Raw genomic sequence first — 144,179 nt, forward strand, 5'->3', positions numbered from 1 at the left:
GAGATTCTCTTAAGACAAGCTATCAAAATGGTATATACAGAATGGTGTTTATAGTATACACAGTCCCTTAAGCTCTCAGAACAGAGAGATACAGATGTTATATCATGCTCCTATGTATGAGGTTTTACATGACTTCTACTCACATCCCCTGTTGGGGGGGGGGGAGGAATTTCTCTATGTTTACACAGTGTATATCCTGTGTGGTATTTATGGTTACCTGGTGTCAATGTAATCAAGTCAAGCTAGACTCCAGATGTCTTCTTGGACACATTCATACAGCTTTCTTGGTAACAAAATGAAAGTAGTTTGCCACTGATTTCGACTAGGATGGCTTTTTGACTTCCTAATCTAATCTATAGCTTGGAAGTTCCTGGTAATCTCCCATCCTAGTACTAACCAGGTCTGACCCTATTTAGCTTCTGAGTCTAAACAAGGTCTTCCAGGTGCCACACCCTTGTTTTCAAGAGGCAAAAATACATTTCCCCTACATTTATCTGAAACAGTTGAGTCCATTAGATTCAGTATATTTTGGAAGGATAAAATATGCCTGGAATCTTCTGTATTTGAAATATTACCTCAGGGACCACATATTGTCTTTGTGTTAGTAATGTGAGAATGTCAGATTGTCAGCATAAAAAGAACTCAAGCTTTGCTTCCTGGGGAATTGCTATGGTATATATCTTTTTTCCCCCTCTAAATAAATGGGGTAGTGGAAAGCAGAACACTGTCTAAAGCATTTTAAGTAGGAATCAATGTGACTCTTATGCCCACTGCCAGTGGCTTTTGCTTCATAAATGATTCCAATAGCGCCCATTTGCCAATAATGTCAATTTATCCACTCCTATTCTACCTCCCACCCACCACCATTCTCCTGTCTCAAATCAAATAATTGGGGAAATCACCATATGGGCAAAAGCCCAGAGAACTTCCTAATCTAATTCTATTTTTTTTTTTTAATCAAAGTCAGAGCTTCACAAGACTAATTACACCCCATTTCTGCATTGACTCCCCTCTCCCAAATTAGCCTTTAATTTGATATTATTTTAAACATACATACACACAAATGCACATATAAGCATACATACATACACCCAGATATTTTAACAGACTTTTTTTCCAGCATGTATATTGTTTGATGTATATTCAGTTTATTTAGGGGGATAAGAACTTTATTGTGATTAACTGTGGAGCCTGAAAAATAAAGAATATATATGTTCTGATGCTGGATTAGTTGGAGGAGATCAATTGCCTTTAAAGTGCAGACTGAACAGAAATATGGAGCTTACATGATCACAACTCATAAATAACTTGGATCCCCAGAGAGGAAAGTGTGAGAATTGTTCTCTGTTTTTATTAGTGGGCTCTCTTTTAATGTCCACTTAGTAATTTGGGGGGAATCCATTATATGGGGAATGCACAATATAGTGGGGCATAGGCACCTGGTCCCAAAATGACAAAATGCATGTCACAACACAAACTCTACTCTTTCATTTTGTCATTCCCCCCTTGCCACCTCATGGATGTCCTTGTGAGCTACAATTATTTTGTTCACCTTTTTGAAGGTAGATCTGGAGAAGTCAACATGTCAGGAAACAACAGAACATGTTGTTCTGAAATCATATTCAGAAGATGCTCCAGGGGCTAGGGTTTTCTCCCACATGCAGAAGGGAGAAAAAGGGAGTTTTTGTTAGCCCACTCCTTGTAGGATAAAGCTGGACCAAACCACACGTCTATGTTTTCCTTGCCATTTCTTTCATGGCTGGGATACCAGCTTCAGTTGACATTATCAGTCAAATTCAAGTCAGATTGCCAGAGTCTGTTTTACAGAGAATGAAGAACATTTTTCTCTGAACACCCCAAGCTCAGCAACTTTATATACATCAACAATTTGTCCTTATTTGGATGGAAAATAAATTGGATGGAGAGAGGGAATAGAATAGCAAGGACAGTTGGTCAAGAGCAGATTCCCATGTTGGCAAAGTAGAAAAAGAAACTCAACCAGAAGCATTAGCTTCATTTCCTTAGGACCAATCCTGATTCACATAGTTATATGAGAACTTGAGGTGGCTGCAAAACTATTCTACAAACAGGATCCACAAGAACATGGGGAGGAAAATGGAAGGAGAAAAGGAACTCTGAATGAATGAGCATTGGGATGAGTCTAGTCCACCATTTAAGGTCTAATTTAAATGTTTATCTAAATCATAATTTTAAAAAAAGAGCTGTGGCAGGCTCCAGGTTAACATGTTTCTATCTCCTTCTGTCTCCTCTTCTTTGGTGTGCAAGGAGAAAGCTTCCACTTTCAGTTTTGAACCACCCATAATTCCATGTTATTTACAAAGTTAGTGACCGAATTTTTGTTTCACCCAAAGTTAATTAGAACAATCCAGGATCCAACCAACATTGGCCTCTAAAATTTGTACTTACTTTTCAGTATAACCATAATAATCTCAAAGCAGGGTACAAAGAATGATGAAAAACCATATACAGTACATATAAGTACAATATTTTCAAAGAATAACATTGGGGAGTCCATGGTGCTCTCTGACCTTGGTTGGTTGCTTACAGACATTTCATTATCCAGCTCAGTAACATCATCAGTGCAAAGGAGTGTGGGGTTTGCTGCCTGTTTATATAAAGTATCCTGCCTTGCCAGTGTTGGTGGGGGTATGGTTTTCTCCTTGGAAGTTCCTTGATTATGGTATTATTTTCTGCTTGATTGTTTGTCTGGTGTTAATCATTGCTTATCTGGGTGCTGGCTGCTGGAAAAGATGTGTCCTGGTCTTTTTGTTTCTTATCTTTTTTTTAATATCTCATTTGAATGCTGTATAAATGTGGTTTATCTCTATGTGTCTACTGATGGCTGATTTGCCTGAATGCCAAGCTTCCAGGAATTCCCTAGCATTTTTGGATTTAGCTTGGTCTAGGATGCTCATGGTTTCCCAGTTGAAACTATGGTTGAATCTGACCATGTGTTGTGAGATTAAGGAGTGTTCATCATGTCTTCTGACTACTAGTTGGTGTTCATGGATGTGCTTTGCTAGCCTTCTGCCTGTCTGTCCTACATAGTGGCTGTTATAGTCCTTACACTGTATGTTGTAGATGACTCCTGTTTTTACTTCTTGGGCTACTGGGTCTTTTGGTTTGCTTAAGATGTTTTGGAGGGCTTTAGTTGGTTTGTGTGTTACAGAGATGCCATGTGGTTGTAATAATCTGTTGGTAGTTTCTGAGATGTTTCTGATATATGGCAGTATTATCCTTTCCATAGCTTGAGTTGGTTGTGCTGTAGTGGGCTGAGTGGTCAGGCACTTTTTGATAAAGTTCTGTGGGTATCCATTTTGTTCTTCTTTCAGAAGGATAACATTATAATATCTTAAAATTACAACACCTTAGTTTGATATCCCAGTTGATTTTGTTTGAAACAAGCTAAATCCTTAGTGCTTATGCAATACAAAACTACAATTTGTTTTTCAATAAAAGTTTTTTCCCCTTTTCCTTCCCTCTTCTACTCTTATTTATTGAGTTAATGTATTTATTAGATTCATATTCCAACTTTCCTTCCAGAGTTCAAGGTGACATACCTAGCACTCCTTCCTCCAACAGTACCTCTATGAGATTAATTTCATTTAATTTGTAAAGCTGTCCAATTCAAAACAATTCTGGGCTGGGCTGAGAATGAGTGACTGGCCCAAAATGATCAAAGAGCTTTGATAGCTGAGGGGAGACAAAGAATAGCTTTCCCTATTCCTAGTCTAACTACTTCACCATGGGAAACGGAGAAGGAAGACTATGGGCAGAAGTCCACCTTCTTCATCTGGAGTTTATTTCCAGTATTCTATCAGGACTGTCTTTAATTTTTTTTTTTTTTTTTGAACCAGAACTAAGTCTTGAATTGGAGAAAAAGCCCCCTGCAGTCAGCGATGGAATCTCAATCTCTCCCTCTCTCTCTTTCCCTAGATGCTTTGTGTAAACTTGCACAAAACCTGATTAATCTGCTTTCTCCTTGATGAATTCTTGCTTCGGTGAACATCACGTACTCATGTGATTAGCAAAAGATTGCAGCCTTGCCCTCAGAAATGTGTATCTAGGTTTGCAAGTTTTGGCAAATAAGCTTTGTGGGATTTTAACCTGAGGGACCTATATAGAATCTTGGCAAAATTCTGCATCTTAAGTAGTTATTAGACTCTCAGGACTGCACTTGAAAAAAGGGTCCTGCACTGGGGATGAAGTAGAGATGGGTTTTTGTTAAGTCAATGTCACCCCCTCCCCCAAAAAAAAGAGGGAAACAAAAGACAAAAAGCAGTGCAGGTTCTGAAGTAAATAATAAAGTCCCTTTGTAATGGAGCTTGTAGTCTCAGGGCAGAAAAGAAGTAACTATTAAATGGAACACTAGCTTTTATTTGCCAGGTAGAAGATGGATTCCTGGATACAAGAGGAGAAATAAATTTCTTAATGTGTTGCAACAGAGTATTAGTTTAGCAATAGTCGGCAGGTATTTATCCTTTGTCTAGCCCTAAAACATCTCTTCAAAGAAACATGACTATGGACTTTTTTCTAATATAAACAGAAACTTTGAATAGGTCACTGATTTAGTGACACAATTAATCTCCATTATACCAGAGAGCTGTGCTCTAAAGCTTTTTCAGTTCTCACTAATCACAAGGCACTGAACTGGGGTGGCAGAAAATATCCAAAGGCATTTGACCTTCTCTACTACAGATAATCAGAAAGGCCGTACATGATCTTTACCAGACTGCAGTTGATCCAACCGTCTTCACAAATACTCCTAAAACATCCTTTTCCAACAGAGTGCCTTCCAGCGATATTAAAAAGCACCAGGTTAGGAAAGGTGGTCTTAGAATGTTAACCAAAGATGACATACGACTGAATCCTTGAACTTTATTAGAAACTTTTTATATAAAATGTTGTTCTCCTGCTCCTTTTGCTTCACTTTTGCCAGGAAATTGCAGTAGAAGTTGTTCTGAGTTATAAATAATAAAAATATCTTCAGTTTCAGTAAAAATCAGTTCTGCACACCATCACTACAAGAGCAGGTAGAGAAGGACACTAATTGTGAATAAAACTTGAACATGGATAGAAAATATCTTGTGGTTAGATTTGATCTTTACTCTCCAAATGTAAGATAGAGCCATATATGGCATCTAGGATTGCCTACATTTAATAATGGTAAGTTGAGCTTGATTCTGAGGCCATAATTCAGTACTGTACAGATCTTTACAACTGCTTTGAAACAGAAAAAGGAAATGGGGCTTTTGAAACAGGCTACTCCTTGTATTTTCTGAAAACAGTCTATGGCTGGAGAGAGGTAGATGGTAGGGAAAAGTGTCTCCCATTTACCCCATTAAGATTGCCTACACCCTATGCAATGATTTGGGGAGAAACTTCTATTTGCCAGAATAAGCAGGAATGCTTACTGAATATCACTATTAAATCCAATGACTAACCTTACCATTTCATCAGTGTTCAGAACAATGGGTCAGCAAACATAGTGAGCGGGATCTTCAAAGTTTTCATCTTGTGGATATTAAAGATCTTAAAGTTGAACTGATGGTTCAGATCCTGTTTCCATTCTAGACACTGTAATTGCAGGCTTTGGTCTGATTTCAATTCAGAAAGACTATAAAGACTCATTCATAGTTTTTCTGATGTTTAGGATAATACCAGAGTTTATTTTGGTTGCCTCTAACAATCAGTCTGAAACTGATTCAGTATTCTTGACTCCCAAAGGAGATTGTGTGACATTATTTAAAACCAAAGCCAAATCGCAGATGGGCAACTGGTTTAAATGCATGAATTGAAGAATCTGCCATTGGGTCTTTAGCAATTATCTGCACATGTAGACTTTCACAGGTTTTATAAATTAAACAGAAGCAGTGAGGATCTCTTGTAACAAATGAGTAAGTGTCAGGTGCAAAAGAGAAAATTGGCCTCCAAACTACAGAACAGATCATTCCTCTAATTATCATGAGTAGGGAAGACAAAATTGGGATGAAGAGAAGTTTTTCAGCCTGTGGATTTTTAAGTATACTGAATGCAATGGAGCAAGTTGTAGCCAACTTGAGAGTAATTTTCCCTGCCCTGCTGCAAAATCATGTTAAATTTTCTGGGCTTGATTGCAACATGGCAAGAAGGTAGCATATACTGTACAAAAGATATCTTAATCAAAAAGTCCAAAGTTGAACTAATTGCAGCAATAGACACCTGTCCTATTTATTATTAACATGTTAAATTTATTGGTGACTCATTAATTAAGATACGTTCATTCTTATGAGGCAAGTTGCTACTAAAAATGAGAATAAAAGATTGGTCCTAGTTTTATTATTACTTTTCAGTGAGTAACTCTTTGGTGCATTTATAGAATTGGCTATATTAGCCACCTAGGGATCTCTACAAGGGGATCAAAAAAGTCAAGAAGGCATCAGTGACTTGTGATTGAAATCCTACCCCTTTCTGTTTGCATCACATACAAAACACATGTAAAAAGGGCAAGGCTTCAGTCATGTGGTTGTAATCACTGTCTTGACTTTTTGACTCCTCTTCCCCCTACAGATACCCCTGTAACTGTCCACATGGCCATCCCACTCATGAGGTAGACAGCAGATGAAATAGGCTCCCAACTTCTGTCTTTCAGAGCAGCCAGCTGCCCCAGTGCCTCATTTGAAGAGCTCACAAGAATGAAGCTGTGTTGATGCCTTACTCTTGGGAGTTCACAGAATGAGGCATTCAAACAGATGGGCAACCATTATGGTTACTATCTTGAGGGTTTTCCAAGACAAGCATGCAGCTTTGCTGTTTACATCACTCTAAGGAGTTCATTATTTTAAAGAAAATTCATTGATTTCCCATCTTTTCTTCCAGAAGGTCAAAATGGCCTACAGCTTACAGATTCTTCAGACTTCCAGTCAACTTCTTTTCAAGTCCCTTCATATACACTTGTTTCTTTTTACTGTGTTGCTTTCTGAATTCATCCCTTGCACTAGAAAGTCCCTCTGGCACGTTCAGCCATCGATCATGTCAATAGCCCCAATGAAGTTTCAAGGCAATGGCTTACATTGTGCAAATAGCACCCTTGAAGTATTCCAAAAAGTCTGTGGAAATTTGATGCTATAAAGAAACTTCTGTAATATGTAGGATTAAAAAGGCAATATGATTTTTTTTTAAAAAGTGGGTATAGCTGGATTTTGAAATTGTGTTATGGCTTAATCCACTGCTGAATTCTGTTTTCTTGAAAGTTTTATTCTATGGCAAAACAAGGCTACTAACTTTCTCACTCAGTCTCAAATTGCTTTAGCATTTCTGATGTTGTGGAACTTCCTTTATTACTGAAAAATAGCAGAGGGAGCTATCACTCTTTCCCATTGGGTGTTCCTTCCTCCCTTTGGAAACTCCCTGACTGCCCCTGCTTTCTGATTTGTAAAAACCAAGCAGGAAGAGTTTCTCCAGGATGCCTTTTCTTGGCAGTTAATGGAAGACATGGAGGTTCCAGATATCCCAAACTTTGAGAATTAAGATGTCCTATCAGCCTCTAGAATAAAGACCACTCTACTGATTTATCACAGCATCTAGGGGAATAAAGAACAGGAAGAAGGAACTGTTGCAGCCAATAGACACCTCACAGAGTGGTACCAGATTAAAAAAAGATGCTATTTTTCTCACAGCCAGATTTCTTTTGAAAACATTGTGACACAGAGAAACAAATGCTGTTGCATAAGAAGGAAGTAGGTAATTTTGACAAACAATTGCCTGATCTCTGCTTGCCTTGCATAACACCTGAGTTCCATCAAATTCATCCTGACAGTTTTTTTTTTTAAAAAAATGGGAGTGCCTGACAACTTTTTCAAGATTTGTAGCATCTACAGAAAAAAAGAAAAATAATAAACTTATATGGACATTCCTTTGCCTCAGACAGAAAGAACCTGTCCAAGAGCTAATCCTCAGGTTCTGTTACATAATCTGAATGGGTAGGTAATCATTAAGATGCATATTGTGGTAAATCTTCAATCCTTGAAGAAGATTTGCAACGATATGATTGTTTTAATCTCTCTTCTTCTCTCCATGGCTAAAAGACAAATTTTGTGAACTGGCCTGATTTTAAATAAATAAAAAAGTTTCATTGTCCTCCTATTATAAGAAAAATGGGTAGGGGTGGAGAACAAATATCCATTTGTTTTCATTTTATAGGCCAAGAAATTGAAAGCAGATTCACCTGGTGTTTTCAAGCTTGTCCTTCTGAAGGTCTCTAATAGCTTAGAAGTAGTTAATGAGCAATTTCCAAAAGTGATTAGAAAGTGAGCTTTGTAAACTTAGTGTCCTTTAAAAGTCTCTCCTGTGGTTGAAAGCAAGATGGCTAATCCCATCGTGTCCTGGAGCTCAAACCCATGGAAAACCACTGTTCTGTGGTCTCCTCATGGGGAGCAGCTGTCCAGAACACATATGGGCAATCTCCTTATCCAAAATAGGAGGAGGAAGGAGGAGTAGGTATGTTTGCTGCCTTGAGTTATTTATAAAAAATAATGGAGGGATAAAAAAATCTAAAAAGAAGAAGGGGTGCTGCTCTCAGGCACTTTGTGAAATCTTGGAAGGTATGTCTTGTTTGTGGAATCCACCTATGACAAAGCTGATTTATTCTTAAATCTTATATGTGCCAATGTACTGCTTTCTCACAAGAGTGTGCAAGTTCATTAAATAGCTTTATATCAGGCTCAAGAGACATTCAACATTCTGATACCCTGAGGGAGATAAATGGTACCCTAAGGCATCCCACATAGATTTCTTCTGAGACAAAGTCACTGTGCTAGCTAATTCTCATAGGATATCTAATTACTCCTAGAGAAAGGAAAATCTTTACTAGGGTTATACGTAACATGCTGCCATCTTCAGTTATGGAGAGCAACTTTAGCAGCAGACTACACTAAGAATACACATTCCCATATGGAGCAGATGGAGTAAAAGAAACAATTGATGTTGTTTTATTTATTTTTTGTAGAGAAGAGTGTGTAAGTACAGCAAAATACACTATGAAATCTTACAACTTGATTTAATATGTAAGATGCTGGCCTAGGACCAGGGAGATATAGATTCTAGCCTGCCATCAGCCACAGAAGCTCATTGACCAATCACTCCATCTCAGCCCAACCAACTTCACTGGTTTCTGGAGGAGGGAAGATTGGAAGAAGTACAATGCACAGTGCTTTCAGTTGCTGGAGGAAAAATGTGACAAATACATCCAACAGATAACATAAATAAATCATGGTGGATATAAACAACAATATTACAGAAACAAAATTTAGGCCCTGTCCTCTTCCTTGAAAGCTCATGAGCAATAAATTTCCAGGTAAGTTTTGACCTGGTACACCCACACTATTTAATTATAGCATTTGTTTGTTGGTGTTTCCCTGTTTTAATATGTTTATTTGCAGTTTTTATCCCATATGGCCCTTTGTTACCGAAATTCTTTGGTCTGTCATTGTAATTTATTTCTTTTATAAAAAGCTACATCCTCCTAGAGGTGTCTTTTACCCCTGCTTGAACATGTGTTAAAATATGCAGATTGTCCAGTGGAACTTTATCTGGATAGCATCTATAAGGAACTCCCTCTAACACATTTTGAAAACAAATGGGATGGGGGGAAACACCTTCACATTTTCTAGTGCAAGACTGAACACAGTGGTTGAATGCAAGCAGGACTGTGATTCACGCAGTGGTATTCAATACTAGTAGCTTAAAGCAGATTTATTGTCCAAATTCAGTTCAGTCTGTTTTAGATGTTGTGTGGTAACTCTAGCCAGAAAATGGGAGAGAGAGTGAGAGAAATTGGACAAGATGTAGGCCCATTAAGAAAAGGATCCAAACAAACAGTTTCTAGCCAACAGCTGAAGATACCTGCTGTCTTCAGCAGATTATCATAAACTTTAGAGTTTCCTAGCCAGGTCAGAATAGGTTCATCTCTTTTCAAGACCAGCATATTACAGTTGAAGATATGTAAGTGTGCTACAAAGCAAGCCCCAGTGATAGCTTTATTAATGCTATGCCAACTTTTTTTCTTGCAATTTTTTTTCAACAGTTCACCTTGAATAGAATAAAATTTGCTTTGGATTTTTCTACCTTCAAGAGAGAGGAGGTTTTTCATGAAATCTTTACTGGTGTTCCTGGACCTACCAAAGCATATAAGATTCAGCCCTTAAAACTGAATAGAAAATGCTTGGGCTCTATCCCCTACTTTTTTCCAGTGATTCACTCTGGATTTTATTATTCTGATCCAGATATGTCTGAGGATTCAAAATTTGGAATTTACAGGTTGTTAAGACTGATAATCTTATTTGAATGATGAGAGAATTTGAATGAGAGAAGGAAAGGCATTTTTAAGCGACAGGCAGAAAAAAATAATATTTTTTTCTATCACTCCTCATTTAGAAATCCTTCTAAAGCAAAGAGTTTTGAAGAAATTCTTCCAAAGGATATGAAAATTTTGGATGCGCTTTTATGGGTGGAAGATGCTGCTCCTGTACTTATTTAATGATGAAGTCCTTAAGGAGTGAATATCCTGAAGTTCAGTGTACAATCATTCCTTGTGGTTTTTTCAGCACCTGGGTATTGTCATCATTAAAGGGAACCTCTGCTCTTGAACAATTGTTAACAGAATTCCTCCTCTTGGAGAATTTTGGAGAAATCAACTTTTTCTCTCTTTTTTTGCCCACAAAAGTGGTGGTAAATCACCTGCTAATCTTAACCTACTGGAAACCTCTTGATATGTTGGTACTGCAATTTCCATAATAACCCATCATCCAAGGTGGCCAGGGAAATAAATTGTAATCCAACCATATGTCTATATTAATGTTGAAGAACTGTGGTTCCAGCTGTGGTAAAATGATTACCAGTATTTCATCTGCTAATCTTCATTCTAACTTCCTCCAAATTGAAGAATTGATGCCTTTGAACTGTGGTGCTGGAGAAGACTCTTAAGAGTCCCCTGGACTGCTAGGAGGTCAAACCAGTCAATCTTAAAGGAAATCATCCCTGATTGCTTATTGGAAGGATTGATAATGAAGCTCAAGCTCAGATACTTTGGTCACCTAATGCGAAGAGAGGACTCTTTGGAAAAGACCCTGATGCTGGAAAAGATTGAAGGCAAAAGGAGACGAAGACGGCAGAGGATGAGATGGTTAGATAGCATCACTGAAGCAATGAGCATGAAACTGAGCAAACTCAGGGAGGCAGTGAAGGACAGGAAGGCCTGGCGCGATATGGTTCATGAGGTCACGAAGAGTTGGACATGACTTAATGACTGAACAACAACAACAACAACAGAAAATAATTCAAAGAATATGTGAGATCCTTTCCCGGTTTTAGAATAATACTCTCTTATTACAACTAATATATTGTTTGGATGCAATTGTTTCAAATGTGAAACCAACAATTACCAGTTGTTTCCCAAGTTCTCAATATACTGTATATTTTCATAAGTTTTCAGTACTCAGTCCATATAACTGACCAAGCTCCAGTTTAGTGGAGCTAAAGGCTTGGTATGATTTCAAAGTGTTTTTTCAAGTATAAACTTTCAAAACTTCCTTTATACCCTTTTCTAACTCTCTACAATGTAATTCTTTCATTTTTTTTCCCATCAAGAACAGAAATGCATCCCTGACAGTCTCCACATTTGTCAGTCTTATTATTTATTGAACAATATATATTGGTATATTGTTAACCATCTATTGAAATACTTTAAAATAATCCAGTCATGAACATGTGCCAAATGGAGTTGATAAAAAATATACTGCTGTTTTGTTATATTTAACTTTTCCACAGAGCAACCAAATTAAATTCCTGCTTATTAGTATGGAGAATACACAAGTTCCAAGAATTTTTTTTCTAAAATTTACTCGGAAAATTAGATTCAAAACTAAATTATAATCTGCAGCTATAATTACCTGGTCTACTTCTAACTCAAAAGATTTACAAAACAATTATGTAAAATGTCATGTTTATCTCTAGTTGGGCTATAAAAGTTTATCCCAGCCATCCAACTCTCCTAATTATTAACCATGAAAAATTCTATAGCCCTTACCAGTATCTAAAATTTCTTATTCAGCTATAAAATTTGAGGATACTTGATTAATAATACTGCCAACCATCTGGCAATTTTCACGTTTCCAGCTAAAAATGTTTGCATCAAAGAGTATGGCTTTACTGCAAAACAACAACTTTGGGTTTCAACAGCTTCAATTTATTATTAAAAAATATCTTCCTTCTTTGAGAAGTAACTCACTTTATTAGTTTTGCACTGTTTTGTTTGTCTTGTTTTTGGTACGACAGGTGGCACTCATTGTCAAGAATTTTTTAAGAAATAATGTTTCTCATCTTGTGCTTTATGTACTTCATTTTCAGATTAAGATACTTTTGTCTAAAGTGATTTACTATTGATTGATTTAGTAAGTTGTTTTAATAGATAAGAGAAAGTTTCAATTATCTGAAACTTTGTAAGTGTTCACATTCTAAGTGGGATATTACTATCAGTCATCTGTCCAGCCCCACTGGATTCTATATGAACTCATGTATAGTCCCAGGCAATATGACTCCATTACTCTGAATGTAGTTAATTCTGCCATGTGATGTGAAAAATGCACAACCAGTTGATCGATATGGCCAGTTAATTACATGATTTGTTCTTTTTATATATATATATATGTAACCTGATTTATACTATTGAGTTTCATTATGTACTGGTCTTCGTCTTCCCAAGCAACCCACCCATCACTTAATCAGCAAGCTTCTGGGTTTCCCTTTCTCAGAAAAAGAGCAGAACTCCCCCGCCCCAACTTTTTTTTTTTTTTAGCTCAGGAGCAATGAGAATGGGCACTATTTTTATACTGCCATTGGCAGCAAAAAAGGACTAATTTCTACTCTCCTTTGGTAGAAAGCAGGGGTGTATGCAGGGGACGGTCTATTAAAATATTTAAGATGTGATACTGTTAATCCATTGGTCAATCACTTTATTACAGTTTCACATTGGTGCCAATGTCAAATTTCCATGCAAAAAGCATAATATATTATCAACTAATAATCTTTATCTCCCTAAATTTTGATCTTTATAACAATGCCATATTTGGCATGCTGCTAGACAAATTTTTGCTAATAGCTAGTGATTTTAGTACTTTATATTCAAATAGATGTTTTACATGAAGCATCATCCTGATCAGAGTTCTTCAAATATCTCTATAAATATATAAGTACCAAAGGAGAGGAGCCAATGTTTCTAATAAACCCACCCATGTGGGCAGTCTTTCACTATGCAGAGTATTTTTTAATCTACAGTTTAGGATTGCTAAAAGGAGTATATTAAATCAAGCTAGGGTGAATACTCTATGATTCTTTGGAAAAATAAATTGTTTAAAGTAATGGGCTATTTGGGAATTATACAATCAGTTTCCAGCTAATGCACTTCCAAAAACTCTTATCTGGTCTTCCAGTGCATGTACATTCATGTTCGCAAACCCCCTTTTTAAACATGTGTCTTGCTTGGTCATGCCCTATTCCCTTTGTCCCATCTGTGGAGCAAAAAGCTTCTGCTTCTATACATAGCATGAAAGGAGTCTACTAAGGCCAAGCCTTGTGGGAAAAAAAATGAACTTTAGTGAAAGATGGCATATCTCAGCCTAGGCCCAGTTTCAGCCTTAGGTCCACCTCCAAGCAAAATGCTATATTTGGTATGCAACTCACCATTGGAAGATTTTCCTCAAAATTCTGGAGGGCAATCTCAAGATACTTTAACCCTACTCTGTAAAGAAGTTGGGCTAAAGGGCTAGCCACAAAGAATTTGAAGGCCATTGGAATCTGCTGCTCTTTTTCTGAATGAAAGAATAGCTGCAGTATTTCTTAGCTGTGTCTGGATAGCATATAAAAAGTGTGGTCTGCAATTCCCATTTGAAAGAAAAATCATCCCAAGATAGTTAAAACAGGCCACCTGTTCAAACATCTTCCCATTAATAATTCCATTCAGATGTTTAGGTCTTTTTGAAAATGCCATCATCTTTAATTTTTTTATAACTTTATTAAAATTTTAATAATAAATAATGGTAAAAACTAACACAAACTAATATTAAGTTAAAGGATAAGAAAAAGAAAAAGAAATTTGAAAAAAAGAAGATAGTAAAATTTAAAAGTGCAGAAAAGAAAAGAAAAAAGAAAAGAAAGAGAGAAACAATAGAAGAAAAAAAAATTGACTTCCAACCCTCCTTGCAACAGATAGAAGTAACAATATACATCAAACTCTTGCTCTAAGATTACAACTTAACTCCCATTATTTCTGTTAACCCATGTTATTTCTAATCATCAAATCCATACAACATGATTTCATTTTTTCCCTGCTTCCTGTAAAAAGTCCCCCCAAAAAAGGTTCCAATTTGCATTAAAATTATGCAATATCTTTTCTCAAATCAAAGCCATCAATTTCACCATCTCAACCAACCGCATAGTGTCATATCTTTCTACCCTTATGCATATAAAAACATTACTGCTATTATCATATATAAAAACAAAAATTCCTTAAATTTAATAACTAATGTATATTTAACCTTAATTCTTATACACAGATCCTCAAAACCTCATCATTCAGTCCTGGTCAAAAAATTTCCCATTAATAACTACCAAAACACCTCAACCAATATACCATCATCTTTGTTTTACTGCAGTTTAACTAGAGCTGGGGCTCTTGCGGAAGAAGGATAAAGATTAAAGAGTCCTCTTTAGGCCTATCGATGTCTGTGCCAGAATCACTACATTATCTACATACAGTAGCACCATTATTAACCTGCCTGCAATATCTGATAGGTGAGGGAGGACTCCCTGTACTTGTACTTTCATGCACATTCAAGTATAACCCATGAAAAGCTGATGCAGCAGTCCTTGGGTGCACCCAGTTCCTCAGTCTTATTCCTTTAGAACTGAGAAGACCCATTCTATCCTAGTCTAAAAAAGGCAGTCTAGTGTCCTCCAGATGTCTTAGATCTTACGATCCTTTCTCCATTGGCCATGAAGCAAAGGGCCTTTCTCCAAACCATCCTGAAACTGGATTCATCCATCACACTAAGCTATAACTTTCCAGTGGCTTGTTTCCTCTTGGCTTAATATGTTGTAAACTCACTGTTGCAATTTGTAAAGCATGATTTATGTCTTCATATGCTGTGAGGATGCAGACGATCAGAGTTTGTTCGATAAAAATTATGATGGGAAATCAGTGTTTTGTGCAGTGTGTCAACCCAGTCTGGGAGTAACAAGTGAAAGAGCCATAGGCAGGTAGGTCCAACATCAGTATGTGCATTGATCTGGGTGAATTAAGATTCATTACCTCCGATGCGGCTCACCATAATATCTTTTCTTTACATTTATATTTTGAAACGTTTAACACCTTGAGTCTTTGGCTAGGAATAAATGGCAACAAATACTTATCTGCATCCTTTTCTGGTACAAAATTGTGCTTATTCCCAAGAGTAAATATTTAAAAGTACTCCATCTATAAAAGAATCAAATCCTGGATCTAAATTAACTAGCTGTATCCGTAACACTGAATGCACACTATATATCATAATGGTATCAGTTGTATAAAGCAAAGTAGAAAATACACAGGAATGCAACAGGAAGATCAGGAAGACAATGTAACTAGTGCAAAGTCAAACATATTCAAGGGGAGGTCAATTGATAGCAAATAATCACAGGAGAACAAAAGAACACTTTTGTTGCTTTATACTTTTTATTATGATGTGTCAAAGGTATCTTTTTGTCAGAGAGGTTCAATTTTTCTAGAAGGAAAGGAAGATAAACTCCAATATATAAAATTAATGTGCAAGTCTGTATTTCACACTGATAGAAACAGCTTTACCACTAGAAAGGCAAAGATGTGTTTTACCCTTTCTCACCCTACTTTTTTCTTCTTAGATAAGGTATCTAATAGAATTCTGACTAATGCTGATTCTTAACCCACAGAGAGGGTATTTTAAAGAGTGTCTGCTAAGCTCATAAAGTTTTATAAAAGTTATTGAAAACAAAACTGTATAATCAATCTTGCATAGTCAGAATGTATTATTTGTCCTGTATGGAAAGAGGGCTGCAAACGTATTAAATAATATGCAGTGTAATAAACGGACACTTAGAATCACCAGGTACCCTGACCTTCCTTTTAGAAGGACATTCCATACATATTCCACAGCTGAAAAGGGGGAGGAGGGGAGGAAGTTGGGAGTAGCTGTGGCTCTGATAGCAGAATGACCATGGTGGCACCTTGAATGGCATGCTGCCAATGGTATGATTATCCATCATGGAAAATGGCAACATTGGTGTCATGCTGTGAGCAACTCCAACTCCAATTTCTTCCTGTCACAATGGCACTGATGTTCTTGGAAGCCACCTTAGATCTCCCTCCCACTATGCCAACTTCTTAGTTCGTTGCTGCTTTACCTACCCAAGTAGACTAGACCTAGATATATGGCAGCAGTATTGCTTTCTTTTTAACTTGGCAGGGTACATATTTTTTATTTCATCTGTGAAGCTGGGAGGATGTTGGGCTTGCGGAGTTCCTGATGAGCCTCTCATTTTATACCTTATGTCTCTCTTCACTGTTCTGCTGATCACAGACTACATTATTGTTTACTGTGGGTAACCACGTTGCCCAACTTTCAGATGCAATCCCTTCTTACAATTCTGGCTGAATTTCTCACTTGCACAGAGAAAACGTTCATGGAGAAAGCAAGATTCAGGATGGGTTGGATTAGAAAATTCATAAATGTTATACTTCCCAAGGCCAAAAATTAAACATGGATCCTAGTTATTGATACTCAGATCCTTGTTCAATTTATGGTGGTTCTGAGTTTAGACTGTAATGCTATGATACCTAGGAAGACATCCCTAGGATATTTTGGGATTTTGCCATCAGTGTGGAGAAAGGAGGCAGAGAACGGAGGCATTGTACCTGAACAATCTGAATTTTTATTTAATCTGCCTGCTATTCATCCAACCTATGGAAAATATAGCACCAATTCTGGGGCTGGTCTGAATGATTTCTATTGTTTACAGTCAGATGGATTTAAAAAAAAAATGTCATCTTAAGCTCTAAACCTCAGATTCTATTAATTGCCCTTTCAAAATAGCTATTGAATTTCAGGCATATTTCCTAAACTAGCTCGTAGAGGAGCTATGTTCTATAGTTATAGCTACTTATTGATAAGCAATATGTGGAACAGTTTTAAATAACATTCAAATTTAACTGCCCACATAATCCATATGCTTTTACATAAATAACTGAATGCAGGTGTAATAAAGCAAAGCTAGACAGAATTTATCATCTAACTATGGCAGGTAAGCAGATTGCATTAAGAACATCCAATTAGGACTAAAAGGAAAGCAGTAATTGCAATTGAATTTGCTGTATAGCTCCCAATATTAACTCATTCTTCTGCTTGTATATTTTCGGAGGCAGGTTCCACAAATCTATATGTCAGTTAAGCTAGTAAAGAAGAAGAAAAAAAAATCAATCGTAGCTCAAAGCAAACAATGTCTGCCAAAAAATGGCTCAGAAGGTGTTACGATAGAGCAGATCACCTCTAGCAGACAGGATAGCTTGTTCACCCTAGTAGATCTATGGCTGCAGATCCCAGAAAGTTCTGTAGGCACTGATCTACTATAAACAGAGTCCCTGCTGATGGAGGGAGCTCATATTAGGCAGTTCAGGAGTGAGATGGCAGGGGCTTGAATCCAAAGCACCCTCACATGGAAATCTAAAATCCTGTTCTTTGAATTGGGTTCTGGAGCAGGCCAGTAAAAGATGCTATAGAACATTCTCTTTTCTTGTTTAAATAGAGGGAACATCTCAAAAGTAAAAACTACCAGGAAGGGGTGGAGAGGAAAAAAACATTCCTCCACATCTTGCACAGGCCATTGTGAATTAGCAGGGGTTTGGAGATGACAAAGCTGATGGTGCATTATGAAACTCTTTTCTAGTCACTCATCATTCATACTTGCTCCACTAAGCTTAAGCTGGCTTTCCTGGGCATGGTGCCTTCGTGATGTGTTGAACTTTTATTCCTACCCATCCAAAGCAACAGTTATAATACTCAAAATATTTTTGCACATAAAGCAGCTCATCAAACAAACAATCTGGAAGGAAGGGAATATCAAGGTGTCCTTGATGCAGTCACTAAATATATGTTGGACTTTCCTGCTGCCCAGTTCTGCTGGATGATATCAGTTGTCCTCACTTTTTTTTAGAACAGAGACTCAGTTTTAAATGCACCCAAAGAACAAAGAACTCTGGTTAGTATTTTTAAAACTATCTATCCGTATCTGTATCTGTTCCAACCTAACAAACAAAAGGAAAAGTCCATGAGGCTACTGATCTGATCTGTTCTAAAGGAGGACATGATGCAGTTGGCACAGGAAAATCAAGACAGGAAGATTAGGAAAAAGGAGGGACAAGGTTAAAAGGGAAGCAATAAGGGACAAGTTGCAATGGCAAGACGGGTGGCTATAGATCAAATAAATAAACAAACAAATGGCTTGTGGGTCATAATGACCCACAGGTCAATACAGTAAACCCAACTTCAATTTTATTCCTGTCTGGAAGGCTTACAAATTGCCACAACAGGCAGATGTTTAGAGAATCACAATGAGTTGCTGAAACAAGGAGGGAAGAATTGTGGCAATGGACTGACATTATGATTAAATGAAATACTTGAGACCTGAGAGGAACCCAAAGGAGGAAAGAAACTGCATGGGGGAACAGTAAGATGAGTGAAGCAATTTGAGGTCTTCATGGTGAAGAACAGAATTTCTCAGGCCAAGTTCTTTTCAAATGTTATAAACACTTCCAGTTTTTGCACTTGAGGCCAGAGGGGTGACTTCATTCCATTTTTCTTTCTCCCAAACTCTCTCTGGTCATCACTTCTCCTCAAAAGGGTCAGCAACCAGTTGTCAGAATCAAGATCACATGCTGGGAAGACTTACAGGACCCTCACCTTCAGCCAGGCTGGTTGCTGCTGCTGGGAATTGCAGGTAAACGACATCTGAAATGATATAAATTATCTGCTCCTCACGTACTGCTTCCCTGTTAACTTTCACCCTCATTTTTCTTCACCTTCTTCTGTTGATTTCCCTTGTGCCAAATGTTAGTCTGTAAGTTCTCTGGGCAGATCCTGTAAAGGAGCCTGTCCTCTGAAGAGTATCTATAAGATAAATAAATATGCAAGCAAGAACTATTGAGGGAGGGAGGGAGGGAGGGAGTCAGGCCCAGCCCAAGAACAATGGTGAAACAACTGGACTGTTTCACAACTCAACTGGACTGAGTTCAGTTCTTTTATTGCTTACACCATATAGACAGAATCTTGCCAGACTAATTCTGTACAACTGCAACTAGTGGATATACCCTGGCAGAGTCTAGGGAGTGGCTATCCTGAATCTCTTATGCTTCCCACACTCCTGCTCTGAGTTGTGTTGTCTCTTGTGTCTCTGCTCTTCTTGGAATGCACACCCTCCTTCTTGATAGCTTTGCTCTCTGTTGCTATCCTCCACAGAGAGAGAGAGAGAGATGCATGTGTGAGAGACAAAGTGTGAGTGTGAGAGACAGTCTGTATGTGTTCAGTATATATGAGTGCATGTGCATTTGTGTGCATTGCCAACAATGTTTTCATAAGCAAGTAAACAGGACTTTTGGAACACATGCACAAATGCACAAATGTAAAGTGGTACAAGCTAACAGCTCAGCATTTCCTTCTTGCCAGCTTTTCCACTGATAGCAAGTTATGAAAAATAGTCTATCAACACAAATGATTCAGAATTAATGCTGTGCTAAAATCTGCCTTGCAGTTTCGCAAAAGTTTTCTGCCCCTAGGAAATAGAATCCCATTTTTGTTTCCTTTTTTCATCTCATTCTCAAGGTGCTTGAGAATTTCTTCTGAATTTCTCTTGGTGGTGTTTTTGAGCTTTCTTGTGGGAGGGGACTGAGGGTGCCTGCTTTCAAATACAGAGTTTTCCATCCTGCTGTGATTTCCCTGGATGCCCACTACTTGGGACGACTTTGCCAAGTTCATTAGTTAAGCATCATTAAGGCAGGCCTGGCTTGTGGTGACTGCATGAAGCAAATATGGCCATCCAGACTTTTCCTGGGCAATAAATTGTTCCAAGGACATTTGATCCCACCTGTCCACCTTATTTGCATTTCTCTATCTACTTTCCTTGATCTCTTCAATCATAGTAATTTTTTGTACTCACTCATATGTTTGAATCATATGCATGAAGTATGTGAGTTTCTGTGTCCTGATCATTGCCTCAGTGAAACAATCAGCTTTTATTTGGTCTGAGACTGTCTGAATGGTTCTCCTTGCAGTTCATTATTTTCTCAGGGCTTTCCCCCCAGCGCTGAATTAAAGTGCTATCTATCTTGCCCTGATTTGGCAAAGAACTCTACTTGCATGAAGTTTGCTGATACCTATCTTGTCTCTATTGCCTCTGTTCTGACCCATTGCCTGTTAGTGTCCTGATTATGCAGATGTGCAACATGTGTAGGCAAAGCAGTTGGTTGAATGCTCCAGTTTTGCTGCCCTCTTCCTTCTGCATGGCACCAGACAGAAGGAAAACATCTGCCAATCATAGTATTTCAATAGGAGTGGGTTGGGTCAGTCTGCAGGTCTTTGTCCAACATCTGTAGGCTCCTTCTTCTAACTTCCTTCCTCTGTTCTACTATGTCAGAACCAAAGTTGAAAAAAGTCCTAAAAAGGAGATTCAGGTCAGGAAAGCTGAGTCACAAGCATCTCTTTCCTCCCCCCTTCTTTTCCATGCATTGTAAAGGCAACAAGTGTAAATTTCCAGATTCTTTTGGGAGGCCAGGGGCGGGGGGAAGGTTTCACTATTTCACCTTTGCACTAAACCAGTAAGAGCCATAAAATGAAAGAACTTGCAGCACTATCAGCTGACCAGCCTAATGATTTTGTGCAATTCTGAGAGACCACCAACAGTTCTTTAGGAAGACAACAGCAGAATGGCAAGAGATAATGTTGCCTGGAACCTGGAAGGAAGGGGGCATGGCTCTATCAACTTGAAGGGGCCAAAAAGCACCACTCTGGTCTTACCCACTGTTAGTTACTGATGGGAAATGAAGTATAAGACATTTTAAACATCATGCAGCTACCACTGCACAGTTGGCTTAAAAGGAAAATGCAGCTTTATCACAGGTAAGGATAATGAAGTCAAGATTCCCAGATTCTTCAAGTTCTTCTCAGAATGTGAACTGTGTTCTCTCTCCCTATGAATGTATCAGCTGATGGAATTCAAATATCTTTTAAAATCTCTATGAAATATTCCACAGGACTGACTGTAAGATTGAAAACATAGGCCTGTAATCCTCTTTTATTGTGGATTATGCCAAGGAAGGGAATTCAAGGTTCTTTTCTACCTTCCTCATAGGAACACTAACCAAGAAACAAGCAGATAGTAAATATACAGATCCTAGCTAAAGCATCCATGCCCACACTCCTCACTGTGAAGAAACTCAAAAATATTTCATGGAAATCCCTTTAATCTTTAGATATAGTCTTTGAATCTTTTGATGTTAAGGCATTACTTAAAAAAAAAAACAGGAAAAAATAATTTGCTCCTTACAGTATTATAATGAGAGAGTTGCACACAAAAGTCTCAGGGCATTCACTGTACAAATTAGAAGCATGAAGCAAAAAACAGGCTGTTAACTTAAATAAGTATAATTAAAATATTTGTAACCTGCCTTTCAGCTAAGGACTATTGCCTATTGATTTAAGCATTCTTATAATGTTTTTTTCTGTGTAACGTACTGTGCTGAGCATGTATTTTTAATTTGTTTTTGTATAATGCTATGTTCATTTTATTGACTACCATTTTAATAGGATAACTTATCCAAGACTGTGGTTCAAAAACCCATTAAATAGAATATTTAAATAACAACAATTGTCTACTTCTTCACCCTTCATTCAATCACCTTAATATCTAGGCTTTCCATGTCTTATCTCCAGAGACTTTGTCCCACTATTCAGCCTAAATCTAAGGTTTAATCATAGCCCCAGATATAACTGTTATTTCCTCTCAGGTTGAACAGTAAACATGCTGAGAAACATATTAATGAATCAACTGGTGTTAAAATCTTCACAAAAATCTGGCATTTATATTTTTAAAAAGGTGCAAATGTGGTAATGAGTAAAATACTTTAAAAGAGTGAGGAAAAAGTGTCTTGCATTCAATTGTCATAACAATAATAATTGTAATTGCAGTTGCATTTGTTTTTAATTCCTCCACCCAATTTTGTGTCATCTGAAAGTTTGATAAGCTTTCCCTTCAACTCAATCATTAAAATATTGGAGAATACAGAGCCCAGAATGGAACATAATGATACCACACTCAATACCTCATTCCAGTTTGTGAAGCACTACTGAAGATACTACACATTCAATTTTATTTTCCCTTAACAAGAACTGCATAATTATATGGTCACCCTTCACCAATATTTATGCTACCTCTACTACCTCTAATAATATTTACTGTTGAAAGGCAAGATAGCTGTTCTCCTTGTGCCTTCTTCCATTCTCTGACGCAGAAATTTATCAGCGAGGGCAATTTCCTACAAGGGTTATAATTAGTAGAGCTGTGAAACAAAATATATTGTGGTATTAAAGTTCACCATAATTATTACTATAATCATACCTCTCTGAAAGATCTGAAATTTGCTTTTGAGAAATCATCCCCATTTCCTCAGATGAAACCCCCCACCAATAATGTTGGTTTTCTTTGATCTTTCACTGATTTAAACCAGATATTCTCTATAGTTTCACCAAGTCCACCTACCTGGATTTCAGAGAAGTAAATATTTAATATACCGCAAAGCTCTTCTGGTGAAGGATCTCACCTTGAGTTCCTAGAGATTGGTGTTCAGTCATTTAGTTGCTTCTGACACTTCATTACCTAACGGACATCATTTCACTAAGAATTTTTGTTGGTATCTCCTTCTTTAAGTTATCCTAAAGTATCTAGTCACCTTGTCTTCTGATGGCCTCTCAATTGCCTTTGATTTTTCCAAGTATCAATCTTTTCCAGTGACTCTTGCTTTTGCGTTATGTGTCCAAAATATACATGAAGCTTTAGATTCATTATTAATGTTTTCATGATCATTCCACTACTTTCTAGGTTGTAACTCTGCACTGATTTTGACACCCTTTTGTTAATAATGACTACTCCATTTCTTTTATGATTTTTTAAATCTGCAATGGAAGTTCTGAAACTTGTCTGATATCAATTCACTTGTTCCAGTCCATTTCAGTTTGCTGATTCCCAAAATGTCAGTGTTCAGTCTTGACATTTCTGCTCTGATGATCCCAACTTTGGTTTGATTCATGGTTCTGACATTCCATATACCACTGCAGCAAAATCTAACATTCCTTTTGCTTCTGGGGACATCAGAAGCTGGATGTATTTTTTACTTTAATCTGGCCACATCAAAAACATCAAAGTGTTACTAGTACTTTTTCTGTGCTCTTCCCCAGTAGCTCTTTGGGTACCTTCCAAGGTAATCTTTCAGTATCATTTGACATTGTTCTGGTTGTGAATGTCTATTTAGTTTTCTTGGTATAATAGTGCAGTAGGTGGTCATTTCCTTCTCCAGTGAATCATATGTAGTAACCCTTCATTTATAACCTGCCTCATTGGGTAATCTGCTGCAGTATACATTCTCAATGATGTAGCTCATAGCATCACTGGAATATGCAAACTTCTTCACACCTATAAGGTAATCTATGAAAGAGACACAAGATATACAGTATATCTAATAACCAACCATTCTTCAGTGGCTACATTGCAATGACAGGAGTCAGTTTACCAGATTTCCATTTCATCTATTAAATTATATTTGCCTTCCTATACTAAATGTTCAAGCTCATCTTGTTTATTTAGAGCCCAGTCTAAATAAGGCAGTAGTAAAGCCTTGAGTAGATAAAGCAGACTGTGTTGCTTCAGACTATTGCTAGGTTTGTAGAATGTTTCTACAAAGAATGGAAGGGATTCCATGCAAATTAAAAGCTAACACAAAAGAAGAAAAAGTTCCATTCCATCCTTCTCCCTGCCGTCCATATTTCTGTTGTGTTCGCACATTCTGTTAAGCAATGATTTGTGTGTTTATACATAGTGTTGTACACCGCCCAGAGTCATTTTTTTGGTGAGATGGGTGGCTATATAAATATGACAAATAAATAAATAAATAAATGCTCATCCATTTATGCAGAAAGTTTTTAGGGAATGTAGCTCTGAGAAAAGCAAAAGCACTGCATTAGAGCTTTTGTAAACTCTGTAACTTTGAAAGTGATAGCTGTCATCAAAGTTCATTTTAGGAACAGGCATGAAACAGGGAGTCCTTGGGGTTCTCTGAGCTTGGTTCTTTTCTTGCAAACGTTTCATTACCCGGCTAGGTAACATCTTCAGTGCTAAAATGGGATGGGGTTTGCTCTCTATTTATATACTGTGGCATGCTTTGCCAGAGCTGGTGGGGGTGCTGGTGGGGGTGGGGGTTTGGAGCAAAACCCCAAGGACTCCACAGTTCAACCCTGAGCTACACATATTCGCCTCTATTGGTACAGGCATGAAATACCCAGCTACCTATTGGTGAAGCATATGTAGATAGAGGACCTTGTGGTCCATGCCAGCTGTGCAGATCCTGTAGAGTTGACTGAGGTATGGTCTGGGTTGGTTATCTGGGGGAGGTTTGAGCCTATTGATACCAAGAAAGCAGACAGGGTCCTTGGGGCTTAAGCAGCATTGCCTATGTATTAGATCCATGTCTCTCCTAGTTGGTCAAGGCCTCCTACAGGATAGCCTGTGGTTCTGTCCAGGTAGTGATAAATTCATCCTTGAGTGTGAAGGCAGTCCCACCAATGCTTAAGGAAGTGATGAACTGCCCCCTGTTTAAGAAGCTATTGTGTCTTGTTAAGAAAGTGGTCAGGCTGCAACTTCAGAGGGCAGATTATCTAAACTCTTGTCATTAGTTTTGTATGGGGTAGCACTCTCCCAAGCAGAACCGATGCACAATGTGGAAGTCCTCCTTCCTGGCTTCTGCTCAAAGAAAGGCCTTTGCACACATCTCTCTTTTACAGTATATCAGTTGTGCCTGTTCCTGGATCGGGAGGTCCTGCTCACAGTCACTCACACCTTGGTCACCGTCTGTCTGGATTGCTGCAATGCACTGTATATGAGGCTGCTCTTGGAGACCACTCAGCAGTTGCAACTAGTCCAAAATGTAGCGGTGCAGGTAATTAGGAGTGCACCTCAGTATGCCTATATAACACCACTACTTTGCAAGATGCACTGACTCCCAGTCAGCTTCTAGATGCAATTCAAGGTGCTGGTTGTCACCTTCATGGCACAGGGATTGGTTATTTGGGTCTGCCTATCTCCAATTATTCTGCCCCTCCCACAAGATCTGACAGTATGGGCATGCTCTGAGTCTCCTTTATTAAACAATGTCACCTGTTAAGATCCAGGAGGCATGGCTTCTCTGTCACTGCTGTGGCCTGTGGAGCAACATATCTTGCAAGATCCCAACTCTGCTGACCTTTTATAAGGTGCTGAAGATCTGTATTTTCCCCTGGGCATTGAGCCAAGACATTAGGCAAGCCCATTTTTGTAAACCAGTTTAACTGTGCAGATAGGTGAATAGCCTCGGAGGTGATATGTTTTTCTTTTGATGTTTTTTGTCTATTGCCTTTAACAAGACGTTAGCAGGTGAGAATCCCACTGTGAGTTGGGAGGCAATATAAATGGAATAAATAAATAGTACATAAAACCACACCAGTATTTTCCATCATAGAGTTAATTTCATTATTACAGTATTGCCTACAATGCTTATCATTAGACACTTTTTAGCTTTTTTTTTTCTTCTCAAATGCCCAGAAGAAATATCCAATGTTATCACATCTGTGACATTGTTATTTATTAGAGTTTTGGAGTCTTCTCTTTCAGAGCAAGGAAAGCAACAGTCTATATGCCTGCAGGGACATAAGTATATGGGGTACTGTGTACTGTTTTAGGGTGACCTTGTTCTTCTATCTGCTTTCATGTTACTGCAGATATATCAACAATAGTCTGCTGAGGCACCAAAAGTCATAGCTTCATTTGGGTGCCTGCCTTTGTGACTTTGAGTGGCGTTTATGTCAAAAGTCTTTGCCAGAATGTGATATGTTTCTCATCCAGAGGCAAATGGACTTCACAATGTTACATCTATAAAGGGTCTAAATTGGCACAGCTATATCAACTGTCCTAGTTCTTTTGCAAGCCGTATCACGAAACCACTTTTTATTTGTTTCCTTTGCAGAAAAGTAGATGTTTTATTTTCTTATTTCTGCAAAGGGAGAGAAGAGAGAAAGATAAGAATCAAGCCCAGTTTTTTAAAGTTAAGATTTCATTTTTTACTTAATTTTGTTTCATACTATTAAGAGCCCCACTGAGTTAGACCATGATAAATGTCTATCTAGTTGAGTGTCTTGTTACCAGCATGGATAAGGAGGGTGCTAATAGAAAATTTACAAAGGAGGTATAATGAAACAGACTTCCAGATAAGCTAATGATTAAAAGTACACTATTTCTATTTTAGTATGATATCTAACAGACAATGATGGGCCTGTCCTGTCATTTTTAAAGAATTATTGTTGTTGCAACATGTGACAGTGAATAGGAGTTGCAGTCCAGGCCCAGAAATACACACTCACAAATTTAGCGGAAGTTTTCAAGGATGAAGCTTGGACTGCTAAATAACTTATTGCAGGTACTATAGTCCTAATTACTGTGAAGATCAGCTTCTATGGGGTCTAAGAATTTCTCTCTGTCTTTCCCCACTCATCCCAAGGCTTAAATTCTGAGTTTCTTTCTCCCACCCTTTTGTGGTTTACAAACTACTTACTGCTTGTTTCCCATGCTGACCTCTTAGCAGCACTTGGGCTATGTTAACAAAATGGTCTTGTCTGCTCCCAGCCTTCTCATTTCCTGTCCTGCCAGTTTCAGTCCTCATAATTTACACCTACCTATGTAATATGTAAACCTAAGGTATAAAGGGGGATCCAGTGAAGCGAAAAACACTTTCACACATGAATGGAGAGAGGTCATCAACTTTTGTTCCTCTTAAATCTTCTCTCCCCAAAGAAGCTATAGCAGGAAGATGGGACCAGAAATGCTCTGAAGTACACACTCCTACAATGACATCACTTATAACAACTATTCCAGATGCAGGAGAGTTCGAATGACTCAGTTCAGATCTCTGACATTTCCATGTTCATTCTTTGTCTCGTTCTCTGCTCCCCCCCCAAATCCCCCAGCATTCCAGGCCTCTTGGCATTTGTATCTACCCACTTTTATCTCCTTCCTCCCATACTGATTGTTTTGCATAACAACTGGTTTAAGCGATTGGAGAATCTGAACATTTGTACAGTACTTTGCGACATCAGGGGCAATCCTAATAAAAATATTACTCTAGTGTGACTTGAAAGATAAAACTCAAACCACCATATCCATCTTACTGACCATGGTATTGGTGATAACCAACAAGAGGGAATACAGTTAATAGGACAGCCCATTTGGAATGACCACTTATTTTATCAGTGGAACCAGAAAGAACAGCTTTATAAAGTGATAAGTAAAAACCATTTATTATTGTCAGTGCTGAACAGCCTCACCCAGAGCACTGAAATGTACTAAAAAACAAAAAATCTCAACAGTTTTCTTTTCTGTTGGGTTTGTCCTTGCAATAATTAGCTTGGTCCCTCTCCAGTAGAAGGGCTCAGTAGTATAAACATATTTGCATACTTAATCACCTCCAATATGGTATCCCAAATTACAGGTAGTCCTCACTTAACAATCACAATTGGGACTGCCAATTCCATCACTAAGTGACACAGTTGTCAAGTGAAACATCATGTGACTGCACCGGAATTTCATCAGTTCTGCTGCAGTCATTAAGTGAATCACCCATGGTCATTAAGCAAGACATCATGTGATCACAACTTGCAACTTACTGCCAGCTTCTCCATTGACTCTGCTTATCAGAAGCCAGCTGTGAAGCTCACAAATGGTAATCACATGACCACTGGGATGCTGCGATGGTCGTATGTTCAAAGACCTGTCATAAAGTTACTTTTTCAGTACTGTTGTAACTTTCAATGGTTGCTAAACAGGGCAGTTGCTAACTGAGGACTCCCTGTAGAAATACCAATAGCACCATATTGAAAATGGCAGAATCATTGTAATAAAAGGGAAATATACAACTGAGCCCAAACTTTGCCATTCTTTAAGTCAGGCTTATTTTCTGAGCTGTTCCATTCTCTTCAGCATTAGAGCAAGAAATCTTTATTTGCTGACACATTGTGGGTTCTGTTTTATGTTTTTGTCTCCCACATGATTTCATGACTGATAGCATTCAAGGAAAATCCAGTTGAATCTATCTGGCTGGGATAGAAATCTTTTCAGATACACTACCCAACAAAGACTTCTCATGACATCTGAATGGGTTTACCCAGCAAACGAAACCAGCTGACATAAACCCCTCAACTCCCAAACAAAATCTGGAAACATTATTTTGAAGCTGATTTGGGCCAGCCTATGCTCTGGCATTGTATCTTAACTAGCATATGTGATAGTGATGCACATAGAATAAGGGCTGGCCTTACACGTCATTGTTATTATTTGTTTTAACCATGGTTAATGGACTAAAGCAAAATGGCTGGATTCAAAAAACATGCTAAGTCACAAAATGTAGCATATAAATCAAAATGCTGAATTTATTTATTTGTTAGCTTTTTATCCCATTTTTCTTCCAAAGAAACTCCAGAAATTTCCAGAAATTGGGGCAGTTGTGAAGAAGCCATGGCATGTTTTAAATCTCACTACTAAAAAGGGATGGGGATTAAGACCAAACTCATAAATTGACTGAAGAATAATTGTGAGCCAATTTTAACCCAGAGGTAAACATATATTGAATCCAACTAAGTTGAACATAGTTAACGTTGCCTGTGAGAGATTTTTCAAGGCCTTTGGCAGGTGTCTTTTAAACAATGATAGAAAATACAAGTCATCTTCATCCAGAACAGGCGCAATTTATAAGAATAATTTTTCCAAATGAGTAGAATACATCGTCTTTCCCCAAGCTTTTAATTAAATCCAGATTCTTATTCTCCTAAAACATTGTTAGGAATATCGTTATGATAGTGTCCTAGGAAGGAGCAGCTTTGGACATGTTATTTTCAGCATATCTGAAATCCACATTGGTACTCATACCCTGAATTTATATTTCCCATGATCCTGGCACTTCAAATACTGCTGTTACAGGATTTCAGATATAGGAGATTAGGGAAGGTCCACAGAGAAGCCTCTTGAAGGCTTTCTTTCTTGCTGCATTTTTGGAAGAAAGGAAAGCTGTGGTCAACAGGATGCTCAGTGGATTACAGGCTTAACTCATGAGCAACTCTTTGCTTCTTATTATTTTAATCTATATTTTTTTACTGCAGGATTTAAAATATGCCATGTCTTTTTTACAACTCTCCCCATCCACTCCCATGCAGAAATTATTTGGGCTTCTTTAAGAACTACAGCATCTCCAAATAGATGGAATATATCCAGATTCTGCCCAATCATACTACAGTACTGACCTCTTCTTTTTCTCCTCTAAATTAACGATAAAATTAAAGGAACAGCAGGATGACTAAGCCGTTGCTTGGCTTGCATGCTTCATTTGCAAAGGAGAAGGCCTCCCTTGGTCTCTGAAGGTTAGATATTAGCCTTTTCCTATTATTTTAGAAAAAATGAATTTAACTCATATCAAGCATATATTGTTTAGGGAATACATGGATGCAGAAATTAATCATGAGTGAGGAAACAACCTTGTTTGCAGATCCATTTAATCTGTTTCTAGCAGGGCACAAACTCTTGGCTTTATTTTAATAACAAAGAATTTTCTTGTGCCACCAAGAATGCTAAGAATTACATTAAAATCCTTTTGCTTTATTTGAATTATTCAGTTAAATTGACCTGGGTTGTATTTGGTGTTTTATCTTCTTTTGCCTGCTCTGTACAAGGCACACTCAACCTGTAGCTCATCAGATGTTGTTGGCCTTTATAAAGCTCATCCAGCAAGGACAGTGGGAACAGCAGCCCAACAATATCTAATACAAAATACAGTACAAACAATATCTAAGCAACATACAACTCATTATAATCCAGAGTTCCATAAAAGCCATCTTTAAGCCATCTTTATCATGGTATAGACCATGATAGATTTGTAGGAAATAGTGTTTGATAGAACTTAAGCTTTTACATGCGTAAGCATTTATCATTTCACTAATGAAGAATGGAAACGTTTAAGAAACACTACACAACCCATGACCTGTTGGGTCGTTTCAGAGATATTTCCTTACCTAAACATAGAAACAGAATGACCAAGGGCAAAAAAGCAGTGGCACTGTGAGCGACTTGTGACTTACTGACGGCTTCCCTGTTGACTTTGCTTGTGGGAAGCTGGCAGGGAGAGTCAGAAATCTCCTTTCCTTTCCCTCCTCCTCCTTCCTTCCTTCCCTACCCTCCCTACCCTCCCTTCCCCCCTCCTCCCTCCCTTCATCTCCACATATAATATAGGCTTGTGCCATTTGCCCTCCCCTCAGGACCCTCAGGAGAGCCCTGGTGAAGCCCCCTCCCTGCTGACCTGTGTAACTGTCTGCCAGTTTGCTGGGGGGAGGTGGAACAAAGGGAGCCACGGATCATGAGGAAAACTGCACTTCCACTCCCCATTCCAGCATGTTCCCAAGGGCTCCCTCCCTCGAAGAGTGCTCACCATCGACCACCAGCACCCACCCCCCCACAGCCAGCCCTACCTTGCCAGCAGGCATCCAAGTCACTCCCTCATCCTTCCCTCAACTTCCATAGCTGTTAAGAGACTTCAAATTTGTGCCTCATTTCCAAAGCAGCCAATTGCCACTCGCCCCTCAGGCCTTGCCACTAGCTGATTGGGTGCAGGGGACAGAGGGAGGCAGGAAAGAGGTTGGGGATATGCCCATGATGATTGTGTGACCTGTGTTGACCATGGCGGTGCAGCAGCACCGTAGTGCTGAAGCAGCCACAAATTTCAATCCCACAGGAGACATGGGTCCTGGATTTTGGGTGCATTCTATAAGTTAGCCCATTAGAGATACCTTGGTTCAAAAATTGTTGCCCTATGATGCACCGTTTCACCTAGTTGAAGGTTACACACATGGAAGTTTTAGTAGTATATATAGAAACCATCCCATGTGAATATATAAAGCAAAGCTAGTAGAAATGGCAGCAAATTTGGATACGTAATTGAAATAGAGACTGAAAGAACCTTGCTTTAGGAGATTTCTTGAGGGATCAGCTTCTTGAACTCAGAATCTAGCTACTCTTTTAAAAAAACAGGGCTACCCAGGAGCTACGCTTAGATTCTTAATGTATGGAACTTACTGGCTTAGCTCTCTGTACAGGTTAGTACAGTATGCCACTGAAAAGACTCAAAGTTATTCCAAACAAATGGTGCTTTTATTTATATCTGAGTGTGTGTGTGTGTGTGTGAATGATTAAATTTAGAACTGTTTTAGCAGTTTGCATAAGAACTTTTTTTTTTAAAGGAGAATCTACATTATACTAATAACAGCTACATGATTAACTTTTGCAAGTCTAAGGAAGCATTCTGGAATTCTGAAGTCTACAAAAATGGTTTATCCCCATCACAAAAAGTCACTGAATGCCAGGAGCAAATTGTAATATTGGAGTTCATATGAATATTTCTATTTCATTCAATATTGAAACTCTTACCTATGTATATACCTACAGTATAACAATTTCTAATAATACTTTTAAACCCAAGTAAAACATATCTTAAAAATTAATGTGAAGCTCATGACTTCAGAGGTAGTAAAGGAAAAGGAAAAAGAAAACATTTCAAGAAGATTTTAAACCACTCTCTAACTCATTTCCATAAATAGAGTTAGGAGATACACATTCATACTTGAAAGCAGAAAAGCAAACTATGTGGAGCTCCATTTATCTACTTCAAAAGAAGAGTTGAGTTAGCATATAAACCTGCTGAGATCCATAATGCGGAGTTCTAAGGAACATGGGAAATTTCAAACATAATTTTTAAACCCCTCAGACTAATCACACTTCAGTGTGCTGACCTGTAATGTGAATAACTGTAGAACTTTTGCCCTCAGCAGAGGATATTCTCATCATGAATTACATTACAGAGCTTCTAAAATTTTCCATCCTTATATTATAAAATATGATCTCTGTTACAGGAAAGGATGCAATGGCAGCAAAATTCTTCAAACTGTTGTAAGGTACATTAAAATGCTGTTACTTAAGGTGCACTGTAGTGCGTAAGACATTAATTCAATCTTTTCACAGTACATTTGAAATGCAGTTGTTTTTTTTATCAAAGGTTCTGCACCAAGTACTAGAAATGTAATTTGCAAAGAATTAATGCAGCCCAAGACATGGTATTTGCCAGATTTCACTCAGGTTTCCTCTGAATATTCTTGTTTATAAAGAAACATCACAAATGAGTGAGAGGATAGATAAATAATTGAGTGACTTGGAGCCAGTCAGAGCTTCTCAGTTAAATCTACCTCATAGGACTGTTGGGTGGACAAAAGAGGAGCAAACCTCCATCTAAATTATCTTAAGCTCTCGGAGGAAAGCTATTTATAAGCCCATAAATAGCTTTTTCATGCTATGCTTCATACACCACATTAGGTAACACAACAGCCTCTCCAGAGTTACCTCTTTTCAAAATGGTGAAATATAGTAATCCTAGTTTTGGCCTTAATCTCCATCAGCCAGTTACGTGACCAATGAATTCCATGGATTGTGGAAGTTATTGATTAAATCGTCAGAGGGTGCCATCAAGGTCTCTATCTAGGCAATCATGATGCCCTATGAAATATGGTTTGGCTGCCTTCTTCCCCTTCAATGTTCTTCAGAAAAAGACAGTTTCAAGTACATCTTAAAAGATACAATCCAATAGTTATGTAAGACAAGAGATCCTTTCTGATGGGAACTGAAGTCCAAAACCAGGTTTACCATATTTCAACTTTTTTAAAGGACCTTCTAGAGAAGTGATAGTTCTATTTAATGTGTTGCAGACAACACAGTGAGAGAAAACAATATTTTTTAATGGATATATATACCGCCTTTTCTCTGAGAGTTAACAGCTTTTACATGGCAATGTCTCCTCATTTTACTTTTCCCCAAAGCCCAACCTATGAAGCACTTTTGGCTGAGAAATATTGACTGGTCCAAAGTCATTCAATGAACTCCATGGTGAAGAGGCGACTTGAACCTGGTCTTCCCAAGTCAACAACCAATACAGTAAAACAAACACACTTATACACAGATAATAGTTATTCTGTCATGTTCATATACCACATGGTGCTCCTCCTCTCTCTCTCTCTGCCCATCACCTGTAATAACAATCATATTATCAACAGGAGTAAGAGATGAAGAAAGCTTGACTCTTGGACTGGGAGGCAGAAAGACCCAATATTACCATATATAACTGTGGATAGGCCCATTCACAAATAAGCTGACTCTCAAAATTTCAACCAAAACACGACGAAGAATTCATCGCCCACAGATAAGCTGACCCTCAAATTTTTAACCTCAGCGACAGGCAGGAAACTGCAAACTGTTACATCGTCATTTATAAAACTTAAATGATTTTAAGTCCGTGACATGTTTTAAAAAATCTGAACTCTGGTCCACAGATAAGCTGAACCCATTCTGGGGGGTGCATTTTGGAAACTAAAATTCTCAGCTCATCTGCAAGTATATACAGTAAGTTGGAGGCCAAGAAGGGAGTTTGGGTGGAACCTGGGTTAAAACTGGGGATATGGATGGGCAAAGTGGAAAAGCAGCCTTATATAAATGAGGAAGTTCAAGGGAAAGTAACAATAAAACAAGGCATATTTGAAGGAGACTCACTGCTACCATTACTCTTTGTATTAACAATGATTGCATTCACAAGTATCACAAACAATTTGCTTTATATGGGTGACCTAAGACTAAACAATAAATCAAAAGCTGAAACTGAATCTTGGTTGGACTCTTTCCACATATTTAGTGGAGACAGGAAGGAAATTCAGCCTGGTCAAATGTAGAGTGTGACATTTAAAGGAGGCAAGATTATGGGAGAAGGTGGGTTATGGCTAACAAATGGAAATGAGCAAACCTCATCCCATTTTAGCACTGAAGATGTTACCTAGCCGGGTAATGAAACGTTTGCAAGAAAAGAACCAAGCTCAGAGAACCCCAAAGACTCCACAAATGGAAATGCCATTAAACACCTGGCAACTGAAGAGGGAAACAAATATTTAGGATTCATGGAGGTTTCTGATTTATTGCATGACCAAGTTTAAAAAGATTAGTGGTTCAAATTGTCAGACAAGTCCCAAAAAAATCTTAAAATTTGAAATAAATGGCAGAGATATTATGGCACAGGTTCTTTTTTAAACTATCCCTAATTGGATTGACCCAGACTCAAAACAGACACAAAAGCACTGCATGCTTAACAGGTGGTTTCTTTATATCTCCCTATAAGGGTTGGGGAGATGTTTTATTTTGTAAAAACAAACTTATAAAAGTGATAGGTGAGTGCTTCCTATATTCCATTCTGTTGCTATTTCTATACTATTACTATGACAATTATGTCAATTACTAAGACAACTACTATGTTCTATACTATTAGTGTTCAAAATTCTATACTCTATTACTATTACCTATTACAATTCCCTAGATACTATGCTTCATGCTATTACTAGTATGCATCAACGTTTCTTCCTTAAGCCTGTTGTGTCTTAAGTCCCCTCTCTCTGAGATTTCTTCTTCTTTTCCTGTTAATGGCCAGCATGTAGAGCTCTTGGACCTCCTTTACGTTGTGCTTTGTCTTGCTGGGCCTCTGTACTTCTTTTCCTCTCTCTTGGACCGTCCGCTCCTTCTGAAGGAGAAACGCCTTCCTTCGTTTGGCTGCTGTACTGAGTTTGCTGGGGGCCACAGAGCTCCAAAACACACACCTCCTCCCACCCCTGTGTCAAGATTGCTGCTTTATTGGCAATTCTGCTGTGCTGATGCTGGGGAGAAGGCTCAGGTGGGAGGGAAGGAAGGTGGCACAGGTGCCTGCAATTTTATTCAAGCAGCCCACTCTTCCACATATTGTTAAAACAATACACACTTGGACTCTCCTTGTAATGAAATATACTGCAGGAATAATTGACTGAACCCAAGCTGAATTGGACAATCTTGATAGAAAAACAGAGAAACTAATGACTATACATTCACAGATAATACATTCCCAGAAATAGAGATGGTAGAATTAAATAAAACAAACTGGAGAAGAGTAAGAACAAAGTCTGAATGATTCCATCAGGAAAAGAGGCTCTATTTATGGAAGTTTATAACGAAAGGCTTCTGAAGACAACAAAACTTAAATCTGACTACAAAAAAGAAGTAATTCAAAGTCAGATTATCACCTGGAGAAGCAAGATACTCCATGGTCAGTGAGTCCATGATACTGAAGAAAAAGCAGATCAAATCTAACGTTGTTGGGATTGAAATCTGGAACACTTAAAAAGAAGGGAACAATCATGGCAACTGAAGAACAAATCCTGCAAATCAATATCATCAAGACTAAAACTGAACATATTTCCAAGAGTGCCAAATGCCAATTATGTAAAATTAAGGATGAAATTGTAGATAATCTCATTAGTGACTATAGTAAAATACTACAAACAGAATATAAATAAAGCTTTGATGGGGTTGCAAAAATTGTCCATCAGAATTTATGTAGAAAAATTGGGTCTACTGTTTGCAAAAACCATTCGAACCATATCCTGAAAAAGGATTGCAAAATGAGATTAATTTTCTGTGGGATTTCAAAATTCAAACTGATAGGCTTTCAGAACATAATACTCCAGGCATTACTGTTATCAGAAAGAAGATATGGTTCACTGACAGTGACAAATCATTTCCATATTGTTGGCAAGAAAACTATCTGGACATGGTTTTATCTTTACATTTCAATGCACCAGGGATTAATAACATTGTCCCTCAGCTCCAAACCATTGAAATAAATAAACAAACACATATACACCCATACAGTGATTAAAAGATTGTGAAACTTTTTGAATTTTCAATATTTCTGCATAAATATGACTCAAAATGTAACTGCTTTCCTCAATAAGTCAATGAAAAGTATAGTGTTTTTGACTCATTTGTTTAATTGGGTTCTCTTTTTCTAGTTTTAGGATTTGTGTGAAGAGCAGATCACTTTTAGGCCATATTTATGCAGAAATATTGAAAGTTCAAATGGGTTCACAACCTTTTAAGCACCTCTCTCTCTATATATATATGTGTATGTGTGTATGTGTGTGTATATACACACACACACACACACACACAGAGAGAGAGAGAGAGAGAGAGAGAGAGAGAACAGACATATACATAGACACACACACCACCTAACATATATGTCATTTTTATTTTGATTTCTTCTGATATATCCAAAGCAAATCATACAAACTGAGGTCTAGCCAATGCCAACAGAAGGAGCATTCAGGGACTCTGGGTCCAGGACCAGGCCTATAATAAACCCAAGTCTCAGGCTGCAGATGCCACTGGGTGCTTCCCTCCCCTGCTTAGTACCACAGTCTGAGCAGCAAAGGCTCCCAGACACTGAATGCAAGAAAAATGACCCCATGACAGTTTTTGTAAAATCAGCTTTTGAAGTAGAATTACTGCAGCTGGACTCCAAAAGACTAGAGGGCAGCAAAGATACTAAAAACCCCAACACTTTGCTGCTATCTCCTGGCCCTCTGGATTGTCACAGCCCAGATCTTCTAGCCCTTTCCTCTAATCCACTGTTTCTCAACCTTGGCAACTTTAAGATAGGTGGACTTCAGCTCCCAGAATTCCCCAGCCAGCAAGTTGCTCTGGTTGAGAAACACCGTTCAAATCTATGACTAAGGAAATGCTTTCCAAGGTTAGAGAAATAATACTCTTAATATGAATCTTTAGGCTTTGGTTAATATTTTTCTGCATTGATAATCCTGTCTCCTGGCAAGGCCCTATTGTCCCCAGACAGTTGTAGTACCCATCAGGCTTTCTATTCCACCTGACTTTTTCTAAAGATTCTTTTAATAAAAGAAATTCTAAAGAGGAAGCTGCTGTGCTGTCAAACAAAGCAGTAACTTCTATCCCCATATTTATTTACAGGCATGCTTTGGGGCTCCACAAAGCTCTTAGGGGAATGACAAAGAGTGTCCTGGAGGCTTGACCAACTTCTAGTAAATAGGGATTTTGGCACTTCTTGTGCCCAGCAGGACAACCAACTTTGGAATAAGCAAGTCATCCACCTCACCTGCTTTGTGAGTATATGCACTCAATATTCTGAAAAGGTGGCCTGGTACCCTGCCATTCTGCTGCCTGGCTTAAAATCAACTGGAGATTAGTTAATAAATCATTTTATATGTAGTTTATATGTTGGTTTGGGAGGGTGTTTTCCAAGGCCACTGGCTTGAAACCAAATTGATAATCAATTTTGTCTGGATTGGTTTTGTCATTGTTTGTTACCTGAGGCAGGAAAATTTATGGTTCAGGGGAGCTTGAATTTTTCATACTTTTTTTTTTTTTTAAGAAAACAAATGAATCTCCCTTATTTTTTATTCACCCTGTTAGGGTGACAATCCTGTCACCCTCTTTATTGCTGCCAGATCTGGTACATGGACTCCCTATTCGGGCTTCTGAAATATGCTTGAGTGTTCAGCTATCAATTTCAGAATAGTCAGACACACTATGCCCTGATCACATTTGTCAGGAGCTGAGAGAAGTGCTCACTTCCACAAGCAATAGTAACAGACCAAGTTTGTATGGTTACTTAAACTTCTTCTGAAATTCCGCTCAAGCAATTAACCTCTTAATCTTCTCCCCAGTGTGACATTTTCTGATAGTTTCATTTTTCTAATAGCTGCAACTTTGGCATTAAGTGCTTTAACGAACTTATTCATTTAATTTGTACCTCTGTTATAGTATCTTCCTCTAATTTGGTAACCCAAAGAGCCGCTATAAGGAAAAGGAAGAAACAATATTTGAAAAGTCATTTTTAAAAATCAGCGCTGTGGAAGATTAGTTGGCATGAAGGGAATCCACAAATGTAAACTTTGCTACTGACAGATTCAACCATACTAGCCAGATGAATCATGGTCCAAAGCAATTCCCAATGGTGAAGATTTATCCTTAGAACAAAAGCTTTTACAGATACCAAATTGCAAAAAGTGTGTGTGTGGGGGGGGGAACTATCTAAGAATGTAAATAATAGTTATAACAATTACACAAATGGGATTGAAGGTCATGAAATGAATGAAAATTTGGAAGAGTAACATCAAGTTTTAACAAATTCTGGACAGATAATGATGATAAAAGACATGAAAACATTGAGGGGAAAAATGTTGAACATCAGTTCTCTGGCAGACAGATGGAACTGAAAGTAAAAAAAAAAAAAAAATTGAACATATGAAAAACTCAAACTATAGGGAAAGGCTTCCACCATTGAAAAAGATGAGCAGAAAGCAACTGTACAAGTTCTGAAAGATGCAAATTTGGTCATAGAAAATGTTGAAACAAATATATTGAGTGAAACTAATCAACTAATTTTTGGCACACCACCAGCAATAATATCAGGGTTAGGATAGAGTGCTATAAAACAAAAGCAAAAAAATCAATCACCAAAATGAAAAGAATCACTTGGAAAGAAAGATCAATAAAGTATGAGTTGATATCAGCAATGCGAAGAATTTGAAGGAAAGAAAAATTTTTAAAAATAAGGTCAAGAAAAGTTTATAGAAAAGATATAATTTTGGCCCTAAGACAATTCAAGAAGTCTCAGAAGAATTAAAACAATGAGTCAAGGCTATTTCAAAGAGAATGGAACAATGTGAAGATAGAAAAAAATCAATTTCAACAAAATCAGCAGTTTTGAATAAGCTAGCATTTGTTTTATAAAGCACTGCTGGGAAATATAAGAAACATAGATGCTTGCCCTGATAAAGATGAAAAATTAAGATTTTGGAGTGACATCTGAGATAACCCAAAGGAACATAATAAAATGCAACATGAATAAAAGAGATTAAGAAGAACTTTGGCTCAGTCAAAATGGATGAAATAGTCCTAACACAGAAATGATTAAAAAGTGAGCAGAGCAGGTTAGAAACTAGAGTGCACTAGGGAAAGGTGAGGTACATGGATTTTGGCTTAAATGTCTGACAACTTCCCATGAAAGACTGGCTACTCGATTTAATGAACTATTACACATTTGAAAAGTTGAAAAAGGGTTGACAACTGGTAGAGAAATCTGAATAATAAAAGACAGAGACAAACAACTACAGGCCAAATGCTTGCTTGCCAATGGTGTTCAAGCTGCTAACTGGTGAATTAGCAACTGTGATTCTGAGATTAAAAATTCATTGTATGCACCTGAACAAAAAAGTAACTACTGAAATTCATAAAGAACAAAAGGTTATTTGCTGATCGATTGTAATGGTCTGTGGGAATATTTTTGAGACACAGGAGAAAGAACCACAGCCAAGGCGACGGTCAGATAAGAGAAGTCTCAGCCCACAGAAGGAATGGGACATGGGAAGCCTCTCAAAAGGGACCATGTCTAGTTTGCTGGAAAGTGAAGGCAAGGGAGGAGAGAGGTGCTTTCAGACTTGCAAGATTCTGTTACTGTAACCCTAAGCAAAGGTAGTGTTAGTACTCATGGTTTTGGTTTCTTGTCCAAACAACCTTGAAGGGCTGACATTGATAAAATGATATTAAAAAATTCCAAGTGAAGAAAAGACAATTTACAAATGGCTTGGATTGATTCTCTTCTACATAGGAAGGTGTTTGCCTTTCTTCCACATAGCTGGATATAGAAATGTTTGGAAATATTTAGCATTAGTAGAATATCAAGAATTTTGTAAAATAAGCCATGAAAAAAAGAAAAACAACGTGATGGTAAAGGGTGAGGAAATTAGGAATGTAAACACTAGAAAATGAATTTTTCAAGAGGATTCATTGTCTCCATTGCTTTTAACTTCTCAATGATAACTCACTTATAACCTGAATAAAACAAAACTTGGATATGAAGCATTGAAACAAAGTGGAAAAATATCCCACCTGTTATACATGGATAATTTGAAGCTATATGGATTTTTTTTTTCAAAAACTGAAATGGAATTCTTACTGCCAGGGTATGTATGGATGGCATCAAAATAAAATTTGGATTTGGGAAATGTATGATGCTCAGCATAAAGAACGAAAAACTTGAAAAAAATGAAAGTGCACAATTGGAAAATGGGATTCTCATATACTCTTTGCCCAGAGAGGAAAAGTGTAAACTGGGTGCAGCTTGAATTGCACAATTTAGATTTAAAAACAAAAACTGAGAACTGAGAACAGTGCATCATATATTGAATCCACAAAGTGATGCTGATCAACTATACTTAGCATGAAAAATTAGAGGCTTGGTTTAATGCAGGTGAAGCAGACAGTTGAAGAAGAAAAACAGGATTAAATGATGACATCAAGGCAAGCAGAGGAAAAAAATGCTCATCGCAGTTTGCAAAGAAAACATCCTGAAAGTGCTAGAAGCAAAAAATGACTATAAAAGTGTATTGCTGGGAAACTGCTCAGAAAATTAGAGAAGCAAACCATTACATGGCCAATACAGAAAAGAAACTGCAAATAAAGCAGGAAAGACCAGGAACTGGCAATGATTACAAGCTGGCACCAAGAAGAAGAAAACAGAAGGATTAATTTTCTCAGCTCAAGAGCAACCATTACAAACAAATTTAATGAAACAAAGGATTTAACATGTATCAAGCAGTAGCAAATGCAGACTTTGTAAAGAAAAAAATGAAACCATGGACCTCATAATTAGTAGATGCAAAAAAAAAAAAAATTACTCAGACTAACTATAAACAGTGTCAGGAAAGAGTAGCCACTATGATCCATTGGCGTCTGTGCAGAAATTATACTTTCTGAATTTCCTGAATGTTGTGTAGTCACAAAATGAGTTGTTGAAAATGTTAACATTTTATGAGATGTTCACATTCAAAGTGATCACCATCTAGAACACAGCACACCAGATACATGAGTATTTTCTTAAAAAAAAAAAAGAAGAATAATTTTTATAGATGCAGCAATATCTGGGGTCAGCAGACTTGAGGAAAAATAATTTGAAAAAATTACAAAATATAGAGGTCTAATGATCACAGTGGGTGAATTATGGAAAAGTTTGTGCAAAGGCCACCTGATAGTTATTGGCACTTTAGGCAAAAGAACCAACAGATTTTTAAAAAATACAGGAACTAAGTATTTTGGCTATATCAACTGTGGATTTACAAAAACACCTTGTTGGGTACATATTACATCTCAAAACATTAGTTGGACCATTCCTAGGTTCCCAACTAGAACCTGAATTTCCAAAGACCAGTCAATGATGTGATTTTTTTGTTTGTTTGTTCTTTGTACTGAGTTATTCTTTGATGAATAGCAACATAATAAGAACAACAAATGTTTGCATGGCCTTATCTTTAAAGTCTAGGCAAAATAAAATAAATTCAGTGGATTTATTTCACAATCTTTGCTCTGTTCTATTCACTTGCTGTGAGGTGTCTACAAAAGATGAGAGTCATATGTGCCATGCTACTCCCTATGACACTCTATGGAAGTGAAAGTTGGACTTTAAAGAAGCAGGTTAGGAAGGGTATTGATGCTTTTGAACTTTGGTGTTGGAGAAGACTCCTGAGAATACTGTGGACAGTCAAGAAAACAAACCAATGGATCATTGAACAAACCAACCCAGAGTTCTCACTAGAGGCACAACTGACCAGGCTCAAATTATCCTACTTCAGACACATTATGTGAAGTCCTAGCTCTCTGGAGAAGTCTATAATGCTGGGAAAGGTGGAAGAAAAGGGAAGAGGACAACCAGCAGCAAGGTGGATGGACTCAGTTACAGTGGTGATGAGTGCACCGTAGGAAGACATGAAAGAACAGGTTAGTGATATATTGTCATGGAGAAAATCTATCTAGTTGGTCACTATGAGTGAAAAATGGTTTCTTGGCACATAATCAATCAAAATCACTTGTGTTTTTTAAATGACCACTAAGAAGTAGTGAGCCTAGGAGTGGATGTTACTCCTATTTTAAGATTGCCACCAGAATTTCTTTTCATGTAGTTCCACTACACTGTTACTGTACTTGGACTGTTTTACTCATAGAATTTCATCAAGAGTAATTTAGACCTCATTAGGGTTGCAATTTTAAATATACTTATTAGGAAATATATCTTACTGAACACAGCGGGAGATAGTTAAATTATATAGATGAATACAACAGTACAACAGTTCTACATGTGCTGGTCCCTCCTTACCTGACAAGATATATTCCTCAGTAAACTTGGCTCTAAGATCTGTAATAGAAAACAAAATGGTGGGGGGAGTGTTAAGAAGAAATTACACTCCTTTCCTACTGCTGGAGTGATAGTAAAATTTGGGGTGGAAGGCGAGAAAACATCAGAGAATGAAAGGGAGTATCTTCTGAAACCTGGAAGAGGAGAACCCCAAAATACCACACTTTCTTGCAGTGCCTATTTGCATAAATTAAAGAATATTGAGCAATCACCATTTAAGTACAGAGTCCTGTGCTAAGTAACTTTAAGGCCACAGTGCTATGCACACATTTGGCTTTTTCGCATATAAAAGACAAGATAATTGTCTTAAACTAGGACTGTTTTACGTTGCTTTGAAATGTAATTGTTAAAGTGGCTTCTGTATTTGGGTTAAACACTATTACAGATGAAACTGAAAGAAAGCAGATGGGCTACATTTCACAAAAAACCATAATGCAGTTTGCTTGTTTTGGGTGTAATGTGACATTTGTGAAGTCAGCCAACTGTGACCTGGACTCCTTGATTTATGGTTTAGTGCAGGGTTCCCCAAATTGGTCCATATCACCCCCGAAGGGTCAATGGAACTATGCATAGTACTATTAGTTAAAGTAGTATTTATTAAATTATTTTCATATCATAAATGTTTGGGGGCCGATAATCTGAAACTTCATGAAGAGGTCAATGAACCATAGAGTTTGGGGAATCCCTGGTTTAATACAATGTGTGAACCCAGCCCATTGTGAATTTATTTAACAAACCATGTTAAGCCATGGTTTAGCAAAATACATGAATACAGCCAACAACTTTTCTAATACAAAGCTTTGGTATGATATTCAGCCTTACAGCCAGCGTGCTGCTTTTATACATATATATATCATTTGCTGAAGAATCCCGTGTAGTAAATGCTGCCCAATTGCTATTCAGCCCGGTTTGCTTGCAACCATTCGTTCTACTTGCATCTCAAATACCAGTAGCTCTATAATTCAAAGGGAGGTGTTGAAAGGGGAAAAAAGCTTGAGCAAATAATGCTATTTTCTTTTTCTGATACAGAGCCACTCCAGTTTCCCTCTATGGCTGTCAAATATAGCCACTAAGACTGAATACCTGCGTTTAGCAAAAGAAAAGAGGCAGTTCATTTCAGAGATGCACTTTGTTTGCATTCAGTCTGCCTTTCTTTTGTTAGTCTTTCTGTTAAATTAGTAAATTCTGCTTTAGCTGAGAGAAGAAAGTATCTGCTTTGGGGGATAGAGGGGTAGGGGGAATAAAAGGGAGATATCATTGGGATACATATAAATAAAAGATATATTTATATATTTTCCAAGGTGTTCCCTATACATTTTTAAGGCCCTTCTGCCATTTTGCAGAAAATTAATGGAGGTGAGCATTTTCCTCTGCAGACTAGTGATGCAGTAGCAGGCCTTAAAAGGGCCTCATTACTCAGCCCTACTCATACCTCTCAGGTTTATACCACTTGTCCTTGTGCTGTGTTGAATTGTTCACTCCCTGTTCAGCCCATTTGTGAAAGACTGAGATACATGGGAAAACAACACCCAGAAATTGGACAAGGTGCCAATTTCTTTTGGAATTCTCAGGGGATCCTATAAAAGTGAAGATCCCCATACCTTGCAGAGAGGGTGGCCTCTCTCTTCCTCTCTTCCTTCTTTTTATTTTCTTCTTCTTTGATCTAAAAATAGACCTATTCCTCTACTTGCAAACATAGGCACACAGGCTTTCCCTCTTCTTGCAAAGGATGGTGCACTGCTGTAGCTTCACCTGATAATTCCTGGAAGCTGCTAGAAGCTTCTAGCAGGTGCACTGCTGTAGCTTCAACTCACACCTTCAAGTCTTCTTTAAAGTACTGTAAAAGAAAAAGCGAAAAATGGAGAAAGGAAAGCAGACAGACTAATCCCTTTCACCATCTCATTCAAAGTATGAAAACTGCCCCTTTTTTCCAGAAGGAAAACATTTCCCATCACAGAGCAGAATCTGGCCTAGCATTAATTTGTTCTTCACTTCTTGGAAAGAACAAGGATTCTTGCCTTTCAGGATCAATGTCAGCATTTTTGAGAGCAAGCTGGCAGACACCCATACAGTTTGTTCATGTCTATTGTCTGGTGCATTTAGGTAACTATGACAAATAAAATCAAGAGTGTTGCTACTAATATTTGTAAAGATTTATTGGAGTGAAAGCAAGATAGCAGTATATTCTTGAAAGTTACGTCAGTATGGAATAACGGTGATGGCGCACAATGAGAAGAAGGTGTTGATATCTGCATTTCCTTGTATCCTTCCTTCCTGCTGGTATATTGTTATTGCTGTGTCTTTTTTTTTTTTCATTTGTAAGCTTGAGGAGAACATCTGTACTATTGAGTACTATTTGTATTTTTTATGTATTTGTAGTAATATTTGCATCTCAATATTTAGTAAAATAATAATAATAATACTTTCCTAATGTGCTTGGTGCTATACAGAGAGTTGACATCCTAGGTTTGCATAATATAAAACTTAAAAACAGTCCCCCCCCCCGATCAGTGGGGTGAGATTTACTATATACTGGTAGCAAACCTTTGCAGCAACACAAAACTAAGATGATGCAAAGCAAAGGCAAAAATGGCTAACAAGTTTTTTAAAAAAGTAACACTTTTGTTGAAATTAGATTCATGCTAGAAACCTAAATTTTGACCCTTGAAAATTATGATATGAAGACATTCCAGGAAGTGAAGGTAAGGAAACAATAAAAGAATAATTCAGCTAGCTTTGGGACTTTGGGGAAAGCAACAGAATACAGTAATGGGGCAGGATAGTCCTTTGGGTCTTGAATTACAGTTCCCATGTGCCTCAGTCAGCATGGTTAATAGCTAGTGATAGAGAGATCATAATCTGAAATCTAAAGGGAAGTGGTGTGGCTGCCTCTTAATTACAGGAAAAGTAGGGATGGTGGAGGATGGATGGTAGCTAAGAAATTTTCAGTGCTGCATGTTTGAGAATGGCAGCTTAGGGGTGGTGTAGTCATTTCTAAAATAAAAAGTGAAAGGAAGTCACTAACACATACAAAATGTGCTTTTAATTCATTTCTTCAGATGGGTATATGTATATATGTATATGTATAGTCTAGGTTCTCTCATCTCATCCATGTATGGTTTCTTCCAGTAGCCCACTTATTGTCAGATTGTCCTGGTTCCCCAACAACTGATGTAGACCTTGTTAATCCAGGTGACATCCAAGCCAGCATGACTCTCTTAGTTTGTGTCACTCTCATATCCAAAGTAGGCAGGTGAAGCATTAGGGGGTCTTTGACTAAGGACCCTTACTGGTACCAGCCAGGATTTGAACCCCAGTCTCCTGCATCAAAGGGCTGTGCTCTATCCACTACACTATCCACCCACTATCCAGTGGAAAGTAAAGACCAAAGTGGTCCCAAGCTGGGAGAGTAGCTCCAACAGATCCCAAGAACAACATCAGTGCTCTCTGTCCAGGAGAGTGCAGTGCTAGGAACACTAAGATACTGTACAGAACCCTCAAAATCCCAGGCCTCTGGTAGAGGACCTGAGATTGAGGAAGACACAGACCACCCATAGGGGTGAGCGGGGATCTATATTTACATATATGCATACAGGCACACACACACACACACACATGTAAGGAATGGAGAACCAAAGTAATGGAGGTCAAAGTTTTATAGTGATTCTGCCATTCAAGTCAGAGAAGAAGGGTGATAACCCAGATGAGAGGCACTGCATAGCTCTGCTTGGCAAACTGCTGAGAGCTAAAGAAAGTTACAGATCTTAGGAGTTACCATATTTTTCCGACTATAAGACGATTCTTTTTCTAAAATCCTTACCCTAAAAATTGAAGGGTGTCTTATTCAAGGAAGTCACCCGAGGAGAGAACTGCGTCGTTGCAAAACTGCCCATACTTTGTTTCTGCAAGAGGCTTCCTCCTATTGCTAGCCTCCAATCACGAGTGAAATAGCTTGTCTCCCAAACAGACTTCCTCCAATCACGAGCCTTATGTAACTGACGTCAGCTGATACTGAACAAACCAACTAGAGGAAGGCTGTTTGCAGAGACAAGCTATCGGCAGTTTCACTCGTGATTGAATGTAATCAGTTATGCAAAAGAGCATGGAAATAGAGCTGCAGAGAGACGGTTTGGACCTCCTCCCACCAAATGTATCAGGTAAATGTTAACTAATTACTAAATAAAAATGTGTTCTGCACTATCTTTAAAATATTGATTTCTTAATTTTGGGTTGGAAAAGTGGGGGTCGTCTTGTACATGGGGTCGTCTTATTGACGGAAAAATACAGTAGGCATTCCATGAAGGAAAGAAATGAAGAGAACAGACAAAGTAAACAAGCAAGTTAATAGAAATGGGAATAAAACAAACCAAAGTTCTTCACTCTCATAGGCATACCAGAAATGAATGTTGAGCTTGGAGAAAGCTAGGATCTGCAAAGAGCAGTTCAGGGAATGGATGCACTTTTTCAGAAGTTCTGCATGTTTGGGAGACCGTATCTCTCATTATCCATACCTACTGGCCATGCTGGCTGAAGCTGATAGGATTTGAAACTAAGACATGCAAAGGGCACTAGTTTGCTTACTCAGTGATAGATCCATCATGTTACATGGGAAAAGAGAGAAAAGTTAGAGACAAGACTGGGATGATCATTTACCCCTCACTCACATACACTTCTGCCTTTGTGTGCTGCAAGTAGACTTTCCCTCTTGATGAACCTGCTCTGGTTCAGGAGATCTGTCTTCTTTATTTCCCAACCTACTTCTGTTGCAGTGAGTTTGGGGTATTTCTTTGGTCTTCTGTCTTTACTTGCATGTCCTGGTCAATGGCAATTTGTTAGACTGCACAATGTAAATCAGTCTCCCCCAACAGGGTGCCCTTGGCATACATGGAAAGCATTCCCCATCACTCTAAAATAGCATGGCTAGGATGATGAGAATGGTACACCAATATATTGGGAGGGCACTATGTTCAGGAAGGCTGAGGTAGATCTTTAGTGCAGGGGTGGGCAACATGAAGTCTGTACCCCTTGTGCATTCCTGGAATTCCCAAGTATGTGTGGCACCAAAACATGTGTGTCCTGTCTTGGAAAGGGGCTAAGAGGTGAACCTCCCTCTTAAACTCTGCAGGGAATATTAAGGTCAGTGCTCCATAATGGACAGTTGCCTATATAATCCATTTTCCTAACAAACAGATACATTTCTCTTATCAATTCCCCATGCTGTGCATTGTATTCTTTTAATAATTCCAATTCTTAATAATCATATTTCAATAAAAATGAAATAAGCAGAAGTATCATGTTCTTTTCAAATGGCACATAAGAGAGTGCAAAGCAACAACAAACTCCTGGGTTATATATTTCTAATCTCAATTTAAATGCATATTTTTTTCTGAGTCTTGAGTTAAACATCTAGGAAAGTGGTTTCTTGATTAAAATACCTATAGCAAAATTATTTCAGATTTCATGTTTTTCTTCCAGTGAATGAACTTAGCTAATTGGAGTCCCAGAGAAGGCAAAGTTTAATGGATTTTTGTATGTGTTTTCCTCCCATTTGTAATATTTGGGTAAAGTAGTAAGGCTTATTTTCACATACCAGGTTTCAATTCTACCTACCTATAAAGAAACTAATATATTTCAGCCAATCGTTAAACCAAGCTTTTTTTTTTTTTTCTGTTCTGCTAAATTAATATCAGTCAGTGGAGATAACAATACAATGCAATTCATATTAATCCTTAATACTGAACAGTAATCTGAATTCAGCAGCAGCTCCTTAAAAATATAACTTTGAAATGTATTGCCTACACAGGTCAAAGTACCTGAAATTCTGAAAATACTAATCGTCAAACTGCACCATCAGACATGTTCCTGTGTGTACCAATGAAGCCATTGGCAGAAACCTTGGACTGGCTCATAAATGCAGATAGGACCTGGGTATCAACAGGACTGTCTTTGGCCTGTTGTACCTGCCTAGCCACTGAAATCTGATTGACTTGGCTCACGTTGGCTCCCATCTGAAAAACAATCTCATCTTGCAGGACCTAGGAGATAGACCTTGTCTGGAGCAGCACCTTCTCACATTTCCCTGCCTCAACCTTCCTATGCTTTGCAGATCTTTAAAGACTTGCTCTTCCAACAGGTCCTGCAGCAGAGTTTCTTATGATCTGCTTCCTGATATTTAGTTTGGAGTCTTGCCTTGGCTGTTATTGGGGTTTTGACTTCATTCTTCCCCCATATGCTACTGGTCACTATTGTTGTGGCTTTTATGCTTTGTGATTCTTTTTTAATCCTAATATGTAAACCAGTGCTGCCTTTGGGATTGAGGCAGCTAACAACTTTCATCATTAAATAAGTTAATAAATAAACACCCATGAACCCTTGCCTTAGGCATATGAAGTTTGAACTGTATGCATTTGGGAAAGTGCTAGATATGAGGACTTCAGGAGAAGAAATGGTGAACTGAAGATGGCTCCCTGACAGCCAGAGCGAAAAGTCAACTCTTCATAATTCCTCTCTGGATAAGGAGAGGACTGAGATTGCCCACAAGTGCTTCAGACAGCTGCTCCCCATGGGAAGACTGCAAAATTGTGGTCTCTGGCAGATTTAGAGCGCTGGGAGACAAGGAAATAGCCACCTTGCTCAAACCGCTGTTTGGCGCCTTCATAAAGGACACAGGGTTCGCATACTTCCTTTCTTAATCACCTTTAGAAATTGCTTGTTAACTGCTTTTTGGATATTAGGAACCTTCATAATGGCAAGTTTTATTACACTGGGTGAGTTTCCTTCAATCCTTAATGAAAGAAGTTTTAAATACAAGTTTAAGGACTTAAAAAAAAATCTTTTTTTTTTTTAATAAACAGCAAAAGGGTGATTAGAACTTTGATTTTGGATAGTTACAAATGGACTAAGGGTCCAGATGGATTTGAAATAAGTTTTTGAAATTAATTATAAGAATCCTTCCTGTGGGAAAATGCTGTTGTCTTGAATTCTTAAAAAAAACACATGATAAGATGGGATTTTGAAGGTTGGATACTGGAGGAAACCAGAAGGACCTAATTTAATTACAATTACAATTAAAGGAAATGAACACTTAAATTTTACTTACTAATACATAATGGAGCAAAATACTCTAACAGTGGACATATTGAAGGATATTTGTGAACAAGAAATCCAGAAGTTAATTTTAAAAATGTCTGCCTTTATAGACAATGTTTAGAAGATGATATGGAAAAGGACCAAGCTTTACCAAATAGGACTGAGTCTGATTTGAAAGAGGATCTAAAAATGATGGGTTTTGGGAATGATGTGGAAGGAGATGCTAGACTGGATATACAAATGAAACTGGTTGATGTTTTACCAAATCAAAAGAGTGACCTGGATAACTTTCTTATACTAGATTTACAAAATAGACGTGTTAAAGTTATGAAGAATTTTGTGAGAAGGGACAAAGAAAAAAATGGGAAGAAATCAAGTTCCAGGACTTTATTTGAGGGGATTAAGGATCAAAATAGTTAAAAGTAAAGGGAAAGAATATAAAGTTAGTGTATTTGATCAAGGTTAAAATAGATATGTTATTATCTCTGGTAACCCTTAATGGACTTTTGATGACCAGGGCTAAACAATGAGGCTTTAAAGATTTGTTTATAGATAAGAGATGAGATATGGGAAGAACAAATCATTTGTTGTATTTTAAGAGAAGATGATAAGTTACTAAAATTGTTTCTACTTGTTATGAAGGAGGAAGTTATTTTTTATATATATTCTTTTCTTTCTCTTTTCTTTTTTCTTTTTTTGTTTTTCTCTTTCTTTTCTGCACTTTCTATTCTTTCTTTTTATTCTTTTATTCTTTTATTTTGTATTAGTTATCTATTTAATTGTAATGCTCAATAAAATTATTACATAAAAAAGAAAGTGCTAGATATGAGCTGATACTAGACGTTTACTCTTTCAGGCTCTAATTCCTAGACAGTTCCTAATAGTTTCATCTGATTCTCATTGCAACAACAAAAGCGGCTGTTGATTTCCAATTATAGTCAATGGGGAAACATTCAAATCTTTTGTAATTTTCCAAGTTTAATGTGTAACAGTTGTTGTCCAAAGCAATCTAAAGTGAATTAACCTTCTGTTTAAAGTGATGAGGTTGAGCTCCAGAAGAATGTTTTTCTACCACTTTAACAACAGGAGTTTAATTTGCGTGAACCTTAATAAGATGTACATGTTATTCAGTCAATTCTCTGCGTGGACTGCTAGAAGAAAGGAATTTATAGACCAAGTAACATGCTGTAAAACAGAGGGGCTTTCAAACTCTTTCAGCTGCTGAACCTATTTGTTTTTTTTAAAAAAAAAGTTACAGAAATCTTGATCAAAAGGCAGAGCACCAGTGATAGAAAACTGGCAGTAAAATGAAATGTGTTCATTATAAATGCAAAATTAACATTTCCAATGTACAAAAAAATAAAAGTTGAGTTTCACAATTATTTGAGAGGTTAATATTTCAACCAAACAAATCAGCGCTTGGTACATTTTTCTTGTGCTTACACAAAGAATGTATGAAATGCTCATGGAGTTCTGCACATTTTTTAAAAAATATTCAGGACTTTGATCTTTCAAATTGGGATGTTTGGTTTCCAGATGTCTTTGTAATTTTGCAGGGTTCAGACTACCGTTACCCAGTACTTGCTCACATTCAACACACAGTTCATTTGGTTCATCTTTCTTGCCAATCCACATAAAACCAACATTGATAAAGCTCTGTTCAATTTCAATGTCTTACTTGCGCTTATGCTTAATTTTTGAAAATGCATGCCATCAGAGCAGCAACACTAGTGCTGGAATTTGTTTCACTTTCCTGTTTCATCTTTTTCTGTCCCATCCGCAGTCAAGCCACTTCTTAGCTAATGCTCCATATCTGTAAAAATATGATTAGGTCTCATCAAAAAACAAAATAAATATGCATATGTGGAGCAATATATATTCTAGTTGTGCACAGATGTCATGGATTTTTTCCATTGTGAATGCCTGGCTGAAACTACTGCAGCACTCATCTTCTTCCTGTCTGCCCGCCTTTGCAAATGTAATTTTCATGTATATTGACTCCAGAGGAAGTCGTACTCCAAAGGCATTTAAGGCAACACATGCCCTAAAGCGAAGCAGTGGAATCAAAAGTTTCTTTAATTCCCGCATGACTCAATGAGATTTATTCCTCAATAGATGTGCTCAGGTTGCCAACTGGATGGTTAAGCAGACCTCGTGGGGACACTTCCAATGCTGTGAGGGAGAAGAGAACTAGATGTTCCCATAGACTCACATAAGAGCACATGCTGTACCTGCCAACCCTCCCAATTCAGGTAGGAGACGTCCGTTTTCCTTCCGGGGCTCCAATCTCCCGCCCAATCAAGTTTGTCTCCTGGTGTGGAGACCACCTACATAAAAAGGTTAAGGAGAACAAGATAAAGCCAGTTATGCTCTGGGGGGCTTTTCTTCTACTTATTATTACACGTACACACAGATAGGGTCTGCCATTTGGAAAGCAAAGAGGAAGAGAGAGAGACTCATCACAATCACTCTTGGGCTGCTAAGCAAGGTAGAAACTCCCACCAGATTTCTAATTCTCTTTACTTTCAGCTCCCTCAGTTGCCCTTTAGAAAACATGGACTGTCTGGGGATATGTTTTTGGAGTTTGGGGGCAGGCAAGACATTGGGATTTATACATGTGCTTGTATGAAAGCAGAAGACTTCAGTGGTAGCAAAGTGGAAGCACTGATTGGAAAACCAACCAGTGCCTTGTGAACAGACCACTTGCAAACACTGGTGACAGTGAACTCTGGCACAGCTAGTAAAAGGGGAAGAGCATCATCAAGATGGGAGTAGATGGCTGAGTATGTATCCAAAACCAGTGAGTTGGGATGGGTTTGGCATTTTGTTCTGTTTTTTGCCTCTTAATCTCTCGTGGAACCCGTTAAAGTCCTGAAGGAACCCTAGGGTTCTGCAAAACCCAGTTTGAAAAATCTTACTCTAAAAGCCTGCTTAAGTTATCTGCTAACAAAATGTAAATGCACCAAAGATTAAAGCATTTTCATCTATTAGCTAACACGTTTTGCCAAACAGTATGTAATTCATAAGCATTAGGGTAGAGTGCCTGACCTTTAAGAGGTTTACTAAGTGTGAAGTTTAGGTGGATCTGTCCTATTTCTTTTGTTCTGCTACCATGCAATTTTCATCAGTCATCTCTTCACTGCATCTATTTTGCACTCACTTCTGAGAAGAACAGTTCAAGGCTGTGGGATAAATTTGTCCAAGTCCAGAGACTTGCATTTTGGTAAACTCCTTGGATGTTTCTGGAAGGTTGTGAGAGATTAGTGCTATGAGAAAATGTCATCCTCATTTTTCACCTATCCTTAATCATTCAGTTTTGACTTATGTTTATAGATAGAGCATGGTGTCCTTAACCTTAGTTAGAAGGTGACTGAAGGTTAGATGTGAATGTCTTATCTTTCAGTAGTAAAAAGACTCCAGGCTGAGCCCATAAGGTAGGAGGCTGGAGGTCTCAAACTGCATCTCACAGGAGCCCTCTGGGTCTTCACACACTCATTCCTCCTCCTGTTTTTGGGTGGTGACTCAGCAGTTCCTGCTGCCACCACCTATCTTCCAAGTGGCACTTCACTTGGCTTCCACCTCTTTAACCTTAGGATGTGAAAAAGATAGAGCAATGTAAAGATTTAAAAAGAAACCATAGCACCACCTCCTGGCACCCAGCTCCCTTCTTTGGGAGCTCAACCAATCTCCCAAGCTATAAATAAAATCTCTATCTCTATCTAAATGCCAACATCCTCTGTTGAAGGAAGTAAATACAGCAATGTACAATGTTCCAAGAAGACCGTAATATGGCTGCTTTGCTACAAATAAAATAATAACTTACTTGAAGAAACTGGAGCAGAAATTGAAACTATTACTCAAATTCACAAAAGATTCTAAAGAGAATTGGGTTACGCATAAAATGCTGAACTATGGACGGTTATTGAGAAATTAAAAAATGATAAATCTAAACAGTTCAGAAAAATACACATAAATATTCTAATGCAAATTCCTTCCTAGACTTATTATCTATTCCTTAAGAAAGAGCATCTGCAACATATGTTTTTCTGCTTTAGTTTCCATGGAATTTCCTTTTTCCTGGAAATTCCAGTTGTTAAAGAGAAAGTCTGATGGACAGTATTACTCTCCTTCACAAAAATGTTGGTTCTGGGCTTGTTCCTCTTCAGCATGGAAGCTGGCTGTGACTTGCAGCTTGATATTCAAAACATTTTCACTGTACAACCATCTCTCTGTGGGCCTACAAACTCCTTGACTTTTATTGCTTCCCAACAAAAGGCATCACGAGATAAATCCTTTCTGGGGACTCAGTACAGAATTTCACACTGCCAGGATGGCTGCAAAGTGATTAAGAGATGCACATCAGAAAACAACAGCATTATCATCCCACAGTGATAAGTTTGGTCTAGTGGTGAAGACACCAGGCTAGAAAGCAGGAGACTGTGAGTTCTAGTCCTGCCATAGGCATGAAAGCCGTCTGGGTGACTTTGGGCCAGTCACTCTCTCTCAGCCCAACTCACCTCACGGGGTTGTTGCTGTGGGGAAAATAGGAGGAGGAAGGAGTATGTTTGCCACCTTGCATTATTTATAAAAATAATAAAGGCAGGATAAAAAATCTTAAAAACAAACAAAAAAACCACTCAAAGAAATCCTTCAGAAATTCTAAAGCACCCTGAAAAGGAGAAAGAGAAGCCTTTTCTTTCTCCTACAGAAGAAGAAAATATTTGGAAAGCAGGAAGAGAGATGGGCCCAATATGAGGTTTTCAAGGGAAAACAGTACCAATACTAAATAACAGCGCAACAGATTTCTCCAAGCAAAAAAACCCTTGCTTCCTTTTCTAGAGATTTTCAGTCCTCTTTTTTTCCTGTGTTGAGATGATCATTTACAGCATCTAAGTACTATAACAATCAGAGGAATTGTCCAATACCATAACATCCCTACACTGCAGGTATTTTTAGATACTATTCCTTTGGTTAGCAATTGGCTATGACAAAAGGAACATCTGTGTCAACTTTACTGTCATCTTATTAACTGCGGGATGTTGCCCTATATAATGGATGTTCTCTCAAAGAATTCAAGTTGCTTCATATAATTGGAAAGTTGCCTGTTGGACAATAAATCAGTTTAATCTGGATCACAAATCACCAGTGGGGAAGGAATAGTTTATCAAATATAACCTTTCCCAACCTGACATTTTGATGCCCTGCTATTTGGAATAACAGGAGTTGTAGTCCAATACATTTTGGAAAGTATGTAAAGTAATCAATTTTCTTCTGTTTCCTAAAATCTGATTCCAATGTGACCACCACCACCATCACCAAACATTTCTTACTCTACATATTCCTGTCACCCCAAAGCTCAATGCAATTTGGCATTCCTATCTTTTTCGACACCTGTTTTAGTTCACGTATTTCATTCAATGTTACTTTTATGGCAGTATAAAAGCTTTATTAAGAATATTGTTAGTAGCATTGCCCCTCAGTTTTGTTGCATGGAGAGAACCGTACCTTTCATGAAGAATAAGACTGAGCTAAAATCAACTGGCTTCAGATGCCTATTTATGTAAGAAATAAGCTCCACAGTTTCTTGGGACTTTCTGGGTCACTATGCAAAGGCTTACATTACGGATGTTGATTTTCATGTAAAGCTTATGAAAAAGCCTTTATCTTACAGAACAATTATCGTAAGGATTACTGAGAGAATATTTGAACTTTTAAATGACTACAGTAAATACTAAATATTATGTATAAATATTGTATTGCAGATATGACACTTTGCATGTTTTGTAGTTAAATTGGAAAGCAACAGCAAAAATTTCTATATTTGTATGTCCTTGTGAATTGTGCCTGAACTCAGTAGTGCCAAACTTGCCTTACCAGCATTGTGAAAGTACAGCAATAGCATTAAAGCACCCATTCAGAAAACCTCTGAATTCACCTAATAAAGCTGAATTTTCAAATCAAAACCAGATTTCAAGCATTCGATCTATGAACTCTTAAAATCTTTAAAATGCCAGGCAGAGGAAGAAATTCCTGTCATTCGCCAACCAGATTACAAGACACAAATTATAAAACCTTGCTCTGTTCCGCAGTAAACTTGAGGATTCCTCATTCAAAATGTCCCTGGTCTCAGTAAAGGTCTCTGATGCTTTCCCAATCTCTAATTTACTCCATTACCCAACCTTGATTCTTCTCTCCATCCTCTGAAACAGTGGAATGTTTAGATGAAAATCCTGAGCAAAAATGGATTGTGGGGATCAGAATTGTAATGCAACCTATTAATCTTCTTGGAAAAGAGACCTGTGCAATTGTCACAAAAATAAATACCTTCTTTCCCACAGAATAGAACTGAGAGAAGAGCTAATAAAATTTATTGCAAAGAATGGTTTAATATTTAGTATATTATGCTAAAACAGATGAGGGTGTCATTTAAATAGTCCACCTGCCAATGTTTGTTTTGCACTGGTTTCTCCTAGATAGTGATGAAAAAAAAAGTGTGATCACTGCAGCTATTTTGAAAAAAATGTACAAAGAACTTAGATTCATCCTCAGTGAATAAAATGTCCAAAAGACTATTTCTCTTCTTGTCAATAAAGCAAGGATATGTACAAGCGTGCCTTGCACAATGACATGATAATAACAATGCCATTATCTGCTAATATGAATTTAGGCATGCCCCTGTCCTGATAATATTTTGGGGGAATGTGAGAATGAATTTTTCCAGCAATAATATATTGTTGTGAACCATCAGTGCTTTAATACAAAATATTTTGGGTGGCTTGGTTTTGAGTAAACACTTTATTACACAGGATGTACAATACATATATACATATTAGAGTTCAGGAGCAGAGGCTGACAACTTTTTAAGAGGCAGGAGTCACAAACGATGATGATGAGTGATGATGGGTTGAAGGCTATAGTACACAGGGGGAATTATAGGATATCAGTAATAAATTGGCCCTTGTTTTGGCAATTTTTCTTTATTTTCACATGGCTTAATATGTCTTTGGTGGATGTGTTGTATTGTGTGACCAAAAATCAGCTTGAAGTTATGCCTGTATTTTTCAGTATCTTGCCTCCACATTTTAACAGCATAATTTAGGGACCTCTAGAGAATGCACCAAAGATCAGGAAAGCGTGCAGAGCATTGTTTCTGGAATTCTTTCCAACCCATTAAAAATAGCTCCACTCCAGATCATGTGACCAGGAAGGAAGATGGATGAAGGTTAGACTGAAAGGAGCCAACAGCATGCATGCATGCATGCATGCATGCATGCCTGCATTCATTCACTCATTTAATTTGTATGCCACCCATCTCCCCCCTCAGTATTCTGAGCAACTGGCCCATTGCTTTTCCCACATGGATTCAATGGGGGTTTCTTTCTGAATTTTTTTTTCTCTATAGCCCCGGGTCAGATCTAGCCCTTTGCAAACCTGGACTTTCTTTTGTGAGTTTCTCCTGTCATACCAAATGTGTTCTATTTCATCTTCAGAGAAATGTCTTGCTGACAAACAGATACAGAGACTCCCAAACCCTTTCACATAATTTCCAATTATTTTTCAAATGCCCATCCCAATACTTGTTTTAAGCAAGAATTCAGACTCACCTATTTAAAACAAGTAGGTATAGTACCAAACCAAAAAAGAAAAGAAAAGAAAAGAAAATGTGAGTTGAGTGGGGAAAATAGGAATGGCAAATAAATGACAACATAACTATGCTTACTGAAACATGGGAAAAAAACCTATTCAACAAAGCAATGAGAATTAACAAGAAGACTAACATTTTTTTCAGTGAATCTTAAGTACGTTCTAACCAAATTGTTTGTAGAAGGATGTGGGAAAGGACAAATCTTTGACTTGCTTGGATTAATAATAGCTAAAAATATAGACAGATAGCTTCTTGACCAGAATATCTTTTTTTCCTTTTCTTTCTTTCTTTTTTTCCTGAAAGGTATGAGGAAAAAGGCAGATGCTATCGAGTTGTGTGACATTTAGAGCTTGCAAGATTTATTGGGTTGTAAGTAAAGATGAAACTGTCCAGAAGACCCACTAAATAACTTGCAGAATGGGTGGGTTTTAGAATCCTGGCTTGAGGATTTGTGTTCACACCAGTACTTGGTTTGTGTACTCAGTTCTCACTCTTTAGCTTTGCAGCAGCAATCAACTTATAACTGTTAAAGATCGGGAAGTAATGTTTAGCTGGCATTTTAATGCAGACATAATTAGGTTTGCATTTTTCAACCAATATATAAACTGAAGCTTTCAAATCTGCAGTTCCAACAATTTGCAATATAAGTACAAGTGCATATATATATATTAGAGGAAAGTGTGCACAAGAAATATATGCACACAAAAAAATCAAAGCATATGTCCAGGTGAGCTTTAATTAAAAAAATAATAAATACCATTTTTTGAAAGAATTGTTCTACCATGGTAACATGTATATTCAGATAGCATTGGGTGTGTGTAGAAAGGGACACAAGGGGTGCACTGCATCCAATAGACATGCAATGCATCACTGCATGTACAATTATTCTGTAGAATCACTAATATAACTGACAAACTCATTGTTCTCACTGGCTAGGTTCATATGTCACAGTAATCTATAGCAATTCCTTTGATTTTGCTGTAGCATGTTTTGTGACTCAAGGACCGTTTGGGTTGTAAAATATGTTTTCTGGCAATGTGTTTTGCAAGTACAGCTCACTGTGGTTTATTTCATCCAGGCCTCATCATTAAGCAGGGGGACTGGATGGGAAAAAAAAGTCATGAGGAATGGTTGGAAGCATTGGATATGTTTAGTCTGGAGAAGGTATGATAAATGTCTTCAAACATCTGAAAGGATGTCAGATATCTGACATCCTTTCGGATATTAAGACAGGGCAGAATTGTTCAGAATTATTTCAGAAGACAGTGCATGTATTATGAGCCTGTTCGATGAGTCAGACTCTGAATTGGAAGAGCAACTCAGATGTCTGCACATGAGGCTCAGGAAGAACAGGATGGTGTTGGAGCTGAGCCTTCAGTTCTGGAGCAGTCAGGCAATCAGCCACCTGAGGCAGAAGCAAAGCAGCAGGCTGAGTCAGTTGACCTAGGTCAGTGTTGTCCAAACTTGGCCACTTTAAGATGAGTGGACTTCAACTCCCAGAATTCCCCAGCCAGCATGGCTGGCTGGGGAATTCTGGGAGTTGAAGTCCACTCATCTTAAAGTGGCCAAGTTTGGACAACACTGACCTAGAGCCTGAGCAGGAAAACAACTTCAGTCTTTGCCCATGCAGAAAGATCAAGTGGGTAATACAAAGATGTTCAATGAGACTTCTCAAAAGGAAGAGGCATGACACAGAGAAATAGGCATGCCTGGGGCTGGCATTATAAAAGAAAGGTTGGGAGTCAGAACGTTGGCAAACAACTTTTAAGTCTTGACTTCCTGAATGTGTGCTGTTTCTACTTCCCTGGCTGATCTCTGGACTGTACAATGCTATGCTCAGTTCCTGGATCTTTGATTTGTCTGGATAGAACTTTGGCTTTTGAAGTTAGCTTAGTTGTTTTCTTGAGCTCTCACATTCTTGCATTGTGGTAAGATTTATAGCTGCCATAAAGAACTCTGATCTAAGTCTGATCTCCTGCACTTGTAATTGCTGGCATAGGACAGCAAGAAACAATCTAAATGATAAGAAAGTAGATTTTGGTTAGACATCTCTCACGGTTTCTTTTTTTAAACTGTACCCAATTGGATTGGCTCAGACTCAAAAGATCCACGAAAAACACTGGACTCTTTATAACTCCCTATAAGAGTTGGGGAGGTGTTTATTTTGAAAAAAACTATCCAAGATACAAAAGTTATTTCTATGACTATTATCTTGTCCTACACTCTATTTCTATGACTAATGACACTATACAATTTTCTCTGTACTATATTTTACTACTATTACTATGCTACACTCTATACTATTACTTCTACTTCTTTGCTATGTTATACTATAACTAGTATACTATTACTATTATACTACTACCTTTACTAGTATACAACAGTATTTTAACCCTTACAGACCCTGGTCTGTCTTTAAATCCTCTCTCTCTCTCTCTCTCTCTCTCTCTCTCTCTGAGATTTCTTCTATTATTTTTTCCTCTTTATTAACGGGCAGCACATATAGCACTTGCACCTTCCCAATGTTGTGCTTGGCTTGGCTTTCCTGTGCCTCTTCTTTTTCCTCTGGACCCTTCAGTCTCTGTGAAGAAAAAACACCTTCTTTTATATGGCTGCTTTCGCTGTTTGTTTTTGCTGCTGCAGAGTTTCCAAAACACATCTCCTCTGTTCTCCTCTTTCACCTGTTTCAAGGTTGCAGCTTTTATAGTCAACTCTGCCATGCTGATGCTGGGGAGAAGGCTCAAATGGGGGGGGGGCAGCACAGGTCTCTGCAATTTTGCTGAGCAGCCTGTTCTTCCACAACATCAGAAAAAATCTTGTAGGAGCTGCTCGATAGTGGAATAGACTGTTTCAGGAAAAGGGTAAACTCTCCTTTGAAGGAGATGTTTAAATAGAAGCTGGACAACAGGAGCTTGTGAAAAATATGGTAGTAGATTCTCGCATTGGGAAGGGTGTTGAACCAAATGAACTCCAAGATCTTTTCCAACCCTTATATTCTATAATTCCACAAAACCATGGCTTTGTACAAAGTATATAATAGGACAATAAACAAAACCCTGACCTGCTTGATGAGTTTGTTACAGTAGTTCCTTTTTATAGCTTACTGCTCATTCCTATTCCTTTTGCTTATTATACAAAAATGAAAACTTGGGGCTTAGTGGGGCTTACTCATAGCCACATATGCATAGGACTGCAACAGTTATACCTGTTCAAAAGAAGCTTCTGTAGACCAGGTTAGACAAGACTGACAGTTCTGCGGAAAGCTGTAACCAACGTCATTAGGTCATGGCAATAGTTTTCTCACAGAAGTGAGAATACTGGAAAGAGAAGTGGGGGAAACAGGTTGCCTTATCCCTGCATGCTTTTTCCCTCTTCTAAAACCTGAAGAGGATTTGGGGAGAGAAAGAAGGTAAAAATTGGGAAGGGAGCAGGAACAATGAAACAAAAGAAAACACTCATACAAAATACACAAGCTTCATTTTCGCATTAAAATTGGATCCAACACAGTTTAAATACGGCTGCATGATTTTTAAATCTGGGATCCCTCTGTCGAACCAGCATTGGTTTGAAGTTTGCATTAGTATGTACAAGCTAACTGATTAATTATATGCCATCAAGTCAGTGTCAATTCTTAGCAACCACACAGATAGATTTTCTTCATGGTGATCTGTCCCTAACCAGATCTTCCAACAGTGCACCCATTGCTATTGTAACTGAGACCATCCACCTTGCCGCTGATCATTCTCTTCTTCTCTTTCCTTCCACCTTTCCCAGCATTATGGACTTCTCCAGACAGCTAGGACTTTGCATATTGTTTCCAAAGTATGATAATTTGAGCTTGGTCATTTGTGCCTTGAGTGAGAATCTATAAGGTACTCAGTGAAAATTACATACTCAGTGCTTGCTAGCACTTATCTTTTTTCAGTCCCTTTGAGTCAGTGTTGACTCCTGGCAACTGTCTGGACTAATCTCTGAAGTTTTTTTGGCAAGATTTCTGAAGTGGTTTGCCATTGCCTCCTTCCTAGGGCTGAGAGAGAGTGACTGGCCCAAGGTTATCCAGCTGGCTTTGTGCCTAAAGCAGGACTAGAACTCACAGTCTCCTGGTTTCTAGCCTGGTGCCTACATCAACCTGGCTCTCTAGCAGCTAGCACTACTATGATCTAAAAGCATGAAACTGTCTTCTGCAATTTGATGCTGTTTCTCTGGGCAGCTGTCTCAGTGGCACCTAACTCTGGCGAGGAGCTGTCCATTATCATGTAAATTCAAAGGGATCCTTTTTAACTCTACTGGTCCTGACTTTCAGCAGTGTGTCTAGAAAAACAATGAATGTGAGTTGTTAGAAGGGAAGCCATGCATTCTCTTTTCCCCATGCATCATTGCAAATAGACTTACCAACTAAGGTGTCTTCACAAACACATATCATCTTCCTCAGGTATTTATTCTTAAGAAATTACTGTAAGGCACAGAAAAAGAGTTGTGAAAATTATAGCCACTCATTATTCATGAAGGCCTGGAGGGTAAACAGACAGACAGTGGTGGGACTGCAGGCGCTTAGAAGATTATAACATCTGATCCTGAATGACCTACAAATTACAGAACTTCGCCTAACTCCAATAGAAATTTGTGTTGGCTGAATCATTTGTACTCCCTTGTTAGTGGAAGTTCTTAAGCAGAGGTTAGGTAATTGCAGATGATGTGTTCTTTCTTTTCAGCAACAAGCAATATGTTAAACTGGAGTTGAGGTAGACAAAGAACCAGTTGATATAGTGGTTAAAGGCGCCGGATTAGAAACCAGGAGACCATGACTTCTAGTCCCACCTAAGGCATGAAGCCAGCTGGGTGAACTTGGGCCAGTCACTCTCTCTCAGAAGAAGGCAAGGGTAAACCACTTCCAAAAATCTTGCCAAGAAAATGACATGGACTTGTGCATATTGCCCCCAGGATTGAAGACTCACTTGAAGGTCTGCATGTGTGCACATACACTCAGGTATTTTAGCTGATAAAATCAGTACAATGCTTCACTCAAACCATCTGGCAAATATTCAACTTAAATTGATTAATGCTGATCCAATTTCTCTAGTTATCCTGTGCCACTATCAACAAATACTGTAGTTGACCATTGAAAACCAGAATTAAGGCTGGCCACCTTTAAATTAAGTTCAGTTCACCAGGAACATAGACACTGGTTTGATATGGAATGTAGAATAGTATGTTGTATGGTTAGAAATCTGGCAAGGAGAGCAAAAGTGGTTGTGCCCCATGGGTAATAACAACTGCTTAGGAAGAAGAGGGAATATAAACTTCTCCTAAAGCACGGGATGACATTATATCAAATGACTCTTTGGCACTCTCTCCTGATTCTAAAGACACAACATTATTCTTACACTCAGGTAGACAAGGGGGTACTGTCCATATGTTTAGGATGACAGCTCCCATACAGTCTCCAACATGACTAATCAAGTTGGAACTATAATCTCAGTGATACCTCCTAAAATGTTTCTCTGCCTATCCCAAAGCTCTTTCCAATCACAGCTACTGAAAAACTGAGGTATGGTTTCCTGCCATTCTGAAATACTTAAATTTATAATTTTGATGAATTAAAATTTCAATTAACATCATTTCCTGAAAACCCAGGAAAACATTCAAAGAACTCTCGCTCCACCAGTGTGGACAGTCCTGCCCCATCATCATCTAGGTTCAGAATAAAAATATTTGGATTCCAAACTGAAAACAATTCTTCTGAAATGAAGGAAAGCCTGCATCTTCCACTGAAGAGATGGAAAGCTGAGGGAAGTTCATATAATTTTAACCTATTCTGCTACATCTGAAGTGCCAGAGACCGGGGGCAATGCTGTCCGTTTGATTAGGCCACAAAATTGATTTGCTCGTAAAATGTCTTTATAGCTCTTTGCACTCCAGACTGCCAAAACGTGATTTATTTTCAAAACAATTTTGTACTGATAAATGCTGATGACAAAATAATACAAAATGAGGCAAGGAGCTAGAATAATACATATAACTGGTAGCATCAGTCAGTGCATAAAAAGTCATCAGTGTGTGTGTGTGTGTGCGCACACCTGTAACTCTCTGTATTTACTTTTTTGAAATGTATTACTGATCCAGAACAGCTGTATTTTTTACAGCGGGGCTAGTGAATCCATGAGTGTACACAGCTTCCTTGCATTTGTACTAGAGAAAGAAGATATCAGTAAACAAATAATTTAAATACATTTTTCATAGTCAAGGACTCTGGGCTTTGAGAAATCAGTACCAAGGTACTCTCTTGTAACTGAGAGTAGCCATCCCTCCCAAGGAATAGATCAGATTTTTTGCAGCTATTTTGGCCCTTGTGCCAATGACGCTTCCTCAACACAGCATCCAGACCTGTTGCACTAAGGAGGCTTCACTGAGACTTGGGGCAAAATGTTACAAAGCACCTGATCGAGACCTGGGTGTTGATCTCCTAAAGCTGAGAGGACCTGATTGCTAAGTAGGCACAGCAAATCTGGGCTACCTCTATTCCAAGAAATCGATAAAAATTCAACTGCCTTGTACTGTATTCAAAGCAAGAGGTCCCTGAGCCACCCTGAAGCAGCAGATATTTAACTGCAGGCTTTGTGGGACACAAAAGAAGTTGCTGCAAGAGAAGGGAGAAAGCACCAGGCTCTTTGGCCCAGGGATCCAAGGGAGTTGAAAGTAGATGGAAACATATTCAGCTGGATATATTAGTAAGATAGATAGAAATGACAGTCTTTATAACAAGCTATTGCTTGGTGCCTTACTTCCAAAATATTCTTCATGTTTACCTTTCTCCCCTTTTCCCCTTGTACTTGTTTCTACCTCTAATTGGAGATGTCTGCCTTCAGTAGAGTAGCTGCATTTTATCTCCCACAAGTAGATGACAGGTGATAGATGGATATGGAACTTGCTGACTTTGCCAGGATATAACATTTTATATTCATAGCATCTTCATGTACTCTTCACAAGAGCTCTTTGGTTTCCACATTTTGGGCTGCTGTAGCTCTCAACTTGGCCAAGTTAAAAAAAAAAAAGTGTTCAAAATTTAGGCAAAACTTGCACCAGCTGTCTATTTGCATTGCCTAGCCACAATATGAACTTCTAGTCTCTATGTCTTTGGAAAAATCATCTTAAATATAATGTATCCAGTATTATTTATAGTGGACTTGATTCTATTATATGGGAGGCAATCTGCCTGTAACTTTTAACAATTGTTTTTTTATTGTTGCAGTTGTTTCTTTGTTGTTGTTTCTTTTACTTTTACAGTTGTAGGGAAGACTTTTTTTTTTTTTTTTTTTAGGAACATCTCCTTATGCAGGGAATGGAAGTTCAACCTTTCCTAAAAATGATTCTTCTCCTCTTTTCCAAAATAGTCTAGGCCTTAGAAAAAATAAACTGCTTAATACATGAGTTTCAGAAACATGACAACAGATTTCTTCTCAGTAAGGGGGACAACTGAAAAACATTAAATCCTGAGACTCAGGCTGGCTTTTGTCTAAATACACAGAAGACCTCATTTTGACCAAGAATGGAATCAACCTTGATGGAAATGTCTGCAGAGCTGGTTGAGAGAGGTTTCTACTTGCATTTGAATGAACGTTGGTAGATGCCTCCATGTGAGTAGAAACTCTATGCCAAACAGCTTGTTCAAGCAAAGGTTAGTATCTTGGAAGATGTTGGCATATGCACCCCTGTTTTACTCTACTGAGATTTAACATCTATTACACCTTTTCACATGTTGTGTCAAGTGCACAATTTCCAAACCAGCATCAGAGGTTTTGTGCATCCCCCATTGCTAACAGCAAGAAGATAGTATCTTGTTATGTGCAGGATTCTAAATTCAAGTCATTGCTTTTTGAAAAATCCTTCCTAAACAAGGACAAATGGAGGGACTGCATGAGCAATAATTCAGAGATCAAATTCTTCCCCCCACACCCCAGCAATCTAGCTTCAAAAAACTCCAAAATAAAATCACAGCAGTCTTTATACAGAAGCTTTTCTGAAACTAGATAAACTTTCAATTCCATTTATCAAAGCAGCCACATTTTTCATATCAAGGCAAGTGACAAGAAAATAAAAATTGATCTAGGGAAGTTTGTTTATATCTGTAAAGTTATATTTTTAAGTAATTCACCAAACTACCATCATATATTTTTAGAGAACTGTTTATATATTTTTACTGTCATTATTACTTAGGAGGTACAGGTGGTATATAGATTGGTTAAATTCACAACTTAGCATTCAGTCCGGTGCTTCTTTACTCAAAAGCAAGCCCAACTGTTGATGATACATTCAATAGCTAACTGTTTTTGCAAAAATTTAAAATTAAGGCTGGAAGTTTAATTGTCAGTTCTAAGAAATTCCAGCCTTTGACTACATTCCTGATGTTGTAACTTTGCCATTTGATTATCTGGAGAGGAGGGGGAAAGTATCGTATGGATGGGCCAATCACTGGAAGTTTGTCTTTAAGCAATGCTTCATTAAAATTGGGGATTTTAAAATTTTATTTTGTTTTCATTTGTTTTAATGACTGTCCCAGAAATAAGTGGTTTACTCACAAGGCTGGATTTGAAAGGTTTGAGATTATATAAAAGAAACAGCACTTGGCATTTCTTTCACACAAGCTGGCAGAGGCTGTTTCCATGCTTAGAGCCCTGTAGCGTGAGATAGGCATTCCATTCCCGTTATTCACTGGAAAATAAAACTGAAGCTTCATACAGCATTTAATCTAGTACTGATTAAGCTCTGCATTATAAAGCAATGCTTTTTTTTCATGGATTCCCCTAGGACCCACTCTGTTATCTTGGTGGTGGTGGTGGTTCTGTAATCAGTTTTTCCAAGTTCCGTGTTTTGCAATGCACCCCTGAACAGGTTTATTGTATACCTTCTGTGAATTTAGCTGGACTTGTTTCCACTATTGAGAAGGTAGAGAATTGCAGTTTTGACCTACTTTAGTTGCTTCTTTACTCATTATTTTATTAGGACTGGTTTTAGTTATGCATTATGAATTGATTTGCATGGATGTCATTAGCTGGGGTTTTATTTTCAACTCTTTTTTTTAATTCTTTGGCTGAAGGTTGGGCTATAAATATATTATATAAATTAGTACATTGCGAGAAACCATTTGGGGGCTTGCATTAAGGTGGGAGAGATAAATCACTTAAAGAATGAATTGATTGTTAAGATAAATGAGAAGGAATGGTAGAAGGAAGCATGGAACAAAAACAGTGGTGGCTGACAGATTGCAGAAGAAGACAGAAAAGGGGAGAGAATAAACTGGATGGGAATAGTTGTAATTGAACTGAATTCATCCCAGATGTCACTTTATTTTTAATTTGTTCCAAAAACATACATTGATACTCTAGGGTAAAGTAGCAGCAAAAGCAAGGTTTAACAAGTTTAACACTTATCCCAGTATAACTATACTGTGCTTTCAGCACAGGAATAATACCTTACACAAGTTTAAAGAGAATAACTATAGGGTAGTGTTAAGGTGTTGGACTAGGACTGGGGACAGTGAGATTCAAGTCTGCCCTGAGACATGGAAGCTGACTAAGAGAACTTGAGCCACTCACACTCTTTCAGCCCAACCTAACTCACAACATTCTTTTTGTGGTGAAAAATTGGAAGAGGCACCTTGATTTCCTAGGAGAAAGGTGGAATAAAACTTTAATGAACAAACACACACAGTAGGGGGTAGGTACCCTCTCATTCTACTTTCACCTGGCTCTTGGTCAAATCACTAAGCTGCTTTTGAAATGATGGATCAAGCCTCTAGCAAGCATAGGATCTCCCATAGCAGCCTGTGGCAATACAAATAGATAGTCCGGTGGTCAGAAACTGAAGGAGGACTGGAACTAAGCCAGCCATCCTCAAGTGGAATGCTTTCATGTAGGGACTTCAACTTCCAGAATTCTCATCAATACCTATACTAGCTGGTAATTCTGGAAGTTGATTTAGTTATCTGTTTGTTTGTTATCCAGGTAGGGAAGCTGAACTACACAACAGTTATGACAAAGAATCAGAATCCAAAGAAGATTAAGAATCAGAATCCAGGGCTTAGAATCATAATCCAAGAAAGGAGATAGGCAAGCACAAATCCCATTTAAAACCAAGTGTGAGTTAAAGATCAGGACTATGCAAAGTATTTGGAGGGTAACAAAGCACTTACTGCCTGGAACATCGAGATAGAGAATGAGAATGGCCACTTCAAGATCTTCATTCCATTAATTAGACTAGAAAGAAGATACTTCCAACAGGACTGCTGTTCACTGATTGCCAACCATTCTATAAACTCCCAAGCCAGTAAGTACAGGGAAGTAATTTAATTATCAGTAATTTCTTTTCTCCCCAGTTGTTTAACCAGCTCAAAGGAAAGTAGGCATTTGTTTTTCTAATCTGAGCGTACATCTTTTTCCTTCCTATGATCTCTGATTACTGCTAGAGATAATAAAGCTAAGGCTGTATAATATTTTATTGCTTAAAAATATTTTATACGGCTTCTCAAAGCAGTTTACCATAAAAATCAGGAATCCAAATAACAACAATGAATAAAAACATTATTCTTTGAAACATTAAATAAATCAACAGAATAAAATAAGAAAGCAATAGCACCAATAAAAAAGTTGAAAAGCCCAGCAGCGTTATAATAAAAAGGCCTAGGAGAATAAAAACATGCTTGCCTGGTGCCAGAAAGATAATAAAAGTAATGCCAGGCATATCTCACTGGGAAGAATTGTCCAAAAGCAATAGATAACTTCTGAAAACTTACCCTCCTGCCCCTTGAAAGGCATCTGAAACAGGACTTGTGAAGTTGATATCAAGGTAGATGTAGGAACATGCAAGAAGAGGTGCTTCTTCAGATACTGTATTTACTGGTAAAGCCTTTCATGGACATTGAATTGGGTCTGGAAATTAGGAACCAGTTCATACCACCCAGTTCTGGTCCGTTCTCTTGCTCTACCATTTTGTATTAACTGGTTTTCAACCCACCTGTAAGGACAACCTGTTGCATAATGCATTGAAGTAACCTAAGTGAGAAGTTACCATGAGGCTATCACGGTACAGCCACAAGTGACCCCAATGTCATGAAAGACTTTTCACCAGCATAGGCTGCTGTACCAGCAACAAGACAAGAAATTCTGGCTGGAGAATTCTAGGAGTTGAAGTCCACACAGCCAGCATTTCTTATCTTGTCAAGGTTGAGAAACACTGTTCTAGATCCATTTCAGTGGAGTTTAACTTAGGTTTGGGGACTAACATTTCCTTACTTACCCTGTTGATGATCTCTGTGAGGAGAGAGACATGGAGTGGAATGGAGTGGAGTACAACTTTGTTGATCTTCCCGGATCTCTCAGCATCTTTCAGTACCAACAGCCATGGTATCCTTCTGGAAGGATTGCTTTAGCTACCTGTGGGTAGAACAGTTTTAAAATGATTCTGCTCCTACTTGGATAGCCATCTCTAAAAGATGGTGCCAGGGGATTTCTGCTTGACTGTATGACATTTACAATGTTCCATATTATCCCACACACAGTTCAACATTTGTATGAAATCACTGAGTGACATCATTCAGATTTTTAGAGTGAAATGTCCTATTGGTGTCTAGATCTGTTTAGTTACAACATGCTAAGGCACATTGCCCAGGAAGGAGAAGCTGGCCATTGGCTTATTTAGATCTTCTGGATCCATTTTTTTTCCAGGAATGGTCTCACTACAATCCCCTTTAACGAAGCTTTGACCACTCTTTCTTCTAAAGAAGAATTTCTAGCCTCCTGGATTCAGTTGAACAACTTCTTTCTGCCTAACAGAAGGGGCAAGGAGGAAGAAAAATGTGGTTGGCTGAACTTTCCCAAGCACCTTGTCTGCATCATCAGGCCTTAAAAACTGAAAGTCATCTAAAGATAATTGATCAGACAGAGCCATAGATACAGTTCAATTAATTCAATTTATTTGTCCTTAAAGTCACAGCCACCTACCAAGGGTTCTAGATGATCTGTAACTGTGCTAGATTTCAAAAGGCCCCGGATTGGGGAAAAGCTCCACTGGATACAAAGAGAGGATATTTGAGAGGATACAATGCTGGAAGAGAAAAATACTTTTTTTTCCCTCTATCACTGCCATGCTACTGGCTCAGTAATGAGGTCTTATTAGTATTTGATCAGGTCCAGGATGAGTTGCAGTCAGAGTTCGCAACTTTGCTGGCTTTGAAGTGCCCCCCTAACTATAAAATGTCAGTTGATTATAGTAGAATTACAGGGAGGGGTCTCTAATAGAAGGTAAGCTAGAACTGATCCTATTATGCAGAGATTTTATAACTCAAAGAACTGTCAGTGTGGCCAAGAACTGAGTACACATACAGTGTGTGTGTGTATCTGTAAAGGTACACCTTAATCAGATAGACTCAGGAGGAGGAGAATAGTTCAAAGTAGAGATCTCAGCTTCAGTCTCTGTTATTTCAAGGTAGAGATGCTGCCAGTGCAGACAATATTGAGCAAGATGGACCAATTATCTAATTCAGATTAAGACAGATTCTTTCTATTCTAAACTCCTTTAGTAGCAGATCTCAGGAGCAGGAAAGTTTCTCTTGCTCAGCATCTGAAGTCATCTTAAATCAAGGGAGCAAAGCTTCCAGCATCTTGAGGACTGCACAAATCTTGCCAGGCATGTCGAGGCTTTATACTTCAAAAGTGGATGGTGCCAGGGGTCATTTTTGGAGATGAGAATTTTAAGAAGTAAAAGTGCCTTGTGCATCTGCAGCATTTTGCCCTTTACATCCCTAAAGCCTCAGAAACACAAACAAAAGCCTCAATTTTAAGATTGCATTCACCTTTGGTGAGACTCTGGGCAGGTCATAAAAAATGGTATTGGTAAGGTACATACATCCAGATCCTCAAGTATACTGAAGTCCTAATTTTCTGGATTTTGATTTCTTCACTTTACCTCCAGCAAAGCTGGATGTTTTGTCTCTTCTTTGCCATTTTATACATGACGTTTCCATGGAATTGGTGCAATTAGAGAGTGAAGAGAAGATGGAAGAATTACTATCTACACATCCCAGGTGGCTTTTCCCTCCTGCAGGTATAGGCCCTGAAGAAGCTTGTAGAATAGCAATTATGTGGATTTTGGAGGTAGAGGAATTGGTTGAAATGCTGTGTTTACAGCTAATTTACTTAAACCTACATTCCTGACCTTCCTATGTATTTTCCTCTGACAGCATTCCCTGTTTCTTAGTGGAAGATAAAAGACATAAGAATCATGCCACACCTGCACTACAGTTTGATCTATAACAAGCTTTATCGTAAACCACTTTAAGATTTACAGTAAGGGGGAAAGATACATAAATATATTAAATAACAATCACAAAAAGATACATAAATATATTAAATAACAATAAAGTAACCTTATCTGTTATTGGAAAGCTAGTGAAGAATGCTTTTAGAATGGCATGGGAGCAGTCTTTTGACATTAATTTCAAAATAGAAGCAGGCATCATATTTGCAGAAAACATCAAAGGTTTAGATTATTGCTAACACTGGTGGAAGAGGACCAAGGTGGGTGTTCTGGGGGAATATATGGGGCATCATTGCTCCAATGGATCCAAAGCCACCTTGGTTTCCCAAATGTCTCAGAATTAGGTTGTGAAAATGCACCATTTTGGAGCTGGTTTAGCTAAATTCTCTCCCAATAGTTCTCATGTAAGTGGAAGAAGAGGAGGAGGAGGATGAAGAAATAATTTCTAGGCAAACAATGGGAATAAAATCAATTCCTATGCTGTCTTTAGTCAACAGGCAGGAGTTTAGAAGCAATCCACTGCCTATCATGAACTCTTCCTCCTCCCTCCCTCCAGGTTTTCTTGTTAAAAAATCAGAATTGCTCTGAATCCCATGTATTTATTTGTTTGCACTTGTATACCATTTTTTTTTGACAATGCACTCAAGTCAATGTACAGTTTAAAATAATGCCATAGTAATGAATAAACACAATCCAAAATTGAAAGGAAGAGGACCGCAGGTACTCCCTGGGTTAAAAAGGCCTGTTTAAGGATGACCCATAGTTAAAAACAGAGCCTATTGTAGTAACATTCGAGTTAAATACACTGTGATTTGAGTTAAATACACAATGGTTCAGGTTCATTACACAATACTACTTATACAGTATTATACACTAATATTGTTCTGGCTTACATACACATTCGACTTAAGAACAGACCTTGGGAATAAAACTTGTTCTTAAAGTGGGGACTACCTGTATAGCAACAAATTCCATAGCAATTTTACACAGTATGGTCCTTCCAATTGATTGCATCTGAAAGACCAGTAACATTGTTATGACAATTACTTCATCATCACAAATTGTATCAATTACAACATCGTATAGGCTACCTTCTTCCCATTCACACTTCAGACCACAGGTCTTCTACCTTGCAGTTGTCTCTGCCTGAGTAAGAACTACAACTGTAAAATGTAGTAAATGGCCCCATTTTAGCTCCTTTTCTATCTGCTGTATTTGCTATTGGAAGTCAGAATTATAGGAAGGAAAAAAAAAGAAGAAAGAAAATGAAAAGCAGATCTACTGCTCTCAATAGCAGCTCTTTTCTCAGGTTTGGTACATTTCCTTTTTCTGAAATCTATTCTATATTCCTGGTGAATTTCATCATAACAATACATGAACAGATTTGTTATACAATTAGCAGTTCATGTAATGAGAAAACTGTTTTTGTATGTGATAGATTACTACACAGCATGAGCCCTTTTTAATACTGGTGCCAATCCTATGGAATACCCTTCCCAAGGAAAGCAATTTTGCCACCATCGCTTTTCAATCATCTGATTAAGATTTGAGATGAAATTCTCGGTTTCCTTTTCATGCTGCCTTGATAGTAACAGCTCTGGACTGATGCACTGAGAGTTGTTCCCCCCCCCCCCATTTTGCTTTCTTACTAATGCTGTAGTCTAACACAGTATTCTTCAACCTTGGCAGCTTGAAGATGTGTGGACTTCAAGCTGCCAAGGTTGAGGAACACTGGTCTAACATACACACTCTTTTTTAAATTGTATTTTCTGACTATACTTCATTATTTATTTATTTATTTATTTAAAGTAGGATTTAATTGTTAAAAGAAAATATATTTCCTAAAACATACATACATATGCACCCATTATGCTATTCCCTTTTGGGAGAAGCAGCGTTATGCAGAGTGCAGAAAAGGAGTAAGAAATAGGAAGTCAATGAAATTAAATACATGTAATAAAAAAAGAAAAGAAAACATAGCTAAACTAATTGTACACCAAAACCATTCATTATACCTCCCCATAACTTTCTATTTCTGCAAACCATCTTCACTTCCATCACATATATAAGTTGTTTCATACATTACCTGTTGTTCTTTAAGTGTCTCACCTCTCTCTTTTTCAGGATCTCATCAAACCATGATTTTCTTCCCCTTCCTCTCAGCTGATTCGGTCCACTTCCTATTCCAGGGTGTCAAAAAATTCAAGCCTGTGGTCCCAACATTGCAACTGAAGCCCTGCATTTAAGATGTGGGACTTCAGTCTTGCAGTCATGGCTGCCATCTTGATCTTTTGTTTCCTTCCCCCCTCCTCCTGCAGATGCCCCTCTCCTATTCTGAAAAATTCTGGCAAATTACTCATGAACCCCAGAATGGCTGGATAGGTACATCAGAATGGAAACCAGAGTTTTGCACATCCTATAGTGTAAACTCTAGAAAAGAGTTTACCTCATAGTTTATGGAATACTTCCCACCACCTTTACCAAAAATGGCCATAAGAAGTATCCATAACTTCTGTATAACTAAGTACTGTGTTTGTGTATATGTATGTGTATGTATACTTTCTCCCTTGTAATTAATCAGAATGTGCACATGCGTTGCCCGCATATGTATATGTGTACATCCAGGTCTATTAGTGTGAATGCATATGTGCATGTGCTTCTGCTCTTCCTTCATGTTGCATCTGTGTGAGCTTGTAAAGTATATGTGCATTGGGACTTCATATCCTCCTCACCTGATCATGTGATCAGGGGAAGAATGGCTTAGAATGGAGGAATCAGTAGCATACTGGTTCCATCCAATTCCCATAAGGATACTTTTTTTCTGGATTTCTTCTTCTGCTCCCTCAATCCACACCGGGCCCATTTTTAACTGGATCTTTCTTTTGCCAGCTTCTTCTGCCCCACCAAACCTGGATTCATTCTCTTCTGTTTTCAAAGAATTATTCTGCTAAAAGACAGATGGTCAGAGTCCTGACCATTTTTACATAATTTATTTCCAACGTTCTGTTGGGTTGGAAAGAACAGTAATAATTTAAAAAACCAACCTCACAATTTTAAGTCTGGATTTTTATTTCTCTTTCTCACTCTGTGTGTTTTAACACTGCTGTCATCTGCCTGTTTTACTGCTGAGTAAAAGCTAAGTTCTCAGTCTATAAATATCAAAGCTAACCACTTTCTATAAAATACCGCAGGAATCACAGGACCTGACAAATCTAAAGGGATGTATGTAAATGCTATGTTGCTAAAACTTCAGCCTTTTTGCCAAGTACTGTAAATGAGAAAATATATAGCTCAGCCACAGCTCGCAGACTAATATAAGTAGTAAGCATCCTCTGAAAAAGAGAAATACAAAATCCAGCAAGAAGTGAAGGAAGAAATGTGTAAGCTGATAAAGCAAGCAGGAATTTTTGAGGTCTCCCTTTCTGAACTTTCTCTGTGTTCAGTGGTGTTTCAGGACATGTGTATTCATCTCTCTCTGAAACTTTACTATGCTATGATTTGGGTCTGTAAGATCGCAAAACCCTATTTTAGACTTCTCTTTTTTTCTTTAGAATGATGACTTCCTGCAATCAGTCAGAAAGAGTAAGTGCAATTGCACTTTTTTCCTCAAAATAATTTCATCCCTGCCTTCTTCAATAAGATGCATTCTCCTGTCAGCAAAATTTAAATATCTCCTAAATGACAACTGAGAGGCATACACAATTTATCTGTAGATAATATCTTCCTAAAGGAAGAGTGATAGTAGGATGAATAGTCAGAAACTGTGGGTGTCTTAGAAATGTAGTGATTTTATTTGCTCGCTTGCTTGCTTGTTTAGATGGCCACCCATCTCTTAACAATGACTCTGGGTGGGATCCAAGAAGATAAAACCAGGCAACAATGAAACTGAACAATCAAAAATCCACATAATCAACTTCAATGCATGCTGGTTGGGGAATTCTGGGAGCTGAAGTCCAGACATCTTAAAGTTGACAAGGTTGAGAAACACTGGCCTAAGGGAATAGCCAGTTTGCCTTACAAAAGGCTTGGGGGTGGGGGGATGGCAGGGCATTTGAATCTCTGGGTCCACAGGCACTGTGGCAGGGAAGGCATGACTTCTGGGTCCAGCAAGATTACATTCTTTAATAGAAGGGATCTGGAACATGCCCTCCCTGTCAGATCTGCTGGGACAAACAGAAACTATTGAAGACAGATAGATGGTGAGAAAGAAAGAGAGAGCAAAGGTAGTCAGACCTATGTGAAAAAATTAGCTGGGATACCAGAGTCAAAGGAATAAAGGTGATCCTCATTTAAGCACCTGTAGCATAGAAGTTCCAAGGGCATATCACTAATTTGTCAAAGTATACACTGATTTCTCTGTAAATCATTCATTTGTTCATTCCCTACTACAGAATGGGCTTCGATGAAAACAGTGTGTTTGTATACTTATTTCTATCAGCAACTGCAAAGAGAGGCTATTTGGTTTTTTCCCAAGGCTTCACTCTTAATAGTCCTATATTTGGCAACAGGAGAATATCTCACTTTTTACAAGCAGGAGAACTGAAAAAATAGTCTGATAGGTTTCACGGATGGCCATAAAGACTAACTAGCAAAGCTGGAATTAAAACTACAATTATGCAAACTATCCAAGAACCCCATCCCCATTCCCAATATATCAGAATATGTTTTGGAGATGTAGCTGGCTGCTGGGGGAAGGGAGAATATTTCCTTTAATGACCCTCCTTTAGGATACCATCTTACGCACATCCTATCCTGAAAGGAATCCCTGTTAAAATCTCAAAGGGTTTTGTAACGGTATGCGGAAATGACCTTGGGGGACAGGAGGAAGAGCCGCAGACTGGACAACCAACATGTAAATTATGTATCAGCTCACAGAAGGGGAAAATGGTATGGGAAACATTTCAGAAGGGACCCTCCCTAGTTTTCTGGAGACTAAAAAGAGAGAAGTGGAGAAATACTTTCAGTCTTGCAAGATTCTGTTAATGTAACCTTACAATAAAGATAGAGCTAGCACTCCTGGTTGTGCTTCTTGTCTGGGCTACCTTGCAAGGCTAACACTTTTCTTCAGAATACATAGATACAGAATTATTCTGCACATTCAGTTACCTTTAGATCCTGGTCAGTCTAAACATACATCAAAATGCCAGTCAAAAAAACCAATACAGCTAATAAGAAATAGTAAAACTAAGAGACAGCAGGTAGAACATTGTGTGTGTGTGTGTGTGTGTGATGGTGAAGGATGAATACTTCAGTGAGGTGAGACAAATGCTTGTCAAAAAGAGAAGACTGAAGTCTCTCTCTCTCTTTTTTAATGAATCTAGGTTGATCCATTACTTGATTCTTTGCTCTAATAGGCATAGATTGAATAGTTATAGCATCAAATTTAGGGATCCAGGCTTGGGCCTTCTATTCAGAGATGCTATAATTTGTGCAATGCTCAATTTACTTCCTTTTTTACAAAATAATTTTTATTAAAGACTACAATTAGAAAAAGCAAAAACTAACACAAACTACAAAAAAATATAAGAATAAAAAAGAAAAATAGAAAGTGCAGAAAAGCAAATTAAAAGAAAAATAGAAAAAAATAAAAAGAATTCAAAAAGAATTAACTTCCCCCTTCATCACGACAAGTACAAACAATTTTGGTAACTTACCACCATCTCTTAAATTAAAACAAATGCTCTCTTCTTCTCATATCTCATCTCTTAACTATAAGCAAAATGTTAAAGCCTCATCATTCATTCGTAATCAGCAAAAGTCCATTAAGGGCTATCAGAGATAATTACCTAACTTTTTTAACCTTGATCAAATAAGCCAGCTCTGTATTCCTTCCTTGTACTTTTAACAGTCTTGACACCAATTTACTTCCAACCACCAGTAGAGGTCAGACAGGATGGCTTCAGAAAGATGTATTACATGGAAAACTCTTTTCTAGAGGAAGGAGATATTAATTTGTAAACTCTACTGAGAACTGGTTAGCCTGTGTTGAAGCTTTTCAAGGAAGCAGCTAGAGAGGGGGGTAAGATTATTGGCCTTCTTTCACGGAGATGGAGGCAGATATCAATCCAGAGTGACACGTTCCATTTGACATTTACTTTTGTCTCTTCTGAGAAACAATATTGAATTTGTCATCACCCAGCAGTTTCCAGCTGAAAAGGTACTATCTGGAAACTACAGATAAACATATGTTCTAAGAAAATGGGCATAAAACAATGCAATTTAATTGTTGCATAAAATGAACAGAATGAATGGAATGGAATGGAATGGAATGGAATGGAATGGAATGCATAAAAACCAAGAATCAATCATAAAATGGGTTTTTTTTTAAGATTTTTTAAATCCCACCTTTATTATTTTTATAAATAACTCAAGGTGGTGAACATACCTAATACTCCTTCCTCCTCCTATTTTCCCCACAACAACAACCCTGTGAGGTGAATTGGGCTGAGAGAGGGTGAGTGGCTCAAAGTCACCCAGCCGGCTTTCATGCCTAAGGTGGGACTAGAACTTGCAGTCTCCTGGATTCTAGCCTGGTGCCTTAACCACTAGATCAAACTGGCTCTCTGTAATTTGCCTGCAATACTCTGAAATCAACTCTAAAACTTAACTAGGACAGATTCCAGCCTGCTTTAGCAAAACATTGAAAGACAGAAGACAGAGAGTAACACTTTCCACAAAAGGAAAGACTTATATATGCTTAAAGACATATTTAATGGTTGGCTAGTGCAAGAAGATACCTGTGATCCAATCTTGAAGAGACACCACACACCCAGTTGATCAAACTTTCCTGCCAGCTTTTTCAGTTACAAACTTAGATTCTCATTTAAGACTGTCAAAATAAAATAGCCCTACTGGATCAGGCCAAGGACCAAATCTAGCAATTTGTTTCACACAGTGTGACTCACAAAAATCATGTAGTGTTCATAAGTAGGAGATGGAGACATCTGCTATTTGAAACCATGCTGCTCCAAATTTACACGTATCACTAAGTCTTCAAGATTAATTGCCTTTAGCAGACCTGCTTTCCATGAATGTATCCAGTCCCCTTTTAAAGTCACCCAAATTTGTGACCACTATTATGTCTTACTTCAATGATCCTGAGAACAATGCTAGCAAGAACATGATTTCTTGGTAGGGTCAACCTCACTGATAAGTTCAAAAGGGATGGGTGAATCTAACAGCAATCCACAATGGAGGTGACAGCAGGAATGAGAGAAGCCAACCCATATTGGAGAAGGGATTCAAAATCCACCCTGGAAGAAGACAACGGCAAACCATTTCTGCATTATTCCCCCCCACCAAAAAAAAACTTAATGAGCAGCGGCTGAATCAGGTACTCATTAATGCGATATTACCATATCATGTCAGAACACACTAAAAGGCACCCTGGAAGTTATTTGGGAAGAACACTGAGCTTTCACAAGTAGATCAGGAAGTAATGACCTGGCCAAACCAAAACTGCAGAGAACCTTGACCTTTGATAGTCCCAGTATTGAAAGAGGAATTCCTCATTTAAGGAGTATACATATAACCCAAGAACACATGCAACCCAAACAATGGCACATGAGTATGAACCAAGAAAAACTTGAAATTATCAAAGTGGAAATAAAGCATGCTAAAGGAATAAATGAACTTAGATGGGCCAAAAGAAAAATATTTCCATTGCATCTAAAGTTTGCTAAGCTGAGTTTACTGTATGACAAAAAGTTCTGAAAATAAATTATTGTTATCTGCACAATAGTTTGATCAAAAAGCTAAAGCAGAATCAATAGCTAAATCATGCAATTGCAAAGACTGTTTGCATTGCTATAGTAAAGATATCTGGAAGTGAAGCAGAACAAGATATATATTAAAAAGTTCCTTCTTTGACAGTATCATTAGCAGACTGATTTATGACAGTGCTCCTTCAGAGCTGGGTCAATAAAAGATTTGTTTCATTAGTGGAAAACTAAACAACGGTATTGTAACAACATTTCACTTCCTACTTTCTGAAACATTGGATACAAAAGCAATTGGACAGGAATTGAAAACTGTGTTAGACAAAATCATGAAAATGGTGAACTCTATTAAAAGTACCACCATTCATACCAGTTGATCAAACTTTGTGAAGAAAGGGGAACAATTCATGTGAATCTCCTCCTCCAAACAGAGGTCAGATGGCTTAGAAAAATAGCATCGTCATGAGTACCTAACCTGAGGAATGAGATGCCTACTTACTTTATTCTTGAGCACCAAGAAGAATTTGGTGAGCACTGGCAGATGATATTTGGTCTGCCAAGTTATATTACTTGGTGGATATTCTTGAACATTTCAACGAGATATCACCGACATGCAAGGCAAAGCTAAAAGGGTCTTATCTTTTTTCAGACAAATGAATTATCTGACAGAACATATACCATGACTGGAATTTGAAATTAAAGGATATGGAAGTTGCTCTGGATGACTTTTGGATGCAAGTGAAAAATTAATATCCTTGGGGTGCAAAAAAGGTTTCTGGTAAACCTCATGCAAGTTTCAACACCATACCTGTGCAAACTGGGGTTTTCTGTACTCGTAAACGTAAAAATGGCATGGAGGGAGAAATTACAAATAGTTGAACAAATGAGTGCTTTTGTCTAGTATACTGCCTAATATCAAAAGAGTGTGCAAATCTCATCTACCCCATATACTGCATTGGGTGTTAAGAGAGAAGTTAAATCACAGTAAATTGCTGATTGTTTGTTGTTTCATCGTCATTTAAAAATGAAAATATACCAGTAATGCAAGCATATGTCATAATTAAGCAATTTTTGAAGGCTGCTGATTTATTTGCAAAATCTTTTATTGAGGTGGTAATTACAATAAAGAATCTTCTAAAAATAAACAGTTTCCTTAGGCTTAGCTTTAGAGCCTTATACATATCAGAGATATAGTTATATTCTATTTATGTGTAAGGGAAGATCTTTTGTCCCAGACAACTGGGTTGAATTCACACTACACTGAACCATAACATAGGTTGAATGAGTTGAGTGGAACAAATCTGGTTTTCCTGTTTTAGAAAACCCAGGTCATAATTTAGCACATGGTATGAACCTGGCTGAGTTTGTTGCTTATTTATTTGTTTGTTTCTTTATTAGATGTATATCCCACTTTTCATCCAGGAGCTCAAGGCACTCCTCCCTCCAATTTTTCCCTGCAACAACTACCCTGTGAGCTAATTTGTGCTGAGAAAGTGACTGGCTCAAAATCACCAAGTGATCTTCCAGGGATGAAGATAGACAAGAATCTGTGTAATCCCATCCTAGTCCAACTCCTATCACACTAGCTACTATCACCACCAAACCACAGTTTAATGCAATGGGAGAATCAAGGCTAGAGTTTTGTGTGAAGGGAATTGCTGTGCATTGAACATATGAGTTCACATTTGCTCTGCAAAAGCTCACAGCTGCACAAACACGGAGTTGGAGCTTCATTAAAAGTTTTTTCTTCCTTGTGTGCATCTGTTTTGGCAGCTTCACATTTTCTAGCAAACAGAGTAAGATTATTTGACCTTTAATTATAAAACAATAATAAAAATTAGGAAAATAAATGTATAAAAAGTGTTTTGGCAGACTTCAGGAACAATAATAGACTATTATTTTGTTCCTGAATTGGCCAAGATTTTCATCAACTGGCTTCACCAACTAATTATATCAAATAAGGACATTCTAGATAGGGATTTCATTGTTGCCTGTAAAATGCTCTATAATGATGTGCTTATGATTTAGATGAAAAGATGACCCAGAGGTTTGAGTGTAATAGCATTAAATTAGAATATGCCAATGATAGAGGGATTCCACAACATCCATTTTGGGGGATATATGGTATCAAGATGAACAAAATTATCCAAATCAAACAAACAAACAGATATCAGAATTTTGCCACTAGTTTCAAGAAATGTATGTAATTTTGCCACTGAAGCAAAGCATGAAGTTGGCAGACATACATCTCCCTATACAATGAATATGGATTCCTTCCTGCTTATCTCCATGGTGAGTGATCAATATCCCAGGCTCTGCTAAGAAATTAAAACATGGCATGAATAAATCATCACAGACATTGAGAAAGTAGCATTGAATAGTAATTGCTTTGCAAAAAGAGGAAGAGGTGGCAACAATTAACACTAAGTCCACATCACATACCCTGATCAAAAAGAATAGTCTTATATTTGGTACTGTTCCATCTACTTGTTCAAGGATTTAAAAAATCAAGAAAGATAAATGGCCTCATCAGAGGGACCCTCTTTGGATTAATGCAGTGAAGAGGAAAGGTTTAGGCAGAGTGTGCTTTTTTCTAGTTTTAAACAATGGAACAAGACAAAACAAAAGATGAGTTCCTGTCCCAACAGAATTTCCCAGATATGAATTACCACCTTGCTCCTGTTTTTTTGCCTTTTACTCCGGAGCCTATACTGTTCCCTAGTGAGGATTATCGCTGTAAAAGAAATGACATTTCCCTTTTCTCTTCCTTCCTTCCTTCCTTCCTTCCTTCCTTCCTTCCTTCCTTCCTTCCTTCCTTCCTTCCTTCCTTCCTTCCTTCCTTTCAAATGAAGTGAATGAAATATTTCCTACTTCCCTAATCAAGTATCTGTGCCACGATCTTTTAGGAAAGACACTATGGCATATGCCAGCTTCATTTAAATGTTACTTATCATCTGGATATAAAACATAGCTGTGTGTCTTTATTTTGTCCAATAGCCCTATTCCTCTTTTCTGTTCTCACTTCCTGAAGAGTGAATGACCCAGGATTCTACAAACACATTTCTTGATCATGCAGAATCTCGGAGTTAACTGCTGTTTCTACTTGTCACTTCCAGGACAACATCATGGAGCTGCTACTTTGCATTCCCTCCAGGCTCCTTCAAGCATCCTGATTTTTTTTACTATCTTGTAGCAATTAGGGATAAAATGAGGAAAGAGAAGAGGATTACGCACCTCTCAGCCTATTTTGAAAACTGCTATACCTGTCCAGCAGAACTATTTTAATGACTGTTCTGTCAAACAGACAGCTGCAACAGCATGTGCTGAAATTGTAGTCTATGTACCCAGGCATTTAGTTACAGTTAAAATGTATTTTTAATGGCACAATCTTGGAGGGACTTCAGGGACTACAAAGAAGAGGTGGATTACATGTGTTATATGTGAACCTGCTTATTTAACATAGTAAAAACAAAACATGGATTAATATGAGGTATGAATCCAGCCTTAATTTGGATTTCAGATTTCTAAACCAATTTGGCTTTGAACCATTCATCTGTACAACCTGTATGTTTGTAAATAAAGATCAGTTCAAAGGCACTGTGAGCCTCCAGTAAATCTGCACAAATTGAACTTACTTTATAACAGCTATATTAAACATTAGAATTGCTGGGAAGAGGAAACACAGCATAATACAGTCTCAAAGAATCCCCAGGGTCTGGAAGCTAGAGAGAAATAAAATAAATGTTTAGATTCCAAGGAAATGCCATTATGTCACTTCTACAACCAGCAAAGGGAGAGTTCCTTGTTAGTGCTGCCACAGTGAAGTTAATTAGTTAAGAGACAGCCACCACAAATCCAATCATTGAGCTGGAAGAGGCTATTTGGACCATTGATTTCAATCCCCAGCTCAATTTCAGAATCCAAATTCAAGCATCTTTCAGAAATATCTCTCCAGCCTCTATTTGAGGGCATCCAGTAAAGGGGAACCCACTACCTCTCCAGGTAACTGGCTCCACTATCAAATTGCTCTTACTATTAGGGCATTTTTCCCCTGACATTCAATGGATCAGAAAAGGTTGTGAACTGATGCAACTAACCAGCAGCCTGAATTCATTAGTAATCACTATAAGACCCTTTCTCGTGATGCTTCCTCATGAATTTCCATTATTTGAGATGCCCAACAGTAGTAAATGCAAACTACAGCTTAGTGAGCCTTTCAGAAGCACAATGCAACACTTCCCCCATCTGGATCCAAGCTGAGCTCCTCTTTGAACGCTGGGCAAGAACTGTACAAAACTGTACTAGAAACAAAGGCACACTGATGAAGAAATGGTGGGTGGAGGAGGAGGAGGAGGAGGAGGGGAAGAAGAGATGTTCCCTTCTTCAAAACATGGGGGAGGAAAACACAGGCCATGCCATATAAATAGCTGTCACTGAAAGCAGCGCTGTCTCGGCATTCAGGAAAGAGGAACCGCTGCATTAATTATCAAGTAATTTAGAAGCTGCTTAAATAAGGAATGGAAGCAAAAACATACCAAGGATAAAAATAACAAGGCTAACATATGAAGCAATGCAAAGCTGCTGATTAAAACCTACCACCTGCCACGTAGAGTGGCACCTGGTATTGAGAAGGACCAGAATAGCAGCTGCGTGCTTGGAGTAATGAATGTCATGGCAGCATGTTCGCCCCCACCTCCTGTCTCTGTTATGTAAGGCGTAAGGCAAATGTGAACTAAACTGATGGCCAAATAAGACTTTTGTTTGAAAAAGTGGGTGAAAATGTCATTTCGAAATGGAAAAAAAGAAAAAGTTTAAAATGAAACCTCTTAAGAGCCCGAGACTGACTTATGATTGGCAAACCGTGGTTGCCACTTGATAAATACAGGGTGTACCAGGCTCCATAGGCAATTTATAATGTAAATTACATTAAATGTTCAAAGTGGTTGCCATTTTCTTCTAAACGCTTCCTTACTCGTATGACACATGACCTCTGAACATTCTTAAGTACAGTTCTCTCTTTTTCAAATATATGTATATAATAAAACATGTTGCGATTGGCCTATGAGGCCTGATTTTTGGTGCATCCTGGAGGATCCTGGGCTGGAGACATATTTCAGCACATGTGAAAAGCCAGCAGAGGATCAGTTCCACAGGAGTCTATTTTAGCTTTCATATTAAGTCAGACCATCCACAACATTTAACCTACTTTTTAAGCTTCCAAGAAGCCATCTTCCCTCATTTTCTCCCTATGCATCTGCAGAGTCCCAGCCCTTAGCCCCATTTGGGACCAATGAGCACATCTGAAATTTTGAGAATGGGTTCTGCGTATCGAAAGATATGAAATATCTGACTTGGTGAAGTTGTTCCCCTCACAAACCTTAAAAATACTGTCTTTTTAGCTTACCACTGATTTGTTCTTGTGAGGTGCAACCCACATTCTGTGATATCCCTAATCCTTGCTCCTGGTAGATGGCAGGTTTCATGAGCAATGAGTCTGGTTGACACGTTTCAATTTTTCATTGTAGTGACTTACCAACTATTACAATTCTTCTCTTTGTTGTCTTGCAAGGCACAGGTGCATTCTACCTGCCCTTCGGGGATCCACCATCCTGACTCCTCTTCTATTGTAACTTTTTTCTTCCCCTGGAGGCTCAGAGTCTGTTTCTTCTGTGATGTTATAAAAACTATTTCTGAGTCCCACTGGTACATAATAATTTTTATATCTCTTCTGGTAGAGGTCCATTGGCTTGCTCTTTTACTCTTCTTATGGAAGGTTGCTTCCATTTTATATTTCTCTTATATTGCCTCTCAGATCTGATAAATCTTCATTGTCTCTCATCAGATAGGGAGTGACCAGTCTTTTAACTTTTTCTTCAAGGACCATTACAAGCTTGCAGTCTTTGCAAATATATGTCAGGTTGATTCCAGGAAGGAACACAAAGTTGTCTGAAGCATTTCAGGTCATGCCACAGACCCCTATCATTTATCTTCTCTTTTATTTTTTGTTATCTTCTTAGGCTTTTGTGCTAGCCAAATGCATTTAGAGTGAAAATTTATTAGGAACCTCCCTTGTTGATCTTCATTGGCAAGCTCTTGTTTGCTGTCCCTGTATGCTCACTTTACAAACTGTTCTGTTTCCCCCCCCCCCCATGCTTTATGCACAGGCAAAGTCACTGAGGACTAAGTCATTGAGGACTTAGCCATGACTGTTAAAAGTGACAAATGGCCACAACAGTAACACCTTGCAACAGACAATATATCCACCTTGAGTGTGCAGCTGTTGAACACACGTCCATACAGATCATTACCCAATAAATCAGAGGAGAAGAGGAAAGCTGGGAAGTATTTACCCTCTGAATTAATACTGGTTGGACCCTTACTTTAACTGTCTTACTTCGCAAAGTGTTAAAATAGTAAAAAATTACTATTAAAGATTTCTACTTCCTGCTCCTAAATGAAAATGTCAGGTTTTCATGAAAATAAAGAACAAATGTTAAATCCATTTACCTCATATGTATGTATGTATGTATGTATGTATGTATGTATGTATGTATGTATGTATTCATTCATTCATTCATTCATTCATTCATTCAAATTCATTCAATCAATCAATCAATTTGTATGGCTGTCCATCTCAACAAGTGATTCTGGGTGGCAAGCAAAATTAAAAATAAAATAAGAACAATTACAATAATACAAAAATTAAAATACATAGCATCTGAGAATAAGGCATATACCATAATCGCTAAAATGACCAAGAAACAGGTCCCTGAATACACCTGGGACCTCAGGCCCGGGCACAGAGCCACGTCTTTAAGGACTTACAAAAAGCCAGCAGGGTTGGGGACATCCTGTTCTCTGGAGGGAGAATGTTCAATAGGGCGGCCACTATGGCAGAAAAAGCACATCTTCTAAGCCCTGTCAACCAGCATTCCTTAGCCAACAGGACCCAAAGCATACCTATTCTGTCTAACCAGATTGGACAGGCAGAAAAAACTGGGGAGAGACAGTCTCTTAAATAACCCAGTCCCAAGCCATGAAGGGCTTTAAAAGCAACAACCCGCACCTTGAATTGTACCTGGAAGCACACCAGCAACCAATGCAGCTCATGGAGTAATGATGTTACATGCCCCGATGTAATGGTATGTAGGAATAACCTTGGAGACAGGGCCCAGAGATGCTGCCTAGGGAATGGTCAGATAAGAGACAGCATAGCCCACAGCTGGATAGTGGGCAGGGCAAGGGGCTCAGAAGAGACCCTCCCTAATTTCTTGGGATGTAAAGGAGATGGGGAGAGAATTGTACTTTCAGACTTGCAAGATTTTGTTAATGTAGTTTTACAATAAAGTAGAATTAGCTCATCTGGTCATGTTTCCTGTTTGGTCTACCTGAAAAGGCTGACATCCATTTACTACCCATGCTCCGCATTCTGTACCAGGTGAGTACAAATGCTTCCAAATGGTCTTCAAGGGCAGCCCCATGTAGAGTGCATTGCAGTAGTCCAGGCAGGAGGTCATGAAAGCATAAGTGACAGTCATCAGAGCCCCCAGGTCCAGGAATGGGCACAACTGACACACAACTGGAAGGTGTGCAAAGGCTTTCATAGCCACGGCTGCGCCCTGCTTTTTGAGCAGGACCCATAAATCCAGGAGGACCCTCAGATTGTACACTGGGTCTGTCTGAGGCAGTGCCACCTCAACCAAGATCAACAATGGAACCAAAATCAACAATGGACCTTTGGCACCAGAAGGTCCAAACACCCAAAGCCACTCACTCTTGCTTGGTTGAATAGATATACTTGGAAAAAAAGAACAATGTAATAAAAAAAATCTCATTCTTAAAATGGGATACTGTGATAATGGTAATGCTGGTCTGTCCCATGGAGCTACAGGGATCAAGAAGGAGAGCACAGACAATAGAAGTATTGGCCAAGAATCAATACATCAGTCCTACAGAGACTCTAAAACCAAAAAGTTATTCAAGCCAATCTGTAGGTCTAAAGTCAGTAAATATTATATCAGATACAAGAAGGGTCAAGCTAAAAGAGCTGTTCCTCCCAGGAAGGCTGGCTCTGCAATCTGGTGCTGTTCTGTCATTCGGTTCTGTTACTCCATTCAGCACCAGAGGTGCTGCAGAGTCAGAAAATGTCATAAGGGCTGGTTTTGTTTCAACCTCCACTCTCTAATGTGAATCTTAGATCACAGCAGGCAGGTCAAGCTCTTTGTTCTCATCTCCTGATGTCTCCTCTTCCAAAGAACCCAGACATGACACAAGCCTTGTCAACTTTGATGCTGCTGGCACAATGACCATTTCTATTTTTGACAAATCCTTTTACAAGAAGACTTCTGCTACTTAATACTTTGGGTGCACAGCCCATGTTTGCTTGGCGGCAAAGGCTTTTGCTGCTGTTAGGATGAAGTGGCAGACTGTATTCTGTTTATCAGCAACAGAAACACCAAAACTGAGCTCATTTGGATCCTTGTCAGCTGCACTGCAAACATAGGAACATGCCTGTGTTCACTGATGCCCCACAGTGTTTCAGTTCTCATCCAGTACACAGTGTGATTATGCCATTTTTTTGCAACACAGTAAGATTCGAGGTAGTTCGCAGAGAATATATATACTGTATGAAAATAAAACCTTGCAGGGCAGATTAGAAAAGTTATAATGTTACAGTAATGAAACTCAAAACAGTCAAAATCTACAAGTACAAATAACACTTGGACAGATTTTGTCTGTTGAATTTAAAGTCTCCTCAACCAAGGTATGTTAAATCAAAGGTTTACTATTACTAGAACAAACAGAACGAACAAAAAGCTTAACTGTACATGACAGTCTGAAATGTTTGCCTTCAGACTGAAATACAATAAATGAAGTAGGTGCCAAGAGATTCTCTGCTGGAGGATGTTTCATAACTGAGATGTAACCACTGAGAAGTTGGGCACAAGGCAGATAAACAAATAAATAACACAAGTGTGTTAATTTGACACTGTCCATGAGTAAAGTACATATCCATCATTGTTGCACTAGATAACAAGCAAATGATGCTGAGATGCAACTCAACAGTCATCTCTAGTAATGGTGGTATTTAAGCCACCTCTGTGCTACCTGATAGTCTGGCTCTTTCTGATTTTTAATATTATTAAAAAGATTGAAAGTTCATGGTAATCCAATAATGGTTCAGAGCACTGCATGTGGGCTTTCACTGTTCTTTCTTCATGAGAGAGAGAGAGAGAGAGAGAGAGACTGAAGATTGGGATTGATTCTATTAATATAATATTTTATATTAATTATTATATTAATAGGTGGGATTGACCCTATTTGTTGTCTCTGAATTCAGGGATCAGAACTGTCCAGGTACAGATTATATATGGTACCATGGAGTAGGGGAATTAACCAATGACAAACTAGATTATAAATTAAGGTGCTCTTCTTTAACCACAATTTAACCCTTGGTCCTGGTGGGGACATCTCAACCATAGTATGTTCCCTTAGTTAAGGAATGGGATTTGCCCTTAGGAATAACATCCTTCTACATATGATAAGAGATCCAGCTGCTACTATTAAATACCATGTCTGTTTGTAATAAAACCTTTCTAATCCATGATTTAATTATGGATGACAAGACAGGCCTGGCTTGTATTACTGAAACCTGGGTGGGGAAGGAAAAGGGGAGTTCCTCTTTTGGAAACCTACCTGTATAGGTTTCAGGTTTGGCATTAGCCAAAGGGTTAGGGTTAGAGTTAGTCAAGGTGGGGGGGGGGAGGTTTGCTATTGACATCCACAAGACTCTGTTGGCATCAAGAGGTGCTACTCTGCAGATAAACAGTTATATGAGACTTTGTGCATCTGGGCCAGAGGGGCCAGTTGGCTTTGTGGCTCGTATACTGTTCCCTCTGTTTGCACAGCGGCATCCACGCTGATCAACTTGATTGGTGAGGTGGTGGTGGAGTTTCCCCAACTGGTACAACATACCTTCCCTTTGTAAGGGGTCTGGTTACCATGACAACTATGGACCTGACCCAACTTATTGAGGGCCCAATATATATGAGGGCAGATATGACATGATTGGAAAATGGGAGGCATTGAACTTTGTCCCTTATCATGGACCATTCATTCTGATTACTATGGAGTTCAAAGACCTATTGCAGTTCATTGGATTACTGAGGAGCTCAAGGAGATGAAGCAGTCGAGGAAATGTATATAATACCATTAGAGGAAGATCTGCCCCAGGTCTGACCGGACAACTGTATGAGCTCATGTTTGAGACTAAACAGTAGCACTGGCCAAATGTTGCCCAGCAGCCTTTTAGTCTCATTCCATTTTTAGGAAAAAAATGTTTGCTAAGACCATCTGAAGGGCTGCTGTGAAGAATTCTCATAGCATTTGACAGTTAAAACTGCTCAGATTCCAGAGGAGCTGAACTCTACCTGGACAATACCAATGGAGGTGACCGGGTCTACATTTTGTAAAGTGATCTGGGATCATTTTGAGTCTATAAGTCCCAAGGAAGTAGACAGATCTCTCTGCAATGTTAGGTCTGCTACTTCTTAGTTGGACAAAGGAGTTCCACAAATTTTTGATTTATTGAGTATACTAAGGCTTTTGATGCACAGACCACAAAAACATGTTCTCAGTTTAATAAAAATTCAAACGACCATTATGTAAACAACCAGCTGCCTGCAATTTCTCCATTATCAGTGAAGAGAGCCAATCCCTTAATGATGTGCCTTAGGGCTGCAAGGAAGAGTCAGAAAGTTTCTGCCTAGTATACTTTGACATATATTAGTTCAAAATTGGCAATACTTCATGTCCTATGATTCCACTACTGTTATTCCTTTACTTTTAATAAATCTTACTTAAAACACTTAAAATAAAATCTGCCTGCTCACTGAAAGCACTAATAATGAAGCTAAAACTCACAGTAAATATTTTGGGCACATAATGCAAAAGCAACACTCTCTGGAGAAGACGCTGATGCTTGAAAAAATCCAAGGCAATCAGAAAGACAAAGTGGCTAAGCACTGTCACTGATGGAACAAGGAACTTACAAGAACTCAAAGTTATTGACAGACAATCCTGGTAAAATGATGTTCACTACATCACAAAAGTCAGAAATGAGTGAACCACTGAGCAACAACACATGCAAATTACTTATGGAAGATTTCACTGACCCTTCCAATATCTATAATCAAAGTGAACTCTTAGAGCTCATACAGACTACTAGTAAGCCTTATTTAGTAACCACAACTGAGACCGGCAACTTGGTCATTAAGCAGAACAGTCGATAAGTGAAACTGCGACTGTGCTTATGATCTTACTTCAGCTTTCCTTGGCTTTACAGACCTGCGAAGATTGTAAATGAGAGGATTGGTTGCAGTTACTTTTTCATCACCACTGTAACTGTGAATGGCCGCTAAACAAAGCAGTCGATAACAAGGACTACCTGTACAGAGTTAAACTGGCTTTTTTTTTTATTAATTTGTGCTCTCTCCATGTTACATGCTATTTCCATGGAGGTTCTGTCCACAAGAGAATTAGAGGAGGAGAAAAGTAAGATGGGAAGCCCCTCCTTTAGAGTGAGTTACTGTCAGGCCCAGCCCAAGAACAACAAGGAGGCAGTCCAGTATAGTTCTTTTATTGCTTATACCCTAAAGACAGAATCTCGCCAGACTAAATCTATGCTAAAGCAACTAGTGGATACACCCCGTGAGACTCTAGGGAGGGCCTAGCCTAAGCGTCTTCTTCTTTTCACAGTCTTCCTGCGGGCTGAGAAAGCGATTGCCCTGTACCCTCTCCTGGGATGCACTCCCTCCCTCCTGATAGCCTTGTTCTTCCATTCCAGTATCCTCCTCGCACATGCCTTCCATTACAGTTACTGACAGCAGGTCATTATCCTCCATGGGATTGGAGAACTGGCAACAAAGGAATAATTCTCCTCAACTTTTCTCCCCCTTGGTTCTCCTGCCACCATTGGAAAGAGAAGTAGGGAAAGAGAGAAGGGAAAAACTTTACTGCAGGGCAATTGTGGCCAGAGATGGACTTCCCTCCATTTCTTCTTCTCACCCCCACCCCCCACTTCTCTGATCCTGTACAACACCTCCATAGGATAGCACTATTAGTTAAATAACTACTTACCACCACCACCATCCATACATGCCATCTCTCCTAGCCCTAGCAGCCAGGGATTTGCTGCCAGGTCTGGTGTATTACAGCTCTGATTCTTCCACTGAGAAAAAGGCAAATGGCACTGAAAAGCAATGGCCAGGACAGTGGGTGCTTTCTCATAGAAGCCTTAAGTGGCCAGTAGAAGTAGAACAAATTCCTGCTCCTAACCTTATCTTGACATAAGGTGCTACAATCTATCTCAACCACAAGGTTTGGGTCAATAATAGATAACCAGAACAGAAAAATACGGGCTGCCTTCATGGTGAATCAGAGATGAGATGAAGACAGTCATTCATTTATGTCTTCCTGAAACAGTTAACAAAGCATCTTCCTGTTCTGTTAGCAGGCTGTACAGAAGACCCTTTGGACAGGTCCTGCTAGGACTACTAGATTGGGGCTGCAAAAATCTAATGACTGCCAGATACCAGTAAAGCAATACAAGCACTCTTTGCTTGATAGAGTGGTCCTTTGGAAGAGCTCACTGGCTTGAATATGTTGTGCATAATGTATCTTGTAAAGGCTGAGGCTGGTAAACAGGAACCAGATTTCCCAAGTTAGAGAGAGCTGTTTTGTAAACATATCTGAGCAACCCAATGCAGTCCAAAGTGCAATGTCAAGTGACCGCATCATTAGCGACGGCAATCCTGGCACTTCCTGTTGCCATCATTAACAGAATTCCACCCAGGACCCACCCCAATCCAAGTCATTCCAGGCTTGGTTCCTCCCAGCCCCGAGCCTCGGTAAGGTAAGGGACTGCCTCCAAGTCCCCCCACCCACCTATCTCCCCCCCATCTCTGCCCTTTTGGCCACCCTGGACCCTGTCTTGCAGAGCAGCGCAGCTCTGGGGCTGCTTGCCACGCTGCAGCTCAAGGGCTTCTTGGAGTACCTTCGCAGTGCAAAGCCCAGCCTCAGCCCAGCAGCATGGCGCAAAGCCGCACCCACCCCAGCCCAGTCCCAGCCACAATCACTCTCGCCGCCCTGCACTCTGCCCTGCACTCTGCCACCCCAGCTGACTTTCCCCGTCTTCTTGCTTCTGCTGCTGATGAGGCGTGCTTGGCCTGGCCCTTCATGGGGCAGCTGCTGGCCACATAAGGCCATCTTCTGCAAGTCTTGCGAGGAAACTGCCATGCGTGACCTGGGGAAGAAAGCCTCGTGCAGCCAGCAGCTGCCTTGTGAAGGGGCAGGCTGGACATGCTTGGTCAGCAGTGGGAGCAAGAAGACAGTGAAAGTCAGCTAGGGTGGCAAGGGCCACCGAGTGCAGCGGGCCAAAAGGGTATAGAAGGGGGGTAGATAGCTGGGTGGGGGAAGTTGAAGTGCTCCTGCAGTTGTAAGTTTTTTTAATTATTTATAGATTTTATCCATGGTTGGAGGGACTTGTGTTTTTTCTTTTTTATTATTGTGAGCCACCCAGAGTCACCTGTTGGGAGAGATGGGCGGCATAAAAGTTTGATAATAAATAAATAAATAAAGTGTGGGCAGGTTGCCAAGCACCCAAATTTTGATCATGTGACCGCAGAGCCACTGCAACAGCTGTAACTTCAGGGGCCAGTTGTAAGTCCCTTCGTTCAGTGCCACCATAACTTCGAATGGTTGCTGAATGAATGGTCATAAGTTGAGGTCTACCTGTATTCAGTTATAGAGGATATGAGAGTCAACTCATTTTGACTCTCTCAACTTTTATAGTAACTATTGTTATCAAGTCATGCCTCATTTTTATAAGTTTTATTTTAGCAAGCTAACAAAGGCATGGGTAGAGAGAAAACATTAAATTACTTATCTCTCAGTTTCCTGGTGAAATCAATAATTATTAAGAGAAGAGCTCTTTTTTTCCTTGCAAGTGGCAGGTTTTGGCATTTTTAATTTTAATGAACACTTAACCCCTAACAAGAGTTTGTTTTAAAAATGCTTGACGCTCCTTACATTTCAAGAAAAAAGAAAAATAAATGGAATAACCCAAGGATCCTTTACACACTTATATTTCATTAATGAGACTTAGCTGGGAGCTTTCTGAATTAATGACATCTTCTCCTAATTATGTGGTTACATTCAGATATATAATTTTGTAGTATTCACATAACAGTGATTACATTTAACATTGAATACAGTACTTGTGTTTGACTTCCCTTGCACTCAGCAAATATAAATGTTTTGCTTGAATGAGATCCGTGCTAGAATATGTTCTGCTAGAAATTTTATGAAAAGAAAGGCTGAGTACTTTGATATCTTGGTACAATCTACTGTAGCTCAAACTGCTGTTTCTCTCCTATCAATTGTGCTCCATGCCTCATTCACAAAACATGGTTTCCATTATCATGATACATGATACAGAAGCTGTATGAAGAGATTTACAGACATAAGATAGGATTCAACCTCAATGCATATTTGAGCCAAATTAGTGTAGTAGATTTTGGACTGTGAGTGGGGGAAACCCAGGTTTAAATCCAGTGTCAGCCAGAGATCACTAGCTGACTTTAAACTGGTCACTTTCTCTCAGACCAAGTTACCACACAGAATTTTTGCTGTAGGGAAAACAGCAATCAGCACAATGTACACTGCCTTGATCTCCTAAATGAAAGGCAGGTTAAATGTTCAATAAAGTAAAATTTGAAGGCTTGTGTGAACAGACATTCCCTTGTTAAAACCCAAAAATGGGTTAAAAATAGGTCCTATGTATATTCTTAAATAGGTGCATATAAAACATTGAGGCTGCAATTCTAAACACGATTACTAGGAAGGTCATTCCATTTAAATGAATTAAACTTATTGTTCTAGGATTGTATCACAAGGTTGCAATCCTAAACATGATTACATGACATTAGTAAGATCTGCATAATTATAAAATAACTTTTTATTAAAATATATGTCAATTTATTAGCATTATTTTGAAAACAGATTGTTTCTACTTAACTTATTATAAGCAGAAAAATAATGATTAAGGATAACTTTGTTAAAAGTTTACTTTTACTTAAAAGTAAGCACATCATTTTATGAACTTAAGCACAAGATCTAGTGACCTACCCAAACAGAGTGAAGGGGCATCCTTCTAATTTCAGTAGGTCTTACTAAGTAAGCCTGCACAGATATACACTGCAGATATAACTAGATCTGATTAATACTTTCTTTTGCAGATTTAAATTGATCCAACTTGTCACTTCAGAAGCTGAAAAAATATTTTATAAAGAATACCTTGATCACTTCCTGCAGTTCTAGCCAGTCAAAAATGGAACCCTGTCCACACCTATCAAGGGGGGAAGCATATCAACCTCAGTGGATATGACTTTCATAGAAACATGTGCTAGTCTTCCCTTGGAAGGCAGAATTATGTGCATTTACTCAGAAGTAAGTGTTTGTGACTTCAGTGGAATAAAATCTGAATAATTGGGTTTAAGACTGAAACCTAAAGTTACTGATAATTGGGAAAAGCCTCTGAAATCAGTGGGACCCACCTTCCAAAGGTGAGCATCCTTTAAACCAAGATTTGCTAAAGCCTTTTTTTTTTTGTTTTATTATGTTGTTGTAATTCTTTATATAGTATATTGTTTCAATACAATGATATTTATACAGTATTAATGGAAGATTATTGACACTATTGTTTAGATAACTTAGACTATTGGAAATAAAGCAAGGAGAAAAGTATTCTATCAATATGAATTACAATTCAGGATATCAATATTACAAGCATGAGATTATTTGACTTTTTCTTCCAGAATTGAATATAACATTAGGAAAAAAAAATCTGCTGTAGATTGCATCAAAGCATTTATTGTATGATAAAGGTTTTGGTCTTGAGCTGATTACTTAACGTTAAGGCCTCCACTGTATTGTAACTTAATTTTTTTACATGTTAATAAAAGGTAAAAGTACATAAGCAAAGCAAATTTAATGACAATTAAAATACCTGAAACTAAACAAAAGGAAAAAGAAAAAAGAACTATAGGGTTTCTAACTTCCCTCTTTTTATACATCTGCTAATTTACAATGTTTGTAGACCAGTGTTTCTCAATCTCAGCAACTTTAATATGTGTGCACTTCAACTCCCAGAATTCCCCAGCCAGCATGCTGCTTGGGGAATTCTGGGAGTTGAAATCCATACATTTTAAAGTTGCTGAGTTTGAGTAACATTGTTGTAGATATTTAGGTCCCGCCTTAGAAGCCAGAGAGTAAGCGACTGTATTTGCCATATATTACTTTGTCCCACAGGGGAATTGGGACGTCCACGCATACCTAAATGTGTTTCCTAAGCAGCCACTTCTTTCAACACTTACTTTAGCCTACCGAGCCTAAAAGCACATGCGCGATAGCTTCTTCCCAAGCTCTGGTTTCCCGGAGCGACTCGGACGCTCCGCCCCGCGCAGGCTACGGAAGCCGTTAGCTTCCTCGCGTCGAAGCCCCCGTTCAAGCAGGAAGCGAGCGAGGAGAGACTTCCCGGCGCATGCGCGCTCGCGCGGTTTGCCTCACCATGGGGTGTGGGCGAAAAAAGCGAATGGTGAGCGGAAGCGGAAGCGGTGTGTGGCGATACGAAGCGGTTTAATTACACCCGCCCCGCCACCTTCATGTTAGTTGCATTTCCCTTTTTCCGGCCTCCTCGTGCCCAGAGCGCCTGTTATTGGAGGCGTAACCGTCGCCCTCGCCCCCCACGAGAGAGAGCAGCCTAACTGTCGCCGCCGCCCTTTCCGCTGCAGCCCCGCCCTTTCTTCCGAGCGGTGCCGCGGCCTCTCGCGCCGAGTCCCGGTCAGGGCGGCCGCCGCTATGTCCGACAAGGAGTTCATGTGGGCCCTCAAAAACGGCGACCTGGACGAAGTGAAAGACTACGTGGCCAAGGTAAAGCGGGGAGGAACGGGGCTGGAAAGCCGGCAGATGGGCCAGGGGTGCGGATAGCTTGTCCCCTTTTGTTCCAGGGAGGGCTCTCCCCCCCCCCCCCCACGGTGGTGCTTTCCCTTCGTACAAAGGGTGGCGGCGAGGCTCCAGCCTGCCCCGGCGCGCCTAGCGCTTCCGAAGCTCGTCTCTCCGCCCCCTCTCCACGGGCCGGCGGGTGGGCGAGGCCTTCCTGGTGGCCCACCGCTCTGCCCGTGCCCGGGGGGGGGGTCTTGGATGACGTCACCTGCGGGGCTGGACCTTGGCAGCGATTTCAATACGAGGGTCTCGTCCATAATAAGGCCCGAGGAGAGGCGGCCTGAAAGATGGTCGGGAGGCCCCAGGGAGGAGGCCGGTCCACGCCCACCCTCTCGCTTTGGCTCCGTTGCGGTGCGTCTGCTGTCATTTACACGCTCCCCCACCAATTAACCTGGTCTTCAGAGGCTGGTTCTGCTCGTTGGTCTCATAACACCTTGGGCAGGAGTGTTGGCACATCCCCACTCATTTTTTTAATTGGTGCTGCAAAGAGCCACACCCTTGTTCTAAATTATAATTCATTTACAGTCATGCCGGTCTGCTGATTTATCTTTAAATCATGTACCGGGCACTGAATCCAGGAAAAAAAAAAAAATGAGGAAGATGAAAAAGACTATTCCAAGGCCCAACATCCTGTTAAGTTTGTCTGTTGCTTTAATGAATTAAAGGCGATGAAATAGAAATAGTAGAATAGATAAAAGGATTAAGGTACTTTCAGTTCATGTATTTTGGTTTAGAGAATGTAGGTAATTAAAGAGTGTAAACGGTTAAATTAATCCATTTTAACAAGAGTTGGCAAAACATTTGCTGTGTGACAGAACAACTTTTATTTTCTGTTTCTCTAACAAGTCTCCACTGAGCCAAAATCGGTATGATTAGTGCAGGGGAAGGAGCAGAATGGAATGTGCTATTCAGTAGAAAGACAGAAGTCAACATATTAAAAGGATTCCACTATTGCTTTTCTATTTATGGTGACCAAGCTAATCTGCACAAGTTTTTTTTTTTTTTTAATTTGCTTCATGTAGTAATGAGACTAATAATCTGAGTCAGAAAGCAGTTTTCTATTTTAAAAAAGTAGTTGAAAGAATATCTGATTTTTAACCTGTGGCTTCAAAACATTGAGTGGCCTTGGATTGTTTCATAACTCCAAGCTCTTATCTGTGAAATTGCATCATTAAGTTGCTGTCATTCTAGCTATTAAAACATGATAGAAATGAGGTTTTAAAAGTACTTTAAAATGGTAGTTTATTGAGAGATTACCTAGGACATTTGAGGCTGGGGGGGGGTTGTGTTTTAAATAGAAGGTAGACAATGTACACAATTGTGCTGATTTTGTAGGATGAAATGGAGATCATACCTTAGATAGAAAAAGTAGAGTTGGAAATCCCTGCTTCTCTTAGAGGATTGGTTTTTGCCAGTTTAAAATTATTTACGATATTGAAAATTTGAGGAGAGAATTACTCAGGAACAAAAATAGCATATGGAAATAGGATTTTATTTTACTTTTGTAGTTTTGTTTAAACACAAATTTTGTTCTGTAAGTAATTGGAGTACTTGTCTTATCTAAGAAGATGGAAAAAGCACATGATACTTAATTATGTTAGAAAATATCTGGTGGGATTTCTATTGGAATGATGAATATTGCAGTTTTATATATCCTAAAACGTTATCAGTATGAATGATGGTGTGTGCATCTTCAGCCATGTAACTGTAACACTAGATTCATCTGTTACAATGCCATATTCCAGAGGTTTGTGCAAAAGTGGCATTCTCACTGTTAAATCATCAGCTGGGGGCCTTTTTTATCTTGAGATAGGAGTCAAATGGAGCATTAAAAAGTTAATGCACTGTACTTTTCCCACAAGTTGCCTAAAGGAAGGGAACTGGTAATATGGAATAGTCTTTGCCTTATGTTAGGATAGATGTTATAAAACATAATGGCAAAATAGCGGGGATCCCTGTTTAAAGCAGTACACTGACATTCACTTATTTAATGTGAAATTCTATTCAGTTCTGACAGTATAAATATGTTGATGCTGGGTCTGACTACTGATTATACATGCGTTACTCTTCTGCAGCTACATTTTAAAATTACATGGTTAGATGAATTAATGAGCTCACAGGAAGCAGATTTCTTAATGTAATTCTCTATACAGGTAGTCTTCACTTAACAACTACAATAGGGACCAGAAAATTGGTCATTAAGTAGGGCGATCGTTAAGCGAGTCACCATGTGACCAAACCCAATTTTACAACCATTTTTGTGACAGTCGTTAAGCAAATCCAGCTTTCCCAATGGACATTTTTTGCCAGAATTCACTTAACAAACGTGATTCACTTAACGAACACAGCTTAACAACCGTCATAAAATGGTACCAAATTGTGATCATGTGACCACGGGGTGGTGCAATGGTCGTAAATGCAGGTACAGGTCATAAAGCACTTTCTCCAAGGCCATGGTAATTTTGAACTGTTAAACAAATGGTCATTAAGCAAGGACTACTTGTACCTAGATCTCTGCCCATATCTAGACATTAAATAGAATCTGAAGAAATTGGTCTGAAAAGAATTACAGTGGTGGTCAAGAGCATACTCAATTACTTTAACTTTTCTTACGGAGTATGAGCAGCCTGGAAAAGAGAAGCCGGAATTAGGATTTGATAGCATTCTTCAAATACTTGAAGTCCTGTCATACAGAGAAAGGTTTGTTCTTTGCTCCCTGAGTGGACAATAGCTAGATCTGTAGGGTTTATAAAAGAATAAATTATGGGTTGAATGTTAGGAGAAACTTAATGATATAAGTCAGTAAACAACAGAATCAATTACTTAGATGAATAGGCTGTCTTTTGCTGAAGGTATTCAAATACAGGTGGACAGCCTTTAGAGTGCTTTAGCATAGAATTATTTCTCTGAGAAGGAATATGAATTAGAGGGTATAACTTCAAGGCTTCTTACAATTATCATATATTTATATGAGTTCTGTAGAACTATTTCTTTTGCAGGATAGTACGTATTTTATTAATTTCTTTATTAAAAACTCTGTCTTGCTTTTCAGAGATTTACTGTTTCTTAAAGTGGCTCTTATCAGTTTTAAAAAAGGTCCTAAAAAGGCATGGCAAACAAGGAAAGAAGAGCAAGGAGAAAAGGGGAAAAATCCTTCAATACCATAAAGAAGCAATAAGCTGACATATGTGTGAATTATGTTAGTTATTATTTATTGGATTTATACCTTTTGTGTTCAAATGACTTACAGTGAATACAGAAAAATTATAATTTAAACAACTATGTAAACTACCATTGTAAATGGCAATTAATAAAAGAAAGTGAAATAACAAAAGTAATAAAAGAAAGTAAGATGGCAAGGTCATGAAAATGCTCTCCAGAATAATTCTGTTTTTAATAGCTTTCTAAAGGTCCATGGGGAGGGGGTGAGTCTCATCTCCAGTGGGAAATTATTCCATGGCAGCACCATCTAGTCCTGGCTCTCCGGAAGTGTGGAATCGCAAGCAGCTGTTCCTAGAAGATATGATAGGTTGTGTTGATGTAGTTGGGAGAAGGTAATCCTTTAGATACCCATGAAGGGCTTCATAGGTTAATGCCAGAACCTTAAATTGTGCTCACCGATTTATCAGTAACCAGTGCAAGGCCCACAGAATTGGTGTTATATGTTCCCAACGTTGTGAGCTGATAAGAACACAGGCCTTCAATACCATAAAGAAGCAATAAGCTGACATATATACGAATTATTATATAGTCCATTCTGGACTAGTAATTTCCAAATATTCTTCAAGGCAGCCTTATGCAAAGTACATTGCAGTAATCCAGTTGGGTGGTGATGAGGGCATGAATCATTGTTAGCTAGGTCCTCTTGCATCAGATACAGCTAGTCCTCACTTAACAACTCTGTTTAGCGACTGTTCGAAGCTACAACGGCACTGAAAAAGTAACTTTATGACCAGTCCTCACACTTAACAACTGTTGCAGTGTCCCTGCAGTCACATAATTAATTCGGGCACTTCACAACTGGCAGGCATTTATGTAACATGATTGCCATTTGCACGTTTCACTCCCAGCTTCTGATAAGCAGAGTCAGTGGAAAAGCCAGCAGTAAAATAGCAAGTTGCAGTCATGTGATGTCTCGCTTAACGACTGTGGCAGAAGTGAGGTAGTCTATTGCAGTCACATGATGTCTCGCTTAATAACCTCATTGCTTAGTGATGGAGTTGCCAGTCCCAATTGTGGTCCTTAAGCAAGGACTACTTCTAGGGGAGTAATTGGTGCACCAACTGAAGCTGGGCAAAGGTCCCCTAGCCATAGCCTCTGTCTGCTGTTTTCCTAGCTGGAGTTGTTTGTCTAAGAAGATTCCCAGATTGCAAACCTGCTCATACAAAGAGAGTGCCTGCCCCTTCAGATCCAACACTGGGATTGATAGAGAACCCCAGTGTATAAACAGTAACTCTATCTTATTAGGGTTTAGCGTGGTCTGTTCTCTCATCTACTTACAGACTCCAAGCAAGACATTGACAGCATCTCCCTTACAGCCTGAGGTGGTGATGTAAAGTTGGATGTCATCAGCATATTGATGCTAAAGTACTTCAAATTGTCATATCACCTCACCCAGTGTGTTCAAATGGATATTAAAATGAAAGTCCAAGCTGAAGAGGAAGCTCATGCCTTTTGATATGTAGCTTATGTTCTTTTGGTGCTATTTGCTAGTCTCAGTGAGATTCATTGTGATACATTGTGTTAGAACAGGCCCTCTCAAGTTTTACTCAAGTATTGGCATTTAATATGTAGCTTTGCTGATTTCTTGTTTAGTTGTACCTGGTGCTCTTTGCAATACTTTTCTCCAAGCATCCCAATTCTCCTCCAAGTACTCTTTTCAGAGAGCAGTGCTTTGTGTAATTATATACTACAAAATAAATATTAGGACAATGCAAAGACCACCCAGTTAGACGAACATTGGTCTCCCTACATTTTTGTCTTTAAGACCATAGAATTTTGTATTTTGGGCAAATAAGTTGATTATAGTTGCATTATGCATGCCATCCCATCCTTGCCATTTTAAAGTCTTTTTAAACCATACTTTTTATCATCATAATTCAAAATTAAATCTAGTTACTTCTATTTGATTTTGCGTGCGTGTGCGCGTGGGCGCTTAAACAATTTTTTCTTATCATGTACTGGGTTACTGTGTGAAAGGAAGGGTTAACATTGATTTTAGAATCGCCTCTAAATGGGTTGAATGAGAGAAAGTAAATGAAGGTAGATTTTTGTATTGGTTTTTAGGGTAGGCATAGGTGTCATCACACTAAAATGTATGCATGTAGCAGCCTCAAGGGATTAAGGCATTAGTACTGATGAGTATTCTGTAATAGTTTGACTGAATTTAGTTTTCAGAAAATAATTTACTGGAACAATAGGGAAATGCAAAAGGCAGAATCAAAAGCAAAGATATCTGGCTCTGTTTAATAATCACAAGGAAAAGTAATAAGCATTTTAAATTATAAACTTACTGTTGCACAATTAAATGATTTATCACTTCATTTATTCATTGTGCTTTTTTAATGGACTGATCCCACAGTGCATTGAATGGATTAAGACAAACATTTAATTCCCCATTACAATTTGAGATGGCAAATGAACAGAAGAATTTAAATGATTAGACTTTATCAAGGGTGTTACTTGGGACGTGAAGCAGAATATCTGCATTATCTGTAATCCTTTGAATTCCTATAAAAAAGGTTTGTTTATCAGTTCTAGAACTTTGAGCCAAGAAAAAGTAATCAGTATTGCTGCTTCAATAAGTTTTAGTTCTGTCATCTGTTAATGAAGTAGCATGCTGAAAAGTATGTTGTAAGGAAGTTAATTGCCGTGTTCCTGTAAAGTGCACATTGCTTAACAGTGAAGGAGTTCTAAGGGGTCACTTAACATGGAAATGGTAAAATCTTTAGATACTTGAATTATTTCATCCTTAAGAATTTATATGAAAAGCTATGAGCATGCACAACTGTTTTAATTTTATGTATATCACTGTACAGTTTAGAGTGGATATGCTAGTTTGTTTGTTAGACCAGCAAGAAGAAAGGACAAAGTTTCACAGAGAAAGTTTATTAATGGCTACTTATTTCAGGATCCTATGCCACTAAATACTATTTGGTGGCTTAACAGTTTCATGCCTTTGTGTGTTTCACAGAAAAACTTGGCTGGCCCTTACGGCCATTAGGATGCAGGGCCATATGGACCCTACTATCCGCCAGAGCCAGATTCTTATCTTCATAAACCTGCTTCACTTAAAATTTTCAGACTTCTTAAAATACATTTTTTTATTTGAAGAAAGTGTATCCAGACAGTGTTTTTGGCCCCAGAATTCTGAGTAATGGCTATATAGCTGAAATCTACACAGGTATAAGGTAAAAAAGCTCTTCTGGGGGCAACGGTAAAATATGAATACTAGGCTGAGAACTACATCCATACTTCAGAGGTCCTAGTAACAATAAACCTTTAGGGTATGAAAAGATGGATAAGTAAACTAGGAGTCTGAATCTAAATAGCAGGCATGCAGATTGAGAAAATGAAAGGATTTATAGATGAGAAAAGGGGATAGAAAACAATCTACATTGTGGCTAATGATTTGAAATTATTAATCTAAATTTGATTCTTGATATAAATCATTGTTTTGCATGCTTATACTGGCAGTATAATCTAAATGTTCAGGTTTTGACTAGAACTCTGCATATGCTTGGAACTAAACAGCCCACTGAGGACATTCCATGAGAATGTTTAGTTTGATCTATGTTCCAGTGGAACAAAATTTCAAATATTCCAATTATTCTGTGTTCTGATGGGGAAAAAAATGAAACATTGTGTCTGTTCTATAGGGAACAATGGCAATTCAAAACAATTCCCTAATGCATAAAGGAATATGAGGTGATAGCCCATGGTGAATCCTGTCTAAACTGCCTAGAGCAAACGTGGCGCTGTGGATTATTTAAAAAAATATTTGAGTAGCAAACATTGGAAATAACAGTTAAGCATGCTTTTCGCAGTCTCTGCATTCATTGAACTATCAGAAAACTCTGAGACCAACAGATGGATTCATTTTATTCATTTCAACACAGCATAACATAATGAAAGCAAAAATGCACTTATCTATCTACTGGATTGGATGGAGGCTTCTTAATGTACATGTTTACATAGTGTGTATGTTCTGTATTTGATAGTCTGAAAGTTGATCAGGATAGTCACACTTTAGATTTGGCAGTCTATCTGAAAAATATAATGCAACGTGTGCAGAGTATTCAGGAACAACAAAATTATATAAACTAACTCAGAGAAGAGATTTAAGAACAGTAGTTGATTTATCTACCATTATATCTGAAATGGTTCTCTTCCTATTTCTAAACATGTGTTTAAATAACTCCTTTTCATTCCTATATATGGAGGGACGGAACTTGAAGTCTAGGGGAGATTTTAACAAAAAGCCAGTCAGAATGTGTCCAAACAGTCAAAATGCTATGGAACAAAATACTCTTACTTTACCCTGACAAAACATCTGAACACAGCCATTTCAGAATCAGGATAGTTTGAGCATGGAATGTTTCGTATTTGCCTACTGTGGACTGCTTTGCTTTAGGGTATTTGAGTGATGACTTACTGACCTCCATATTATGACTGTTAGAAGTAAAAGTTATATTTTACCAAAGGATGATTAATCTTTCTTAATTCTAAAGGGTGAAGATGTTAACCGAACATTGGAAGGTGGGAGAAAACCTCTTCACTATGCAGCAGATTGTGGCCAGCTTGAGATCCTGGAGTTTCTTCTACTAAAGGGAGCTGATATTAATGTATGTTGAATAAAATCATTCAGGCTTGGATAAAATTCTCTATTTGACTTAAGACAAATAGCTATTTTAAATGCATGAAGTGGGATGTACAGTATATACAGTTGCCCTTGGCATAAATGTTAATTTTGTTGTTGCAGTACCACAGTTTTGCTTATTGGAGGATATGAAAAGAATATAGGATGTCTGTCTATCTCTATTGTATCTATCTATAGCTGTCTGTCTTCATTAACTGCCAGTTACAACGAGCTAACAGATTAATCTGGATGGTTCAAGCACTTCATTGTTTCAACAGTACATCTGAAGTGGTATGAGTTTTTCATAACCATCCAAATCTTGCTGTCCTTATCTTGGAAAGTATCAACTTGTAGGATATCTGTGTTCCCTTCCTGTGTACTGCATTCCAACATCTCATAAAATCTGTGGATATCGGTGGCAGCAGCTTACCCATCCCCACCCTGTAATCTTCCCAGTGCCTTCCTTTCCTCCTTGCTGCCACAAGTGTCTTCAGCTTCAAGCAGGGTATATCCTGCCTGCCTGCTCATTTCCCTAAGTTTTACGAAAGGAACTGGGCTGGTGGAGAGACCGTAAGATTTTTCCAAATTATTTCTTGTCCAAAATCTAGAACAAATGCAATGTTCTGAGTTTTGGTTCTGTCAAACCACAGTCCATTAGGAACAGTTCAGTAGAATTCTTGAAAAACAGTGAGTTTTGTTTTGAGTTTGAAACAAAAATGAGTTGTCCTCTTGTTCATACTCTTAATGATTTATTTTAATATGGGAGAAGAGGCAGCCATATTAAGGAAGAGAGTACTTGTCCTTCCCCTGTCCATTGATTTTTCCTTGTAACTCCCCCTTCCCCTGCCAAACTCCCATTTAAATTACTTTGCCAAAGCCAGCCTTGAAACAAATTGAAGATTTTCTGTAGGGATAGAGAATATTTGTGGCAAAAGGAACTCTTGCTTGTGAATCCTCTTGTAGCAATATCCTGACCTACATTTTAAGTAAATACTGTAGATAAAGATATTTTTGTGGAAATAAAGAATAACTGCTTGCTGTTTCACAATATCACTGCTGACTTCCATTTTAGCAAATTATAACCTGCAAATAATGTGATTTCTGCATCATTCTGTGTGAGGGAAGTCTACAACTTTGTTCTTAATACTACTTGAGTCTTATTAGGAGGAGTACGTACTAAGTAAATAACTTGGGTGGTTTTTTTCCAACATCATTTTTTCTTTTTATAGGCTCCAGATAAGCACAGCATCACTCCACTTCTTTCAGCAGTTTATGAAGACCACGTGTCCTGTGTGAAGTTACTTCTGTCAAAGGTGAGAATGTGTGATAGCATCATTCAACTTGGTAAATTTAATTTTTCAAGATGTTTTTGTTAGAAGTTTTAAGGATGCGTAATATGCAGTAGATACCAGAAATAAATTCAGATCCCTGTGCATAGACTGAAGAAGAAGAGTGAAAAAGGAAAGAAGAAAGCATTTAATTAAGTGCAGAGCTTTTGAAATGCTTGGGAATGGCAAGATTTGGTCTTTAGAATCCCCTTTGTCTTAGTCATTGACTTGAGCTGTTGTACATGTAACATAATGTTTAGTATGGTTATTTTATTCTAAAATTATTTGGCTAATTTAGCTGAGTATGAGCAGAGTTTATGCTATGAATGGTTATTTAGAGTCCAAGGCAGATATTGCTCCTTGTGTCTATATCATATTCTTTAGGCTGCTTGTAAATTAACCTGCCCCTGCTGTTGCCTTTCTAAGTAGATGTAATTATAACACAGGATAATAAGTATAACTGAGCATTAAGGCAAATTTGCTGTTTTGGAGTTAGTGTATTGCTTTAACAGACAGTGCCTAAATGCAATATTCACTTTTTTCCAAAACTTGATTATTGATTATTAATTATTTATCTATTTTACTGACATTCAGCAAATTAGATGACTAAGTATATTTTCAGCAGTTCTTTGTTAACCTCTTTGTGCAGGAATAGTTCATTTTATGTAAGATAACATTTGAAGACTAAACTTGACTAAAGCCATTATATAACATGAATAGGCTTGCAAAGACAGTATCTCAGAAAAGTAGAAAGATTTCAGGAACTTTTTTTTTTAAAGAACACAGTCCTTCCCAAGGAACTCTCTTTATAGAATTTCAGCATTCCAAATTAAAGAAAATAGAACTTTTTTATTTTAAGTGCTTCTCCCACTTCACAGGGGTACAAGACCTAAGGTAAGGTTTATTATTAGATCTAATTCAGTGTAATCATTCAACTTTTTAAGTCCATAGAAGCAGGCTATGAATTGCATATTTGAACTTCAAAATAAATGTTTCATTCTGTTCAGTAATATTTCATTAAAAAAAACCTTGGAAATTAGTTGATATCACTTCAGGGCTTACCCAATTATGATCTGAGTATCAAGGGAAGAAAACACATGGTTCCTTAAAAATTTCCAGTCATTTGCATGTGAAAACATTGTTACAATGGTAGATACTGTTGATTACTTAAAAAAAAAAAAAAAACTACAGTGGTACCTCTACTTACGAACGCCCCTACTTACGGAATTTTCGAGATACGATCAGCTTCGGCCCCAAAAATTTACCTCTACTTACGAACTTGCCTCAACTTACAAGCCATTTTCTGCCCGTTCCACGTGGTCCGCGGCCATTTTTCTGCCCATGCCACGTGGTCCGTGGCCATTTCCCGCCCGTTCCATGTGGTCCACGGCCATTTTCCGCCCGTTCCACGTGGTCAGTGGCCATTTTTCCTCCCGTTCCATGTGGTCCACGGCCGTTTTTCCACCCGACACGTGGTCCGCGGCCGTTTTTCCACCCCTGACACGTGGTCTGCAGCCATTTTTCCGCCCTGCCGCGTGGTCAGCAGCCGTTTTTCCGCCCCTGACGCGTGATCCGCGGACGCCGGAACGGATTAACGGTAATTACATTGAACCTTATGGGAAAATTTACTTCGACTTGCGACCAACTCGACTTGCGATCAAAGTCACAGAACGGATTAAGTTCATAAGTAGAGGTACTACTGTATAAGCAAAAAGGAAAATCCCAAGTGCTTATATTAAAGGTAAGTGTTACAAAGCATAGGGTGTTTTGGACAATATTGCTTCAGAGGCTTTTAGCTCATAAAAATACTATTATACAAAAAGGGGCCAATATAGTAACTGTTTCAATTTCAAGTCTGGCTGCCATTTGTATAAAGCTGCTTTTTTAAGGAAAAGGGGCTCCTGAAAATTCTGTTCGTATGGCAAGATGGCATGATTTCATTTTATATTGTAATAAAAATCAATCTTGATGTCATAGTTAAATATACTGATTTTGTAAATATTGTATTCTGTCTATTAGAAAGAAAACATTGGTTCCTTTCAACATGGCTTCTTTTTCAAGTATTTTAGGAGCAAGCATTTAAGGCAGATACTGTTTCTCACCCCGTATTCTTTTTTTGCTGTTTTATATTAGTTCTGTCAAATACATATACATATACAGAATGACAAACATAAATTGATCATTTTACTCCAAGTTATTTGCATTTCAAAAATGTCCAAGTACTGAGATTGTAGGCAATCAAGTGTTTCCAGTCATTGCTGTCATACTAATCTTAATGATTGGCTTTAGTGCATTAAAGCCATGATTTTGACAGAGTGGCATCATTCAGTATCTCCAGGACACTCTTATATGCTTTAGGTATTCAGATCTGTCTGACATCCTGTTTAAAGCATGAGCATTGTTAACTTTCTACTGGTTTATCTGTCCCGGAGAACAAAACCAACTTTTCTTCAGGACTATAGTACTAATAAGTTAAGAAGCTGATGTTAAATATGCATATGTCAGAAAGTGTTTCACTCCTTTACTCTAGCCCTGAAGATAACTTTCTAAAATAAAATCTGACTTTCTCCCATTCTGAACTGTGTAGTTAATGCAGACTGGCAGGTGTTAATCAACCAGGTAAGAACTACTGATAGGTATTTGGGCTGTGTTCACATATTATGCTAAGCTATAAACAATCTATAACATTTCAAACTGCTTTCCATTGATAAAACAATTCCGAAGCAAAAATGCAATAAATTAAAGCAATTTACAGTTTTTAAAAGTTATGATAAAATCCCTTTTAAAAATTCCTGTAACAGACATAAACAGCTTTAAATTATATAATACAAGATAGGAACTACTATGCCTGAATTTGCACAACACTAAATCGAAATCAAACCATATTACAACTAAATACAATGTGGGAACCTAGTCATATTGAAATTTGGGTAGGAGCCATAAAAACAGCTACTTTGCTCAAAACTCCAATATTATTAGTGCAATCTTCCCAGATGTATTAGAATTCCAGCTTCCATGGTTTTCTGCTTTGATGTGGCCAAAATATCAAGTAGGTGACAAGTTAGAGACTGCTCCAGTACGGCATTATTAGGTTCAAGTAATCAAACAAAATTCTGAAAGCCATGCTTGTGAGTACCTAAATATGTAATACTATTTTAAGATGTCAGATCAGGTATAAAAGTTAGAACATATTTCTTGATTTAAGTTTTAAAACTTCACATATAGTCCCATCTTTTAATTACTAACAGAGATCTCTACATAACTTTCTTTCTCTAAATAGAACAATAAAATATATTGACAGAGAATTCTGGAATTCAGTCAATACAGCCATCTGGTTTCATTGCCATCTATTACTTCCCACCAGGTTTGACTTTTAACTGCGCATATGTGCAATTAAGAATCCAAATATCTCTTCTGAAAGCACATTAAGGTAGACATTTATTGCACTTCCTGCTCTGCTAGCTAGAGCAAGCATGGTTTTAGCTTTTCCAAAGAATTACATTTCACAGAATGTAAATTACATTCCACAGAATGTATTAAAAAAAAAAACTTTGGTCAAATATTTCATATGCTACTTTAAAGATAAAGTCTCTTTCAAGTTGAGCATGGCTCCTGGTGACTTCATGGATACATCCATATAGTTTTCTTGGAAGCAATACAGAAGTGGTTTGTCCCTATCTTCTTCTGAGAGGGATAGTAAAAATGATCAAAATGACACTAGCAATAAATAACCTATAAAAACCCCAGAATCTTTTATTTCCTGAGAGCTTTACAATATTGTTGTCAGATTATATGATAGGCTTTTCTTCTAATAGCAAATAGGCATAGTCATAATATTAGGAGGAATTTCAAAGGCAGTTAATTAATTAAAACAATCTCACTTGACTTATGCCCTGGCTTTTTAAACTTGTTCTCTAGTCAGCCTTCACAACAAATACTGTGATGACTCTGTTTCTTAGTTCATCTCCAGTTTTAAGGATATATTATTGTACTTGAATCTAAGTTCTTCCGAGCTACAGTGATTTTGTTAGACCATGCTGATTCTCAGAGTTGTCCCATTTTAATAAAGTGTGCTACAAATAACTATTATTAAAAAATAATAATGTTAATCACACCAGCCAAACAGAAAAGTGTTCATTGATCTCAGTTTTCTTGCCTATTTTTGAGGATCTACAGGACTTCCCGCCCATGATGCTTGATAATGTTTAATGTTTAAGAGTATAATAATCTAGATTCCTTCCAGCAACATTATTTTAAGCAAACTTACCCCTTTAAAGTAAATAGTTGGAAGGGGCCATTTAAGTTATTGAGTCCAATCTGCTGTTCAATGTAGGAATCTAAATTAAAGCACCCAGACAGATGATTGTCCATTCTCAGCTTGAATACATCCAATGAAGGGAATCTCCACATCTCTCAGTATTTTGTTCCAGTGTCTTAACTGCTGTCACTGTTTGTTTTTTTTTCTAACATTCAGTCAGTACCTGTTTTCCTATTATTTAAATCTATTATTTCATGTCAGGTTCCCTGGAGTGATAGCAAATAGGTCCTGGTGTTATTTTGCATGACGTCTGTTTAGGTATTTCAGAATTGCTGTCGTATCTCCCCTCCTGTTTTCTCTTCTGAGGGCCAAACATTCCTAACGCCAACAGTCTTTCTTTTTAGTAGTAATTAGTGTGAGAATTACTGGGAATATACTCCATTTGAGGTGACCCAGGGTATTTGTAATTTCCTGTTACTGGTTTTGTTTTCCAATTTCTGCCATATGAACCCAAACCCTGCATTCATAACCCTTAACTAAATTAAGCGAGGGATGAGTGGTTCCTTAGCCTCATCCAACTCATGAAGAGGGCCATCAAGATTTAGCTCAGTGTATTTATAGTATTTACAACCTAGTCTTGAGCATGATGAGTTTTACCAAGAGGTTTATTTAAAAATCTTACAGTTCTGGCTGTCTTTTAAATATCTAGTATTTATGAACTACTGAAGAACTTAACCTTTTCAAGTATGTGTGTATTTGCATGTGGGTGTAAATGAAATGATTTACAAGTCTGATTTTATAAAGAGCTCCCAAAGTGCTTAGTAGGCGTATAGGTCAGTGTCATTCAGATTCCGTTGTTATTTTCTCTTGCTTTCTTCAACATAGAAATATACTTTTCATATATTTATCTTTTTAGCTACAATGGCTCCTAGTTCATGCAAGATACACAATAAAACTTGTGTATTTACAGTTTAACCAGAAATGGATTCTGTCACAAGTATTATATTAGGACAGCAGGCAGGTGGGCAACCTATAGTCATGTGAAAAAATAAGTATACTCCACGTAAAGTATTTTTTCTTTTTTTAACATATGAGATATATCAATATTTTACCTTCATTCAAACAGTATATAAAGATAAACGTGATGCAACTGAACTGAAAAATTGACTTTGCAATCATTTATTCAACAACAACAACAAAAATAACAGATATGCCCTTTTCCTCCTGACATACCTCCCATGTAGATCTAATTTGTGCAGCTACTTTCTAATTGTAAACTCATGCACCTTGACATCAATAGTGGCAGAAGTTACCTGCAGATCATGTGATGAAATTCTGGGGTTCTTAGAGACTTCTTTCAGATTTGTGTTCTTCTCTCGGGCTGAACTTGCTGGAACTGCCTGGTCCGGGCAAGTTAGCAGTTGTATGAAATCTTCTCAATTTGTAGGTGATCCTCTGGACATTGGAATGATTGATGGCCAATTGCCTAGCGATCTTTTTAAATCCCTTCTCAGACTCACAGGCATCTATAAAGTTCTTTCTGAAGGCTTCATAGAGCTCTTTCAGTCTAGGCATGGTGGTACCACACACTTCAGTAACAAACAGCAATCAAGCTAATTGTCTGAGGTTTCAGTAAGACAGGTTCTTCTCAGATCCTCTCTAAGAATGTTCTAATTGTTTGCATCTGATCTGATGCACTTGATTCTAATTTTAAATATTTGAGGTAATGATAAATATAAGGGTGTATTCAGTTTTTCCACATGTGAAATTTGCATTTATGTTTATTTAAATTACCCAATGGACTACAAAATATAAATGTACATGATATTTGTTATATTATACCCCCTTTGTCAATATTGTTGAAATGAAGATAAACTATCTTTATGATGAAATATGTTGAAAAATTAAAAAATTTCAATGGGGTGTACTTTTTCACATGACTATATATTAAATTGTTAATTTTATATTTACTCTATTTTTCAGTTGTGGTTTCATCTAGCTAGTAATTAGCAATTGAATTTTTAGATAATTAAAAGTGTCTTAAAATATTAGTGTGCATTAATACTTTAATAAATTGTAATGTTTTTACCAGGAGAGGCAGAAGTGTATGCATAGTGGCATATACCTAAACTTTCATGATGTAATTTAAACTGTAAATGGTTGTGATGGAGGCTGCGGTGCACCTTCTCAACATCGCTGGACTCATTGATCCTGGACATTTCCTGTCCAATCTCTAACCTTTCCTTTTTAGGGAAGTTGGTAGAGAGGGTGGTCTGGCTTCAGCTCCAGAGGACCCTGCAGGAAATGGATTATTTGGACCCATTTCACGTTTCAGGCCAGGGTTTAGTACAGAGAGAGCATTAGTCATTCTTGCTGATTTCCTGTGGTGGGAACTATGATGAAGGTGGTGCGACCATCTTATTGCCTCTTGATCTCTCAGCAGCTTTTGATACTGTTGACCATGGTATCTTTTTGGAATGGCTTCAGAGGGTGGGAATGGGAGGCACCATTTTGTGGTGGTCATCTTCCTTTCTCTATGGCCAGTTCCAATTGGTGTTGACAAGATGGGAGAGAACATGCCCACAGCCCCTTACTTGTGGGGTGCCGCAGGGTTTGGTGCTTTCTCCCTTTCTGTTTAATGTCTACATTAAACTGTTGGATAAAGTAATCTCCTGATTTGGGGTCAAGTATCATCAATATGCTGATGATACCCAATTGTACATCTGGAGCCCAGACTGAGTGATGCAGTCAAAGTCCTAACAGAGTGCATGGAGGCTATGTAGGTCTGGATGTGCAGGAACAGACACAGGTTCAATCCTGATAAGACCAAATGACAATGTCTGTTTGCTTCTCCACCCCCCTACCCACCCCCTGGAATCTGGAGACATTACATTGTTGAATGGAGGTTGCAATTCCCCATCTAAGACTTGTGTGCAATTTGGGTGTTCTCTACAATTCTCCTCTTATCCTGAAAGAGCAGGTGGCAGCTGTAGTGAAGAGAACCTTTGCATAAGTACATATAGTATACCAGTTGTGCCCTTTCTTGTGCTGGGAAGCCTTTCAGACATTCATGCCTTGGTCACCTCACAATTGGATTACTCTAATGCGCTCTATGTTGGAGCCCTTGAAGACCACCTAGAACAATACACCCTCCCCAAAAATTATTGTGGCTCCCATCTTTATACCATTTAGAAAATTGTTAAAGACTTGATTATTCTCCCAGGACTTGGGGACAGGGTGATTGTGGAGCCTCTCTTTTTTTTATGATTTGTTGATAGCTGGCGTTCTGTTCTTCAGGGTGTGTTCTTTTTTAGTTTTTATTTGTAAGCCACCCAGAGTCATCAAGGAGTTGGGCAGCCTTGCAATTTGATGAATAAATATGCTATTTACATTATAGAATCACTAAGAGCTATTCTCTTCATTCATGAATAATTTGGATCTTTTGTTTGGTAATTCATATAGAAAAATATATGGATATGCATGCTATTACAATAGGACTCTATTGTTGGCATGAAAAGATGTACAGGACATTTTTTATCTGTGTTCAGCAGGATTTGGATAACTTCTAGAAACTGAAAGAGCTTGCAGCCTGACTGCACAGGTGACCACTTGAAGAACCAGGTGTATAACAAAGAAGTCTGTTTTTCCTAAAGTGACAGTTCTTATCTTTTTACAGGGTGCTGATAAGACTGTGAAAGGGCCAGATGGACTAACTGCCTTTGAAGCTACTGACAATCAGGCAATCAAAGCTCTTCTTCAGTGACGGATGGACTGAACTGAGATCTAATGTCTCTCCTGTGGCCTCACACTGCTGCCTGTCTATCACTCTTTGTATCTTCCAGCTTCTTCAGCTAAATATTGGAGAGGGAGGAAAAAAAACCACAGTAAATCAGTCTAGTTAGGTACCTCTATCAAAAACAGAACATGTTTGGAGAGTAGAAATACATAATTGGTGTCTTATGACTTTTTACCCTGAACAATTTTCCCATTTCTGGCAAAATTGAACTTATGCTGTGGAACTGGAGAAGAATGTGGTCTGAAATGTAGTTTGTAAATGACTTGCTGAAAGTTTGTAAAATGGAAACTCTGTTCTTTATTTTCTAACTTGTAAAAGCAATTAGCAGCCCAGCACTGTTATACTGACACTTACCAAGTAAGGCAACGGGATAGCTTCTCTGTAGTTCTGCCCCGGGGCCTTAAATAGGTTGTGTAATGCTGAAGGGTTTTGCTTATAACGTCCCAGTATTTAATAATTTAATGCCATTATTAACAAGGAACAAATAATATAAGCAGGCCTACATCTCCAGCAGAGGTGCTGAAGGAATGATTAAAATCATGGGTTTTCTACCATCCAAGATGCAAACCAATTACTTCTGGAATAGAGCTTCTTAGAAGCTTTTAATTAGAGTATCCTCCCCCAACACATTATAAAATACACTGGAACAAAGTGACTGTTCCAGATCTGTTGGTGCTAGAAGATGATAGCTTTGCCTTTATGATTTAGATTCAAAATATCCTAATAAAAAATGGCTCAAATTAACTTCATCGTTTTAAAGAAGGCAGAAGTTTCCATTCTCTTAGCATCATCCTTATCACATTAATCATGTTAAATGCATGTATCTTTGAAGGGGGATTTGATTTACTATTAAGCCATTGTATCTGATGGTAATCAAAATTATGCACAGCAGATAAAATGGTCCTGTTCACAAAGGAAACAGTGGCAGGTTACATTTACAGCCCAGTAAGGGATTCTGGTTTATACAAGTGATTTCACAGTCTTCAACGTAGCGCTTTAGGAACATTCATGGATAAGAATTTATAATACGCTAATCTCTTGATTGGGGGATGCCAGGTCAAATAGCATTTGGATATTCTTATTGAAAAATGTCAATACATTTTGTATCATAATATTAAAAACTTCCCAGTAAGATTTTTCTTGGCTTTGCAACAAGGTGTGCCGTCCAATGTTGACTATCATCTAGGAAGTTCTGGTGTCTAGCACATTTCATGTACTGAATGTAGCTTTTCAATTTTGAAAACATTTCACATGTAAATGTATTTATTTACTATAGTACACAAGAAAAAAAAATTGGGAATGTGGTCTCCTTAAGCAATGTTAATATTGCATCTTAAATTGTATCTTATTTGTCCCTTATTATCACAGATGTCATCTGTTATATTCAGATCAGTTATTCAGCATCCATGGGGGAATAAATTTTATTCTCCAAAGGTTGTTTTAAAAGTAGAACTATGTAATATATTTTTGTATTGGTGCAGAAATGTGATATAAAAATAATAAACTTTGCATGCACAGTCTGCATAATCACATACAGATTCACCTTTTTGTGCTATGGTAAACTGAAAGAGATTAATCCAGTAAATTGAATTTCAGATTAATTTTAAAATTAAACATTTTGTGTCACAATTGGCATAGCCTATTTGAAATTTGCCCTGAAGGGACATGAAATGCTACCATTCTTTTCCAGTAAAGCATAAATTCTGATTATCAGTCATTTGTTCAAATGTCTCTTCCATCTTTATTTTTTGCTTTTGATCAGATATGTTGGAGCATTTGAGTCTCTTCCTGCCTGTTCCCTCCCCCCCCCCCACACACACACACAACCTTTTTTCCTCTTTTTTTTTTCCTTGCACATCTACAGGTAGATTCCAATGAATGGCGCTGAACAAGTATCTTACAGTTATTTGTCCAGGATTGTTAATACGTATTTGCCCTTTCTCTGCTAATTAATTAAAAAATCTGGCTAACTTTGGATTTTTATTTTATGTGTGCTAAGATGTGATATTTATATCCTAAAGTTGTTGCTGGTATCTGATATTAGCTCTTGGTGAAAACTCTTGAAGTATCCCATCCCTACCCCCATGTAAGGGAAACATCAGCAGTAGTGAACAGTCTAGAAATCCAGTCCAGCATCAGTCTCCTTCCTTTCTGTTTAAGATGATTTGCCGTTTTAAAACTTTCTGCTCCTCTTTGTTATAGGCATTGCTTTCATAACTTAGTTTTTGTTCTTCAGTACAGTACTAAGTAGATTAATTGATCAATAGAAGAAGCTGGTAAGAATAGAATGTCCTAGTTGAGCAATTCCAGTGTTGCATGCAGAATCTTCAACTGAACAGTCTTATATTTTATAAATGGGAAAACAATCATATCTTTCTACCCAGTGATGGGGGGAAAATAGTGCTTTGTGCATTTTGATATTTGACTTTTTTCCACAATGTAACTATTTTGACACAGTTTGGTTTATCATTATCATGGTTCATAGACATCAGACTGCTAAATGATACAGTGTTTGTGTTGCAGGAATGAATGGAATAAACTTGAATTGTGTTATAGAAAAATCAAGTTTTATTTACCTCTCTATCCTTTCTATACTCCCTATTCTCTAGTATCACCTTGCATGTGTAAAATAATCCTCTACATGTAACATTTTACAAAGCAATTAAAATCCTGTATTAGATTAATTAGCTGATCAACTTTGATTCAACAGTTAAACTGTAGTTCTCTCTTGGAAAGCCCATCTTTATTAAGAAATCTATGGGACAGAGCTAGAAATTGAGACTATTTTAGCTTCTGAGGATGATACCTAATCATCCTAAAGGATAGATGAAGGAAGCAAAACATCAACCATTTCCATGTCACAAATTTCTAAAAGGGATAGTAGAAGATAATTTTATAATCCTAATCTTTTAAATTACTGCTTCCAATATTCTGGGTGGAAAAAAAGGAAGAATGCTGCTCAGCATATGTTTATACAATTGAATTAAAGCTATTTGATTAATCAGCACTAGTGCTAATTCAGACACTGAATTCAGCAACAAATAACAAGAAATATGACTGCTCTGTACATGAACAGTGTGTATAAAACCTAATTTTTCAGTAGGAATGTTTCTAGAATTAATTTGGCTCTAGTGGTTTTCCCCATATTTGGGTTATAACCATAGTATAAGAAAAAAAATAACTTTGGTTTCCACACAATCTACATCTCACGTATGATGTATTTCATACTGTGGAGGATCTGTTCATTTCCAAGACTCAGACCATACCCAGTTTGGGTTTCACGGCTTTTCTGGGCTCTCAGCTTTTTAATATGGCATGCTGCAACCTTTAACCTCGTCGTTCTTTTGTTGTAGTGTTGCACTTGGATGGTTGTTCTAGGAGTTCAATTCAGATCTCTGTAATGTGAAGATTGGCTTATTGTTGACCAGTCCAGTAGGCACTCTGGTCAAACCTTGTTACATTCTGCACAATTAGTTTAAGCCTCTTGACAATGAATGGGTGACAATTTAATACTAAGATGCTGGCCCCAAACAGTTACTGGTTTTAAGAATGGACATAGCCAGACTACAAGTGCTCACCTCTTTCTCTGGCATTGTATCTCCTTCTGCCAGCTTCCATCTCCTGCTGCTATTAACTGTATTATCGGCAAACCACAACCCTGACATTGCCAAGTACTTCCAATGGTGAGGAGCCAAACTCTGAGCGTTTGTAACAAAGGGTGCTACCATACTATAGACATTTTTTCAGTATTGTGCAGAGTTTATCACCACAGAGAGGCAAGTAAGAGCCTTTTTTTTTTCAAGTTACCTCTGATAGGACACTTTCCCCATTGATCTAGTACAGGGGTCCCCAAACTCTTCAGCTCATCAACCCCTTCATGAAGTTTCAAATTATTCATTGACCTCCCAAATATTTATTATATGAAAATAATTTAATAAACACTACTTTAATAGTACCACAAACAACAACAATGATGACTTCATAAAAATAGGTAATATTTAAAATATGAAAAACACAAGGTTTAACTTTTTCACTGGAACTGTTGATATTAATGGAAAAGATTCATCTGATGAGCATTGATATTTGGTTGGAGATTGGTGAGGTGGGGGAGTATGCTCAGGACGGGAGGTGAACAAGAATGCTACATTATTGTATATCATTCCCAGGACAGGGAAGGTGAGAGAGAAGGGGGAGGGTGGAAGATCACAGACACACAATGCAAAGCATACTGGTAAATGAGGCCAGTAACAACACACAACTGATAGAGACAACTCAAGGCCGCTCTCACTGGCGGCTGACCATTCAACCCTGGTTTATATCAACCTTGATATAAAATTGAAGAAGGTGTTTGATTCAAGTTTGCTGTTGTCTCATCGCTAGTCACCTCACCTTCAGGAAGTTGGTGTAAAGCTCTGCAGAGACCCCAAAAGATTAATTGACCCCAGTCGACCTATCATTTATCGACCACCTATTGACCCCCAGACATTTCCTGACCCCCTTTTGACCCCCAGCCATTTATTGAAACCTTGGATAGTCCCATCAACCCTTGGGGGCCGGCATTGACCACTTTGGGGAACCCTGATCCAGCACAACTAGGCTCAGTTTCAAGGCTACTGTATTACAGTTTCCTAATTCTGGCTATATCTGCATTAAATAAGAGGTGCAGGAAGAATATTTCTAAATTGAATGTGGCGAAATCACTGAAAACTGGCAAGATAAATGGCTTTCTACCATCCCTATTTTCATTCTATTCTGCCAAAAATTGAAGCAGTTCTAGACATTATAATGACCCATTTTAGCTTATGGACAAATATTTTCTTCAAAGTGATCTCAAATAGCAAACTTGAATCAAACACCTTCTTCAATTTTATATCAAGGTTGATTCATGCAGGTTTACTAAATAGTTAGAAATTGAAAGTGTGTTGGTGAGATCATCTGGGATACACATTTTGAAAGCTGTGCTGTGAGTTAATATATGATGCTATTCTAATTTACAGAAAAAAGGGAGTTTTCTGATGGAAAACTCTGGCCTTGCCTTTCATTATTCTAATGTAGAGGTTGGGTATCTTTTAAAAAGAGCTCTGCCTAACTTTGCTAGCTGGTTATAATAATATATAGCTCATGAGTTGTATGGTGTCTGTGAGACTTTACGTTTTATCTGATAATTTGGGTACAGAGTTATATTTATACTGCAGTCCCATGGGACTATAAAAAAGCAGAACAGGGATGATGGTGGGGCAGAGAACTGCAATCACGCAACGAGCCCAGACCATCAGGGATGTTACAAAGGATGTTTAAGGAATTGGGGAAGAATATTATAAAACCAGTGATGACTTCAGTGACTGAATTTCTTAAGAAAGACCTGGCTGAAAGATTTGAAAATATGAGAGAGAAAGTGAATAAAAAATTGGAAGAATCTGCAGTACAAATGACTGAAGAAGTTATACAAACAGAGGAAAACATGGAGATCCCAGAAAAGAAGATGGGAATAACAGCCAGAACAAAGAACTGGATGTAGCATTATTGGAACCAAGAAATTTGTTTGAGATTGAGAGTAATTTTGAAAGAACCTGGGAAAGGCATTAAGGAGAGAGCTGTTGAAGCCCTAACAGAATCTATGGAATGGGAAGAGGAAGATATGGGTACAGAAGCTGCCAGGGTGAACAGACCAAACACAAAATATGTAAAGATAAAAAAGTGTTTCAAGAGATATTCCTGTGCACTATGTCAGGAAGATGACAAGAGATCGAGTTATACAATACTTCAACACGAAGTTAATTCTCCCACAAAAATACTTCTATTAGAAGCTTGCCTATGAGGAAAACATATAAAATAGACTTGTTTGATCATAGGTAAAACAATAAAAGATTGGAAACCTTTATGGACTTTTTGCTGAAAATGGTTAAGAATAACCTGGATGATTTTTGCTTTTGTTAATTAAAAAGGGTTGAATATGGGGAGAGGGGAAATACTTATGAAATTCTAAAGGGGCACCCTTGCCAACGTCCTGGATGAAGAACCAGGTCTTCAAGGCCCTCTGAAATACCAGCAGGGTGGGAGCCATCCAGATCTTGGGGAGAGCTTCATTCCAGAAAGCAAGCACCGTGACAGAGAAGGTGCACTTCCTGGGTCCCAATAGATAACATTGTTTAATCAAAGGAACCCAGAGGTCACCAACCCTGCTGGATTGAATCAGCCAGGAAAATACTATGGGAGATAGGTGGTCCCTCAGATAACCAGGCCCTATGCCCTGCAGGGCTTTATAAGTAATGACCAGCACCTTGAATTGCACCCAGAAGCAAACTGGCAACAAGTGTAGCTCACAGAGCAGGGGTGTTACATGGGTATGCTATGCCTATGGCATGCCTATCACTGCCCATGCTGCTGCATTCTGGACCAGTTGAAGCTTCTGGGTGGTCTTCAAGAGCAGCCCCATATATAGCTTGTAGCGGTAGTCAAGCCACAAGGTCATCAGGGTATGTGAGTGACTGTCTGAATGGCCTCCCGATCTAGGAAAGGGTGCAACTAGTGTACCAGATGAAGCTGTGCAAAGGCCTGGTAATGAACAAGCTTTTAGTGAAGTGATTTCACTGGAGAGAGGGCTATGTTGACATGTTTTACACAGTGGGATGCACTAAAATAGTTCAGTGGTGTACAACCCTATATTTCTATTTATTACTTTTTCTTAAAGGAGAAAATCATGCCACCATAATTTACCAGGCAGATTTTGGTTGCTCTAGGGACTCCAAAAAAAAAAAAAAATGTTGGGAGGCTGCTGGTGAGGGTGAGTGCCTAGTATTATTCTAGATCAGTGTTTTTCAAACTTGGGAACTTTAAGATGTGTGGACTTCAACTTCAGAATTCCCCAGCCAGCATGGGGAACTTTACACACATCTTAAAGTTGCCAAGTTTGAAAAGCACTGTTCTAGATTATTATATTACTATCTTACAAACTCTTACACTTCTTGAAAAGCATTTCCTGGAAACCAGGGGACCATGGAACTGCACACACTGTGCTTTGGGGATGTGTGTTTGCTAAAATTGCAGGTGGAGGAAGATACCTCAAGTTTCTATTTAGAGAAACTTTCCCCAGCCTAGCTTCTTATTTCCACAGTTTATGTTTAATACACTTGCCTTTATGCAAACTAAACAATTCATTCTTAATTTATAATATTCAGATATTGCACAGTCATGGCATGGTGCTGTTTTATACTTTTACCTCACAATGGGGAAAAACATATATCATTTTGCAATATCCTGTTGCTTGTAATTAATCTAATGTAACGTGTCAAGCCAGGAACAAGGGTACTAATTTATATTTTTCTCCCATAATGGTCTTTAATCCTTTGTTGAATAGAGCTTGCTTTTAATAACTTGTCCATACTGTCAAAAATGTGCTGAGGTTACAAACACATAAGAAGAATAACTGGCATTTCTCATCCATTAAGATTTGCCTCACAATTTGACTGTCAATATTACACCAGATATGGTTCCCTGCAACAAAAGGAAGTAGCAAGAAGATTTGGGCTACTTTCAAAGAACAGCATGGATGGTGAAATTGTCTAAGCCTTTCTTCTGTTTGGCTTGATAGAAGACAGGGAAGCCACATACCTGTATATTTAAGGGAAAAAATCCACCTTTGTGTAATAATTTGGTGCATGTACAAAATTTGTAATTTTGGTCTGCATTATTATACTTGGTCTGCAATCCCATTATACTTTGGCTAATTATACTACACTTAGAGTTGTGTGTCCAGTTCTGAGCCTTATAATTTACGAAAGCCATGGAGAAGATGAAGAGACCAAGCCCTCTCCAGAATAGTTAGAGAACACTGAAGGAGAAATTATAGTGATCCTCAAATATCTGAAAGATTGTCCTGTGCAAACTCTGCTGAAACCAACAGTACAGTAAGACAAGGAGCAATGGGTATAAATCAAAATACAAAGATTCAGCTGAATATTAGGTGGACTTTTCCATGGCAAGAACTCTTAAACAGTAGAACTATCTGCCTAGAACAGGTGAACTTCATGCTGGAGGCTTTCAAACGAAGACTGGATAGCCATTTATCAGGAATGATGTAGTTAAGTTCTGCAGTGGGCATGGGGTTGAGGTAGATGATCTATAAGAGCCTTCCAATTTCTTCAATACATTACACAACTCTAGAGGTATCCAAGCTTTCTTCCAATTCCAGTTTTGCTACCCAGGCTGATTTTTGCCCAGAGCACTTTCAAATTATAGCGAACCCTCCAGTTTTCAATGGCATGAATGTTTACCCTAAAAGATGCCTTCCAAAGTGCAAGATAGGTATATCTTACTGCCATCAATCTCCCACTAAAAGCAAAAAAGCCATTTTCAGCCATGTCTGCCCCCTTGAAATCATCACTGTCCCTGGGCATACCCCCTGTGACTCTCAGAGCCAGAGAGGCAGAGCAAAAGAGAGAGAGAATTTGCCTCAAATGATCTTCCTCATTTCACTCTCAACCTAAAGTAAGGGCAGAAATCTCTCCAGCCACGATTGCCACTTCTAATCTCTGCTAGGTAATCTCATAAATGGTCTAGCATTTGCCTGAGTTCTGGAGAACTACCTTCAGCTTAATATATCTAGAGTGATAATCTTGAGATGAAGAGAGAGCCCATGGAGAACTCTCTAGCCTCTTGGCCTGTATAAATAATAGATATTCCGAAGGCTTTTGCCAAGCAGTGCAAACATTTGGCTCACAAATTGTTGTTCTCTCTTGTCTATTAAGGAATTTCAGAACTCGCTTAACAGATGGTTGTTTAGGGAGAAGGAGAGCCCCTCATTCCCACTTTGTGGAGCTCAAAAGGCTTTTCTATCCAGGTGCTATTCCAAAAGAGGTGAGGAGAGCAATATGCACTGTTAACTAATGTCAAAGATTTCCCTGTGTGCTGTCAAAAGATGAGATTCTGCCAACTCCATTCTTTCTCTGCTTCCCTGGGTTGACCTGTAGTATTCTCTCAGCTCCATTCTCTCTTCCTTCCTCTGACTCATTTCTACAGCCTTCAGAACCTTATCCCATTTGGTGCTTTCCTCCTTATTTCTCGAGTTGTTTAGCAGCTGTTTTTGGAAGTGATTGTGAAGTGTTTGTTAGTATGCAAAGCTTTGGATCATAACTGCTGTGAATAATGACCCTTTCAATCTGCTGCTCACCTGGAACTGGGCATGAAGATTCAAACATAAAAGAGGTTGGGGAGTGTGGGGGAGAGAGAAAGAATTAAGTTTGAGAACCAAGGGAACTACCTTCAACAGACAAGACAGTGACAAATTTCCTTTGGTTAGCGGTGGTTTTAAAAACAAAGGAAAAAGGAAATGACCATCACAATGACAAAAGCAAAGACATCAGAGAAACAGGGAACGGGTTATACTGAGTTTTTCTGTGGTGGCCAAAGAAGACTTGGTTCCTCCTTCTGTGCCTTTCTTCCAATTCATTCTCCCTTGTGGAGGGAATTGGGCGGGTAGAAGATTTTATCTTATAGTTCTCACTGCTATATTACTAATTGTTGAAACATGTGCATTCTAGACAAACAACTATTTCTAGAAAAAGGAACACAGATAGAATTCACATGACCAGCTCTTCCCTCAGCTGGTACCTTAGAGCCAAGGCTAGCCCCACCATTGGGGGAAATGGAACAGTTGCCTCCAGCATATACAGTATAAAGGTGGCAAATTAGACCAAATTCTTACAAGAATCTGAAGCAACATCTCTCTAGCCATTCTGTAGGCATCCCTCCGCAGGATGCTCAAAGTGACCCATTATGTAGCACAGACAGCTGTAATGGGCACCCTACTATGTATTGCTCTATGTACCCCTTTTGGCAAATTCTATATGGCAGCTGGTTGGTTGCCAGTTGAAAGATGACCATGTGAAAGGAAAAAGAAGCATGTCCTCCAGCAGAGGCATCCATGGGATCTGACACTTTCATCAATATTATGAAAGCAGTATTGTTACATCAGAACACAAGCTTTGGCCCTTTCATATATGTATTTGCTGTCTAAGGGCTGTACAAAAAGGGCAGACTTTGCATCATGATGGTGTAATGCTTGATGCCTCCTGTGACCCCTCTATCCCCCAACTGAAACAATGGGTCATCTTGTCTGAAAAGTCTATTGCTCTTGACTCTACTTCCAATTCCATGAGATTCCTTGCCTGCCCCAAATTTCTCCAGTGCCTCTGGCCATCCAGGTTTATGCTTACAGATTTCTGCCTGGCCCTTTGCTTATAGTCCCTCAAATTCCATCAGTCTTCCCCTTAATTGTTCTGCCTTGGCTTCTCCACTGAAAGAAACATTTTTATAGGGGTCTGTATTGTAGGATGAACCTTCCGCTTCAAAACTAGCAAGGCAATATAGCAAATTTTGGGGGAGGGGAGAATTGCTTCATCCATCTTTATATTCAAGGTAGACTCCCTATGAAAGGCCCACATGGGGCATCCTTTCTACAGGGTTGTATTCTCTGCATACCTAAGAATATACAGCAGCCTTGTAAGACAGCATTGTGAAGAAGCAGCACATACATGGCTGGCCACAGGGAGAGAGTTCTACAAATAGAGCATCACAATTTTTGCAAGTTAAAACAGACATTCAGGATGTACATGGCTATAAAACAGGGAGGGGGGAGAGAAATTTGAATGACACGCACAACTGAGAGCTCTTTCAGAGCTGCATGGAAAGCACCTGCTGCTCAGATTTGCCACAGCCCTGAGATGAGGACAGGTTCCTTAAGTTCTTTCCAGAACAAAAGTGGATGTCATTTATCTGACAACAATGGAGCTGTCACTTGTCAGTTGCTTCTCACAATAAACATTTCATGTCCCATTAAAAAAGACTGACTCCACTAGAAATGGCTTCTTGCTTTTCTTCCACCTTTCGCTTTCCTTTTTCTATTTCTATTAACCAACACCTTGTACTCAATCCCAGTACAGGTGTAAAAGTTTGTATTTAAACACCACTGTCTCTATAGACAGCTGCTGATTTTGGCTGCAAGACATAAGGAAATTTCAAAGGTAAGCACAAAGACAGGCTTTTCAGGGGAGAGGAATGGCAGTCCTAGTGGGAACAACTAGAAGTTTTATGATTGTGGTGATATTTATTTATTTATTTATTTATTTATTTATTTATTTATTTATGAAGCGCCTTCCATGCATCACTCACAAAGTGGCTGATAATAGATGGCTACATCAAAGGACAATGGGCATGATTCAGTTTTCTGCATCTAGCAGTGGGTGGGAATAAAAAAGTTCCCCTCTCATCAGTGCTCTCTTTCCAGAAAGATTCTGAGTGCCAGGACTGGCAAGATGTTTCAGGAAAGGACCAAACCAATCTCAGAACATACCATTTTCCCCAAAAGAGGTGCTGACTAAGTGGAGTGTACATATGTGATGTTGGGTCAAGGAAGACCAGCCGACCAACCCAACTGCAACTGAGTCTCATTTCTATGCAAGAAACAGTCAAAAAAATAATTTAGTTCAATGGAGCAGGAGGCCTCTAAAGACCAGCCCTTGGGGTACTGTGGTCCTGTACTCAGGTCCTACCCTGCGTCTTCCTATAGATGTCTGGTTGGTCATTGTGGGAAGCAAAATTTTGAACTAGGTTGGCCTTTTCCTGGTCCAGAATACAAACTCATACTATGCATCACAGAGACCAATGAACAATAGGAAAGCTATCCTCTTTTTGCACAAATATATGCAGCACATTGGCTAGAAATTCTTTAAGCTATAGGCCCAACCTATTTGCATAGAGCAGAGAAATCTTCCTACAATTTTTTTCTTATCAGTTCTCATTCAATTTGTTGCAAGAGAAAATATTTTTGAAACTTCTTTCAAAGCAGAAGGGAATTTTCCGAAATTCTCCAGAGTAGGATACGCTGTTCCAAGGCAGCCAAGGGATTTGTCTTAGTATCTTGTCTTTCATTGCACCAACGTCTCCAAGGGTTTGAGCTTCCTTGGCTTCCCATTTAATCCCAAGGAAAGAAATCAGGAGGGAAATTCTCCCCTGAGTTTTTTCAGACTGCTTCCAAATTCAATCCTCAATATAATCAAGTAGAGTCATCTGGAGGTTATAAGAATGGAAGATCTAAAATGGAACTAAATATGCATTTTAGAGAAATGAAAATGGAGGGAAAAGGAACAGAGCCATGACTAAAAGGTATGAGGAAGACACAAATTAGAAGTAGATTACCATCCCTATCTTGAATCTATGACAGAAACAGAGAGGGAGGGAGGGATGGATGGATGGATGGATGGATGGATGGATGGATGGATGGATGGATGGATCATGAAAGTAAGTGTGTAACTTTGAGATTTAGATACTTGGTCACTTTCTGCACTGTTAACTATTTTAGTTTATTACTTACATATGTGGAAATTGTACCTCTCCTACTACTTTGCATTTCTAAATGGTGTTCAATACTGAAACACTTTCAGTACAAATAAAACATATAAGATAATACAAAGGATTATTTTGACACTTCCACACAAACACACACAAGTGTTTATGTGCAGTTTTAACCCAAAAAGAAGAAAAGATTTCCCCACCTCACCACCCAATAATTTATCATTAAAATGGGAAAGTCATGTTGGATTTGCTGACAAAACATTAATAGAAGCAGCCTTTTTTTCTCTGTGAAATTCTCTTTCATGGGGTGGGAGGCCAGTGCACCTTAAACTCTGAGTCAACTGCATGTTGTGTGTTTGTAAGTCTCTATTTGGTGTGTATTTCTCCACATATTTTTGTTTTCAATTCTCTAAAGGATCAGTTTTGACATGAATTGGAAGGCCCATATAAATTCTGAGACTGCTGTTCTGCTGTGTGCCAAAATGCTCCCTTTATAGAGGACAGCTGTGCCAAAATGTAAATTTCCAAATGGCATTTGTCCCAGGAGCAGCAGTGAGAACCAATTAATAATTTCATGGTTATTTAGGCAGAAAACCGTCACTTAAAAAAAAAAAAAGATTCCAACTTGATTGTTCTTAACTTCAGAGAGTTGTAGCTTTTAGGGTGAGCAGATAACATTAAGAAAGAACACAGATGAGCTTGAAATGGGTGGCACAAAGGAGGCGATGCAAGATCTTCTTCCAAGGAAATTCTCTTGAGTTAGAAAAGTGATGTGCAATGTGTCACAGAGCTTTACAGCTGTTTCTCTAATTAACTATTATCCTGTTTTTGTTTTGCCCATTCTGCATTGTTGTGAATATCTTAAAATGATTATATTTACCAGTAGGGGATTTTAAGCAGTCAGTTTGATCATAAACATTGGAGCCACCCAAGCTTTTTCTTAACAACATTCTTTCCACCTGTTTTGGACAGTAGCACCCATCATCCCTGAATACTCTCCCAGGTCCTTAGGTAGGATGGTTGTAGAGCTCTACTGATGTTTTATTATATGGGATATTGTTGTCTGGTCTATCTAGTTTTTTAAATTGTTTTTCTTCTTTTAAATTGTAACCTACCCAGAGTCATTCTGGAGTCAGGTGGCCTCCAAATCAAATCAAATCAAATCAATAAAGGTCAGGGTCTAATGGAAATCATGGACCCAAACTTCTGACTAGATCCAAGCTGGAAAAAGTCTAAACCCAATGCCTCAACATTGTTGCCTTTCTTACCTAAGCCTTTTACAGGCTCATCCAGAGTGATCCCATTAAGTTCAGTGGGACATGTTCACAAATCAATGTGAATAAATTGCAGTCATAGGTATCCCCCTGAACCTTATTCCAACATCATTGGAACACACACACACACACACACACAAGCACTGAACAAGGGCTAATTCAACTTTAAGACAGAGTTTGGTCTTCCTTCCTTCCTTCCTTCCTTCCTTCCTTCCTTCCTTCCTTCCTTCCTTCCTTCCTTCCTTCCTTCCTTCCTTCCTTCCTTCCTTCCTCTGAGATCCTTTTTAAATTTCAATTCCAACTATCCTCTGTCTTTTTGCCAACTACAGCTCCACCTTAGCTCACAGAGCCTGATCAGCCATTAATATGAATATGGCCATTTATCAAAGTGAAATGATTGAAATATACCAGAATGAACCTTCCATATATTGCTTAATGCTAAAGGACTAAGGGTGGGGGAAGCTAGCAATATAGTAGGGAAAAAATAATAGAAGTCTTGATGATAATAAATAAGTTGCTGAAAAAGAGATCTTTACAGGTTGGATCACATGAAAAGATCTTTGTTCCCTTGCCTCATTCATAAGAAATACTTTGCCTTTTCATATATGGTAGCAAATGGGAAAAATATGAATGGAAAGAAAAGGGAAAAATGAACTCTTTCTGTCTACTACAGTGCCCTTGCTAATAAACTTCAGGTTTGCCTTGCTGGATGAGTTCTTCCAGAGCACTACTGACAACAGCCCCTGAGAAGTTTTCTGTGCCCTATTTGTGGCATTATTTAGGAGAAACGGGCAGCTATATAAACTTCAGATTGAGGTGTTTAAGTTTTTAATGGTCGGGGGGGGGGGTTAATTATTAATAAATTCAACAATATTTTTCATTATGCTTTAACACACTTGTTTGCTCTCCTTTACAATTTTGAAATACGGCAGTCAAATACACCTATAAAAAGCATGTTTTTAAAATGAGCTAGAGAGGCACTGGTTTTGGTGAAGCTCTGGAGTTGACCTTGAAATGCCATTTGTTTGGAATTTTTGAATGCCTATCTTGCAGTTCTTGAGTTTTCAATGTAGGGAAGGAAAACCTGAGGCCTTCCAGATATTGCCGGATTCTAGCTTTCATCTCAGGCTTAGACTGGTCAGGGATGGCAAGATAGATGCTTTTGATATTAGCATCAAAAGCCTTCAGAGCACGGAAGCATGTGAACAGATCCAAGGATGATTGCCAAGATGGTGATGGGTGTGGAAACCAGGCCCTGTGAGGAACAGTTAAAGGATCTGGACAGGTTTTAACCTACAGAAAAGACAGCTGAGGGGAAATATGACAGCAGTCTTCAATTATCTGAAGGTCTGTCACACAGAACAGGGAGTAGACTTATTCTCTCTTGCCCCAGGGGGCAGGAACAGAACCCCTGGGCTAAAACTACAAGGAGGGCAGTTCAGAATACACACCAAGAGGAATTTCCTGATTGTACAAGCTGCCAGCCACTGGAACATGCTGCCACATGATGTGGTGAGTTCTCTTTGTTAGAGGTCTTCAAACAGAGGCTCGATGGTCAGAGATGTCCTAGGGAGCAGGAGACTGGCCCAGATGACCTCTGACATCCCTTCTAACTCTATGATTCCAAACCTAGGCACAGTCTTGATGTCTGAGGAAATTTACATTTGAAAGTGTACATTGGAAAAATGGTCATAACAAAGAACAGCATTGGAAAATTATGGATTAAAGGATTTAAGACAACTTACATTAATAACTAGGGAAATTACAGGACAGTGCACAAAGATGGAAAGACTCTGGAATACCCACAATAGGAGAATGGTTGGTGAACAAGACAGAATTTGCAGAGATGGCAAAACTGACTTGTTGAATTAGCGAAAAGACAATAGCTACATTTGTCAGTGACTAGAAACCCTTTATGGACTTTTGCTGAAAGCAGGAAAAAATGAACTTGTGATTTATGGGTTTGTTGATTAGAAAGGATAGAATATGGAAAGAAGGGAACCATGATATAATTTAGAGATAGAGGATAAAATATAAATGCATTTATAACTGTTGTAAAAAAGATTGGAAGCCGCTCCTTTATATCTTTTTTTTTCTTTTCTTTTCTGTCTTTTCTCTTTTATATCTTCATTATTTACTTATCACTTTTCTTCACTTTTCTTTTTCCATTCTAAATTTGTATTGTTTTTATTCTGTAAAAAAATTATTCAATACAAATTAATTAAAAAAAGGAGATTACAGGAAAGTGCATACAAATCCTGCCTATTTAGGGGATGGTTGTTAATGCCAACACATTTTTAAAAAGACTTCGTCGATCAGAATACTACATGACTAACAGGAACAATAAAGCTGTTAGAAAAAGGGGAAATTCAGTCATTTTGTCACGCCTGTCAAAGGTCCTGTGTCTTACTGCTATTTCACAGTTGGAACCAAGAACTTTAAACTCAGATCAAGACTGGGATGCAAGGTGACAGAAAAACAAGAATTACATCTTCACTAATTACAAAGATATCTACTCCATTAGATGAATAACTGCAAGTTACATAGAAAGGATCCTGCCCGTGTCAGGGTCTTTCCCACCGTAAATGTCTAGTAATGTTCAAACCACTATTGTGATGTTGAGATGTTGGGAATTCCCCATCTCTGCAAATAGAAGCTGATGTGGAACATAGACAATAGTCTGATGTGCTTTATTCTTAAGTGCCCCCCCTCCCGCCAAGTAGAAAGCTGCTTGTTTCAAACTTTATCTTTTTTCTACATTCCAGTGCAGTTGTACCAGACCCAGGAGAGAAAGGGAAGGGAAGCAGTTAATTCTTGTCTCATGTCATGATCTCAGTAAAAAGGTTGTATCTGATTACATGAAAGTTCTCATTGTTAAGATCACAGATGGGAGAGTAACATTCTTCCTGCTCCATCAGCAAATTCCACCTCTACCACCTCTGCACTACTGTTCCACAACATTCTCCACTTTTTACACGATACTATTAACATATGTATGTCTATTATATAATAATATAATTGCAAATATCCACTAATAGCACATTTACTGCTTTCTGTAATTGGGCCCTAAGATCAGACATGCAGCCAACCTTTTTTTTTTTTTAGGTTTTCAGTTTAACTGTTACCAACCATTGCATCCTCTGGGGTAATTTTTTTCCTCTCTCTCTCCCCTCTTTCTTAATTTCATCTTCAATGGCTTTTAAATGATTTAAGAACCACTAGAAAAGCACACACACACACACACACACACACACACAAACCCCCCCTGACAAATACCTTAAATCATCACTTCCACTCCACTATCTTTATTGATTTGGATTTTTTCTATCAGAATAATTTCGCATTTCCCTTTTTTTTTTTTAAAGCAAATTTTCTTTCACAGGCATGAATGTTCACAAAGAGTGAGAACAAATACTTGTACCAAGAATAAATGCCTGTGAGTAAATTGCCATTTAATGATAAAATAAATATTATTGAATGCTGATTTAGACTGCACACTTTGTAAATAAAGTTAGGGCTTAATGGGTTTGTGTTTGATGAAAAAAAAATGGTTTAACGTTGAGAAAATACATGAGCATACAACCTCCCATATATTGGTTAATCTGGTTTTCAGCCTCATTCCATTCTATCTGTTAGAAGCAGTCCATCTTAATCAACATACAATTCCTTCTACTTTTGGAGAAATAACTTCCCCTTTACGGTTCTGTCCAGCTTGGCCTTTAAAAATCCCTTACACTGCCTGCATGGCTCATGGAAAGGATTCTGATCCCATGCAGAATCCAGTTTTAGTCCAGACCCAGATTCAGTCCAGATAAGGGCCTTTGTATTTACCAATTTGGGAAGAAAAAGGCAAAACTGGCCCATGTACTTTCAGTGCTGAGACAAAAAGAGCGCTCAAGACTATATAATTATTTATCTTGAAATTTGTATCCTGCTTTTCATGGCTCAAGGTTTTGCAGAGCAGCTCAGAATATACCGACACCAATACAAATAAAATTTAAAACAGTTTTGTAATACAATGGCATACCTACAAAACTTCATCCAACTCAAAATGGTAAAAACAGTGAGAGAGTACAAACAAGGTAATTTTGGGGATAGTTTTTTAGAAGATGCCATTGAACCCAAGTTAAAAAGAATTAATTCTACCATCAAGTTTATAAAATTCCACATAGAAGAAAAAACCTTGCTAATGATAAAACTTTGGGAATCAGTGACACATGCAAGAAGGTGACATCATCAGCTACATTACAGAAAGGGCAGATATATTGGGAAGAAGGCAGTTTGTCAAGAAACTTGGCCCCCAGCTCTTGGAAATACATCAATATCTAATGTAGCTAAAGGTGACATGGTCACATGATCCCAACACTTGGATATCTCTGCTATCTAGGAGGGCCTGCTCAAAAAAGTAGAGTCTTGTGGCAGGCCCTCCTAGATAGCACACTAACACATTTATTACAACACAAGGCTTTGTAGACTATGGATGATTATATACTATACAGCGTATACAACAACAGATGTGTTAGCATTTAGGGCACCTCATGCTCTGTGCAACAAACCTCTTTAAAAAATATGTCAAATCCACCACAAGTGGATATTTATAAATATTATAAATGTCAGAAGTGCATTTATGACATTACTTGAACCTCTTGTTTTGCTTTTATTTCATCCCACTATTGACAAGCTATGGAAAAACTCAAGTCTTTCACATACTCAGACAAATAGGTAGCCTAACTCAATTTATATACAGTAGTTTGCTCGGTCAATGTTGGTGGGGGTGTTGTTTACCTACCAAGGAGGTGTTCAACTACCAAGGAGAAAACCACACCCCCACCAATACTGACAGGGCAAGGTATGGTATATAAACAGAAAGCAAACCCCACTCCCTTCTAGCACTGAAGATATTACCTACTTGGGTAACGAAACACCTGCAAGAAAACAACCAAGCTCAGAGAACACCAAGGGCTCCACAGAACAAATATTATTTGGAATGAAGTCTGAGTAGCATATTCTACTTTACAGAAGCCATATTTATAGATCCAAGAGTCTGGGCTAGCTTTTTAACTGTAAGAAGGGCTTGAGAAGCTTCTATCTCCTACTATTTAATAGTAAATACACCTGTCATATTAATAGCACTGCAGGACTCTGTGTGAAGTGGCTTATGGTGTCCACAGGGGTGTCCACAGAGGGCATTCAAAATTGACAAAATGGAGATGGAGATAAGGATGCAAGTCCTGTTCCTCTTGTACATGTGTCAATATTGCACACATGTTCCGAAACAACAGGACTTGTATCTTGATGCTTCATTTGCCATCTTAACAATTTTGAGCCCCCTCCCCTGACATCAATGAGGCTTGCATTTCTTCAGTGCTTGCCCGAATAACCACGTGACCATGCAAGGATGCATCACTGAGACTATGTAGGACATGTTAACAGTTAAAGAAAACCAACAATGGATGACCTTCAAATATCTTCTTTTGTCTCTTTAATGGAAACCCTATGCCTATTTTCTCCAGAACCTACCATTTGATTTCTCAATAAACATTTTTACTTGAAAATCAGTGGTCTCTATTCTTTGGGACTAGCTTCCTGCCTAGCATTTTAGAATATATGCCGTATACTATATAGTAAACCCTACTAGGAACAGTACAGCTTACTGTTAAATAATTATCTGTAGGTTTCCAATTCATAGCACAATTGTAAGTGTGTATATTTGGAAGTTAGCTCCAATGTGTTCCAAGGATTGAAGAAATTTTATTTATTTATTTATTTATTTACTCAATTTATATAGCTGCCCATCTCACTTTTACATGACTCTAGGCGGCTTACAATAAAACAAATAAAACACAAAATACATAATATAAACAGATTAGTTTTTTTTTATTTCCTTTCTCTAAATTACCTTCTTCTTCCCCTGTGATAAAGCTTCTAACTGGTTTCATTTCTGACTTTTTTCCTCCTAGAAGACAAACAGCTTTCATACGTACAAATGATCCATTACATGTACATTACATGCTTCCCCTTTTTCTATGCAGAGCAGAGATGCCAGGATAAGCAGAGAACAAATCTGTAGAAACCAGACTCAAGGAGATTTGTGTTCATCATTCCAAGAAAGCTCATTTCAGCACATCCACTTTTCCTAAGTCATCCTGGCTTCCTGTGACTAGTTTTCCCATCCGCTACTCAGCTCCTTCTAGGGGTTCTGCAATCTAATCATCAGATGAAGTTTTTGCTGTATCACCTGACCTATCTTCTCTAAAAAGAGGGTTTCCAGGCAATCAGTGCCAATAAACATCCCTCCCTTAATCCAGATTCAAACTTTTTTTTCCCATAAGCACTGCTGCTTCATTCTTCACAGCCTCTTGAATGGTAATTTGGGTTATGCTGGGCTGGCTTGACACTGCCATCCATTTGACCAATATAAGGCAGAACCAATCCATGTTTCACAGATGCTTACGGTTTCACACGTTTTGCCCATAATTGAAAGTATTTGCATATATACGTATGCATGTGTGTGTGTGTGTGTGTAGATAGTGTAGATAGTGTAGATAGATAGATAGATAGATAGATAGATAGATAGATAGATAGATAGATAGATAGATAGATAGATATAGACCAATCTATGATAGATGGTCTATTTGGACAAGAAGTGTAGGTAATTCATGAAAGTTGAAGGGCATCATTTCCATTTTTAAATAACTAAGTACCTGTTTAGTGATAACTTAATATTAAAAGGTCTTCAAGCTAAGGTCCTAAGGTCCAAGAAAAGACATTTTTGTGTTTCAGGATATGACCTAGTGAGTTGGACTTGCAGCTGTATTCACTGAGAAGTTGTCTGCTCATAGACAGAAGAGCCAAGGAGAGCAATCCCATAGTCTCCCTGATGTGTCACAAAGGGAAAAAGCCCTTGCTATCTGGCTGGTGGTAAAATTATTTCTGAGATCAGTCTTAGATGGGAAACTCAGGCTCCAATATTTATATCAAGGAGGCTCTCTAATTGTATATTCTGTCTCTTGAGTGACAGCACAAGCATTTCTCCAGTTGCTATTGGCAGGTTGAATTTTTCTTCTGCAATTTTTCTTCTTTATCATTCTCTATTTTGTTTGATGGGACAGAAATTGCTTTGGAATGTATTTATGTTAAGGAGAAAAACATTTGTAGGAAATTCTAGTTACCAAGAGATAAGTGTGACCATGAAGACTTTCATTGTTCAGTCATTACAGAATCCTTCAGCCTCCTAAACTTCCATTAAATCTCCAGGAAAGCACATAATGTAACATCATACCATTCAAGGGGCATTTTTTCTGATTGGGAAGTCTGGGTAGCCGGAGTTAGAGCCTGCTACATCTCCTTGCTGATATCTAGTGATTACCTGGATATTTGCAACCTGGGACTGCTAGCGGCACTGCAAAAGTGAGGGAGTGTTGTGCACAACAGAAAATAACATCAGAAACAACAGTTGCTGCCATTGTGTACCGGTAAGGGAAGCTCCAGGATTACTTCAGAAGAAATTCCAAAGGACCCTGCAGAACACTTGGAAAAGGAGGTAGGAAAACTTTCAGGGGCATCTATGGGGGAAGAGGATCTCAAACAAGTCAAGATTTACTTATTTAATTTATTTATATCATTTATAGAGCCACCTATCTCAACAAGTGGCTCTGGGTGATTTACAAAATTAAAACAAACAACTTCCCCAACATAACTCCCCTGGTGCCCAAGGATAAACTGTAAACGCCACTCACCATCAGTAGTGGTGAGTTCATCTCCCTCTTACCCAAATGCCTGGAGAAACAACCAAGTCTTCAGTGCCTTGCAAAACAGGGTTGGGGCCATCCGAATCTCCAGGAGGATGGTGTTCTACAAGGCAGGTCCAACAAGTTGATATGGTTTAATAGAGGGGACCCAGAGCATTCCCCATTCTACTAGATCTGGTGGGATGGACAGAAACAGTAGGAGGTGGTCACAACCACACCATCAAAGCTTCTCCTGCTTGTTCATATATGGAAAAAAGAGGAGGGTTCATTTGTATGGTTGTGACAATCATCTTGACTTCCTTGGCGGAATATTAGAAATTAGAAACATAAAAAATATTCTGAAGTAAAAATTAGTGGACGTTGTGGATTTTGTGGCATATTCCCCAATCTTTCTTGCTGTTTTTATTTAACAGGAGATCCCAATGAAGTTTGCTGGCTACTTTTTCATTTCCTAGTTGGTCCTGAGAAAGGCATTCCTCTGTCAATACAGAGCAATCAATTGACTCAACTCTGATGTGTCATGTTCTATTCAATGCCATTTCTGACTGACCCCAGCATATTTCAGAAAATTTAGACAAAGGATAGATATATAAAGCAATGGAAACAGACTCTTTCATAAAAGTTTCAAGTATTATCTTCAGGCATTTTACCTGTCTTGATAACGAAGATGCAGCTGGATCAACCCTACATCTCTGGGTCCCAGTAAAGTAAGTCTCTTCCCTCGCTATGCTCTGGGCCCAGAATTTCTATTGTTGAGATTTCCTTCCCTCAGCATCCTGATTAGCAGGTGTTCTATGAATGGTGTACAAAATCAGCCCTGGGACCCTCCCAGCACAGAGCTTCTGTGTTTTACTGGACCCTGCATTTAATTTTGCAGATTGCCGCATTTAATTTTAATTAATACACTCCTTGTTTTTGCTCTTTCTTTCTTTTAATGCTAAGCTCTATGAGTATGTGTCTGTGTGTGTATATATATAATTTGTTTTAATTGTGCATTGGTTTAGCCATAATTCATTTAGTAAACCACAACATTGGATTTATGAAAATACAAAACCATGATACATTGTTCATACACCCACAATAACTTACTTACAGCACCAAACAAAGGACATTATGGTTTAGTACAATGAAGTCTGCTAAGTAGCAAATTACTTACTTTAGCTTAGGAGTGCATTGAGTATACTGCCATATGGATGAAAAGTGCCTATGTGTTTAGTTTGCCAGAGGCAATATTTACAATTCGGAAAGCTAGGGGCATTCAGTATTAATTCCCATGTACAAGCATATAATAGGGTACAGCTATTGAATATCCACCTGATTCTGCAATTGATTAATCTCATTATGGTCCCTCTTCTCATCCAAACTGTCAACTGACTTGTAAAAGAGTGAAACTGATTATTTGATTCTGCTGCTATTAATAACCAGGTGGATATTCAATTGTTATCATTACATAATGTTGATATGCTGAGGGCTCCTCTGTCACTCCAGGAACTATTAGATTCTATTCAGTTCTTGCACAATTAGAAAACTCCTGGCCCAGATGGCTTTTCAGTGGAATGGTATAAGGCATTGATAGGTCTGTTGGCTCCTATACTTTTGGAGGTGTATAATGAATCCTTTAAGGAAGGTAAATTGCCATCATCATTCTATGAGTCATATATAAGATTGATTTTATGTCATAGGGTACAGCTGGCATATTGTCATGGGTGGGTCATGCAGGACACAGGAGTAATGAGGCAAATCATGTACTTAATAACACGCATCTTAATTTTGACACCATTGTGTTACTGACTTAGGTATGAAGTATACATTTGTATTGGAGATATGGGGAAGTTAGAGCTAGAATTCCAGTTCATTGTGATCTCTGATTTAAAGTTACTGTGATGAAGAGTAGGAAGGCACATTTTAATGGTTAGAGTCTTAGCTTTATGTTATTGGATGAAATTTTCACTTAGGTTTAGGGTTACATATTTATATAGGTTTATATATTTTCATGAGAGCTCTGGCAAATGTAACATTAGGATTCTGGTTAATTAACATCACTGGTAAAATTAAAGTGATGAACAGTATAAAGGCACTATATTGTGGATTATGGTAATGTTAGATTTATGTTTTGGTTAAAGTTTAATGGCCTATATTTGCTCTGGACAAATAGGAAAGTTTGGGTTAGTTCATCCAGGACTCTGGTTAAAGTTCATATCATTTGTAGTAGTCTTTGAGTTTATGTTATGATTCAAATTTCGGTTTGGGGTTAAGTTTATGGCATATTTTTGAATTGGGGATATGGGGAATTAGAGTTAGGGATTTACTTAATTAAAGCCTCCAGGTAAAAATAAAAAAATTAAAAATTATTAAGGCAAGATTTTACAGTTAGTGGTACTCTTAGATTTAGATTATGGTTGAGATTTCAATTTCAGTTTAGGTATGTAGTATATACTTGCATTAGAGACACTGGGAACATAGGGTTAGGGTTTCAGTACATCTCACTCTATTTAAAATTAATGTCACAATAAGTGCTATACTTAAAATTAATATCATAAGCAGTAATAAGGTATTAATTTATGGATAGTGATAGTGTTAGATTTATGTTACAATTGAGATTGTGCTGGAAAGCTTATGGTATGTATTTACACTGGAGATATGGGGAACAAGTCACTGAGGTCTCTGGTTAAAATTAATGTTGCAATAAGTATCAAGGTACCTTTTCATAGTTAGTGGTAGTCTATGATTTATACCACAACTGAGATTAATTTTGATGATAGGTCTAAGGTTTAAGGTCTAAGGTTTATTTATTTACTTCATTTGTTTATACATTTATTTATGTATTTATGTATTTATTCAATTTATAAGCCATCCAGCCTCCAATGACTCTAGACAGCTTACAATTAATATTAATAGAAATATGTTTCTATTGAATTTACAGTATAAGAAGGATAGGATTAGTGTTCCAGCACAGTAATTATGATTATGGTTACAGTATTTTACAGTTAAAAATTTAATTTGGGATTAAGTTTATAGTATGTATTTTCATTGGAAAAAATATCAGCAGTAGTATAAATCTAAGAATAACACTAACCATACAAATGGAGTCTCATGTATTGTGAATTAATTTTAACCAGAGGCCCCAGTGAACTAGACCTCTACCCCTAATTTCTCTGATTAAATACTGTAAATGTAATATGGAACAAAATCTCAACCATAATGGAAATCTGAGACTATCACTAAGCATAAAAACACTCCAAAAATTCTTACCATGAGAATTATTTTAACCAGAGTACTGAATGAATGGGAACCCAAACCCCAAGTTTCTTGGGGGGAGAGGCTGCCTTCAAGCCAGTGTTGACTCCTGGCACTGCCCGTACAAGTTCCTGCAGCTTCCTTGGCAAGATTTCAAAAGTAGTTTGCCATTGCCTTCTTCCTAGGGCTGAGAGAGAGTGACTGGCTCAAGATCACCCAGTTCGCTTTGTGCTTAAGGTGGGACTAGAACTCTCAGTCTCCTGGTTTCTAGCCTGGTGCTCTGTAACATATACCTAACCCCAAAGGAAGATCTCAGCTGGATTCTAAATCTAAGACTACCACTCTCCATAGAAATGCACCCCCATATATATGATAATAACATTAATTTTAACCAGAATCCTCAAAAAAATGGAACACTAAACTTAAGTTCTGCATATCTGCAATGGACCCTAGCCATACTACCAGAATTAATCTCCAATGGATTATAAATCTAAGTCTTCCACTAACCATAGACATGCACCCTCATACTTGTTACGACATTAGTTTACTCAGAATTTTCAATTACTCAGAGCTCTAATGCTAAATTCTTTATATCTCAAATGCAAATATATACCATAAACTTTATCCCAAATGAAAACCTCAAACAGAATATAAATATAAGACTACCACTACAGATAGAAATCAGCCATCATACTTATATATTTTTTTCCACAGTCCTCCGCGAAACAGAACTCCAAACCTAAGATCCTCATATCTCCAAGGCAAGTATATACCATAAACCTTGTCTTCGACAAAATTGTCAACCATAGTATAAATCTAAGACTACTACATATCAGAAAAACTCACACTCAGAGGTATCATAACTTAATTTTAACCAGAGTCCTCAATCAACCAGAGGCCTAACACTACATTCCCAATATCTCTAATAGAAAGACATACCTTACACATACCACCAGAATTAATTTCAATCATAATAAAAAATATAAGACTACTACAGACATGAACTAACCATTGGAACTTGCCCTCATACTTCTTGTGACATTAATTTTACCCAAGGTCCTCAATAAACTGGAAGTCTAATCCTACCTTCCCCATATCTCCAATGGAAACATGTATCATAAACCTAACCTTGAATGAAAACCTCAACTGTAATATTAATATAAGGCTATCACTGCTCATAACAATGCAATCAAATACTTACAGTGACATTTATTTCATCAAGAGTACTGAATGAACAACTATAACTATGCTGACTAGATAATACCACCAGAATTTATCTCAACAAAAAAATAAATCTAACACTATTAACCACAGAAACATACCTTATATTGATCATTATATGTATTAGGGGAATTTAGGGTTAGGGTTCCCTTTTCACTGAGGCCTTTGAGTAAAATTAATGTCATGATATGTATGAGGGAGTCTTTTTATCATTAGTAGTAGTCTTAAATTTGTATGAGAAATGAGATGTTATTTTGGGGTTAAGATTATGCTTTCTATTGGTATTGGAGATATGGGGAATGTTGGGTCAGTGTTTCAGTTCATTGAAAAATCTGGTTAATCTCAACCTGGTTTGCTTGTTTAATTTGTGGAAATGTTAGGTATATTTTATGGTTGAGATTTTCTTCTGGAGTTACATTTATAACATATGGTACTGAAGTTATGGGGAATTTATTCTGATTCCAGTTGACTAGGGAAACAGGTTGAAATTAAATATCAGAATAAGTATTAGGAAGCATTTTTAGAGTTATTGGTGATCATTGATTATTTTTATGGTTGACATTTTGGTTCTGAATTTTATTTACACTATGCATGTCCATAAATTAGCATTAGTGCTTTTTCAGATTAGTGATAGTCTTAGATGTATGTTACAGTTGAGATTTTTTTTCTTATATTATGCTTACAATATTCATGTCCGTTAGGTATATATTGCAGTTAGGGTTAGGATTTTCATTTATTGACATTTGCCGTACTCTTGGATTTATACTTATTACCACTGAGATGTTTTTAATGTGATTATTTTCTTACAGTGTATATTTTCATTGGATATAGAGTGAACTCAGTGTTTGGTTTTCTGATCGTTGAGGACTCTGATTTCAATTAAGGACAGAACAAGTACAGTGGTACCTTGGGTCACGAACGCTTCTGTTCACGACCAATTCGGGTCACGAACAGCACCGTTTGCAAAATTTTGCTTCCGTTCGTGAACGTCGGATCGGGTGACAAACAGGATCCGTGGCCATTTTCCCTCCCGTGACACGTGGTCGTGGCTTCCTGTAGGGAGGAGGACTCTCCCTCCAAGCAATAACCGCCTCCCCATCCACCTTCCTGTCCTCCATGCCAGAAGTCGCGTCAAGCAAGGTTAGCATTCTCTCTCTTCGTACTGTACTTTGTGTCATATTTTTGTGGTTTTAAAAAAAAATGCATATGGTTCAGAACGGATTAACCATAATTATATTGAACCTTATGGGAAAATTTGATTTGGGTCGCAACCAAAATCGGTTGGCGACCAAATTTGTAGGGGTCAGAACGGATTAACCGTATTTACATTGAACCTTATGGGAAAATTTGATTCGGGTTGCGACCAATTCGGGTCGCGACCAGAGTCGCGGAACGAATTAAGTTCGTGAACCGAGGTACCACTGTATTAGTATTGTATTTTGATGGTCAGGGTTTAATGCTATGTTTACAGCACATAATGGACTTATGTGAAACTCAGATTCCCTAGCTAGCAAAATTGTTGCCGGTATATCTGGGAATTGACCTGGACACCACAAATTTAGACTTCTCTGGTTGAGCACTTCTGCCTATTGCTTGAAACCCACCGTGAACATCATTTAACTGAAGGCAGGAGTAGAAATATTATTCAAAATAAATAGACTGCATTGATGCTAGCGCCATGTTTTTAACCTCTTGGCTTTGAGTCTGTCTTCTAAGTGTTGCAGGAAAACTGTGATTAGGAATTAATGAATTTCTAATAATTTTTATTTCTTCTCCTAAGAAACCTGAAAAGCAGATCCTCTGGATGAAGCTGGAATCATACCCAGCAGCTTCTTCTAACTGTACTCATAATAATGAATGAGAAAATTGTGCCCATCAAATAAGTTTAATATTCACCTCTACTTGATTACTTTGCCTACAGTTATACATGTACCTTAGATCTATTCAATTATACATTGCTTGCTAAGGGTATAACTCCAGTGGATTGGCCAGATTAAGAGCTTTCTTGGCTTGCACCTAAGCTTGGCACAGGCATTCCTGAGCAACCTCTTTTTCTGCTCTGCCCTCATGATGTTGCCTTTATCTGGACCCTAGAGACCTTATCTGAGGCAGCTTTAATGTTCTGATGTTAAAGTAGCCCTTCCTCCACAGTTTTGCTATGGATACAGTCTGACAACTTTCATGTTTCTCCTGAAGGGGAATCAAGTGATTCCTAGGAAGTGGGATTCTCTTTTCATCTCCCTCTCTCTTTCCCACTGCACTGCACAGCCCTTCCAGCAATTGTCAACTGGTAGTTGGACATGGTTTTAAAGTTTTTTTGCTAAACTCAGGTTCAGAAGGAGCCCCAGTAACAGGTACAGGGGGATGGGTTTTGCTGTGTGGAAAGGCAAACCAGCTTCATCTCCTGCACTTTGTAGTGCCTTCTTCTGCAGGTCAGTAGTCAGATGGTCTCCTTTTGGACACACCTGTACTTGTGCAAAGCAGGAGACAGTTCTGACAAATGGCAAAACCCCACAGTCTAGTTGTCTGTCAAAACTCCCCTCCTTTCTTGCTGCAGCTTCAGTCCATGTTGGGGAGAGTAACTGGTGGATGTTCTCCTACAAGCTGGTGACGTTTGGTGGGTGGGGAGGGAAACAAAGCCAGGGAAATGCACCAGTCCTTTTTCTTAACTTGCCCTGCGTGCCATGTATGAAGATCCCCCCACCCACCCACCCAATTCGGCAGCAACCCAGAACAGTTAGGAGAGGGACCAGCAGTGGAAGCAGCAAATTTTTATGCCAGCATAATTTTCTGCCAGCTCAGGGCCTAGTTAACAGTACTTTAACTGAGCCATGGAGAGGAGACCTAAGTGGATATACCTAGCAGTAAGCAGCTTATGTTCTACAGTTATAACAGGGCTTTTCCAGTCTCTTATGGTTGTATCCCAAAACAACCAGAACCCATAATTTCTTGCAGGCTGGGAGTTCTCAGGGGTCTAATCCCTGGAAGGTACTATATCTAAGGTATATTGGGAAAAGGCAGTCATTGCAGATTTTCTCTTCCACACAGGTCTCTTCAGTAGCATTTTCATGCTATATATGGAAGAAACAGTCTTGAAGAGGTAAATGTAGGACAGCCATCGATTCCTGGCATCTGGGTTCAGCCTTTTCCTGTTTTTTCTCCTGTTTACCTACTCTCCTTGTGCCTCATCCTTGTCCCATCTGCTGCTGCTACTTCAGCCAAGATAGTATAGCTGACATGCTGACCTAGTAGAAAGGGATACATAATGAGAAGGACGGGTTTACTGCTTTACTGCAAGCCCAGTATACCCTGTTTATTGTTTGCATGCTTAATAATAACAACTTTATGTTGTATATTCAAAGTGATTTGGTTGCTTTAGATGAGCCAGGTTTTGCCCACAACACTTCATGATTTACTTGTTCTGTAATATATCCAAAAAGAAATAAAATCAGTCTTTTTATACACATGTACACCATTCCACCCACATACTGATTGGGACACTAAACTAGTCCACCACGCAACAGATGGTAAATGAGGATCGTGTGAATCTGGACAATGGCCCATTTCTACCCCAACTTCACTACCATCTTGTTATTTGTGTTTTAGAGTCAGATTGAGATTGATTTCTTCGGCAGAAGTTCAGAAAATGCAGACGTAATCCTAGGAAGACAGTGTATCATCATCAGCTTGAATTGTAAACACCAAGTCAAACCAAATGAGACATTGGGAGATCAGCAAATGTCTCTGATGCATTTTTAAAATTATGAAAAGTACTTGGGGTGAGAAATCAGATTGTGTCTATGGTCAAGGAGAAGCAGAGTTAATCTTTTTTCCTTGTATTATTTCCCTAATCCCAATTGCACATCTTCATTACAGCTGCTGTTTGCCATATAAGGGGGAAAAAAACCCTCAGTCTTTTGGCTGCAACCAAGCAAGGTGGTTTATTCTTCTAAACATCCAAGTTTGTCACTTATGTCGCAGTATGGGGCTCAGCCAGTGTACATGTGTTGTGCTAAATGAGACAGTTGTCCACAGCAGCTCAGAAAACAGAAAGTTCTAATTGCATGCAAATGCTTTTTGCTTCCCCAAACATATTTCTGACAATAGTCCTCCTGTCTTCGGCTGCTGATCTTCAAGAATCTCGAGGAGAGATAAATGAGGCAGGGAAAGAGCTCAGCAAGATTTGTTTCCATATTATAAAATGGAAAATACCATAGATAATAGCAGCATGGTATTTAGGACCTTCTTTGTGCTGCCTACTTAGAAGATTCACAGACTTTGGCTTCTCACTGCTCCAGTTCCAAGATATGCTGTCAAGCAATACCATGAAGGAAAAAAAAAATCAAAGATCAGGGATGTAAATCCTGAATTCCCTAGTCAAAAGAATTCCATCTAAGATGAACGTGAAGTAAAATATATTAGAACTGAAAAGATATATAAAGCAGAGGAAAGACATGTTGATTTGGTACTTTTGAAAAATTTCAAAAGAGGATAACAAAATAATTTTTAAAAAATCTTGGTGGATTAAGGCTTTTCCAGCCTTTTTAAATCACCAGATGTATTATTTGACAACTTTGTTATCATGAAATTTGGAATTATGCATTGATTGTTCAAGAGCTATTAGCTATTGTGGTACTAGCTCTTAGGAGAAACTGTAATTGATTATTGATTCAAGATTCATGTTAATGATTGCATACTCATATAAGGAAACCTTTACATCAATACATAATCTATTCAAATGAATTTCTCTTCAAAGTGAGATCCACCTTCTACTACATGAAATGTTTCTCCCTAATTGCTAATGTATTATGTTTATAAAACATATAATTTGATTCATTTTGCCCACTGGCATCTAATACAGTCTAAATTTCTCAGTCAAGGATGTTTTCCTGCTAAGGTTCTGTTGAAGGAAATCTTAAAGCTGGAGATGCCAGGCACTGAACTAACAACTTTTGCCACATACGTTCTACCACTAAGCATGCAGATTGTGATCAAAAAGTTCATCAAATGTTCATCAGAAGTATGGAAAAAGTTCCCATTGATTCAAAGGTCTCTTGCATACAGAGCAAACAGTGTTCTATTATTTCTGTATAACTCCATTTTTCTGAGTGAAGAAGGAAGATCCATAGCAAAAGAGGACTGATAATAGATTAACACGTGGAAACTTCCATCCCATATGAAGAATGTAATCTCAAAAGTCCATATCAAAGAAAAGAATTTCATCCCATATTGCATCAAAGAACTCCACATCTGGAGAGATATTATTGAATGTATGATCAGTTGCAACAGGAAGAGCCAATGTAAGTATAACTGAAAAAAAGAAAACATGGGATTTGATGAGATTTCTTTACAGAAATGTAGTAAAAACCCATTCTCAACCAGTTTACTTTAACTTAGAAACAGGAAACCTGTGCCATTCTGGATAGCGTTGGATGCCAGTTTCCAACATTCTCTACCACTTGCAATGAGGATTTGAGCCTATGTGATATGGAGACCAAATGACATCCTAAGTGTCACAGGCTGTCCTCTTCTGCTAAAAACTGAAGCTGCTCCTTTCCTGTGGTCAGTTTAGGAGTTGGTCAAGTATCAGAAAGCAAGAACATCTCAAAAGAAGGCTGTCTCCTTCTAGAGCTGGGGACAGTCATAGTCTTCCTTGTTCATAGTGTTATTTTAATCTGTGGAGCCATATGCCAGCAAATGTGGAAGTTAT

At 38.2% G+C, this 144,179-nt stretch overlaps 1 protein-coding gene and 1 long non-coding RNA gene across 2 annotated transcripts; one reads left to right on the top strand and one right to left on the bottom strand.

Moving 5' to 3' along the window:
• Positions 1–24,566: 24,566 nt before the first annotated feature.
• On the bottom strand, positions 24,567–94,899 carry LOC112540718 (uncharacterized). The gene is made up of 11 exons (XR_015796261.1): positions 94,768–94,899; positions 72,726–72,852; positions 68,598–68,734; positions 61,698–61,758; positions 51,892–53,994; positions 51,339–51,473; positions 44,173–44,408; positions 42,533–42,571; positions 35,589–35,681; positions 30,085–30,218; positions 24,567–26,410 (listed from the first exon to the last, which is right to left on the bottom strand). It is a non-coding gene; the product is annotated as an uncharacterized LOC112540718 (long non-coding RNA).
• A 155-nt stretch (positions 94,900–95,054) lies between these two features.
• Positions 95,055–115,200, top strand: MTPN (myotrophin). The gene is made up of 4 exons (XM_088141165.1): positions 95,055–95,323; positions 103,126–103,239; positions 104,483–104,566; positions 112,516–115,200. Exons 1-4 carry the CDS (start codon positions 95,252–95,254, stop codon positions 112,600–112,602), a joined length of 357 nt encoding a protein of 118 aa, XP_087997291.1. The 5' UTR covers positions 95,055–95,251; the 3' UTR covers positions 112,603–115,200.
• Positions 115,201–144,179: the final 28,979 nt, after the last annotated feature.

The sequence above is a fragment of the Python bivittatus genome, unplaced genomic scaffold (assembly GCF_059951505.1).
Source record: "Python bivittatus isolate LINGU-HERP-01145 unplaced genomic scaffold, Pbiv_v1 ctg000330_np1212, whole genome shotgun sequence".
NCBI classification, from domain to species: domain Eukaryota; kingdom Metazoa; phylum Chordata; class Lepidosauria; order Squamata; family Pythonidae; genus Python; species Python bivittatus.

Bases quoted from the DNA above. Each gene is read 5' to 3' on its own strand.
- MTPN (XM_088141165.1), top strand. From the start codon at position 95,252: ATGTCCGACAAGGAGTTCATGTGGGCCCTCAAAAACGGCGACCTGGAC. The intron at 95,324-103,125 runs GTAAAGCGGGGA...TTAATTCTAAAG, and splicing joins TGAAAGACTACGTGGCCAAG to GGTGAAGATGTTAACCGAAC. The intron at 103,240-104,482 runs GTATGTTGAATA...TTCTTTTTATAG, and splicing joins TAAAGGGAGCTGATATTAAT to GCTCCAGATAAGCACAGCAT.